General features: G+C 42.9%; 5 protein-coding genes across 12 annotated transcripts; 2 read left to right on the forward strand and 3 right to left on the reverse strand.

Annotated features, from left to right (window-relative positions):
* The first annotated feature begins 271 nt into the window (after positions 1-271).
* On the forward strand, positions 272-32118 carry KDM3A (lysine demethylase 3A). Of its 2 annotated transcripts, XM_052780770.1 has the most exons (26): positions 272-397; positions 1016-1204; positions 3883-4038; positions 6243-6353; positions 7943-8045; positions 8936-9060; positions 9551-9623; positions 9708-9796; positions 11994-12145; positions 13192-13763; positions 15046-15247; positions 17602-17816; positions 20876-21028; positions 21260-21355; positions 21682-21809; positions 23566-23752; positions 24243-24412; positions 25230-25466; positions 25890-26061; positions 27017-27107; positions 27690-27820; positions 28651-28770; positions 28858-28997; positions 30438-30614; positions 30697-30831; positions 31375-32118. In XM_052780770.1, exons 2-26 carry the CDS (start codon positions 1034-1036, stop codon positions 31453-31455), a joined length of 3987 nt encoding a protein of 1328 aa, XP_052636730.1. In that variant the 5' UTR covers positions 272-397; positions 1016-1033; the 3' UTR covers positions 31456-32118. The 2 variants fall into 2 exon arrangements, with proteins under 2 accessions (XP_052636730.1, XP_052636729.1); XM_052780769.1 differs by lacking the exon at positions 272-397 and having other exon boundaries at positions 607-1204.
* A 2656-nt stretch (positions 32119-34774) lies between these two features.
* LOC128138962 (charged multivesicular body protein 3) lies at positions 34775-70693 on the reverse strand. 7 transcript variants are annotated; one of them, XM_052780778.1, is made up of 7 exons: positions 70246-70501; positions 67903-68042; positions 45277-45337; positions 40275-40454; positions 37536-37657; positions 36312-36426; positions 34775-35333 (listed from the first exon to the last, which is right to left on the reverse strand). In XM_052780778.1, the coding sequence occupies exons 1-7, from the start codon at positions 70469-70471 to the stop codon at positions 35200-35202; spliced, it is 978 nt and encodes a 325-aa protein (XP_052636738.1). In that variant the 5' UTR covers positions 70472-70501; the 3' UTR covers positions 34775-35199. The 7 variants fall into 7 exon arrangements, with proteins under 7 accessions (XP_052636738.1, XP_052636737.1, XP_052636734.1 ...); XM_052780777.1 differs by lacking the exons at positions 67903-68042; positions 70246-70501 and adding an exon at positions 50099-50238; XM_052780774.1 differs by lacking the exons at positions 34775-35333; positions 36312-36426; positions 37536-37657; positions 40275-40454; positions 45277-45337 and adding exons at positions 52997-53076; positions 55275-55685; positions 57839-57954 and having other exon boundaries at positions 70246-70519.
* A 5584-nt stretch (positions 70694-76277) lies between these two features.
* On the forward strand, positions 76278-102349 carry RMND5A (required for meiotic nuclear division 5 homolog A). The gene is made up of 9 exons (XM_052780779.1): positions 76278-76546; positions 81030-81172; positions 87459-87593; positions 87756-87856; positions 93013-93179; positions 93925-94090; positions 96808-96910; positions 99128-99282; positions 100649-102349. Exons 1-9 carry the CDS (start codon positions 76405-76407, stop codon positions 100710-100712), a joined length of 1176 nt encoding a protein of 391 aa, XP_052636739.1. The 5' UTR covers positions 76278-76404; the 3' UTR covers positions 100713-102349.
* A 7437-nt stretch (positions 102350-109786) lies between these two features.
* Positions 109787-117389, reverse strand: CD8A (CD8 subunit alpha). The gene is made up of 6 exons (XM_052780780.1): positions 117215-117389; positions 116272-116640; positions 115571-115660; positions 114913-115029; positions 113337-113367; positions 109787-110972 (listed from the first exon to the last, which is right to left on the reverse strand). Exons 1-6 carry the CDS (start codon positions 117258-117260, stop codon positions 110918-110920), a joined length of 708 nt encoding a protein of 235 aa, XP_052636740.1. The 5' UTR covers positions 117261-117389; the 3' UTR covers positions 109787-110917.
* A 14304-nt stretch (positions 117390-131693) lies between these two features.
* On the reverse strand, positions 131694-137976 carry CD8B (CD8 subunit beta). The gene is made up of 5 exons (XM_052811251.1): positions 137765-137976; positions 134577-134927; positions 132653-132742; positions 132103-132192; positions 131694-131985 (listed from the first exon to the last, which is right to left on the reverse strand). The coding sequence occupies exons 1-5, from the start codon at positions 137808-137810 to the stop codon at positions 131945-131947; spliced, it is 618 nt and encodes a 205-aa protein (XP_052667211.1). The 5' UTR covers positions 137811-137976; the 3' UTR covers positions 131694-131944.
* Between the last annotated feature and the right edge of the window lie 4039 nt (positions 137977-142015).

Below are 142015 nucleotides of genomic sequence, written 5' to 3' on the forward strand. Positions count from 1 at the left end.
GGGCGGGCTGGCGGACTCCTTCACTCTCAGCCTTGCGGAAGGATACCACTTTTTTAGTCGCCATCTGCTGAGCAACGGTTTCGAGGCGCGGCCAGGAGCGCGGGCGCCGCCCCTCCTGCCCAATCGCAGCGGGAGGCTTGCCGAGAGCCCCGCCCCGCTGCCGCGGGGTAGCCAATGGGAGCGAGGGATGTGAACGGCGGGGGCCGGCCGCGGGCCGGGGTAGGGGGGGTGGGGGCGGGGCGGGAGCGGGCGCGCGCGCGGCTGAGGGGGTGTGCGCGCGCGAGCGCGGGGCCGAGTAGTATCGCTCGCCGCAGCGGCCGTTGCTGGGGGCGGAGGGGAAGCGCCGCGTTCGCGGAGCCCGGCTGCCCGGGCGGCGTGTGACCGCGGGCTGTGCCGGGTGGGGACCGGCGGCAGGGGCCGGGTTGGGGGGGGGGAAGAAAAGCAGGCGAGGGTAAGGGGCAAGGCTCGAGGGTTGTCTGGGCGGGAGGGGGTTGTCGGAGAGGCGTCCGGAAGGAGCTTGGCCCGGTCGCCTGTTTCTCTGCTTTCCCTTCAGCTGCCGGCCTTCGGTTCGGCTTCGGGGGGTGGGGGGGGAACAAAGAGGCGGCGAGGGGGGGCAGGCTGAGGAGGCAGGGTGGCGGCCGGCCGGGGTGGAAATCGCTGGGAGCTGCACTGCAGCAGCTTTCTGGTATTTCCTTCCACCCGCCCCCACCGAGGCAATGATTAACAGGACTGTGGGCAAAGAAGCATCCTGTGGGTGTCTGAGGGCTCGGCTTGAGCCGCTTGAAAAGAAGCGGGGGAGGGAGGGAGGGGGGGGAGGAGGACGGGGAGAGGAAGAAGGAAGCAACGCAGCTCCCGCCCGCCGCGGCTCCCTGTGAGGAAAGGCGGGCGGGGGGCGAGCCCGCCGGCGGGGCTCGGAGCGCGGCCTGCCAGCTGACCGACGCCTTGTTTTGTTTTGGGTTTTTTTGTTTGTTTGTTTGTTTTCTCTCTTCTCCTTCCGTCGGTTTCCTCCCTGGAGGCCTCCCGATGAGTTAAAATGGTGCTGAGGCTCGAGGGGAGCTGGTCCCTGCTGGTGGGGAAGAGGTTCCTCAGCCTGTCAGAGGAAGACGACAGGTCGTGGGACACCAGTCGCATCTCGGAATGGCCCTGGAAGTCAGGCAGGATCCGAGCCGTTTCACACACGGACATATCCAAACAAGACCTGAAGGTAACCGGAAACTTTCAAAGAGACCTTCTAAAACGAGACTGCTTACCCTGGGACCTGGAAACTTCATGTGCGTGCATGTGTGTGGGTGTGTGTATACAGACAGATATATATATACGCGCTGTTGTTGGGGGAGAGAGGTCATCTTGGTCAACTTCCCCGCTTAACGTGCTTGAAAACGTATGCACCTCTGGCTAAAGCCCCCAGTGTGCTTGTACTAATGCCGGAAATTATCTCAAGCTAATTATAAATGTGCTTTCTTCCACCAGCATTTTGAAAACTTCAGGTTTTTATTGCACCTGCTGTGCCTAGGTTTTATTTCTGTGTATTTCCTAGATGTGTTTTAAGATCTTGTCAGTTGTGAATGATTTTTCTTTTTCCCAGAGGTGAAACCAAAACTCTTTTATGTTGTTGGGATTGGTGACTTTTCTTTCTTGCTCTTTGGAGTAGCTGGTAATGAAGAAGTACTTCTACTGTCTTGAAAGACGCAACCAAATTCTTGTACGGTGTTGGAGGTTTCTTGGACTCTTCTTGCATGGTGGTCATTTCTTAATGATTACCAACGGCATTTTTGAACACAATTATTGCAAGCTTAGTGTAATTTGTTAACTATGTACTTTGGGTGGAAGTCAAGCGACTTTCACAGTTTGACTGTGAAGGTCTTAAGGGGCTATTTGGCAACTGTAGACAGTAAAACTATTCAACCATGTCTGGGCAATTACTACGGTATACAAAGTACTCGCTCAGGACAAAACTCTGTTATAGTAACGGCATCTTGTTACGTGGTCATCTTATTTGTTTCTACAAGGGACTTCGGTGGCAGGCTGTTCTATGACAGCAAGAACAGTACCATCTTTCAATTAGAACTGTTTCCTTGCCCTTTTTTTTTTTTTTTTTTAATGAGAAGAACTTTGTGACCTCAGATTAACTGAAGAAGCACCTGCTCCTTGTCAAACAAGATGAAACAGTAGGTGTTTCTAACTCCTCTTTGAAAGTGTAAACTTTGTTAGGAAGAGTCCAAAGTTGTTAGAGGACGGGCTTCTTGTTGTGGATCTGCGGCAGGGGTGGAGCTTTCTCCATCTTTGGCCGGCGGGGCTGTGCCCATGCCATACTTGGAGTGAGGAGGAGAATGTTGCTGCTGCAGAAAGCTCTTCTTAAGGTCCTTCTCTGGGACTTAAAAGGAGGAGGAGCAGGTGCTGTTGGGGACTTTACTGTGAGTCTTGTAACTGGTTACGGTTCTGCCAGAAGCGATTGACTTAATTCATTCTCCAGTAAAAGTGTTAAAGAAGTTGCAAAGTAGACAATTGAGGCGTGGAGAGCTTTTGTACCAAAACACATGCCATCTCCTTCCCTCTCTCTCAGCTCTGTGGGAAAGTAATGTATAGTTAGACCAAAACAGTAATGGATTCGGGGGGGGGGGAGCCTCTAAAGGAGTAGAAATATTTAATCTCTCAAATTTTGCTTTTTGTATAGCGTCAGGAACAAGCTACAGAATAGAAAGCCTGTCAACTACTTTTGAAAGTGTTTTCTCAACTGTATTTTCCTGTTTGTGCAGTGTTGATACTATAGACAAAACAAGCCATTCTGGTTCTGGTACTTGTGTTATTTGCTTATCTCTTTCATTGTTTCTGTGAACTTCAAAATGACTAAATTCATTTCTGCACCCATTAGTTTTACGACTCCTGTCTGTGGTAATGCTGTTTTGTGTGCATGCTTTTACTTGCCTTTCCCCTTAGAGGGAAGCTATACACAAGAGAATGTTTCTAAGATTCACTCAGCCGAGGTTTCTCTGCTGTTAGGGCAAATTAGTTAAATATATTTAGACTGGATTGTTATATTTTATGGGAAGAGGGAGTGATTTTTCTGAGAGTAGTGTTCTCTACCAAGACGCTCCAATAATCAGGCAAAGTTGTATTTGCGGTCTTTCCCAATTCTTTGTTGATCTCCCCGTGCTGCCTGTGAAAGAAGGGTAATGCCATCCCAAAGAAATTGGTTAAGACACCATGTTTTTGCTGTGAAGTGACAACTGCTTTCCTCTTGAAAAGTTTGTCTAGATGCTTCAGAGATTCGTAAAGATAAATACCAGTTAAAAGCAGGCAGCAAATGACCTTCTTCACATTATACAATATGATCACCTTTACTGGCTTACTGTCATTTGTGCTTTCAATAAATTAAAGTTATTCTTTGGGACTCTTAAAATATTTCTGGAAAAACAGCTTGTTTATTCAAGTATTCTAGTTTAGAGTTTGTGGAAAATGCGTGTGCCACTACACCACTGTACACAGTCCTTTAGTGTTTTAGGGGGTTTTGTGTGTGTGTGGTTTTTTTTCCCTGTTTGTAAGCACTGGTGGCAGAGTTAACACATTTAACTGTCCTTGAGCAGAAGAGGACTTTGAGATGGGAAGATTGTAGAGTTAAATAAGAATATTAATGTTTTATGCGACAGTAACAATGACAAACCAGTTAACGTTGACTATCACTTATAAAATACTAGGTCAGCCTGGGTTGCTTTAGTGGTTGCTTGATTGTGTGATAGAGAGGCAATAATCATGTTTGCATTTAAGTGCTTTCAATGGTTTGGGGTTTTTTTTGAGGAAATTGGTGTTTGTTTATCCTTTTCCATGTTGTATGTGTCTGAATTTTATGGTTAGTTGCTCTTTCACTTTGTTTCCTTTCTGTAGATTTGTGTAGAATTTGATGATGAGTCATGGGAAAAAAGAAGATGGATAGAAGTCTACAACCATAAAATGAAAGCATTCCTGGTGGAGCAAAAGCTAGTACTGGCTGAAAGAAAATCTCAAGCCAATTCTATGTCTCCTGTCCAGTGGCCTGCAATGGCAAGTATACGCTTGGCCTAATTCACTTTGTTTCTGCAGTTCCATCTTCTAAGGACAATGTTGTTACAAGTGTGAATTTCTCAAGTACAGCTTTACTCGTGTACTCTTAAGGGAAACTAAATCTCTTTGTACAGCTGGAGCTAGGCAGAGCTTGTAAGCATTTTAAGTTGGTATGTTGTGCCTAGAGATACAGGAATGTGTTTTTATGACTTTTGCTTCCCTCCCAAACCACTATTCTGTACAATGTTAATTCCTTCTCCCTCTGGTCTCATGTTTCTTCCTTCTTTCATGAAATTGCAGTTAAGAATAGAGAGAAAAAGGGTAAATAATAGGTTTCTAAGGATAGCCTGCATTTTTATCTTAAATTCTTGTTTTACTCTGCCTCAAGTACTGTTAATTCTTCGGTGATGTTTGATCTGAGACAAAAATAATTTGAATGACTCTTATGTGATGGATGCCTGGCACAGATGACTTGTGAAATTTGGATTTCGTGCATATAAAAACCTGAGCTACACTGTGCAAGCCAGAGAACTAAGCTTTCTATAACTGCCATGCATGGCTGGCTAGGCAAATTAGCCAGTAGAGGTGAACAGGGAACATTTCTTAATGTATTCAGCTAGTGTAGTTTTACTGGACTACTTTGGATATTGCTGCTCATAAAAGTAGCTGTGAAGTAAATGAAGATGTAAACTTGCTGAACGTTAATTATGCTGAAGTTGTAGTCCATGTTTTAATGCTCTTAACTTTGCTAGGTATAAAGTACCTAGTGTAATTCATACTGCTGCATTTTAGCTGAGCTTTTTTCTTAAGCAAGGCTAATCTAAGCAGATATTTATTGGAAGTAGGGCCAAATACGATGGGAGAAGTGGAAGGATGAATCCTTAATTTTATTTCCTGACCTGTGCATTAATATCAGCAGTTCTACTAGGAGGTTTTGCTGACACAATGTTCTGAAAACCTGCTTATTTAAACTTAGCTGTTGTCCCTTTCCAAGTATCTGAACAGTTCTTACTGGATACTTGTCTTCAATTTATGCATAAGGTTTTCCTCATGATGTATTTGACGTGTCAGTTCATGCAGTGTACATGTTCCAAAGCTTATTTAGCAGAGGAATGATGTAGGATAAAGTAAAGCGCAATACTGGAGCTTGCCTTGGCAAAAAAGACTACTTCTCCCTTTGCCACCGCACAAGCCAGGAAAGAAGGGGTCACAAGAGGTGTGTGGATTAATTTATTTAAATCTTGATAACAACTTAATGATTCAAGATTGTGGGAGAGTATCTTTCTGACAAATGGAATAGCTTTGCAGAACTCTTGTAATGGCCGGTCACTCCTGGAAAGACTCTTGTTCCTCTTCTGGTGATACTGTCCCTTTGCCAATGCTGTCCTAACTGAAGTGAAAACAACAAAGGGGAAGAAAGTCTTTGTTTGCTTGTTCAGTCCTTCAGAAACCCAAACCCATACTCTATCAGAATGATTTTTGTTTTTTTCTTTTCAATAGGGCACCAATGTACCTTTCCCCATAGGCAGGAGTTATTCTTATCACTTCTGATGTTCCAGACTCCTGATGCCTACCCACTCAGAGCTGTTACTGCAGGACTAGACAAAATTTAACCTTAAACTTATGAGGAAGAGTTGAGAAGCTTTTAAAGGAAATTTTTGTTTCTTGTCTGTTCTTGAAGCCTTTGGTATACCTGAACACAACTTCATCATTGTACTGCAGTGGTATAACAACTATGAGGCTATCCAAGTCATTGTACATGCCTAAACTAAGGCTTCAGTATATTATCAATGTTGCATGAGCTTTGAGAACTTTAATGTAAGCCATGCAGCAAGCCTTCATTGATTTGCTAGTTATTCCCCAATCTATCATAAGGAGGGTTTTTCATTAACATATCTACAATTAGAACTCTTAGTATTAGTAAATTCTTCATGTTGAGATGAATGATTAATGATTGTTAATGACAGCCACCAGAACTGAATTCTAACTCATTCTACTAAATGAAATTAATTTCAAGTATAGTCTAGTACCTCCTTTATTAGGCATGTATTAGAATTTTATTAGAAACTTGCTTTGTTTCAAGAGTTGCATGTAGATGTGGTGTCTTAACAGAGAAATGGATGCAGAACTAAAATTTTTTAAATGCAAATGAGGAATGATGAGATCTTACTCTTTTTCTAAGAAAATGTCTATCACTTCTCTAGACTTACAAATCCTTAGTGGACAAAGCTGTTTTGGGATCAATGGTTTCAGTACGCTATCTTGGTGAAGAGAGATGTGTTTTTCTTTCTAAGGACCTTTTGACACCCATTCAGGTAACCTTGTATGGCATTGTAAAGATGGAAGATAAATCTTTTATCTTGGTATTTAAGTTATGTCAAGTTAATATATTCTAAATGCAAATTTTAGGTGGGTAAAAACTTGGAGTAGGTGTTTATTACTGTAACTCAAATATCAGTTCTGAATGTAATGTGTCTGTTGATTAAAAACCTTCTGAAGCCAATCCAGGATGTGGCCACTTAAGAGAGCTGGATGAGGGAGTGTGCTAGGACAGTTATTCAGCTCAGGTGACAGCAATTGCATCATGCTCATGGTGGGGATAATCTGGAATAGTTTCCCTTTGTTCTTGTGAGCATAACTGTCTTTACTATGAAGGGAGTTGCATGTCTGGAATAAATCTTGCTATCTAATAGAAACACATCACTTCTAATCCTAAACAAATGAGGAATTGCACAGGATGTAAATGAGATGGTTGAAATATAGTCCCTTTATGGAGCACCAGGAGGAAAGTTTGTTAGTGAAAAATCGATAGAGATGTGTTGAAACAATTGCCCTGTGTGACTGACTGGTCAGACATTTTGAAGAATAGTATGTGCTAATGATGAAGGATTTAATCTTTTCAGGAAACTACTCTCAAGACCTATAAAGAGTCTGAATAAAACTAGTAATAGATGTCCCATGTTGAGACTGCTAGTAATGCCATCATTAGTGTTCTACTTTGACTTGTTAACAGTCAGCAAGTAGACAACTCCTCTTGAGAAGCTAACAAAAGAATCACTTAAAGTTGTAGATTGTTGTCTTGCCGGTGTTGGCTCAACAACAGAGTAGAGATTTCTTCATGTAGAAGCCTTATCTCAATACTGCAGCAGAGAAGATTGCTTTTCTGGCATCTTGAATAACAGATTCTTGATGACGAGCTCTTCAGCCTTCTGCTTACAAATGCCAGAGCAGTGCTTGGGAGAAAGAAAAAACCAAACACAAAACCCCCTTTTTTTATTAGCACTCTGAGCCATTGGTAAAAACTTGCTGTAAACTTTCCATTTCAGAATCAATTCTAAATGTTGTCAAGCAGCTTTAGATAACAATAGAGAAAAAACCCTAAAATTTAAATACTTGATGCTGAATAATTATGAGTGATTTAGATGTAGCTGACTTTTCATTCACATGAACATCTTATAATGGTGTCTTGAGGTAGACTGGATTCTGGCATTACTAGCATAAGTAGAAACATAAAACTTAAAATATTTGCATTTACATCTGCTCAGGACTACTTACAAGTTGCTGCTTCTGAAAACTTAAAATCCTAAATTAAAAAATGGATCATTCGGTTAAACTTAGTGCTCATTAGCAATGTAGTTAAACAAAGCTAGATTGTTTTCAGAACAATATTAAAGTGGACCTGGAGAGCTCACTTCAGTCTGGCTTGCAGACGGCCGATCCATTGGTAAGGAAATGATGTCTGTCTCAATAAATACAGTGTCCTAGGAGCTAAAGGCACACAAAGTAATGAGAAACTTGTTGGACTTGTATGAATTGCTATCTTGTTTCTAAATATTATGGGGTTTTGTTAATCAAAAACATTATCCTTAATACTAACTTCTATATTATTTTTTTCCCTCAATAGGATGTGGACAGTTCCAGGCTTCCTCTTAAGGATGATCAAAATGTTAATGAAGAAATTCAGGCTTTGGTTAAGAAACATCTCGATGAAACGCGCTTGGTGCAAGGTACAAGCATACTCTGTAGCGGAAAACTGGCAATATATAGTCAAGTCAAAAGGGAAATCTTTGCAGTGATGCTGTAAATTACAGTCATCTGTTTTAGGGATAAAAGCTTTTTTAAAATACTGATTCCACTTTCTTTCACAGCAGTGAATGCAAAATGTGAAGGATTATAGAGATTTAAGTTTCAAATATCTCCTTTGTAAGAGTGTCTACATAATTTAGGCATGTATAGATGGCCTGACACTTGTGAAAGAGATACCAAATTTGTAGCAATTGTCACTGAAATTATTTGGAGTTGTTTATTGTTTCAATTAGCTTGATTTTTAATTTTTTTTCAGTCTGCTGCTTGTTTATAAAAACTTCCAAACTTTTATATAGAGACTACTTTTTTAGTCAAGTTAAAATTGTTAGTTTTAGATTTGCCAGCTTCAAATTCTTAACTAGTGGGTTCATACAAGCATATCTGTAGTCATGTGCTTGCATATGGAAGAAATGTCTTATAGAAAGGTAAATATTGCAACTTCGAGTTGTCAATTGCAATACTGTAAAGAGTGGAAAAATTCACATCTAATCATTGAATCTTCATTTCCATGTCCACTGATCTGCCTCTCTGTCTGAAATCTGGAGGTCAGTCTGGCCTCTGTTGCATGTCTTAACCTCCAGAAAACTTTATTGAACTATTCCAGGAAGGAGGTAGCTGGAAAAGTTTTATCATGCTTTTTCTTTTTTTAATCCCCACAGCTGAGTGGAAGTTGTCTCAAGGTTCTCAGGTTTTTTTGCTTACTTGCATCTTGCATGCAGTACTGTTCACAAATTCGTGTTGGTAACTGTGGTGATCGTCATGCTTCCTTTTTCTTAAGCTCCCTTTTCTTGTATTTTTTTCAATTTTTAAGGTGGAAAAAATATCATTGGTTCAAAAATTAGAATTTATAGCCTGGATCCATCTACTCAGTGGTTCACAGCAGTTGTTGTCAATGGTAATCCAGCTACAAGAACTCTGGAAGTCAACTGTCAGGAGGTAAGAACCAGTTGCTGTGGGTTTACAAATGGAGATGGGGAATGGGTGAGAACTTGTATTTATATCCCCACCATTTTTAATTCTGTCCTTACTGTAATAAGCTTTAAAAAAAATGGCGATCAGTGTAATGCAGAATAATCTATTACCCTAAAGTGTTTCTGTATGCTGCTGGTAGAATTGTCAAATAACAAATGGTCTTCTACACAAAATGAGGGAGATCTGGAATTTTTATTTGAAGAGGCAAACGTATGATCCTGGTTTCATTGCTTTCTATGCTGTGTAGACGGTGCTCTGAAGTACCAATTTATATGTGTGTTTTCATGCAGAGGCACTGTCACAACAGTATATCGTTAAATTCAGCTTAGTATACAAAGAGCCTAGAAGTTAAATGTCTGAGGTTAGTCTATACCACAACAGCTAAGATAAGTAGATTAAACAGTAACTTTCACTTCTCTAAATGGCTGCTTCTCTATTTTTGTTCCTTTGCAAGATTCCAGCTTTAAAAACTCTTGATCCAGAGTTAATTCATGTTGAAATCATATATGACAACAATGGAAAATGTGGTAAGAGCTATTATTGTTTGTCCTTCAAACACTAAGTAGCCTATTTTTGACAAATAAACTAATCTTGATCACCTTCTCTTCCAGATAAATCTAAAAGAATTGGGGGTGTGAAAAGGAAGTCATCTGAGAATAGTGGAAGTGTTGATGCTAAACACACAAAATCTTCTCCTGAGGTAATGTCTTACTACGTTATATGTGACTGTTATATAATGGTTATGACATTTCTCAGAACAGCCTTAAATAAGGATTAGATAGGAAAGTGGAATAATAAATATAATCCCTGGGAGGGTGTGTTGAGTTCTTTGAAACTTGTCTAGGCATGGGTAAAACATCTTGCCTTGTGATAATCGGAGAAAAAGTTACTGAGCCTTGAAGCTTGTATTTTTTAACTGTGCTTTTTGCTTCTGCTTAGAAGTTAGCCTGCCTGGTCATGTATTCTGTACTGGGAGAAAACATAAAGCAGTTCTCAAGTTTATAACCTTTGCTTTTCACGTTCTTTCTTTAACTGTTTTGTACTTAAACCCAAAACCTTCAGCTACACTTGCATGATTTGAGGATGCAAGCTACGCAAGCAGCAGTCTGGAAGTATGTTGTTTCAGTACAAAAAGGGAATGTGACTACTTTTCTAGTACTTCCATGTCTACATTTATTTGGTTTGTGAGTGACCTGCCAAGTATCACTGAGATCTAAAAAAACTGCCTCAAAGGTCAAAAGATGATCTGGGTAACTTAAGTATAGAAATGCAAATGAAAAATAATGGCTTGGCTATTACACTGTTGAGGAACAGTACTTCAAAATTGCCCTGTAATTTTGTCCCAGTGTTTCAGACCAAAAAAATGCATTTTAGGTGGGAGTAGCCTTCTGGAAGCTCTAGAGCGGTGGTGGGGTGGGAGGGTTGGGTTTTGTTTCATTTTTTGGGGGCTTCATGTTCTTGGCTTCTGTGCAGTCAGTCCTGTGCCGAGTCAACCGTGTAGATCTGGCTAATGACTGGATATTGTTATTAGAAATCTTTAATGGCTTCACAAAGATACAGCATGAGGTAGCAAGTACAGAATAAGATTCCTCAATGAAAAGACTGATCTAGTATTTACTGCAGAGGAAAAGCACGCAGCAAATTTGCATGAAGTAGGTAGTGCATTGCAGTCTTACTCTGCTTATGTTGTTTCTGTAGCTTGTGCTTGAGTACCTTGAGCATCTTTTGGGTGCTCAGTTTGCCATTCTTTAGCTTTCTGCCTATTCAGCAGCCTGCTTGATACACACAAAAGGTGGTCTTTATTTCATATTCCAGATGTCCTGCAGAAGAGTTACCATGATCTGAATTTGTAGCTTGTTTCATCATCGTTCCTTAAAGTAGTGAAGTTATTTACTTTTAATTTTCTAGTCTGCCTTCCTTCAAAGGGCTGGATCCTTTATCACTTTTGTACTCTTTGGGAAATGTTTTGCAACTATTTTCTCAAAATGGTTACAAGTGAGCGTACTTTCTAATAAGGAAAACAGATGCTCTGTTTGTTTCTCTGGTTTTGGTGGATGTGAATATATGGGAGTAATAAGCTGAAGCCATGTTTTTTTGTTTTACTTTGTGTGTGATAGTACTCTGATTTCTAATATGGAGTTAATTAATTCCATCATTTTTTTGAGAGCTCCTCTCGATGCCTGACAGCTGTGTTATACCAAAGCAGAAAGGAAATATTTTGGAGTTGATGGTAATGAGTCTGTAGTGTAACTTACTGCTGGAAGTTGAGCATGTGGGAGTGGAATATGGATGTTAGAGCTGAGGAAGGACCCCCACAGGAAACTACTGTTTTTAAAGATGCTTGCTAATTTGGTAGACCTGTTGTATTCCTAAAAGAATTGTAGGTTTGTGAGGCTGGTGATTTAATCAGCACAGGATTTCTTTCATTAACACTTTCTAGAATCCCAGTACAAAGATTTTCTCACTACAAAGAAGTCTGCATCTAGATTTTTGGTAATGTTGTCAGACTAACTTTGCTGTTTTAATTTTATCCAGGATTTTCAGATGAGCTCTGAAAGCTATTTCTGAGTTCTGATTACTGCAGTTATTTTAGAAAGATCATTGCACTGGCAGTTATGAAGAACGGAGCTTTCTATCTTCCTTTCCACTTTCTTAATACGCGTTTCCCCCCAAAAGTTTGTTGTTAATTGGGGGAGAAGGAATTAACGTGAACAGTATTTCGTGGAACTTATAAGGTTTAAAAGGACTCTCTAATGTCTTTCCATCTTATGGACTTCAATGAGCTTTATTAAACATGGTGGGAAGAGCATTAATGTATTTTTCTTTTTAAGCTGAACCCTGCAAAGCAGTATTTCTGTTATCCTCAATTTTCCTAACTGTTAAAATCTCCCTTACAGGTTTCTCCCAGTCAGGGACATGTGCAGTCAGTACCAACCGTGTTGGGTGAAGCATTGCTAGGATGTACTCCTGCTAATAAAGACCAAAGGCATCAAGGCCTGCCCCTGCCAGCTAACTCACCACCCAATCTTGGTGCAGAAACTCCTCAGGGGTAAGGAAGCACTTTGTGCTTATGCAGACTTTTTTTTCACTCCAAAAATAACTCCAATTCTTAGCAAAACAAACTCAGAGGTCATTTTAAGAACTGCAGTAACTAGTCTTCTGTAATATTTGCACAGAAAAGTGTTAGACTTAATTGCCCTGACTACGTAATTTACTTGCTTATGCCATATTTTTCTTTTTTATCTTTGAGGTAGTTGCCCTTCAATGTCACAAGCCAATGTTACTGCTTCATTGTACCCATGTGTAAACTGATGGGTTTTACATAGGTGTGGTGCCTACTCTTTGTCAAACACATTCCTGCCCAGCTCCCAAGAAAAATAGAATACATTCAGGCAGGTGTCCTGTACAATAGCTTCTTGCAGATCAAGTACAGGTCCTTAATTATATTTCTGTTGAACACCAGTGTCTTTAAACTTTGTTATCCCCAGTTCTGTCACAAAAATGAACATGATGGTAGAAATGGTGTGACAGGAAAACTCGAATTGTGTGTATTACCTTATAAGAAGTGATATAGGTTTTTTCCCCACTTAGTTTTGAGTATATATCTCAAGATAAATGCGGAAAGAATTTTTTTCATTTAGGCTTTTTGTGGGGGACTGGTTTTATTGTCTCCAGTATAGACTTACAGTACCAGCCAGAAGTTCCTTCGAGTATTAAAATCTTCTCACACAGACATGCAAGTGAAATGCATTTAGTTATACAGCTGTTGCATGGAGAAAATGAGAAAGTAACTGTTTAATTGTGAGAGAAGGTAGTGGAGTAGCTGCAGTACCTAAATTTTTGTGTGCCTCCATGTGCATACAGCTTTATCATTCTGTTCAACTCTTAAAATCAAAACAACAAAAAACCCCCAAATCTCAAACCCACAAACCTACTTAACCTCACACAAAATTTAAAACCTTGGAACATCAGAATTCAAAGTACGTAATTAAATTTCTTCTTTCAAGCTTTAAATGTGATAAGATTGAGCAGCTGATGGCCTGATTTGTTTGACACCTTTTTGTTTGTCTAATTATTGCATGTTGTGTGTTTCAGCACACGTAGACGAAGCTTGCCGGAAACTCATCCTTCTTGTCTTAATACTGGAATTAAACCATTGAAGGAAGATCTGACGGCCTTTCCTAAAGTGGGGTTTATATCTAAAGAACAAACAGAAAATCTTAATGATCAAAATGGTAAATATACCTCTTTGACAACCTCAAGATCTTCATCTTTGGCTGATTCAGCTAATGAAAAAGGAACCAACCTGAAAAATACAAATGAACCTCTTATGAAGCCCACAACAAACTTTCCAAAAGAATGCATTTCTGTAAAACAGTTGCAACATCTTAACTCTTCCATAGCAATACCCAGAGTCAGTAGCACTGTTGAACTGCAGCGGACTTTAGATTGTAGACCCTCAACCTCAGATGCTCATCATCACTCTTTTACTGAGTCTGGAGTTAAATCACAAAGCAATTGCAATAGCCAGAACAGCCACAAAGGAAACAAGATTGATGAACTTACAGACATGGAATTTTTTATTAGAAGAAATTCAAATGAGATTCTTTATGACAGAAATGAAAATGAAAGCTTTTGGACTGGAAGTGCCAAGGTCCAGGACAATAGTAAGTATTTTTAAAACTTCCTGTCATTTGAAAGTCGTCGTAGTTTCTGTGTAACTACATACAAGTAGGTCTTTGTAATGTATGCAAGATGAGTAATTTAAATTGTGTGAGTGTATCTGGAATTGGAGTCATGTGTGGGTTCTTTTACAAGAGGAATGCAATAAATTCGAGAAAAATGTCCTTTTCTGATAAAGGAAAAGAACTTATCATTAATTTCTAGAAATAAGTTGTTGCAAAATGTATGCAAGAACAGAATGGCAGAATGGGTTACAAAAACAAAGTTCTGTTTGGAATGCAGATGCTGATGGCATAATGAGAGTGGGGTTTTTTTAGCAGTGGTCCTATATTTTGTAAGCATGGTGAGAGATGGAAGTTGTTCTCAGCAAAACTTTGTCCAAGAGGGGCTTTCATTGAGTAACTGTTCCAAAAACAAAACTAACAAAAAACCCAAGTAACAAAACAAAAAAAAAAATCAAAACCCACCCAACTCCAAAACAACCCACCTTGTTTCTATGTTTTCTGTGGCCCAGTTCCACTTTGTGAGCTTTCAAGTTTTCCACATGGGACAGAATGGGAAAGGCTGTAGTTCTTTAGGGAGCTGGACTCCTGATGTTATGTGTTGTGCTGTGCATCAGGCGGTATAGCTGATCATTCAGGGTTCTGGGAATCTCCCTACACACCCACCTCTTTTTTTCTTTCCAATCTCATGTTGCTTGGTCTTGGATTACCATGTGCTATTCCATAATTAACACGGGTACACAGCCAGCCAAGCAGTCACTGTTGTTCCCTGCTAGGCCTCAACCGCAATGTGGAAGGAAGAGAGAGGTTTGGCATCTCTTATAGTAAGATGCTGAAAGCTGTTGCATTGTGAAACATGAAAACAGGACTGAGAAATGGCCAGGTTGTACTTTTATCTTCATCACTTGTCAAATGTGGTTGCGTCATGCCCTGGTCTACTCAGTGCTCAGGTACTCCAGCCCTGGTGGCTGAAGAACTTGCATTAAAAGCAGATGCTCTTTCAAAATGTTCCTCTGTGGAGGAGTGAAAGGAGCTGTTAAACTTGGGTCCGCAGACCATGACTCCAGTGGAATTATAGCTTGAGAAAGTTTCTGCTGACCTGAAAAGAGGTTTCTGCCAACTGCAAATATTTTAACTAACTTTGTTTCAATGTAATGTGAAACTTATGGGAAAAGTTGACATGGATCTTTCACTAAAGTACATTTGCTTGCACCTTTATATGAGAAACTGAAGGTTGTCTAATCTACACTACTCTTCCCTGCAGTAATTGTTCGGAAGTCAATTTTAGCAGATGCTTCTAAAGTGAAGAAGCTGCAGCAAAGTGGAGAAGCATTTGTACAGGACGGTTCCTGCAATAATATCGCACCTCACCTGCATAAATGCAGGGAATGCCGTTTGGACAGTTACCGGAAGAACAAAGAGCAAAGAGACTCCACTGTCTTTTGTCGATTCTTTCACTTTAGAAGGTAAGAACAATTTTGACTCTGTATAGACCTTGATATTCTTTCAATGTGAATAACGTGCCCCATGTCCGAGTTGGACATCTGACCTTTTTGTTTTTTCTGAAAGGGGGGGCTGTTGAGTGCTCACTGTTAGCTGTAACATGGACTTCATCTTCCAGGACATATGAAAGAACAGTTACTTGGTAAAAATGGTCTCATTTAAGTCTCTGGTTCAAAACTGCTAGATGCTGGTGTGTAGCTGTTAGGCTATAAGGCTAATATACCTAACTAATGAGAGGTTGCCTGTGTTTTTTAGCCCTTGGAAATTTTCTGACTGCTTAATTTGAGTAGAAAATATTTTGGCAGGACTTTCAGCTCTTTATTTTGCTGTTCTGGGCTGAGTGCCAATGGGATAACAACATGAGTTGAGTTTGAGTGCTACAGCTCAGTAGTATTGGAGATACTAGTGAGAGGGTAGATTCCATGCATGTCTCCCAAAGTTTGGTGGTTGGACATGTGAAATGTTAGACATATATCCACAGCTGTGGAAGAGTTGCTGTAAGTGGCCAGGGGCTTTCAGCTGGAGTCAGGGAATAGTGATGGGCAAAATAATAATTTATGTTGTGTTGCTCAGTTCTTTGTTCCACTTTACGCATGAGTTTGTGCTGCTGCTCTAAGCTTGCTATAGAAACATTTAATCAGTACACTTGCTGGGTTTCAGGAGGGCAGATGAGGAGGGTCAGCAAGGCAACTTTAAGGAAAACCCAGTGACTGCCAAGTGGTGGTTGCTTTTCCAAACCTAATCTGCAGCTTCAGATCCTTTACCCCCCACCTACATGGCCCCAGAGCCTGATTCTTGAGTTCAACAGTCAGTCTTTTGATGTTTTATCTCTTTAGTTCTTTAGACACCATGAGGAACCCTTTCAAAAAGGGTGTTAAACTGTTACTTGAAGCCTATCTGTAAGCCCAGGGTGGATGTTGTCAAACTGCAGTCTCTGGCTGTTTTTTAACATGTCCTTTCCTTTGTTTTCAAGTTGTGCGAATTTTTTCTGTGAACTACTTGATCTCATGTCTGGATGTTGTTGCATGCTGCTTCTTATTTCCCCACACACCCATTTAAACTTTGAGGCATGGACTGTGTTTTATGGGAAGAGGGTAACACTTGTGGTATTGGAGAGGAAAAGCAAAAATACTAGTTATCACAAGGGAGATGGGAAGCTTACTTAATCTCAGTTTTCCTTTTGATTTTCAGAGGAATGACTTTCTTTTGGGTCTCTAGGTAGAATAAAAAGAAGCTATAGGCCTGAAGACCTTCTGAAGAGAAAAAACTGAAAGCAGAAATGTTACAAATATCATAAAAAAAAAAATACTCTTCCACTCTTTCATTTGTTTCTTGAGGTTTATTCTTCTTCCGCCACCTCCCTTGCAAGTTTTGTAGCTAAAGGGTTAAAAAAAATGAAGATATGTTACTAATCTGTTATTTAACCTCAGATTAGAGATTTTACTTCAGTCAGTCTTGGGATAATCTGACATAAATTGAAATGTTCAAAAATGTTTAAGACCAGAGTAACAACAGACTATGCTAATTCATCTTCTCAGGGTAAAAATCCAGACTTGCAGTGCAGTTCAAAGCAGTTGAATCCTTCAGTTTAGAACTTGAAGCGGATGGAACCGTCCCCTTCTATTGAATGTGAAATCTGCAAAGTCTGAAGATGGTGTTTGACTGGTGATATCAGTTGCCAGCACGTGTTTTCTTGCCACACTTAATACTATAGTGAGCACATGTTGTCATCAGAAGTCAACTTTCCTCTACAGCATATAGTAAAAACGTTCCTGAAAACATGAGCAGAACTCTTGAAGTTCTTGGTTAGTAAACTACTAACAATACAGATCTCATTCTTTCCACCTACTCAGAATCACTCAAGAATATATCTTACTCAAATTTTTCGTGATTATTTTTTTGGCAGCTACTTCCAATTAATTGTTACTGGAATATATTCTATGTTTAAGGTGTTCTCATTTCTCTTGTGAGTTGTACATGGTTCTAGATTACATTCTTACTGTTACCAGTGCATTGTAAAAATTATGTTTAACCTGATTTGGTTTTGTGTGAATAAAAAAAACCATTTAGTTAGGAAATGTACCTTACTACAAAAACTGATGTTTTGAGGCTTTTTTTTTTAAACAAGCAGTACATTAAGCGTGCTTAATGCTAATGACCAGTATGTTTACACATGTTTGTTGTAACCATTAAGAGTTAAACTCATTGAGATACAGTATACGTGTTCTTAATTCAGGCATTGACTCATTGGAATGAATGTAAACTAATAAAACATTTGATATGATGGGTTTTTCTCCTTTTCGCCCTCTTTCCACAGGTTGCAATTTAATAAGCATGGAATACTACGTGAGGAAGGTTTCTTAACTCCAAATAAGTATGACCCTGAGGCTATTAGCTTGTGGCTGCCTTTATCAAAGAATGTTGTGGGTCTAGATCTCGACACAGCGAAGTATATCCTAGCCAACATTGGAGACCACTTTTGTCAGCTAGTGATATCTGAAAAGGAAGTTATGTCTACTATTGAACCACACAGTAAGATCAATTTTTATTAAAAGAATCTGTATTTCAGTAGCTTTGTGTGAAACTTCAGGCTTCTGACCTGTGTGGAAATACATGACATTTCCAAATGCATACAATGTAAGATTTCAGTGTTTCCCTCTCTTCTCAGAGAGAGGTAATGGTTAAGATCCAGTGTGAACTAGTGTCAACAATTCTTTGCTCACAGGTGGGGGGAAAGGGAAAAGTAATTCTGCCCTTCTTTGTGCCAGAAGACTTTTCTCAATTTATCAAATGACTTTTCCTGTTGCAGAGTGTAATTCTGTTATGAAACAAAGTGTTAAAAAAAAGAAAAAACAAACAAACAAAAAAAACCCAAAAAACCAAACCAGGAGGCAGCTGACAACAATCTATTCTTAGCATGTAAATGAAATGAAGTTTTCATTTTGCACAGATTCTGTTAGATTGCTTTGGTCCTATTTTGTTGTTCTTGCATAATGGACCTAATGCTGCCTGTCAAGTCAGTAAAGAAATCTTCTTTTCTTCTACCTGAAACTTTCCAGTAGGACTGTTTCAAGTGATTATATGTACAGCCCTACTGGGAATAGACTAGAGAGGTGCTATTGGTGGGGTAACTGACTGTAGAGCTTCATCACTGCAACAGGGCAAACCTTGCATCCTTGAACACAGGGGTTTGGCCATATCAGAACCTTTCTGTAGCAAACATGAGCAGACAAATGGGGAAGGCTGTGATCTTGCATAATCACTTCTCAGAGTAGAATGACTCTTAAAACAATGTTTGTTTTTTGGATTATAAGTACATGACTGAGATGCAGTACAGTTTGGAAGACTGTCTGCCCAATGTCTTCTGGAAATGGGTAGTATTGACATTCTATAAAGACTGTATCAGTTTACCAGTCACTCCCAAGGTTTTGCACAGAAGAAAAAAACCTGAACAAGCTTGAATGCCCTTCAGAAGGGGAGGGAAGACTCGAGATGTTTCAGAAATGCTTGCTGTGAGGTCTTACCCTGGACTACTTGGAATCTGCAAGCTCTGCTTTTCGCTTGAACTGAAACATATTCAGGCCTGTGAAGCCGAAGTATCAATAGCCAGAGTGAGAGGTACAGACTGGAATACTGAAACACTTTCAGAAGGATGAAATTTTGAGTGGAATTCATGAAGCAAAGGGGAGGTGTCCTGTTTCTTAATAGCAGAGGATGCATCTGTTAACATACTTACCAGAAACATCCTCTGCTTAAAAAAGACACGTGAGTTCTGGAGTTGGTTTGAAAGGAGCAAAATGTCATGAATTCCTCTTGGTTTTTGCCCTGTCTAGTGAGAGTAAGGGAACTCAATTTCATTAAAATGGAGGGTATTTTTAATGCTCTAGGTAGGAAAGAAGTAATTTACAGTCTACATACTCATTCTTCTTTGAACAGTTCAGTGAAAGAGTGCTCACTCAGTTGGCACAGGATAAAGGTAGATTCTTCTGCCACCGTGATTTGAAGTTATGGTAAACTTTTTTTCTTGGCAGAGTTCAGTTGAAATGATGCCTTTTCATAAAAACTATGTCTCTGACAAACTGACCTTTTCCAAAATGTCAAAATATTTTGTTCAGATACTACTTTTTAGGGGATCGTTTATGTTTGAATATTTTTGCATTCCACAGTATGTCTTGGGGTCAGCCCTTTTCTCTTTTACTAGTGAGTCACCAGACTGGTAGGTACAGCCACAAGACAAAGAAGTATGAGGGGGGAAATTATTTGGGAGAACTTCCTTAAAGAGAGTTCCTTAAAGGATTAGTAGAAAAGCACAAGTGAAATTATCCCTGTGTAGTAGAAGATTGACCAGTGTAGAAGGAACAGCTTGTGAGGTCACATTGTTCCTTGGCCACCAAGTGCCAAAAGGAGACAGGATCAAACTACAGAGAGGAAACAAAAGAATAGGAGGAGTAGAAAAGGACAAAATTCAGAAAACTGAAATATGAAATGACATGCAAAAGATAAAAAAAACCCTTATCCTGTTTTGGGGAAATTGGAGGATTGGCCTAGAAAATGGTAAATATAGTACATGGTTTTTAAAAGGCAGAGAAGAATGGAGCTGGTGATATTTAGACCTCTGTCTCCTGGAAGAATTTTGAAGCAAGTAGTCAAACAATTTTTACCTCCTACTTAAGAACAAATTGTGCCAAGCTATTCTAGGTTTTGTTCCATACATAGTTAATGGGCATTATACAAAAGAAAAGCAACAGATGTCTTGGATCCTGGTGTGGTTTTTTTAGCATATGTTAGGCCATGGTCTCTCATAACTTGCTTTTAAAATTAAGAAATGTTGTGGGCAGAAAAGTTTCAGAGAAGTTACAAGTGTGGAAGGAGGTAGGAGGAGGCAGATGTGTGCTTTTTGTCTAGTCTCGTTTTCTAACTGGCAACGTAATGAAATGAAGATCAGGCTAAAATAATCTGTACATAATGCAGCCCTGGAAGGGCTTGTAATTTTTTGGAAGACACTGCCAACATTTGAGATGTTTTGAGTGAACTGAAGAAGTGACTTGGGGTCAGGAATGGTGGAATATAATGAGTACATAAGAAACCTGAACAGCGGTGGTCGGTTCTTCAAAGAACTCACCATTCTGAGGACGTATGATAGTCTATAAATATATAGAAAAACTACTAAAAGGAAGAGAAGAACTATTTGCCCATTATGCTATTGAATTGAGAGCAAGGACAAGCTGGTTGTGCCAAGCTAGACATTAAGTTACTACTAGCAAGCTAAGCTTAATTTTTTTCTAGGTTAGCTGTGGAATTTCACTTATGAGAATGGTAGCAGTGCGTGTGTTAACTTGGACAAATACACGTCAGGAGTAAGAGATGCAGTTGGTGCTGTACAGGAGAAAGCAAAATGGTCTTGATTGCTTAGACACTGTTTTGGACCTACTTCTCTGAATCTGTAACAGCAAAGGCTTTGTTTTGGAGTTTCAGTGCAAAACCAAGTCTGAGTCTTATATCACTGAAGTGTTTCAATGTAGCTATACTTAAGTTGCAAATATTTTGTTTTGTTTAAACTAACACTTTGACTAATCTGTCAATTACCACAGGACAGGTAGCCTGGAAGCGTGCAGTTCGTGGAGTTCGAGAAATGTGTGATGTCTGTGACACCACAATCTTCAACCTTCATTGGGTCTGCTCTAAGTGTGGCTTTGGCGTGTGTGTGGATTGTTATAGGATGAAGAAAAAAAGCTTACATGAAGGTGAGAATGCATATTGCTACTTTAAACAAAGGGGGGAGAGGGGAAAGAAAACCTGTATTTTGAACTTGGAAGTCAATAACAACCTTAAACAACAAGACAATAAGCCTTCCCAACAAAAAGAACATGTTGTAGACCTGTGGTTTGGTATACCAATAATAGTAAAATACGTAGCTTTCCAGAGGAGGATGAAAGATGTACTAATAAAACAATTTAATGGTTTTTTTTTTACAGATGATGACTCAGATACTTTCTCCTGGTTTAAATGTGTGAAGGGGCAGGTACATGAACCAGAGAATCTAATGCCTACACAAATAATTCCCGGAAAAGGTATTTTAAATATCTGATTGGGATGAAAAAATGCTATAGGCTTTTGCTGTCTTTTGTATGTTGTTGATATCGTACTGAGGGGGGTTCTTTAGTAATAAAGTTAGTAAAAGCTTAGTATTTATTGTCCAAAGACTGGAACAGCCTGTGTACTTAATACTATTTTATTATCTTTGACCTTTACAAAGAAGTAGCAAAACGTCTTGTTTAATGAACTGTGTTCACGTACTATTGTTTACCTGCATAGCATACACAATTTTTTAAAAAGTCTTATTGAATGCTGGATGTTCTAATTACATGTGAGCTCATTAATGACTCTTTTCCTTCAGCTCTCTACGATGTTGGTGATATTGTTCACTCTATAAGAACAAAATGGGGAATAAAGGCAAATTGTCCTTGTGCAAATAAGCAGTTCAAGGTGCTATCAAAGCCAACTCTAAAGGAGGATTCAAAACAGGTATTGCTACTGTCTCACACTATGTCTGTGTAGTACAGGTTTGCCTCAGGCTACTACCCATATTGGAAGCCTATGTTAATTGACTTTGTAGGTATGCCAATCCTGACTACTACTGATAACCTTACCATGTAGGTTTTTGTTCAAAATCTGTATTCAATATTCATCTTTCTGGTTCAGTTCTTTTTTAAGTTTTAGGGAAAATCTCATTGTGTCCCTTCTGACACACTGATGCCTCAGTAAGTGACCTATCCTTGAAAAATGCTCAGGATTTTTTAGAGCAAAAATAGGATTAGACTGAGAGAACCCTTAAGAGAACTGTCTTAAGTACAGACTAGTGGGAATGGTTGTAAAGCGTAGGCTATCCCTTGTGTCCTGGACATGTAATACATGCAGCATCTAAAAGAATAAGTAGGGTGGAGGAGCACTAGAATTCATACAAGAACTAAACATGAATAAAATTGAAGGCTAGAGCAGTATGGAGAAGCACTGACTTCTCTGGGAATCCTGATGGAATGTTTGCTGCTCATTATATTAAAAAAAAAAAAAAAAAAAACCCAATGCCAAACAAACAAAATTCTACCATATGTTTATCTGTAAATGGATGTAGTATTTTTCTTTTAAAAATAGAGCACAAATTTATGGCTTAGTTTTGCAGCATCTTACAAGAAACCAGCTGAATTAAGTAATTTTAATTTTGTTGTATGCTTATTTGTAAACTTATTTTGAGAGTAAATGTGGTATCTCAAGTGTAAGTAGCAGGCTGAACTTGGTTTTGGTGTTGGTAATCAACAGAAGAGACGAAAAATATTTTGATGTGTTAAAAGCAGGAAGATGTTTACATGATTCAAAAGTTAGCCTACAACTGACCTAGCTTCAGTCTTCTGTTTCAAAAGATTTCCTCTATGACCCTGGACAATCAGCTGCATTGAAATTTATCTATACCTCTCTTTCTGTAAAATTAGGTACTGCAGTGGTTGTATGAGGATAAGATTATTAAAGTTTGTAGCAATTTATGTTATGTCATGTTTGGAATCTTTACCAAGCATCAGCAGTCATTAAGAGATGAAATAAAGAACATAGCAATAGGCAGACACAGGTGCAGAATAATTTCTTGACTGGGAAGTATTTGAGCAGAGAGAAGAAATTTAGCCAGTCATGCAGGAATCCCAGGCCAAAGCAGTAGTTCTGGTTAGTCTATTACTTAAAGTCTCCAAATGAGTAGATAAATCGGCTGCATAGGAGATGTACAGTAGTCCTGTGCTCGGATTGTGCTGGCCAGGCCAGTGCTGCACTCATATGCAGGTGTACTTTAGACCTGTCAGGTGAGCAGACTTTTGCCACCTTCTTAAGATAAAAATTTAGGAGCGCTACGTATTTGTTTTAGTCTACTGAACTAGACCTCCAGCGTAGCCCTGGTCTGAACATTAGCAATCACTAGACTTGTGAGAGTCCTGCTATTAAAATGGCATTTGGTTCCCTAGAAAATGCATCTGGGAACTCGGCTTTCTGTGCTTGTCTTGAGGGGTGATGGACTCTGTGGCCTGCTCTTAAAATCTGGAGATCCTGAATCCTCCTGGATTGTCATCTCTGGCTGGTACTGAGATGCAATGCTGACCTCTTGTGGCGATGAGATATTTTTTGAAGGGCCGAACCATTTTTTTGGCAAAAGAATTAATTTGGACATGTTTATTGCTTGCTTCCCTTTTCTGAGTAGAGTGTGTTTGTGTCTAATCAAGTTCTCACTTTGTTTTTTCAGAACTTGGTACCTGGAGAGAGGACCAGCCTTCAACATAACAGCTTTGTCCTGAGCCCACAAGTCACTACACATGATCCTCCTCTAAAGTCAGCAATTGGAAGTAAACAAACTGCTTCAGTAAATACTTCTCCTTCATTAAGTTGGTTATCAAATCTAACAAGTGGAAACGTGAATAAAGAAAACAAAGGTATGTGCAGAACCACTGAAGAGTAAACCCTTTGTGGCTGTTTGTCAGAAGAATATAGATCAGACCCAGCAATATCTTGCATTGAGAATGATATAATCTGCCTGCTGGGATGGGTGTTCTATGCCTGTACCGCAAAACTGGTCCATGGCAATGACTTGGAATAAAACCTGGCAGGGTTAGCATATATATATATTTTTTTAAGACTGGATTAATATCCCATAGATGCAAATATTCTTGAAAATTCAAATTGAGAATGCATTTACTTTAGAATGTGTGATTTTAAAAAACTTTGGAGTATTGAAGAAAGTTAAGTGAAAGGAGTATTTCATCTGCATGTATTGAGATGATTTATACATGTATGTACATACATACATGTATGCATGTGGGAGTATCTTGTTGTCTTTAAAAAAAATTCCAAAGCATATGCTTCTCGTGGTTCAGAGGATTAATCCTTGCTTCATTCTCAGATGTGCTCTTTTCTTCATTTCAGAGAAACTCCTCATACCTATTTCAAAGAATGAAAATAAACCTCTTCAGACACTCCCTAGTTTAGCTAAGCCTGCTGCAGCCCTGCAGACATTCAACAGTGCAATATTAACACCCGTGAGCAACAATAACACAGGTTTCTTGCGGAACCTCTTGAACTCTTCTGGAGGAAAGGTATGTGAAAAATTTTGTTTTACAGGTTTGAGTTGATACCAGACTTAAACTACTGTTCTAAACCCGTGAACAACTACCATGAACGTTAGTCACAGTAGGTAAAATTCTGTCTTCATTTGGGAAAAAAGACTTAATTCAGTTTCTACGTTGCAGTGCTCCAGTTAGTGCTTTCTAGAGGAATAGCTTCGTGGTACTGCCAGCAAGGCTTACTTGGTGAGGGGTCGGGAACCAAGTGATAAAGTAGATTAAGTTACTTAGGCTAGTGTCTGGCAGGTGCATTGATTGGCATGTTCATTAGCCTCAAAAAAGAAGCATCAAGCAACTTGGAGATGGAGGGAAAAAGATTCTGTGGTGGGTGACTGTCTTTCTCATACCTCATTTGCAGACTGTTTCACTTCAGATGTTCCTGGGCTTTGTTTGCTCTTACAGATATGACTTCAAAATGGTGGGGTATAATACTGTGCTTGAGAGTTCCCTGTTGAAACTGCATTTCTGTTCTTGATATAAAGAAAGTCCTGTTCGTGCTGTATTTCATGGTTTTCTGCAGCACTGCTGAAATGTAAATCAGAGTAAAGTTGTTATGCCAGAATGCTGTAGACAAAGTGTCAGAAATGGCATTGGCATTTAATGATGGTGAGTTTCTAAACAGCAAAGTTCTGCAGATTTTTGTTTCTCTGCACAACTGTGAGCTCAAGTGAAAAATTGTGAAAGTGGCAAATATCTTCTTTGAAGTCTGTAGGTCAAGGCAACAGAAAAGTGCACCAACTTCTGTTTTTGTTCTTTCTCTCTTTTTTTTTTTTTTTTTTTTTTAAATCAGTCAGACAATGGACTCAAAAGTACACCCAAAATCCTTGATGACATTTTTGCTTCCCTGGTGCAAAATAGAACCATTACAGATTTGCCTAAGAAACCTCAAGGATTGACTATAAAGCCTACAATAATGGGGTTTGATACGCCTCACTACTGGTTATGTGATAACCGCTTGCTATGTCTTCAAGATCCCAACAATGAAAGTAACTGGAATGTCTTCAGGGAGTGCTGGAAGCAGGGACAGGTATTTAAGTTTTTCTGCTTTTTTCCATTTTCTGTTCATGTACTTTGCCATTTAATTGAAGTGCAGGTACAAACTTACTGCAATGATAATAAGCAACGCTAAACCTTCAGAAAATGTACTACGTGAACAGTGTTAGATCCTTGGATAAAAGGGTGTATGTTTTACTATTTGAAATCAGTTTCTAAACACACTGCTGAATTTATGGCTCTCTATAAAAAGCTGCCTTATAGCTTGAAATAAAGAATGATCAAATGCATGGCATAATTCTGGTAAGGCAGGCTGAGCATTTATTTTAGGAAATACAGTGTTCACAAAGTGCCTGTGTTCAAATGTTCAGTACGTTTTATGCATTACCCTATTCTGGTTGGAATTAGAATTTTTGGTGTTTAATAATTCTTCTGAATGTATTCTTCTTCTTCATAGCCTGTAATGGTGTCAGGAGTGCATCACAAATTAAATGCAGACCTCTGGAGACCTGAGTCCTTTAGGAAGGAATTTGGCCAGCAGGAAGTAGATCTGGTTAACTGCAGGACCAATGAAATCATTACTGGAGCTACTGTGGGGGATTTTTGGGATGGATTTGAAGATATTTCAAGTAAGTAGTGTGAATTTTTGTTCCAATAGGTAAAATATTCAGCAGCAATAATTTTGCCCTAGCACCAACTTGTCATCATTAAGCAGCGTAAAAGATGTTCCAGGCTTTTCCTTCATCCCGGACAGTGTGTCTGCAGTGTATTCTCACGGTGTATGCTTGTGGGATGGTGGACTGGATAGAAACTGTCAGCCCCATGGAGTACTCTCCTACAGGAGTACGTTTGGCTGCCTTTAGTCTTTTGGGGAAGCATTCTGAGAAAGTTTGGGATCTCCCTAGCAAGTAGATTCACCTGTCAGCTTTTTTGACCAGTTGAGTGAAGCATAAAAGAGCATGTGTAGGGTTGGTGCTCGCACAGTAATTGGGTTCTGCTGTTTTAACTTGCAGGTGCCTTTTGTTCCTAAGGAACTAAAGTTATTTTGTATAAAAAAGGGTTTAGCGGAGGCGAGCATGAGGTTTAGCATTGTTTTCCCTTCTAGGTGAAAACAAACTTTTTCTAGGAGAAATAGTACTTGCCATGGCATCTGGAGTTCTACTTCATCTGTTTGTGTGATGTAAACTTACAGAATTTGGTACTTGGGGCAAGAAGAGTTGGGAGCTGGAAGGCTCACTAACACCTTTCTTTTCTGTTACTTGATCTTTGAAAAGATCTGGCTTTATCATCAGCTACTCTAGCCTCAAACACAAAACAGTTGCCTGAGCTAAATTGTAGGAAGTGCTTGGGCAGGGTAGCTGGTAAAGGTTACTTGTCTAGTCTGAATTCTTCCATCATAACACGTTTGTCACCACAGTAATACCCAACTGTGGTGTCAGATGAACTTGTATGTCTTCAGTTCTACATAAATAGTTTTGGAATGAACATGATTTTAAACTACAATAAGTATTTCTTTATCTTGATTCTTTGGATTTTGAGTTGTACAACTGTTAAAAACTAAGACTTGTTAATATTTGACAATAGGTCGCCTGAGAACAGAAGAAGGAGAGCCAATGGTGTTGAAGCTTAAAGACTGGCCTCCAGGAGAAGACTTCAGAGATATGATGCCTTCTCGGTATGAATTTACAAAGAAACTGCTCATCATTTTGTGTGGTACACCCCCAAAATAATGGAATATAGGAATACTGTTACGTTTTGACACCTGCTTCAGCTTTGAGAAGCAGTTCGTCACATGTGAACCATTTTGTTTCTCAGAGATGCCTGACATAGCTGGAAATGCTAAACAAGTTTTATGATAAATTTTTATGTAGTTCATTGTATTTGTTGTCAAGTAAAGTGAGTACCTAAAATTGCTAAGGATTGGTTAAACTTTTGGAAGCCTTCTAAAAGCCTGAGTCATTTTGGAATCTTAAGTTCAGTTGAAGCTTATTTTTTGCTGAACTTTAAGTATTCTGACTTACTCGATTTGATATTAGTTAAGATGATTACACAAGGAAATAACATTACTCCAGAGCAGTTAAGTTTGTTTATCTGCTACATTCCTGTACCTTGCTTGTTTTTTTCCTTTTCATGGTGTCCAGTAAACCCCCTGGGGGAAGGAGTACAGTTTCTTGACTGGAGAAAGCTTTTGCTGCAGTCTATTTTAGTCTGCTTTTTTTATCAGTTCCTAATGTTAAATTGTGCTGTATTACTTTAGGTTTGATGATTTGATGAAAAATATTCCATTGCCAGAATACACTAGGAGAGGCGGCAAGCTCAACCTTGCCTCTCGACTTCCTAACTATTTTGTACGACCAGATTTGGGCCCAAAGATGTACAATGCGTACGGTAAGGAATTTTTCACTCTAAATGTCACATTGACCACACGTTCAAATTAAAATTTACTGTAAATTAAATGCATCCTTGCTGTTGTAAACAATTTGATTAATCCCATTGATCTGAAAGCCTAACTTTGGCTTACCTACAGGTATTAGTGATGTCCAGAGCATTATATGATTTTATTAAATGTGTTTTGTCCAGGTGGTTTCAAGCCAATAATATTTATTCCCAGTCTTCTCAACTTGTTCCACATGTGTACACACAGCCTCTCTTTCCTATAGCTGGGAACATGTATTTGTTGTTTTGCTACTTTTGGCTGTATCACTTCTGTTACTTCTCCTTTTTGGGCTGTATCATTTAGTTTTTAATCTCTTCTGGAGCAGTTCTTTCCATGGCTAGTTCATCTGCTGTCACTCAAAAGGCATTTAAAACTAAGTGTGATCATAGCCAGCAAAGAGATCGTGGCTAGTAAATACTGTAGGAGCTGCCTTTTAGAGTGAAAAGGAGACTTTCTGAGAATACTTTGTTTTAAACTACTATAGAAACCTTCTAGAAGGCCTTAAATGTGACTTTGATATATCATACAGGCTAGGGATAGGTGTGGATCAATGTGTCAGCCTGTAAACTGATTGCTTGGGAAGACACAAACAAGATGGGGCAAGGTCCTGGATATAAAATATATTGCTGTACTGGAATCATTTGCTGATAAAAGTGAAAACTCTCTGGTCCCTTCAGATAGTGCTGCTGAGAGTGGCATAAGGTTTTTTTTGTCATTGTTGTTGTTGTTTTGGTTTTCTGTCTTACTAATGTACCTGCTATTCTTTTTTTTCTTCCTCCAGGCTTAATAACACCAGAGGATAGAAAATATGGCACAACAAACCTCCATTTAGATGTGTCTGATGCAGCTAATGTTATGGTTTATGTGGGTATCCCCAAAGGCCAGGCTGATCAAGAAGAAGGTAAAGTCTTTTTTGTGTTCTGGGAGATTATTTCTGTGGTTGGTGGGAAGGTGCTTTAGTGTAACTGCTCGTATTTATTCTCAACAGAAGTGCTTAAAACCATACAAGATGGTGATTCTGATGAATTGACAATTAAGCGTTTTACTGAAAGTCGAGAAAAACCTGGAGCTCTGTGGCACATTTATGCTGCTAAAGATACAGAGAAGATACGTGAATTCCTTAAAAAGGTAAGCCATTAATCTTAAAAAAACCCTGATCTTCTGTCTGTGTGGGCTTGCAAATATGTATCCTTGGGCTTTTCTCTGCCTTCCTATCCCAGTTGTTCTGGAAACAAATGTACTTGTGTTGTGTCCCAGACAAAACTACTCATGTGCCATGAATCTTGCAGGATCTGAGAAGGGTAGCAAGTTGAAGGTTGAAGTTATCCTCTATGTAGATACACTGCTTTTGCCCACACTTCTTACAGCACAAGTAATGGTGTTATGTAATGAACAAAAAAATAGCTGGTTTAGATTTAAGCAAAACCACAGTTTAATCTTAAACTAGATCCTTCTTAAAATGTTCTTGGGAAATGTCAGAGCAATATGTGGTACATGAAGTTCTTTCTCATTCTCTCCCTTTTCCTGCCTTTTTTTTTTTCCATACCTTTATGAGGTTTGGATTAAGGGAAAAGAACAAGTTATTTTGGGTGATGTTTTCATGGGAGTTAAAGGTTTAGTAGAGATGTGACACTACATCCAAAAGGGCTTGTTTCAGTACTTAAATTCACCACAAATGGTCCAGAGTTCTTGGTGGTCTTAATTCTGGAACTTCTTTGGTGCTCTAAAAGTGGAAAGAGCTAATATGTTGATGTTTAAAAGGATAAATGGGATGATCTGAACAACTCTTGGCTTTGTCAGCCTGACTACTGTCTTGGGCAGAAGCTTAGGCTACAGCAGATTTGTTTAGTATTAACCAAGAACAAATCTTATACTTGATAAAACATGATACTGAATTTGATAGGCATTGGCATTTTGAGTTTTGGCAGCTTGTCTTGGAGTAGAACCAAGCTGTTTATCTCCTCCCAAATGAGTTTTTGGGCTATACAGTCCTGGGTGTAAATGATTGCCACAGCAAATTGGATTTATACTGGAAGTTTCTGTAGAAATTCTCTCCCCACAGCCCTCAATTTTCTCTTCTAAAGTGCTTGTTGTGCCTCCCAGCATTGTATTTCTTGTATCTGGTTCACATCCTCTGTTTTGGTCAGTGAGCACACTGACTAATGCTGGCCTCAGGGCAGACACCTGCTGAATTCCACACTCGGTAGTTTCTTCCAGTTACAGGCTATAGCAGTGTAAGAGTATTGATCCTGTATATGACAGTGGTCCCCACTGTGAACACACGTGAGTCATTTAACCCTTCTGTTTCTTCTTCCTGTAAATTGGGTTTACTTGCATTTCCTATATCTACCTTTGCAATGTGACTGTGAAGCAAGAGGGACTGGGAAATTATGAAGCCTTGACAAACTAAGGACTGAGTAAGAATCCAAACCTTTCATTGTATACTCTTCCACCTGAACACACAGTGCAAATCACCCTGGCATGCGTGCATACAGAATACCACAGATACACCTTAATTATCCAGTAAGACTGGTATATTATAATACCTGTTGTCTTGTGACTTTCCAGGTTGCGGAAGAACAAGGTCAAGAAAACCCTGTAGATCACGATCCCATTCATGATCAGAGTTGGTACTTGGACCGACCTCTAAGAAAACGCCTTCATCAAGAGTATGGAGTTCAAGGCTGGGCTATTGTACAGTTTCTAGGAGATGTAGTTTTCATTCCAGCAGGAGCTCCACACCAGGCAAGGACCAGGGACACGGTTACAGCCTGACCACTTGGGCAGACTTCAGAGCACACGGCTAATGCTTGTTTCTTCTCTCCAGGTTCATAATTTGTACAGTTGTATTAAAGTTGCAGAAGACTTTGTATCCCCAGAGCATGTCAAACACTGCTTCTGGCTCACTCAGGAATTTAGATATCTGTCGCATACGCATACGAACCATGAAGATAAATTGCAGGTAACTCGCCAATGCTCAAGATGAAGCCTGCCCCTCTTAAGCCTTTCAGAAAGCCCCACCAAACCCACAACAAACAACCCTCACCAAACCCATAAGGGGTGGGTGTGTCCACCATGACCCAAGTTGCTTTCATGTTCAGATCAGCTTTAATGCATTGGATCTTGAAGAGGAATTTTCATAGGCTTTTGAATTGTAATTGATTTTTAGTAGTTTTGAGGAAGCCTTCTGAAGCTTCTCCTGAGATTCTTTTGAAATGTTTCCTCCTCCTTTTTCTTTTGTTTTCCTTCTAGCTGAGCTTGCAATACTCTCCTCAGGCTACAGGGTTTCAGTTTATATCCTGTTAGAATTTGAACCTTATTTTCACAAGTTAGTGACTTACATGAAGGTTGTGCAGATGAGCACATTTAAACTGAATGGAGAGCTGCATGGGGTGTGGGGATGTGGGGAAGTTGTGCAGGTGTTTTTTGTATGTCAGAGGCTTCCAACCTGACCCTAACCATGCTGTTTACTTGTAAAACTGAACGCCTTCTCTCTTCCTCCTAGGTGAAGAATGTCATATACCATGCTGTTAAAGATGCAGTTGGGATACTGAGAGCTAATGAATCCAGCCTTAGCAGACCGTAAAGTAGAAAGCCTTAACCACACACTATGAAACAGAAGCACTGGCAGCTGTTTTAACTACTCAGTCAGGACCTCTGTGGACTTTGAGATTATATGAATGTTACCTCATCTTCCTTTCAGCAGTACCAGAGGATCGTGGTACTATGTTCTGTGTATTCTTCCAATGTTTACAAACCTGATATGTATATGTAGTAATATGTATGGACTGTGGCATACTGTGAATGCTCAGTTGCAATAGAACTTTATATGGAGTTGCTCTCCAGACTGTACAAAATACCTCCTATAGAACTGTCGGAAACTATTCCAAATTACTCATTTGAAAAATATTATTCAAGACGTTGTAAAGCCCAATTTTTAAAATTTATTTTGGGGTGGGAGGAAGTACGGAGTCACCCAAGTTAATAATCCATTTACATAAAATTAAGAATGCAGTTCTGGAATTTCACATTAACATAGAACTAGCATTTAAAAGTAGCTTTAAGCTATTGTATAGTAACATAGAGATGGGGGTTAACCATCTTTAGGTAAATGTATTTAAATTTCTAAATGTTAAGAGAAACTTTTAATCAAATGTCTTCTGTTTGAAACTGCTCTTTAATTTGAACTGATGTTTGATTCTCTGGTTTTTAACACTGAATGGACTACATAAAATTCTTCTATTTCAGATATTGTTCCTTGCCTGGCTTCTTCAATTGACTCTTTAAAATGTAATTAATTTGATGCAGTGCTTTGAAATGCAAAAGCAAGTTGTGTATCATATACTGCTTTTAATGTATCTGAAGGGTTAGGGTATTGAATTTAGCGATCTGTCTAGAGGATCTGTCTTACAGCTTTTTTTTGGTTAACCAAAGCATGACTTAGTTTGACTACTGCTTCTCAGCCAATGCCAGTACTATGGTCCGTATCAAATGAGTTTTGTAGCTTCAGTCTTAAATGGCACACACATTGCTCCAAAATTAGACTGAAAACATCATCAAACTTGAAACAGGCACAGGCTTCAAGAGTGGAAAAAGCACATCTCATTGAACACGGTAAGCCAAGATAAAATGAACCCTTCTGTTCTTCAGTGTCCTTTCCAGCACTGAAGTGTGCAGGATAGCTGTTGGGAAGAGCCAGGCAGAAGGGGAACTTCCTAGTTAGCAACAAATTGACAAACTCTGTGCAAATTTCCCCTCCCTGTAGTACTTCACCTGCTACTAATGATCAGCATTAACTGTTCTGTTGCAGGTGACAGTTTTGGTGTTTTGTGGTTGGGTTTTTTTGTTGTTCTTTTGGGGGGTTTTTTGGTGGTTTTTTTTTTTTTCAAAGAAACTTCCTCTTACCCATCCCTCAGTATCTGAAGCGGAGCAGAGGCTGCAGTGACTTGCAGGGAGTAAGTCTCTCAGGTCAGAATGAAGTGGGCTCATGAAAGGTTTGTCTGCTGTGAATAGGTGCATCTGCTTCCTGCCTCTCAAAATTGAGACAAAAGCAGGCCCCCAGAGCAACTGAAGCAGCAGAACAGAAACATAAATGAAGTTGGTGTGTGGTTACTGTCTGGCCTGGGCTGTCTGTGTCCCTTCGTGTGTAGGGTCTGTGGATCTTTACCTGACCATTAACAGCTCACTGTGTCAAGATCCGTAATGCTGGGTGAGGAACTGAGGCAATGGAAGTGCTGCAGTGTTCTCCTTGTGCAGGGAAATGTTCTGGTTCACTTGGCTTATGCTGTTAGCAGAATTTAAGATCAGCAACTTTGTCCCTGTGTTCAGTGAGAACTCCTCTCCATCTCTGCTTGACAGCAAATAGACTGGCTTGTTTCTAGTTGCTTCAGCTGGCATTTCATGCTTCAACTAGTTAAGTAGTCTTAAAGACAATGAATGTTCTTTCTTGCAGTATCAAGTCTGAGGTAAATGAAATAAAGCAGTCTAATTGCTTTTCTTGGAGCCAGCTGGAGTATTTGTGGGGAGCTGGAGTACAGGCACCTTACCTCCCAGCCAGTGAAATGAGTCACCACCCTGATCTTACACGCACTTATGTACGTATCAAAAGACCCATTGTTGATGTTGGATTTTGAACTTTCTTACCAATGCACTATTGTTCAATCTGGTTTTTTTGCACCTGTTATCTACCCCATCTTACTGACTCTTCAGCTGCTTTTTTTTTCTTCCTGATCTGTCCTCTCTGGATTTTTAAGACCACAAGAAACAAACTGTCCCATTTGCCTGTTCTTGTTAATGTTTGGGGTGGAGATGGAAGGTTTGAATCACACAGTTCTCCAAAAGAGCACGCAGCCCTGGGGTTACTTTGCTGCCGCAGCTGTGCCTGTATTTGCCACCCACTGGCGTGAGGGTGAACAGCACTTGGCCCCTCTGCTTTTTATGGCTGAAACTGGAAGTTGTTGGACACCCTCCAGGCATCCATGTGCCTTGTCTGTTCCTCTGCCCTTGGAATACAATTATTTATAGACTTACCAAAAGAAAACTAAGTCTTCCCTAAAATTAGAAACTCTTTCCTTTGCCTGTGAGGTTCTTGTGGCATTGACATGTTCTGCTAAGAGTCAGAGTGGATACTTGCTTTGTAAACTGAAGTCGCCTAAAGTTTTTCCTTGAGAGACACCTCTCCTTTGACCCTAAAAACATGTAATGTAAGCAGGAGATGGCTTTTCACCATTTGTGGTTGTGGGATAGTGAAGTGATAGTACCTGGAATGATAAAGAGTATGTTCAGACAGCTGAAGTGAACCTCCTGTTTGGTGCAGTACTGCAGTGACTAACAAAAGACCTGATGAAGATCTCTGGCTAGCAACTGTTTGCCTCTACAGCTGCTGTATTCCATTACTGGGTTGCAGATGAGTAAGGTGGGGAACAAATGCTGCTGCTCTGCAGCTGCAATGGGCCACAACTGTTCTCAGAAGCCTGGTGTGTACCAGGTTTAATTTTTATAAATCTTGAAAGATGGAAAAAGGTAATTATGTAGATCAGACCTGCCCAACCGCTGTCTCAAGAGCGCTGCACATCACCTCCCTGGGCCTGGCCCCTGCCTCAGGGTCCAGTGAAACTTCACTGGCACCATCATGTGTCAAGGCCCACCTCCTACCTCTGCCAACTGATTTCTCATCACCTTAACCCCACCTTTCCTCAGTGAGGCTCTCCCATGAACATACCATGCTGGGGCAGAGCTGGAACAGAGCAGCTACTTAACAGCTGAAACTGAAAGCTTTTCTTTAACTAGGCTGTGAAGGCCCTAAATGTGCTAAAGAAAAAAAACCCAAACAGGTATTTAAAACCAAGAGGGACCTGTTAGAGGTAGATAGTACAGTGATGCAGACTGAACTGATACATGGCAGCAACTGTTAAAAGCAGCTTTAATAAAATTTGTAGTGATTCAGAAAAACAAAAACCTTATACCACTGAAGGTTTTTGGTAGCAGATTACACCAAAGTGCCTTTTAGGGAAAGATGCTACATGAAGCTAAGAATGTACTTCAGGACTTTATCTAAAAATACCTAACGTTACACCACCATTGCCATTTCACCACAGCCTCTCACAGGGGAGATGGGCTGAACAGAAAACAGATAATCTGTACAGACTGCACTCCCCAAGAAGAAGTATATTACAGTAGTTTCTTGGAGAATACAATCCCCAGGAACAGAAAAAAAAGTTTTATATATTATATAAAGTATTCTCACATATTAAGTTTTGCGTTCTGAAGGTAGGACAGAATATCCCATTGCAAAACAAAAAAGGCAAACTGTACACATTCGTTTTCATCCTTAGCTACGGAGGGTAGCTAATCGCGACTGCATTGCTTCAATGTCTTCCTCCTCATCCACAGCGGCGGCCGCTCCCATGGGTTCAGGCTCCGGAAGAGCATCTGTGACTTTACTAGGTGCTTTACCCAAGGCCCCTGCAAACAACATGCAGGCTCGTTAGTGTGCATCACCTCTTGATTTAAGAATGAGCAGCTTTCGGGTACATCTGAAATAATTCAACCAGTCACTTCTGGTAGAGGTCACGCACCAGAACTGTTTGAGCTGATCAGCCCTGGGCTGTTGGCTGACACACAGCAGAACTGACTGTCAGCCCCTCCCCAGCCTCTGTGGCTGCAGTCAAGCCGGGGAGGAGCTCCCACCGCCCACCCGGCGGGAAGGGAGCTGCTCCCAGCCAGGAAACAGGATGGAAAAAAGGAAAGCAGGATGTGAGAAACAAGGGAAGGCGACAAGCCAGGGGCTGGGGGAACTGGGCTTTCAGCACCTTCCAGCTGAACTCAGCTCCAATACCTGCATTTGTCACGCCACTAGAAATTCAGGTAAGGAGCATTCTAAACGTTATCTAAGTCAAATTACTAACACAGCAGATCACTACTTCATCAGCTGTAAGGCAGAAGCTTGGGGTTTGGGGTGGGTTTTGGTTTTAAGGGGGCGGGGGGTTTCCACACCTCCCACAACTCAAGACACTAAAAGCATTTTACAGTCAGGAATCACAACATAGCCTCAGACTCAAGGCAATGCAGCCAAGTTTATTTCCTGGCTTCATTAATTATAGTATACCTAGTCAATCATATAAATTTCACCTTGTTAAGAGGATCCACTGTACAGACAAACACTGATCTGTTAAAGCCTCAATTACAGAACTGCACAGACATCAGCTGATGTGTATTACCTACGCTTTACTGAACCGCACCAGCCTTCTCAGCCAGTATTCCCTGAGAAACCAGTCTGTCAGAGCACTCTGCCTATTAGCAAAGGCGAAGACACCACTGGGAGAGTGCCGTTAAGTCAGAATAGACGAAGATTTAAACCGCTGCATCTTGTTGAGCAGAGCAGGGGCCAGGCTCTGCTCTCAGCAAACACACACACACACACACACACACACACAAACTCACCAGCTGTAATTTCAAAAAGGATTTTGTCAATTTCCATCTCAGCTTCCTCTTCCATTTCCTCCTGATCCTCCAGGCTTTCAAAGGTGTCCTCCAGCATTTCCTCTATAATACCAGCCTAGCGGAAAACAAAAAGGCAGCGCGTGATGACCTTGGAAACAGCAGGGTAAGAGGACGTACTTCCTACTTTGGAGATCAGGTTACACCTATCCAGGCATTTAACAACTGCCTGCTCACTGCTCCAGCTTTCCGGATCAAGGCTCTCCTCTTGCATAAGGGTTGGCCAACACGCTTGCCTACCGTTTAAGCACATATCTGTGCAACTGGCACACAAGAAAAGCGGTAAGAAAATTGAGGATTAAATACACGTGTTCTCACTTTGAAACCCTCAAGCTATTATTCCTTGTTGCTCCATGTCTAAACACTGACAACCCAGCTTGCTCCAAGAATGTGAAGTACAACTGCAGACTTCAGTCATGAAGCATAAATTGTGTAATATGCTGTAAAATTAGCGTTTGACATCATAGGTTCCCTTTTTTCTCTCTGCGTTTGAAAGTGTTCCTCTGCAGGGCCTGCAACCTGCACAATGGTAAAATTCTGATTTGAAATAAACAGTCTAGAGTGGTAAGAAGGGGAAAAAGCAATTTTGGTAGTTGAAAAAATAATCAGAGCACTTTCATCACATGGAGACAATAAGCTAGATGTTGTAAACCCAGGATCAGACTAGCCATCTTGCCTAAGATGGGACTTTCAGCTTCCCACTCCACAATAGCCTGTGGTGGATCTTTCTGAATATATATTTTCATCCCTGAAATCAGGAAGTTCAGTCTCCCCCAGAACAAACAGAAGCTCAGGGATACAGGCAGTCACTGGGCACGAATCCTGCTGTGAGCCTCAGTCTCCCCCAGCCCTTGGAACCAGGATGACCAAGCCGCAACCACTCTGTACGGGGACCGATCTTCCTCCTTCCATCCTCAACCTGAGCAGCTTTTTTCAGCTTCAAGCTTTACACCAAATGTGTTGCAGGTATTGCCGAGTCAGGTTTTCCCCACATACACTAACTTGCTAGAAAGTCCCCAGCCATTGATGTGCTCCTTTAATTTGTGTTTGTCAGAGTTCACACAAGCCCTCTGACAAAGGGGCCACCTAAGCAGTCACCACTGCACTCCAGCACACTGAACAACCACCTCTTGTTCACCCAGGTCTTATTTATGTTGTAGATCTTACCTTCATCATCTCTTTGGACAACTCCCTCATCGTTGCTTGGATTTCAGGGATTTTTACTAGATTTTGCATAGCTTTCATGACTTCTGTGCTCTTCTGCAATGAACCTGCTACTCTCAGGACAGCTGTGAAGCAGAGGCATAGAGAAAGCTTGAAGGATGCCTGCACCACCAAAAGCAGAGAAATTATATCCTTCCTACATGGGTAGAAATTTGTTTGCATTTAGGCAATTTAATTAAAAAAAGAAATGGACATCCTGCTGCTTCATTCTTGTCTGCCTTCCTGGAAAAGCTCAACTCCTACCCACATTGGGGAAAAAAATAAGTTTCTAGCAAAGATACTGGTCCTGTATGATTACCTGGAGCAATCCAAATTGCCTGCAGAAAGATTTCAACCCACTTGCCCTCCAGTTCATAACAAGAGATCCCTGAGGAGCTGTGCTCCTCAGCAGCCAGAAGTCTTGCTGAGGGTTTCCCCAGCAGAGCTAGTCCAGCTCCACGGCTGACTGCTGACCAAATGAGTGACCCTCTGCCCCACGCTGGGTAGAGGAAGCTAACTCTGGCAGAAGTTCTACTGCAACAGTTTCACATCAAACAGTAAGCTAGAAAATTAATACCGAAGCAGATAAGCAGGAAATCAGTGTAATTTAAATTGAATTTAACAATACTCTTTCCAGAGGCTATTCTCATAATATAGCTTATAAGCTCTTCTCATATATGTTGATATACCAAGATCAAAATGTAATAATTAAGGGTACTTTGAGGTTCTTGAATTGTGCCATCCTAACTGCACAGCTTCCTAGTCATGGAGAACTTACCTGTTTGTATATAAAATGGTCACTCCTTAACGAAGCAAAATGAAGGTACAGCATATATTATTTTTCATTTTAATACTTAATTTCTTTAAGAACATTACAAGCGTAATGTTAACAAACTAACAGAAACCTTGCCTTTAGCAGTCATTTCCCAAGATGAAGCAAGCTAATAGAAGCCCCAGACTGAATTCTAGATTCCTTCCTATTGCTCAGGTAAGCCTATCAGAACATTCCCAGTAAGATGAAGGTGCTGGTAGCGGTAATAAGGAAGAGGCTGCTTTGAGTTTTTCCTTTTAAAGGACACTTCAAGCTGTAAGGATGGCCACTGCTTCCCTTTCCTGAATGAGGTACATGGGAGCCACATTTGACCTGTCCTAAGATTACACTTAAGGTTCACGTTGCAACTGCTGATTTATCACTCATCTAGTGTTAAAATCTACTAGCAACCAGCTTGGATAATGCTGGGCTGGGGGGAATACTCTGATATTTCAGTAGCCTGTTAACATCTACCAAGTCTTTCCCTGTCTTTCTTTAATGCTTTCTGCTCTGCTCTTGTTATAGGCTAAAACGCTCTAAGGTATGGGAAATACTGAAGGAAGTCTATTACAACAGATTTCTGATGTGGATAAGGAATGAGGGAAATATGCTGGTACTCAGGGAGCACAAAGGACCAAGTAGGGTTTACAGAGACCTAGGTATTAAGCCGCAGGGCAAATCAATTCATCCACATCAAGGAAATCAAACACTGCCTCCCCATCTCCATTTAGGACTTACTAAGTGTCTTAAGACTCTTGCTAGAGAAACATTTACAAGATGAAGGGAATTCTACTGAAGGAAATAAACTTCACATTACAGATCCTGTCCAAATCAGTAACAACAGGCTCCACAAGGATACAGGGTTATTAGGCACACATTCAAACTGTTGAGGAAGGCACACTGAAAATGTGCCCCAAATTACTAGAAGAGAGTTCTGTTTCACAGCACGTGATTCTCCTGTCACTGCAACCCTCAGGCTCTGAGAAGTGTTAGATTATCTGTTGAGTAGCTAATCAGGGGGAACACAGAGAGCCAGCAAGGATCTAGGGAACAACGAGGGATAGGAACCCTCGGAAGATAACTGGGAGCTCTGGGGAGCTACTACTCCAGAGCCCAGGGTGGGAAACCCATCCAGACAGGGCAGTGGGGAAACATCCTGCAGGCTGAAGGGGGGTATTGCCTACAGGAATACAGGACTCGTTACAGAATGCGAGGGAAAAGAGCATGTTTGGACTCAGGAAAAACTTATTACGGATCTTTTAAGGGGATTGCAGGAATGTGACTGAACATGAGAAACTTATTATGGGTGTTTAGGGGAACAGCCAAAGGTAGAGAATGGGAGGGATCAAGATGGACCAGGGAACACACAAACCTCAGGGGCCTACTGGACCAGGTACCAGCAGCTCAGGCAGAGGAGGAGATCTGGGGCCAGTTACCAGATAGCTGGCCAGCTTAGACTGAATGTCTGAGAGCAGTTACTGGAACATCCCATGTATTGTCTGTGTGTGTATATATGTGTTCTACTAGTGGACCTCGGTCCTAGTCAGCTGAAGAGGAAGACCAGGACTGAGCTGTCCATGTTTGTGTGAAAGCTGCGTGTGTTTACATGGGTGCTGGTAAAGGCACTGCTGTGAGCCTGTGTGGGTGAGTGTGCCTACTGGGAACAGGTTCTCGGCCCGGCTGGATGCGGGGATGTGGAACTGCAGCAGCCTCACACCTCTGGGACTGCTATAGGAGGAATCTCCCTGCGTCCTGAAGCCCACTGGAATGAGCTGCCTTTCACAGAGTAGGACTACTTCCAGATTCAAGCTCTGCCTGCATTTGGCCTCGGTTCTAAAATGGAAACCCAGACCTCACCTCTAAAGCTAGAAGCGCTCAGTAGTTGTTCTTACCAAGCTGGTTCTTCATCCCCATGAGAACAGAGTTCATGTGAGCTTTGGATGCATAGAGTTTGCTTACGGCCTTTCGAGAGCGGATCAGTTCCTTCGCCAAGATCACACACACATCTTTCTGACCCTTTTTGGCAGCATCCTTTATTGACCGCTTCACCTTCTCCTCTTCTCTCTGGATATCTGGAGTACAGAAAAACACAGCAAATAATGACAAACTGCTAAGGATGTGGAAGAGAAACCAGTCATTTGTTGGGGTCTATTTTCAATGCAAAGAATTGTTTCTGCTTGATTTCAGATTCCCTCTGTTACTCAAAGACCTTCTTCTAGGCTGATTTACATGTTAGCTAATTAATTCAACTAAATATTAGTAGGAAAATTCTCCTTACTAAACATCCAGCTCTGTATCTTCCTTCGCAGTTAAGAGTACTGTAAAGGACTGTCCAGGAATATCACTGCACAAAGCTGAGCTAAGACGAATTCTTAAGAAACAAAAAAGGTCCAGTAAGAACAAAGCACTCTGAGATGACTAATTGACTTACAACTTCAGAATAACTTCCTGACAATTAAACTGGCCTGATATAAGTATATGTGTGTGTGTATACACACACATACACACAAATATATACACACAGTTTAAGGCTGCTGTATCGATTTCCTGCCTACAAGATTACCTCTTCTGTGTTCATCACCAGATAGCCCCACTTCACCAGGAAGGAACAAAGTTGTCACAAGGAGTTTAAAACTAGTAGTGTCAGAAGACGGACAGGCATTTTACCAGCAAAAAGACTTACCTGTCAGACTACATTCAAAGCTTAACCTATATGCCCACTTTCAAGTGAATCTGAGGGCTGTTGTGGGCAAAATTGTCCTCACTATTTCTAAACCCCTGAATTGTGTCTTTCTGAAAAAAAATACATTCAGAAAAATTGTAGAAGGCTGATCTCACAGAGACTAGAAAGCTTTAGATATACACTGCCTTTAAAAAAAAAAAAAGCATAACCACTTATATAGTGAATTTATACGGGTGCATCCAAAACTTTAAGAGTTAATTAGAACCACAGATTTGTTTATTACTGCCAAAAAAAGCCTTAATGCTTGCAGATAGCCTTAATTATTCCCCCCATCAGGCACAATTCATTTAGCCTCAACTGGATACCCAACCAAGTCTATACTTGTACTTAAGGAGTTAAGGTCTTGAGTTTCTACTGCTCATGCTTTAAACACACGTGCATTAAGTATTCATATAAACTGGCATATTCAAATTATAAGCTGGCTGGTGCCAAAGCTGTGGATAATTTATCAGCAAAAACTAGTATGCTGGCAAATCATTAGATATAACTTAAAACAGCCTGTTCAAAGTCTCCTGGTATCCAGCTTCATGCAACAGCTTTTTATAAGTGCATGCTGGAACAGGAATACTCGACTAAGCCTGTACTAAGTAAGCACCAAATAGTTGGATCTGAAATATTACACGCTAAATAGGCTTCCTTAAATAACATCGGTTTCTCTAGCAAATCTGATGTGACTGTTCATATGTCTATGTCTGCCTTGTCCGATAACACTGGCTGTGTACAGCAGAAGCCAGGTACCTCAAAAACAACTCAGAGTAAGAAATCCAGGAATAAGCAGGGGCTGTATCAACCCCCTTCCTTTTCCAGACTCAGCAATAAATTAGCCACTGATGAAATATGGCTCTAAGTTAGTCTGTAAAAAAATCATCCCAAAGTAAATAAAGATCAGATAGCAAGGGTTAGGCACACTTTCCTGCAAAAAGCTGAACCACATGAACAATTCTTTCTAGCAATGGCTTTGTTCAAATTTGGTTTTGTCTGAGCCTTCTTGATTTACACCAGACCAAAATTACATGTAGGCAAGAATCAGAAGTTGCCCTTTTATAAAAACAAAGACATCACCACACACTTTTTGGCACATGCTGACTTCGAGACTTCGACGCAGCTTCTCATGTGGGAGTTAATGAACCCTGTACTCAAGATGAGTCATTCTCTCAGTATCATTCAATGGCATCTTTATTGTGAAGGACTGGCAGAAATCTCTATGATCATAATCAGAAAAACATGCTCCTTGCTGCTTCCCAACTAGTATTTGCAGAAACGTCACAAGCTTGAAGACATCTGTAGGACAGAGTCCCAGTATATCAGAACACGTAAGAAACAGCTGAAGGGGTACAGCAGAAAATAGAAAGCACCAAGAGTACTCCAGCAGTACTGAGGAATTATGACATTCGCTTTGTCAGGCTAAAAACAACCACAAGTATTGTGTTACTACATCCAAACTAGCATAGGGTGGCCCCGTACTCGAGTGAATGCTTTCATGCTTGCATGACGAACTGCTAAATATGAGATTGGTGGCACAAATATGCAAGAACAGTCAACTCTGTCTTTGAAGGTCAATGCCAGCTATTTACCTCTAGTGAGCCAAAGTCACTACACCAGTCCCTCTGCAGCACTACCAAGCACAACAGAGGCACAAAACAGTCCAAAGCACCTGCAAGAGGGACTTGCAAGCTCAGTAAAGCACAAAGTTACTTTATTACTCCAACTATATTAACTCAAAAAAATTCAATTCTGAAGTCACAAGGATACCTTTCATTTCTTCAAACCTTCCAAGCCCTCAAAAGCAACCTACACCAAATAGAAATCACTACAGCAGCAAGAGTCTAACAACAGATGGTTTGAAACAGTGCGTTGCTATATTAGTAGCTGCGCTGAGTGCGCGAGCCCAGTGTTCGAGTGATCCAAGCCCACTCAGTTCATCCCAGGTGAATCTGAGTGTTGCCATATCAAAACACATCTAGCACAGCCTTCCCCAGGGAAACTAAGACAGGTCACAGCTCAGCATCCTTACTCAAAGATCGCAGCGATTTCCTGTGTAAGTCTCAACTGAAATGATAAAAGCATGGCAGAATCCAACTACAGTGGGTAATTTTCGGAAGAAAACCTTTAGTGGCACGTGGCTGTCATCTTTCAGCAGCAGCCTGCTAGCCTGGTAAGTGTCCAGCAGATCCACATACTTCCACAGCTGACACTTGGTAAGATGTGAAGTCCTAGCACAATATGGGCATTACGAACATATTCTGTACTTTATTTTAATGGGAATTACCAGAATAGCAGATGGTTGGCGGTTACTATAAGCTCTCACGTGCTGAACTGTATTTCTTTGAACGTAACACTCTGAAATACATATACAGACAAGTTTAGAGCTGTTAAAATAATGAGATTTACAACCACATCAAAATACCAGACTACCACATAACCCAATATCTATATAGGCCATTAGAAGTATTACAGCTTGCATAAAGTTGCGAGAAAAACAAAATTTCAAGAAACCATCAATAGTGAACACGTGGGTAGTGTGCTCCCATGGAAGATGTGGCTTCCAAAACACACTTTGCTAACAAGATCAGGCACATTTCAGTTGCTCTGTGCCCAATACAGCCACACAAAGTGCCTTGGAGAATGCAAAACAATTCACAAGCATAATGAACATCACTGTACATCGGTTTTCCTGGAAGAGGCAAAACCCTATTCCTCATTTTACAGATGAGGACAAAGACAGACTTTGTGCTGCACGACCATCTCTCTCCAACCAACTCAGACAAATCTACAAGTGCGAGAACACATGAACCCTGCCAGCTTACTCCAGAAGTGTGGGGCTGGGGAGGAAAGGGGGAGGGGAGAACATACCCCTTGAGTCACTCAAAACAGGCATGTGCCTAATAACCAGATGCTGACACAAGATATCCTTTACCAGCACATCCCATGGACCAATCCTGAGGGCAGTGTAGTAGACAAAAAGGGGAAAATAGAATCTAGCCCCAAACCTATTTTCAGATTCTGGGAAGGTGGGCAGAGGAGAGAAAAAGAAACTGAACTAGCAGCAGTGTAATAATAAGCAACTCCTCTGCTTTTCAAGACCTCTTCAGAAGCGTAATGCCCGTAATTTAATAGCAAAACACCCACTGAGGAAAGTCTGTCTTTTTTTTTCCTCTCTCCTGTTTGCAATTTTCCCAAGCTGACAGCAAGCTACTTTTGTTCAGCACATGTACTTCATGCCAGTACACACCTGTGGAACATGTGGAATTACATACCGCACTGATACTATTCATTAAATCAATGTGGGTGAAATTCTGGGTAGTAAGTCTAATTCATCTTATCAAATGGGATTTAAGAGCATTATGTCTTACTGGAAGGATACAATATTCAGGTTCTTTTTGAAAATTTTACTTGGAGAACTTTACAATGATGTCATTTTGTAACACAGACAGTCTGGCCCCGGGATCACATTTGTCTTCCTTTATTCCAGATGCAATAGAGTACGCCAGGTTATTAGATTTCACAGCCTCCCCCAATTAAAGGCTGTCGTGGTTTAACCCCAGCCAGCAACTAAACACCACACAGCCGCTCACTCACTCCCCCCCACCCAGTGGGATGGGGGAGAAAATCGGGAAAAGAAGCAAAACCCGCAGGTTCAGATAAGAACGGTTTAATAGAACAGAAAAGAAGAAACTAATAATGATAATGATAACACTAATAAAATGACAACAGCAATAATGAAAGGATTGGAATGTACAAATGATGCGCAGTGCAATTGCTCACCACCCGCCGACCGACACCCAGCCAGTCCCCGAGTGGCGAATCCCTGCCCCCCCCTTCCCCGTTCCTATACTGGATGGGACGTCCCATGGTATGGAATACCCCGTTGGCCAGTTTGGGTCAGGTGCCCTGGCTGTGTCCTGTGCCAACTTCTTGTGCCCCTCCAGCTTTCTCACTGGCTGGGCATGAGAAGCTGAAAAATCCTTGACATTAGTCTAAACACTACTGAGCAACAACTGAAAACATCAGTGTTATCAACATTCTTCGCTCTGAACTCAAAACATAGCACTGTACCAGCTACTAGGAAGACAGTTAACTCTATCCCAGCTGAAACCAGGACAAAGGCAGACAGGGAAAGGAAAAACAAAAAATGAGACATAAGTACAAACCTCTGATCTGTCTATCAATCACTCTCATTTCTTTCCTTATCTTCAAGGACCATTCATTGACCTTAAAAAGAGAAAGTGAGAGTTACTTGAAATTCCAACTTTAAAACTACGCTTTTATACTTTCATGTAATTTAACCATTCAATATCGAAAGCACTTCAAAATGCACAAGCTTTAAGTTATGAGTGATGTTTAAATATTTCATTATTCAAATAATAAAAAAAAAAACCAAACCACATTGCAGAGGTACCACAGATTATTGCATTCCTCTTAACATTCAGACAAGGAGTTAAGGAGGACACAATTTGTGAATCAGAGACGCTCACTGCCTGGCTAATTTCCCACATCAGAGTGACATCGCTGTACAGAGGAAACTTGCTTGCAGGAGACTTCAGCATACAGTAGAAACTTTGGCACAGGATGACAGCACCAAGAGCAGTACTACCCATTTCAGTCAGAAGGAACCCCAGGGGGTCTCCAAGCCAACCTCCTACTCAAAGCAGGACCAAGTTCAGACAGGTTGCTCAGGGCCTCGTCCATTGAGTTTTGACACTGTCCAAGGGCAGAGACTTCACAGCCGCTCCGGCCGTCTGTTCCAGCACTTAATCACTCCTGTGGTGTAGAACTTTCCTCATGTCCAATTCAAAATTCTCTTCTGGCCACCTGTGGCTGTAGCCCCTTTCCTGTCACTGGGCACACCTGAAAGAGTACCTGGCTCTGTCTTCGCTACAACCCCGTTAGAGGCAGTGAAAGGCTTTAGACCCTTTCCTTTCTCCAAGCTAAACCAAACCCAGTTCCCTCAGTTTCTCCTCCTATGTCATGGGCTCCAGTCCTCCACCATCATGCTGGCCCTCTGCCGCACTCTCCCCAGTTTGTTGACATCCTTATCGCACTGAGTGCCCAAACCAGGATGCTGTTTTGCAGGTGTGGCCTCATTAATGCCGAATGTAGCAGAGTAATTGAACAACCATTTGCCTCAACATGATGATTACAGCTTGCCAATGCAGCCCAGTTTGCCCTCATTGCCACGAAGGTGCACTGCTAGCTCATGTTTATTATCCATGGGAAGCCCAGGTCCCTTCCTGTAGAGTTGCTGCCCAGCCAGCCCCAGGCTGCACAACCCCACGTGCAGGGATGGTTGTCCCACGTGTACAACCTCGCATCGCTCAACATCGTGAGGTTCCTGCTGGCCCATCCCTCCCGCTCGCTCAGGTCCCTCTGCACGGCAGCTCTGCCCTCCAGCTTCCCTTCCCTTGCCTTTGGTGGGGGGTTCAAACACAGCCACCCCCTCTACAGCTTCCCTCCTGGGACTTGCCAAGATCTCTCTGTTCCAGCACTCCTGGCTTCCCCAACCCAGGGTGCTGAAGGAGGTGGGGAGCACCCCTTACCCCGACCACCTCTCCGGGGAAGCGGAGACACCAGACAGGCAGCAGCTGCCAGACGCCCAGCTGAGAACTGGAAGCACTTGTGGCAAATAGAGAAGCAGAGACGGGCTATATAACACCAGAATCAAGAATCAGGAGATAACACTAGCACAGGAACAGAGTGGAAGCTCTGCTGCTACTTTTATTAGCAGCAGTACAGATTTTGCACAGTATCTAAAAAAAAACCACCCTAAGTATTAAGATGACCTCTAGTTCATGGATCCACTTGCACCCTGTACATGCCAGTGCACAGGCCACTCAAGAAGTCTAGTTGACTGTATGAATAGTTTCATATGAAAATTGCCTTGATTTTTATGTGAGTTTTTTTATTCAAGTAAAAAGCTTCGTCTACCTGAATAAGCTTTATAACAGAACTATAAAGAGTGTTCTTCAGTGCATGAGCCCAGCAGAGCAAGACGGATTCTTAGACCTTTACTGGTCTCAAAAGAAATGCTCTCAGTCACGATGAACAAGACCATGTTTTGACTACAGACAACCACCACCATCCGAGTTGCCCAAGCACAAAACCTGCTGCAAAAAACCCCAAACCCAAAAGCCCTGCAGAGCTCTGTGCGTGCACATTACAGGTGTGCAGAAGTTTTGAAGGGGTTTCAGAAAGCTCCTGTACCTCTAATTGAATCCTGTTTTATTACAAGGAAAAAAACAACAAAACAACCCAACCCTTGCAGGACTGACTGCAGCCTTCTCTCTTGTTCTTCAGAACAGAGCAGAAAACGTGAGGTACATTCATTCCTCACCCTGAAAAGAAGCTAAGAAGGTCCCTCTTTTGAGTATGCCGACACTAGAGGGAGAAAAGCAGGGGGAAGAGACTGTGGTAAAACATGATTGAACTCTGGGTGGCCAAGTGTCATGTCTCAAATGTAACATCTTCCAGAGATCTGCTCTACAACTTGTATTCTAGAACAAACCAACATGTATTAAGCCTTCATGTCCAAGCACAATTAGCAACTGTCAAATGAACTACAGCAGGATTCACAGATTCTGTCTCTGTGATGCACAACCCAGCACAAAGACACCATTAAACCACAACTGGCTGTATGTTGTCATCAATCCCTGCTAACTCTGACAGCAGAAAACTCTGATAGCTCATGCCTAGTACTGCCCAGGAATAAGCTGCTTCACACAACTGTTCTCAGGAAAGCAGAGCTGGATGCTTCTTTATTCCCTCGTCTTCCCAACGCTAATCACCAGTTTTGCTTATAAGAGGAGGAGGAAATCCCATTGACTCTCATCTAGACTACTGCATGCTTCCAATTATGTGAGACACGGCAATTTATTGAGCAGTAAAGAAGCTATATTGGTGATCTTGCACCGGACACCAGGGTTACGGCTACGAACCACAGCACAATGCAGACCAGAGGTAGCAATGCTGGGAATAGGAGTACTTTGGCCAACTAAGCAAGGCTAATTACCCCAAGCACAACTCCATGCTGATGAAGCTATTTTGCTTCCACTTCCAACATAAACAAAAACATCATTCTCACAGCACTGCATCACAACAGAGGGTCAGCCAGCAAAACACTAAGCTGAAATAATCCACTTGGACTACACTGGAGGAAAAAACACTTTTTAAGCTCAAACAGTCCAGGCATGGCATTAAATGTATAGTAGGCCCCCAGGCTTAGACAGGCTGAAATGCATCACTAGCTTCTCACAAGGACTGAAGATGTTTGCCTTGTATCATTCATAAATACTCTCCCATCAACAGAGAGTGAGCATACAAGCAAACCCAGGGCAAACCACTGCCACTACAAAAATCTCAACCTCTTCCCATCATCAACCACCTCCTGTGGTGCTCGGATTGCTTTCTCTAGCCCTACTCAGGGACAGTATCTTGTGTGCAGCTGCTGGCAGACACAAGGAAGTGGTGCTGTTTCCCTGTCATCTAGTAAGCAGAACTAACTACTTCTTTTTCCTTCTAAAGCTGCAGTTAGATACAGCAGGAAAGAAATTTCTTACTAGTCATGGGTTTCTCAATATCACTGTTACGGCCTGTGAAGTCATCATGCCAGCCTGCAACCCAAGAGCGTGCTCATGACAGCAAGATGACCCGTCATCTCTCCATAAGGGTCAGACATGCCTGTTTTCTAGCACCTTTGCAGGCTTTTCTGCAAACAGCTCAAAAGAGACCCACAGACATGCTGTGTTACCAGAAAACATGACAAGCTTGTCAGTTACAGAAGGCAAAAGAGTGGTCATCAGACGAGAAATAACAAGAACTTATCAGTGCAGCATAACCACACTGTGTGGGTTAAACGGTTGTCTGCTGCTTTATCCCACCACTGAGAGCCGCAGTCTCTAAACGTCAGTTCTTTCTGTGGCATCTTCCAATGCTGCTTGTGAACTTAGGAAACTATAACCAACCAGCATGGCTCTGACACAAATAGAGGAGGAAGGGAAAGTACGCTATCAAAGGTATATTCCTCATCTAATGCTATCATCCAACAAGCAACGACTACAACCTGCTCGTCGGGACTCAGCTGCTACAAAGCAGCAGGGAATATCTGTGACAGTGCAGGTCTTCTAAGCCTTCAATTTTGGTGTCTGTAATCCTTCCCCTTTTGATTTTTTAGCACCTCTAACGTATTTGATCCTTCCCCCCACCAAATAGCAGATTTTTTTTTTTATTAACACATTAGTAGTGATTTATGAAAGGCAACAGTTGAATCCGCCAGTATCTTGATTATTTCATTTCACTGTGACATTACAAATCTGTGGGTAGAAGCAAGGCTTACAGAGTTTGTCTGCAGACTCAAAAAAAACCCCCAAGTCCCAATATTTCAGCTATTCATATTTTTAAGACTACCTTCCCAACAGGAGCTAGAGGCCCCTAACGAAGCCGGAGAGCTAGAAGCCATGGAAGACAGCTAACAGCAAGCCAAAAAACCCAGGAGCCGCTGACTAAGCCTCCCCAAACCACGGCACCCAGGACGCGTTGCTCCTTTGGCTACTGCATCGCTCCTTTGGCTACTGCTCCTGCGGCCCTGAGTAGCATCCCCCCCGGTCTCTCCGCACCCGCAAGGAGCAGGAGCTCTCTGACAGCGGACCGAGCGCGTTAAGAAGCTGCTACATTTCGGAAGAACCGAAGTAACCGAGGGCAGGTGCCCGCGGCCCGCCTGGGGACGGACTAAAGGGGCTCCTCGCCTGCCGCCCAGGCCCACCCGCCGGGACAGAGCTCTCCAGGGCACGCCGGCCTCTCCCAACCCTCCTCCCCCCCGGCCTCGGAGTCAGTCCCGGGGCGGGTGTAGGCAGGCGAGGCCCCCGGCTCCGCGGTGCCTGGCCCTGGCCCAGGCCGGCCCCGCCGCAGCCCCCGCCCGGCGCCATGGCAACGCCATGCACCTAGGCCGCCGCCTCCCCCCGGCCGCCTCCAGGGTCTCACCAGCTCCTTGGGCGGCTTCTCAGGGGTCTTCCCGAAGAGGCCCATGGCGGCAGCCGCCCCGCGCCGCCCGGCCCTGCCGGGTCCCGGTCCCGGTTCCCCGTCCCTCCCGCCGTCAGGGGCCGGCGATCCCCACTGCGCATGCGGCGCCAGCCACTCCCGACTCCGCCCCCTTTATCACGCATGCGCACGCCGGCACCGGCACCGCTCATGCGCCGCCGGTGCGGGAGGGGCTGGGGATGCCTAAGCAGTCGCGCCCCGCCCCCTCGCCCCGCCCCTGGGCGGGGTCCCAACGGTCGTCGGGCGCAGCCACGCTTCACACGGCCCCGCGCCGCTTCACACGGCCCCAAGGAGTACCTCGCGCCCGCGCCGTGTGGAAAGGGGTGTGTGGAAGCCGTGACAGGGTACGGCAGCGGCTCTTACACTGCCCGGGCCCCTTCTCCGACCGTGGCACGGCAAAGGGGACCGGCAGGAGTTTATGGTGGGCCGGTGCAGTTGAGAGCGATAAAAGCAGGTGCCGGAGGAGGTTAGGTCACCACCTGTCCTCGCCCCGTCACACAGGCTGCAGGAAAGCACAGTATTTATAGAATCTAGTCGTGCAAGGGGTGACACCAGCTACACTTCGTATCTTTCCCCTGCCGCCCAGGGAAGACCCGGAGGAGACCTGAAGAGAAAGAGAAGCAGCATGGAAGACGTTGCCTGCCTCGTCTTCAGCTGCCAGGGTTCTTTCAGAGATGCCCCACCAGCAAGGCCTGGCTCGTCTCCACCCCGTGCCATCCTTTCCACAGCAAAGGGGAGGTAACCTGGCCAAAATTAATGGACAGCTTGGAGCCCCCCTGCTGGGTGCTGCGGCGCGAGCTCCAGCGAGTCACTCCATCTCCTTACGCCCCAATGCACAAGCTGAGACACAGGACTAGAAATAATCACTGATGCACAGAAAGAGTGCAAAAGCTTAGGAAGAAAAAGGTGCTATTAGCTTAATCTCGCTCCAATACCTTACAATTATACTTACCCTCGTTATTTAATTCCCAGAGAAAAACATTTTAATAACAGCTACAAAAATGTACAGTTCACCTCTGTCTTTTTTCCTTCCAAAACCTAATGCACAACAAAGACAGATCTAAACACGCTTTGGAAAGAAGAGCTTTCGTTTTGGACTGGGTACCAGCAGTGGGAAAGCCAGTGTAACAAAACAATAATTGCTAAACTGAGACTGGCAAAGACCTTCAGAGATGATCTAAATCCACCCTCTCCTAATAGCAGCACAAAACACCCATCACCTTCATTAAACCTACTGAAATAAGTAACCTCACATCAATCGTTTGACATTTTCTGTTTACAGTTGGTCACCAGCTTTCAGGCACGAGGTGTCAGAGAATAAAACACTACGTCAAGAATGTTTAGCATCTCAGTTAACTCAGGACACTTTACAAATACTAGCACAACCCAGCCCAGCAGGCAAAACAAGCGAGCAGCGAAACTGCTGACCTTGATACAGGCACAGTCTTTGCTCTCCGGATTTTGAACTGTCAACGTGTTGGGTAAGGGCTGTCTGAGATGCTGCACTCCATAGAAAACAATCCTACTTGGATGCTTCTGCTGCTACTGACACAACCATTTCATAAAATAAATACATCCAACTGCTTTTTCTTTTCTGCTGGGACTACCAATACACTACACCAGCTGCTGTAGATTTTGAAACAGATGGATCGCCAGGAACTAGATCACAACAATTTATATAACCCAGGCTAACGGACAGGAAGGGACCGAACCTTCAGTCACAGCTATCTACTGGTCATAATTATCTGTTCATATGGATGTACCCTCTGTGGCTCTCCTGATAATTAAACAGCAGTTTGTGTCATTTATCAGAATTGGACTAGTAGAGCAAGCGAGGTCATTAAAGGAAGTCTTCAGCTGAAACAGGTGTGCACAATGGTTTGCAAATAAGGCTGAACCTGTGCACAGGAGCGGAGCTGCTCAGGCTTTGTATGAGGAGGTCAGCTTTCAGCAGCAGAGCAGCTCTCCAGGAGCACACAGTGCTCCAAGGACGCAGTGCTGCTAGAACTTACTGCTCCCGGAGTTTGGCAGAATGCCGAGGTACCAGCAAAAGGCCACGGTGGACTGTGATACAGCGCATCGCCTGTGTACTTCAGTGCATCAACTACAGCCGTATTTATATTCACAAAAGTTCTCCTCCATTTCCCCTCTGGAGATGGCAAGGCCCCAGTTGAGCCTGGGTTTCCAGACAGTCCTGAAACAACATGCATTTCAACCCCAGCTACTTACGATAAGCATGCAGGCTAAGCGTCACACTGCTGCACAAACTGGAAGCAGAAATGCTTTGCCCTTGTTATGCCTCTCCACTGCTCTGTGGCGACTGTAATGACAGGTAAAGGGCATGTACTGAGAGGCCTCAACTGGAACAGAAATTACTTTCTGGACCACAGGAGAGTTGATGATATTATGCCCCTTCTATCTCCCTGCTTCAGTACTGCAATAGAAAAAAGGAAATGAGCGAGAAAAAAGTACTCACAATTAAAAACAGCTCTTCTGAAAATTACAAGAATATCCTCTTGGGAGGATGCCTGGGGACTGCAGGCATGAAACATTTGTTATTAAAAAAACCAATGTCCAAGTACCCTGGACAGATAAAACAATGCCAGACAGCTTTGTGAGTGCCAGCCTCCCAACTCTATATAAAGGCACAGAAAGAGAGATGGATCGCAACTGCAAGAGGGACTTGTGTTTACATTTCCTATTATCACCTTCATTTAATTATCCTCCTTTTATACCACATGGGCAAGAACTAGGAAAGAAAGAAAATGAGACTGTTGCTTCTACTGTGGCACATAAAACAACTGAAAACACCTTTCTAGTTTAGCCTTTTCTTCTACTTACATCATCTCGTGCCCTTTTTTTTATTTCCCCTTTTTTTCTTTCCAACCAACATTTCCTCTGGATTTTCAGCCAGATGATTTCTGAAAGGTACAACCAAAACCACAGTTTCATATTGAAATATAAAGAAAACAACAGACTCCATTTTTCATGGCATCCAACCACTATCACTTTCTACAAGAAATCAGAAATCACTTCAAAATAGCAGCAGTTGGAATCTGACAATTTTTACCTTTGCAAGCCACTTTTGTCACTGCATGACAATATTCTGCTACTTCACGATGGTTTACTTTGAGGCTGCGGAGGGACTACCCTAAAGTCTTCCTAGATGTCGGCAGATGAGGGTGCTGGAGACACAGCTGGTAGAATAGGGTCTCCATTTCATAAAGCAGTTTGTAATCAACTGGAAAACCACTGGTCAAGCAGAGAAGCACCTCAGTGCAGAGGACTTACAAAGGAAGTAGTTCCCAGTGAAACACCATCGCCTTCTGCTTGGCCAGTGGCTAACACTGGAGCAATGAATTCCTGCATCACTAAGAGATAATTTATTAGTCACAAAAGAAGTGTTATATTTTTATTGTCTTCACAGATAAATCAGACCAGCAAGACATCTGTAACCATACACACAAAATATTTATCAAAACAATTAACATTACAAATCTCCTTTTAAAATAATTTATTTCACTGATTTCTTTTTAAATGGTACTGTCTTACAACATACAATATTCAACAAAGATGTGCTGAACAGACTCTAAAATAAGAAACACTTAAATTAAGCAATTGTCTCCAATTAGAATTTCAATTTCACCCACATCCTAACCTGTAAACGTTTGCTGGAATACGCTTCTGTTGTAGGCTTGATTTTTGTGCTTACAAAAACAGCATCAAGTTTCCAGATGTTGAAAAAAAAAAGTTATTTTACGATAAGTATGCGTTCAGTTCAACATACAAGGCAACCAAATGATTCTGTCGTTAACGTTAGCATCATGTATATTTTAGTTCACTGCACTAACATTTAAACTAAAACTTCAAACCACATAATCTTTTAAGTGACTAACATTTAAAAGGCAAGCAGTAATATCCTGAAAGCTTACAAAGGACATCAGCACACAGCTAAGATGGGGTATCATTCGACAAAGGCTGCGGATGTGTGTATGGCTGCTTTTTTTTGTACGAAGCCCACCTGCAGACGGGGCAGCAGTGTCGCCCGCCGGCCAGCCACATCACGATGCAATTCTGGTGGAACACGTGGCCACACGGCAAGCCCATGAGCAGACAATTGTTTGCAAAATTTTCTAGACACACAACACATTCTGTACAGTGCAACATCTCAGAGGGCCAGGCTGACCAATCTGGCTCCATGTCACCTGCGGTGCTGTACGAGCCGTATGATCTCGCTTTCCGTTCATATGGCTCGTGATGACAATATTTATTGGCACACGAACAGGTCTCAACACCGCACCGAGGCTCTCCTTCACTGCGCCTATGAAACATGTTTAGCTCATCATCCTCCGAGCCTTCTTTTTCACTACTGAAGACCTCTTTGTTTTCACTGTCAGAGTCACTTTCACTGTCTTGAAAGGTTTCCAGCATTTCCTCATCAGAATGGACGCCAAGGCATTTAAACCTCCACATCGGTAAATTTTTTATATAATCGGTTGGTATCAGAGGGTGAAGCCAGAGATCGGGGAAGGCCAACCGCTCTAAGAACAAATCCGGGTCTTCATCCCAATCTGAGTCAAAAGGGAAGTGTTGAAAAGAAGCAATAGGATGAAACAAGTAGCTGGTATACCAGTCCCACAGGCTTGACAGCCACTCCAGATTATTAGCATTTACTTCATCGGTGTTATTATTGCGTCTTCTTTTCTTCTCAAAGTAATCGATTAGTAAACCATGACCGAGGTACGTGCTGAGGAAGAGGGCTGGATGCGAAGAGTAGAACATCCAATCAGCTCTTACCCAAGAAGCCAAAGTAGTTGTGTTAGAGTACCTGAAAAGTTTTAGGCTGTACTCATAAAAGCTGTCTAAGTAGGGTAGTTGCAAAAACCCTAACACGGGTAGCCAGGAAATAATTAGTAATGAATTATACGTCCCTAAAGTGCTTATAAGAACCACAAAACGCTTTATAGTAGCGCCTTGTGTAATAAACAGGTCCATCCAAGCCATCAGATTAACCAAAACTAAGCTTAAAACAAATAAATCATTAACTTCTGGTTGTAAAGAGCGCAAAAAGGAATCCATGGCACGTAGTGATATAAATTCACCAGTGTTATTTCCATACCTGTAAATCCCCTCAGGAGTCCTAAGTATGTACGATGGTGTCTTGTAGATACCAATTTCTGCCATGTAACTTCTATTGTCCCAGTTTTCCACGTTCACAAAAATAAACTCTACTCTTCCAGTAAACTTTACGCTTAGTGCAGAGAAGAACGCTGGAGGCTGGTCGAGGTTGGCAAATAGGTATATTTTCACACGGTACTGGTCACTTTTGTTCCATTCTTCTTTTAAATGTTCAGAGTTGTAGATGGTTTTGATCCGAGAAGCAGCATGAGCTGTGATCCACTTGAAAATGTGCTCCACTTCGATTTTGCGCCCACTGTATTCCTTAAGCATTACTTTTCCCTTGGAGGTACTGGTTTGCGGAACTGACATAATGAGGGTGGATTTCAGCCAACCCCTCCTCCTGCAGTACCTACAAAGAAAATGGCAAGTTAGATCACAGAGTTTCATACAGCTGGAGCTCCGGTCCTTAAATTTCTGTTATGAGCCCAAAAATGAGACATGCTGAACACCTGGGAATCTTTACATATAATAGTAGGAAATACAGGCACCCAATAGTCTCTGGCAAAGTGTATTTATTCTTACAATACATTTGTTATCGATCTTACAGAAATGTTGTAGAGAGATACGTATTCATAAAACAGGAAGAGGAATAGTGTTAATTTTCATGGGTCATTATAGTAAACAAAGCCGTACAGTCATGCATGCTTTGTAACTGGATTCGAAAAACAGGCAAGGTGACTCTTCACTATAAAGCTTTAGTATTAGAAGCTATTTCTCCTTGGCCTTCCAGCCAAGAAGATAACCACTACAGCGTAACTCAGTGTCCCACAGCTTTCCCAAGCCTGCAGGTAACTTTCCCAGTGTTTCCTTCCATCCTAGTTTTGCCAAGCAGCAGTGGGGTGAAGTTAACAAGACATCGCTCTGTTCGCAGTTGCTTTAATGAAGCTGACGAGTGTCCACTTCCTACTGGGGCCATTTTGGAAGGATGCAGACAGGCTAAGAGGTGTGGTGACAGAGCCCACCACAAAACCAGCAGAGGACAAAGCAGACACATGCTGCCAGGTGATTTGGGCTAAAAGAATACCCCCACTGCTAGGGCAGGCAGAGTGCTGTGATGGGATGAACTCCAAACCCATACCTAAATGAAGAGGCTCTTCAAAGGCTGAACCCTGAGTCATGGTCCAGACCCCAGTAACCATGAGATGAGTCTCATGACTCAGAAGATCCCTTCTCTCATGCGTCTTTCCTACCAGCATCACTACACCACCCCATTTATCTAGTCCTCCTTTTGGGAAATGTCTGGCAAGTTTCAACGATCAAAACATTACGCAGCCAACAGGCATGCAAACTGTCTCTGAGAACCCTGCCCATTGAAATAGGGGCCATCAGCCTCATTCACTAGCCATCTTACCTACATCCTCTCTGGTTTTGGTCTATCAACATATATTTAGACAATTGCAACTCCCCATCTCAGGAATCTGAATGTAACATTTTTAGAAAGAGCCATAAGATATTACCGTACTAATAAAGGTACCCTGACTACTGTTGCGTGTAGTGTTCTTCTGAATTTCAGCTGCAACCTGATGAAAACTATTCACAAGGGTTTACTCAACAAAACATTTCTTGTATTAGGAAAAAAAATGAATTCATTTAAAACGTAGTATTTGATCATACCATTAAGACTAGTTAGGAGCTATGCAAAGAGAAACACTGCCAAATTTTTAAGATGTTCAAATAGCAGTGTTTTGATTATACGAGATTATTTTGCATAAGCACTGAAAAGTCTTAAGAATTTTCTCTTATGATTAACTTTGAGATTTCTGTAAATGTTTAGGACTTAAGCTGTGTAAGACATGTGCATATCCATACGTGCCACTGAACTATAGACAAAATTTCCCATCACGTGAAGCAAATGCTTCCAACAAAATGTTCAAAAAACATTCTTTTTACCGCAGCACAGAATTATTGATAGCTTCTTTGGCTCTGCTCTTCTTCCTTGTTCGCAATCCTAGGCAAACAACAGTGAACCTTCCATAGCACACTGTATGTTGTCAAAGGGTGTGTGCAAGTTTATATATAAACACACACATATTTGTCAGGGAACAGGATTTGTCAGTAATCCTAAGAAGCAGGCACTGTTTGCAAGGTTCATGCTAACCTGTGTTTCTCCTTTCCAGGTGGCAATATAACAACTCTACAACTGATACAGTTCTCTTACGTGGGCTATATATTTGGCTTTGTCCTAAGCAAGCACAGTTCTTGTCCCTGAATGCCTGGGATATAAGGCCAAACTCTTCTATTCATATTCTTCCATTGCTGTATTATGCTCTACATAGTCTAATCATGTATGTCCCACACGATGCTTTAGGAAGCTGCCGATCTGTGTTTATGATGCTGATAAATAATGTAATGGAGAATTCTGAACAGACTTTAATAGAGATAAAAACATGAATAAAGCCACCTTCTGTCACAGCTACTTTCACAACAGAGAAAGCCCTGCTGCGAGAACACAGTTGAGCCTTAAGATATTCTTGGGATTTAGATAATCCTTTAAGAATATACCTGGGGTCACTGGAACAGTTAAAAGTGCCAGCACGTATGCCGAATCTTGACACTTTCTTCACCATTTTCTCCCAGTGGACTTTACCCACCAGTGGGCTTCTGTCGTTTGCTATGACCTATTGCCAAAAGGAAATAATAATTTAGTATCACAGTAAGTTTGCTTCCTGAAATAAAGAGCGAGCTTCATGAAAACAGAGATCTAGTCACCCTTGATAGTGCTTTCCCCTTCTCTTGGAATATAGAGTAGGTATATACAACCAGTAATCGCAATAAATGTCTTTGGAGAGTGAAGCTCTAAGACAGAAATACAGTTTCTGCAGAAAGACAAAAGTGCATCATCATTTTAAGTACCTGTTAAGATACTAAAATCAGTGGTGGTTAACAAAAACCTTTGGAAAATAACAAAACTATCATTAACTAGTTCATAGTAGGGGAGAAAGGAAGAGGGTGCAGCAGGTTCCTCTTCTTCGCAGTAAAAAAGACCATTATTTTATTGCAATTCTCCATGAAAAGTTACAACATGCCAAGCAAATGTTGTCTCAGAGCAACTAAAATGAGTTGGAATGCATGTACCTGGTACCAGACTAGACTGCCAACAACCATTTCTAAGCAGTGGAAACTAGTGATTAAACTCCCAGATAATACCTAAAAAACTTGACTCCTTCCAGCTTTGCCAGTGACTCACTTTACGTGACTGTTCCACCAACTCCAATGTCCCACCTGCCATTTCAGGATGATAATTCACTGTGATCTATCCCAAGGACTAATTTGTTCTAACCTAGTATATTAAAGTAGTACTTCAGGTCACCTAGACGTAAGCTTCTGCAGACACAAATGACAAAGAATAAGCACTCATCCTCTGACTTATAACTGTACAGGGAAGGGAAAAAAAAAAGAAAAAGAAAAACCTGCCTGCCTGCAGTTGACAGGTAATTTTGAATGACATGACTGATCATGCATTACTCCATGAGCCGTCGCAGTTTCTATTTTAGAAATGCCTCACATAGTTCTGCAGGCTTACTGGCAACCACTTAAAATTTATTTTTAAATTAAGTTTTGAAACTTCCATTTGCTAGGTATTTGTTTACCTGCCATTAAACTTCTCCCAATCATATTCTGACTTAATAACCTCAAATGTCAGCTTTCCTCTGGAAGTTCAGTCATCACCATGATTTAACAGTTCTCTGCGTACAGGCTGAGACACAGACCTGGAAAGCGTGTCTGGCCTTTGAGACTCAAAAAATATTATCTGCTTTGCAGTAAGCAGCATCCTCTCAGAAACTTAAAATAAGAGAATTCACTAAGCAGAACATTCTACGTAGGGAAACAACATTAAACTAAAGTTACAGATTACGCTCCCATTCCACTGAGCCCAAAATGTTTAAATAAAACCAGAGGTGAACATCTAGATAAGAATCCTTCAAGTTATTCTCAAAACACGCACATCACATAGAAAAGCCTTTTTGATTAGCTAAACGTAACCTTCAAGCATCGAGATAACCAGCTGGGGAAATCTGCTGTATTATTGAGGCTTCTTTTCATCACCCAATGTAACTGAAGCAATTACTTTGGATACTTTAAATGTCTTCCTTTCATGTACTTCAACTAAAAGACACCACATTCCTAAAGACACCTTAATGCCAGTATATCCTCAGAGCTACTGCAGCATGATAAATGCATCCAACATAGTAAGGAACCACTACGTTTTATTAGTAAGCGTAAAAGTAAAATGTTGATAACTGATAACTCTTTGGTACAACTACTCAGAGCTGGGTTTCTTCCAAAATTCTGTGTGCGTGTTCTAAAAAAGCCTAGTAAAGTTGTTGAGAGTATGCTAATGTTATGTGCAGGAAGGCTGATCCTGCTCAACTGTTTCTTCTGTCTGATATTACAATATTCACTTTAAGTGTCAAGAGGAGATTTTTTGCAAATACAGTCACCAGTATGTTTTACTGTCATCTGGCTGTTTGTACTGGTGGATTTTTTAATACTAGTTTAATTCCCTTCCCATGAAAAAGTCCTTCCTCTTGGAGAAAGTTATTTATGCTGAAGGACGACGACAGAACTAGCAGTTTGTATTTTGTAATTAGATAGAGAGAACCCTACTATGGTTTTGCACACTGAACCTTTGTAAAATTTCTTGGGCTCATGCTTTTTTATGTCATTATGGCAAAAAATAACCCAAATAAACATGTCCACTGCAGCCGCTCCTTGCAGGCAACACCCACTTACAACATTAGGAGTTCACCACACAGAGGCAAGGGTTTGTATTTTGGAAAGTAGTCATCATCTCTGTGGATGAGGGAGTCTGAGAAAATACTGCAGGTTAAGCAATCACAATGTAATTCAGTTTAAATTAAAGATAAATTGCAAACACTTGTAACAGATTTTATTTAAGAAGTGTGAATTTTGATAAGCTAAGAAATTTAGCCTAAAAACCCATAACAGAGGAGACCAGGGATTTGAATGTGGAAGAGGCCTGGAAGTTCTTCAAGTCCAAGGTGTTAAAGCTATCAGGATTTTGTATTTCAAGCAAGGGGAAAAAACTTGTCAAGCCCTGCACTTCTTCCTAGCAAACACTTCCAAAAAGATATTAGAAATAGTTTGAGAATCTACAAGGAATGAAAAAAGGTCAAAAGGAAGAGCTAGCAAAGAAAGATAGGCAAGAAATCAAAAAAAATGTAAGGAAAAATGAGCAATTCAAGTTAGACTACACAAAGAATATTACAAGCTGCACCAAAAGGTTTTTCAGTCATATGAATAAGAATAGAACAGGCGGAAAAGCAGCAGGATCACCATATAATGAAGACAGGGTAGAAATGTAAGATAATTTTCTTTTTAAAATGAAATTAATGCTCTGACTCAGTTTTCAATGAAGAGGAGATGGCTGGCCACGGACAGGTTAGCGAGTTTATGGGAAGAGATGGTTTGCATCACCTGAAGATGGAAGAAAAACTCAAATAACTTAACACATTTAAATCAGAGTAAGCAGATAATCTCCATCCCAGAACTGTAATACAATGAGCACACAAAATCACAGATGAACCTGTGAAGATTTCTTGTAAAACCCGTCAGACTAATTTACATTTTGACATGAGAATAACAAGTTACTAACTGTATTTAAGAGCAAATGAAAAAATTATCCCACCAGTTTGATCTCAACAGTATGCAAAACTGTAGAACAAATTTTAAAGGTGCAGAGACAGTTGAATATTCCACCCCTTTCCAGCACGCAACTACTAAAGATGCATCATTCCTGATGAGGCTGAGAGTTAAAAATCCATTTTTTTCCTGGAGGAAAACAACCAAATTTCAAGAGAAAGGGAATATACTACCCTGTCTGTAGTTTTGGTAGAGTATCGTGTATTGTGCCACATGGAAAATTTTCATAAGAACTGGAGATAAGCTTTTATAGTGAGTGAAAAAAAAAAAAAAAGAAGTTTTAAAGTGAGTAAGAAATTGGCTAAGGCAAGAAAACATCAAAATGCCAGAAAGGTGCTAACAGACTTCTTAATAGATTTACCTTAGAGCTCAGTTCAGCATATATTTCTATTAATGCCCTTCCTCCGCAAACCTGAACTCTCCCAAAGCCATTTGTAGATGACATAAAATTCGGAAGCACTTCTATGTACAAAAGAGGATTGTAACGCCATACAGGAAGAGCTGCACAAATCTTGTAATGCAGAGTGTCAGAAATGAAATTGAATTCGGTAATGAACAGGACACTCAGGGAGTTCATCAGTTAGAAACAGCGACGGGAGGAAAAGCTTGGGCCTATTAGTTTGGTCCAAAAGGAAGTATAAGCCATCAATATTAACAGGCTGTGAAATAAGCAAAGCCCAGGATATATTATACCTGACAAAACAAACTGGTTGATTGACCTCACATACTGGGAGTAGTGGGGTAGAGATCAGAAGTCAGTGAAACTAAAAGGCGCTGTCAATTTAAGTGCAATAGGAACAAATCAGGTGTGAATACACTTAAGCCAGAAGTCAGATACACGTTTCCAAGAAGAGAAAGTCAATAGCAGTATTACACTCAGGCAACTTACTATTTAAGAGAGACAGCAAGGTATTTTATAAACACATAGTCCACAGTCTAGCAGAGCGCAGAACTTGCTCATCAAGAAGGACCCTTTCAGCCATATGCTCTATTTCATTTTAAAGAAATAAAGACAAAGCTCATAGGAGAAGTTGTCTTTTATGAGATCAGCTAGCACAGCTGGGAAACAAATACCACATTTAGAGGAACACAAACCCTTGAAGCTTTTCTTATTATTAGCTACGTTCACAATCTGTAAAATATCATATGTCAGAGTGGCAAATAAGACAATGAAGATAACTCAATTAATCCATTAATCATCTTAATGGGCTAAGAGAATCCAATAGGATCAAAGTCACCCTGCCATTTAACAACCACACATCACGGAATAGATCTGCTCCCTAAGCTACACCTAACCCAGGCCAGAGGACTGGCTCTGACTGCAGGGTCTGAATTACCATCCCTATATATGAATTACTAGCTTCTTTAGTGGAAGAAGATACTGGAGAGAGGGCCAGGCCCTCGCTGAGCATCCATCCACAAACTTCCTCTGAAGTCTCAGACGCAAGTTTCTTCATACTCCATCTGTGAATTTGGGAGGACCACAGCATATCACAAAAGGTCGGGAGATTCTCAACCAATGACTGTGAAATACTGCAGGTAAGTTATGCCACCAAGATGTGCAAAATAAAAATGGAAAGACGGGGGTTTGGAAATCTCCTTTATTTCTACCTGTTCTGATGGAGTTTTCTTTCTTAGTTTCCGTGGCTTCCAGATACCACAGAAAACAAAACTAAAATAGAATTCATCTAGGGACATATAATACTGAAATTACTGAAATCCTGATGATTTCAACAGGCATTTGAATAGGTAGCTTTTGCATTGGAAGAGCTCTCCTGACTTTGAATTAGATAGAACTATCCCAAAAGAGGCCAATCAAGAACGTAATTAATAGAATCACTTTGATCTGTATGTTAAAATAGTCATAGTTATGACATGAAAGAAGCAAACAGAGTTTAAGAGCAAATACTGTGGAGACAGAAAGATATAAACACTTGGAAAAATAGGATAATGTCAGCAAGACACCTTGCCTCTCTTGCCTAATCCAAAACCAAAGTGTCTCAGCTAGATGCATCAATATCCCAGTAACTACTTCGTAACTGTCATTGATGCAGTTGCTCCTTAACTTCCAGTTATCATTAAGGATTTTTTTTTTAATTATTTTATCAAACATACATTCTTAAAATATGAGTAAAGATGTGACAAAAGTTAAAGAGGCTCAAGGAAACACCGCTGATGTTAAAGAGTTTGCTGTAGCAATGCAATACGCAGACAGACTCCTCTTGGGTTACCCCTGCAGTACTTGAGCATGAGCTGACAGTAGCCTCACTTAAGCATTCTCCTGTTTTCCAGGCATTTAAATCAGATCTTGTTAAATCTCTTTTAGACAGGTATGTAGAGATTTCAAAACAGGTCACAGTAACAAGATTCAATCTCAGTAAGTTTTGAAGCTCACTCACAACTAAAAATGTTCAAGTATCACAAGGCATGAGAATGAGTCAGAGATAGACAAAGGCAGAACAAACACTTCATGGTATTTCAACTCTCATTATTTTAACCAATTCTAGCTAGGATACCAGGTGCCAGGCACACCTGCTCATACCAAGAGCACACAATTTTGAATACGCATGAATAGTCAAAACTTGGTTTTACAGCTTAGCCACAAAGACAACAACTCCAAGTGCTCATCAACTCTGGGCACTAGGGCACTGTGACAGGCTTTAAACCATCAGGAACAACAAAACCTATCAAATAAGAGACACCATTTCCTGCTGCACACAGACACGTACAGGCAGTTCTCTCAGGAGCGGTCAAATCCTCCCCCAGTCTCAGAAAGTCAGTCTCCGCATGAAGGAGTACAGACATCTGAATCGGAAGAAACTGCATGATTTTGCCAAAGGCAAAACCGATTTCTAACTTATTTAACGAACTGGGAAAGTTGTATGTATGCGAGAACTGTCAGTCTGGTTCGGCAGTTTCCATTTTGAGATATCCAGACCCCTGGAGGTCCACAAACTCCTCCACAGTGCCTGCAGAGGGTAAATGAGCATAGGAAGCCTGATATTACTGTGAAGAGTCCATACACTCGCTGGAAGATTTTCAGGGATCCACAGAGATACAAAGGTTCAAAAACTCTGGTCTGTTAATTAGCTTCTTATGTGCTTTTCATAGAACCCTTTATAATCAACAGCTATGTTGCAAACTATCCCCCCATAAATAAAACAGAAGTAAAAATATTTGAACAATTCTCATTTAGAAATAAAACTAATTATAAATGGACTGGTGAGTTATTAGAAGCATGGAAAAAAGCCCACTTATTCCAGATAACATCAATACGTTTCTACATGACTGTCTGTACTTTTATTATTTCTGAGACATCTCACTCTGTTTATTATTCAGCATTGTGCTGATGAAACTGAATTTCCGCATAGTCGCTCTTTCCTAAGAACTCACAACTGGTTCAGAATCCATCCATATGGATTAAAGATGTCTGGAGATTTTTTGCTTTTCTTTTCTGAGAAAGAGACGGTGAGAAATCAGATCAAAATAGGCAAAGACAGAAGACCACATCCATCGTTGCTTGCAAAAATTAACCACCTCAAAATTATGTGTAGTTTCTCAAGGGAGGCGGGGTGATCTATGCACCAATATGAACAGCTCAGTTAAGCTGTCAGTTAAGTCAGAAGTGGAGAAAAAATGAGCTTCTGTAATGAATTAACATGGATATGCAGGCCATGTGAGAACTATTACATTCTAGCTGATGGTATTCTGCACCCTTGACTGGATATGAAGACTCTCAAGAAGGATACTGAAAGTTAAAATTGGGTATCCTATGGTAAAAGATCCTGAAGGGCTACTGGAAAAAACTGAACGATGTATTTTAAAAGAATTGAGTGTTTCTACTTAATTTCCTCGTAACGAGAACAACAGATCATCTGGCAAAATTTAAAAAGCAAATATGAAAATTACTCATCCTACATGCAAGCAAAAGAAAGAAAGAGTGAACAAACAAACGAAGGAACGAACCACCACCAAAATCCTGCAGGCACATCCCTTGCTCTGGGACTACACCACTTGAACAAGAAGCCGAGATGCAGAATAGACTGCAACATTTTATATCCATAATAATGTCCTTTGCACCTCTAATGGACATGATCAAAACGTTTGTCCTCCTGCTTCAATGCCAGGAAGAAAGTTCCCTTTACTTCTCTCTACCACTATGTTACCGTACAGACTTTTAAAATAAAAATAGATGTTAATTTAGATTTTAACTTTATTCAAAGAGGAATTTTACCTGTGGATCATTTACTGTATGTTTTTAAAGTCATAATGACTACAATATTGTTGGATGTGGCAGGCTTCTAGAGACTAACCAGAGAGCACGAGCCATAGAAGAGTCTGGAAAAGCAAGAACGTTACATGTTACTCCCCTATCAACAAGAGAAGCAGCTCTAGAAACTACCATTCATCCTCATTGCCAGCCAAGGAAGTGCACAACAGCAGCTGGCAAGCAAGAAGAAAGGCATAAAAAGAAAGGTGATGAGATCATGAGCTAATAGGAGAAAGAACATGCTGCTGTCTGTGGCTCTACGGAAGGTCCACATAGGAGCAGAGGGCACCTGTGAACGGCTATGCTGGTAAACAAATTACCACTGAACCTGGCCGGATGCTTTGCATGTGGATTTCCAGAAAATAAAGAAACAAAGCCACAAAACACTGTTTCCTTGGGTATGGACTTTGACTTTGTTCAAGGAATTCATCTTGCTGGCTTTAAATGATAAATTCACACCTGAATTTGTGTCAAACATCAAGAAATAATAATTGTTTCCTCTTTTTCCTTTGATTCTCTGCAGACAGTGATGGCTATCACACTACCACCCTATGCCACCCCAGAAATTTCATTTACGTGCATTGGAAAAATCAAAATCATCTTCAAGAGTCCCCATCCTCCCATATATCATCGTAAAATCTTCAAAACCAACTCAACCAACAGCCACACCGCCAGCTGAGCCAGAACTGCTCCTCTCCGTCTACCGCTTTCCAGCAGCCCCCGCAGAACAGAGATTCAGGGTCAGGATCCTGAAAAGGATCTGGAGATCCTTTCTGCTTCCCAGCCAGTAGCAACGGAATGCTCCAACCTTGTCTGCGGTCACCAAACCCATCCATGAGACATCCTCACTCTTGTACTGTCCCCTGCCTAAGCATCGAGCTGATTAATTAGCTGTAAAGTTTCCACAGGATGCCTAATAGTAAAGGAGAATGGGCAAGGGAAGAGTAATCAAGAATTAGAACAGGGAAGCAATGATAAAAAGCAGCTTTAGAGGGATGAGGTCTAAGAAAAGAGCATAGGAAAACCTGCGAAAGAACATGCAGAATCCAGCACAGGAGTTATCCAGACAGGAGTTATGGCGGGGAAGGGAGCAAATGAAAACTCAAAGTGCTGAAAAGTCAAAAGGCGAGAATGAAAAAAAAAGAAATTTGACACATCTAGTGGTTTTTATTGTGGAGAAACAGACAAATAGCGTTCAGCAAGTAAATTATTCAGTAAATTCCACTAATTTTTTTTTTCCACAGCTATTGTGACCAACTGAATAGCTGTGCAAATATTCTCAGAATGATGACAACATTCATCACACTAGAGATAGCAAAACACAGCCTATCTGATCTGCTATTATGAAGCTAGCTGAAAATATATTACAATTAAAATTCTGCAAGCAACAGACAACAGAGAACTACTGTATTTTACTCTTTTGAGCTGCCTGGGGAGGAGGGAACGTTTTTCATAGCATATTTGTGCTCGTATTTGTCAACTAGCTTGGAGACGTGTAAACTTCCTTTCAACACTCTCTGCTTGAAGAACACCCTTCTCTATGATTTAAACCTGAAACTTAGATTCAATAAACTCCAAATACATCTTTCCCAAAACACGAATGCTGTTTCGACTCTGATGGTAACCTGTCCTCTCATTGTCTATTTTAGGGTGAGATCTGATGTGATGACAGTGCAGGTCTAATAACAGGAAGTCATTAAATCTTGGTAATCCATTTCAATAGAAAACATGAAGTGAGGAGACCAGACAAACCAGGCAGGAGAGCTGTCAACTGAACAATTAATTGTCTGGTGGAGAATTTTGATTGCCTGATGTGGCTGTTAGCAGGGAACTTATGTCTTAAAAAACCCTCTTATCAACAGAGAAGTTGATAGAGAAAAGCATTTTTACATTTTGGTGTAGATTACTTACGTTCTCAAGAGTGACGATAAATGGTTTCAGAATCCTAATTGCAAAAGTCTTTCTTTAATTTCCTAAATGTTCTCTTGTTCTCATGCAGCCCTGGGGAAGCAGGCTCTAAAATCGGTGGGCCCACAAGGTTTGGGGGAAGGTTAACTTTAAGCTACACATTGTAGAAGCAGCCTGCTAGCCTGGGAAGTAGCACACTGAGATCTTGCCTTTGTGAAGAGGCAACAGAGATTTAGAAAGTGCTCTAAGCCCCTTAGATAAACAAAAACTTAAACTGGTTGGGTCTGAGCATGTAATGCAACCAAAGGAAGAGCAACACCAGAAGCACTTCTCCTGTGCCAGCTGGGAGCATCTATACTTAATGCACCTACTTCACACATTACACAAGCTCTTATAATACCAGGGCCAAGCACTTGCATAGTCTGTGTACTTAAGTGTGTGCTGCTTTGCTTGTTTTCTGGTTCTAAAGTACCTGGTTTTCAAAAAGCAATCCACAGAATAACAGGTTTTTTTCTTCCTGTCTGTACAGCAACGCTGCCACTTCCAGCCTTTCGTGGTTTTTTGAACAGATTTATTCCTTATGATCTCCCTGATGTACTTTATCTTTGTCACCATCTCTCTGTTATACACTTTTACTACTAGTTAACTACCCTCATAAACTCCTCCTTTGAAACACATTTTGGAAGTGATAAATACATAAAAATAAATGATCAAATTTCTATACCTGTACCAGCCAGATCCCATCTTTTGTGTCTTCTACAAGTTCATAGAAGTGCATTTCACCACTGAAGTTTGTACTGGAAACTGATTCAGAGGCCTCTTCCTCCTTGAGAGCAGAGTAAAGCTCTCCTTCCATGAGGTCTCCTGAAAAAGAGACAATTGGAGACATTCAATTAAAATGGCACTCGAGAAAGATCACTTCATAAATCTGGTAACAGTTTAACTAACTATATTTTGCATGGTGGCTCAAAGAACCTTTTCAGTACAAAGGCAGATAAACTTTAAAGTTATTCTAATTCTAACTATAGTGACATGACTATGAACAATTCGACTTCAGCTGTCAGACCACAGAAGACGTGAACACTATGCTTCTGATTACACAGATGTACCACACATGCAACTGAGCACACAAAAAAAAAATGAACATTTTCTAAGCCTCGCTCTCTGAAAATAACAATATTCAGTGGCTGAGAGCAATTTTAACTGATGTCACCTTTCCTTTCACTTCACAGGACAGTAATTTTGCAGCAACCAACTTCTCAACACTGATAATTCCAACAGACTTTGAAAATTCCCATCAATAATCTTGTACTTAAAAAAACGTGCTGATTGTCCCATTGCAAGTAAAGATCTCAGGTAGAATAATTTAGCTGTTGGCTTATGTTTGCACAGTTGGCAAAAGTTCCCATGAACTCCAACCCTTGCGACGTAAAGAGCTCACAGTAAAATCATCTGATAATGTTTCTGATAATGTAGTCTCACTTCCTTCTCATGTTTTGTTTTATAATCATTACAAATGCAGTTAATGGCAACTAGCATTCTAATAACTCATCTATTAAGCTTGAAGAAATGAAGTCTTGTCCAAAAAGGCTGTTTCCTTCAAAATATAAAATAAAAAAAGTGTTCCAGCTGAAACCCTTGAGGGGTTTCCAAAAGTATTCATAGAATTTAGAAAAAAAAAAAAAAACCACAAAAAACCCAGCAGAAAAATGCTGCAAAGCCTGTTGGTATGAGAAGTGTTTCCACGACATCTGAAGAAGTTGGTTAATACAGTTTCTTTGGAGTTAAACACTTCTCTGCAGCATTTGCAACCCAAACATCATGACATCATGAAAGTACCTGACAGCCAAGGAGTGAAAGTGACTGGAAACAAAAGTGAAATCACCTAATGCTTTTTATGGTTGGAGCGGCAAAGCAAATCAACAACATAAATAAACAATGAACAATAAAAGCAAATTAGATTTAAATGCCCAGCATTAATATCAATTATTGAAAACAGTTAGCATTTTTAAGGTTATGGCACTCACTATGTTCATCCAAATCCTTCTATTTTTCTGTCTGGACATTTGAGCCCTCCCTACCCATCCCGATCACTGGGATTTCTCTCTCTCCTGGATCGGCTGCCCATTTGATCATCAATTTAAAAGCAGCTACTCACATTTTCCTGCTTGGCTGGCACTACAGCTATTACATCAGCCCCATCTCCCAGTCCTTGGGGCCAGCTCCCTCCGACTACTCCAGGCCAGCATCCTTACTTTCAAGGCACTTCTGCCATTCCTTACATCTCCACTGCTCGTCACCCTTCGCTATTCATCACCCCCCGAAAGTCCACCTCTTTCACCTGGTTTTCCCTACTTCCGAAACGCCTCCCTGCCTTTTTCCAAGCCATTTTTTTGTACGTAGGCTCTACTTCTGCTCCTCTTCTATAAAACCACCGCATCCCTCGGTACGCATCCCCTCTGCTCCTCAGCTACAAAACCACTGCTCTCCTCAGTACCCGATCTTGACAGCAACACCTGTAATAAAAATCAGCAAACGGGTAGGGAGAGGAATACATGGAAGAAAGCCGGCCCCAGCTGTAAATAGTGACCCGCTGCGTGTATCTGGATTCTTTCCTCCTCGTTTTTCACGGCGGATGACATTCGCTCTCATCTGTGCAACCACCACCTCGCCATCCCGACCCCAACCGCCCACAGCGACCCGGCGTAACGAACCCTCTCTCGGTGACCCTCTCTAACGAAGGCCTTCCCTCCCTCCACGCAGAGCCTATTCGGGCTTAAAACGCCGCCGAGGTTTTTCACGTCACCATCCCCGAGCTTCCCCCCTGCCTTCCTCCATTTAAGCGCTCCTGCGTCTCGGTCCCTGGTGGGGGAAACCAGCTCGCTCCCCAAATCCACCCTGCCGTCGCGCTGGCCCGCAGGGCTGGGAACCGGCGCCCGGGTCTCCAGCCCAAGGGCGGCAGGAGCCCACGCGGGGGGTCACCGGCCACCCGCGGGGGTGGCAGGGGACCCTCCCTCCCCACGCGTGGGTCGGGGAAGGGGGGGGGGGGTGGGGGAGCTCCGCGTACCTGACTTCTCCACCAGCTCCCGCACATCCTTCTTCTCGGGCAGCCCCGAGTGCCCCAAGCCCCGGCACTCCAGGATGGTCCGCAGCTTCCTGAAGCTGAGCGCTACCGGGTCCACCAGCTGCGTGGCGAGGAAACCGCTCTCGTACCACGCCACGGCCTCGAACACCCTGGCCAGGACGAAGAGCGCCAGGAAGTAGAGCAGCAAACAGCACAGCTTCACCCACATCTTTCCCGCCGGGGGGTGAGGTGGGGAGGGGGGGGGGCTGCCCGCCGAGGGGACGGGGAGAGCCGAGCCGGAGGCCGCGCTGCCGCGGGGCGGCGAGGGGAGCCCGGGAAGAGGGGGGGGGGGGGGGGCTGTCAGCACCGCGGGGCCGCGGCCCCCCCGCCTCCCTCCCGCCGCTATCCCCGCCCCGGCGGAGCGGCGGCCGCCGGCGGAGACATAACAAGTGACGTCTGCAGCCGGGGACGGCGGCGGGCGGGGCGGAGGGCGGGAGGGGCGCCCGGCGCTGCCCCCCCGCCCCCGTTCCCTCACCGGTGATTCAGCAGCTCGGTCCGACCCCCCCCCCCCCCCCCCGGTCACCGGGGCTTGGAGGTCACTGGCGTCCCTGGCGCCGGCATCGATTTCGGACCCAGCGGCTGCGCTGGCTGCAAAAAAAAACCCAAAACAACAAAAAACCACCAAAAAAACCCCTCAGATATCAGGTTATCGGGGCGACCCACCCCCCCCCCCCCCCGCCTCGATCGACGTTTTTCGTGAGAAGAAAAATAATGACACAGCCGGAATGGAGTCGATCCGTTCGGACCGTTGTGAGGCGGCTTAACGGGGCCGCTTGGCTTGGGTTGGGGCTGTGCGGGGCGTAGGTGTGAGCCCCCCCCGGCTCCCGCCTGCGGCCCTGCACTGCCGCGAAAGGGAATAATAAAGTGAAATCCATCTGCAGGGATTGGAACCGGGATTCTGCTGCTTTGCCTCGGCGCTCGGAGCGCGTCGGGCGAAAGCGACAACCGGCGAGCAGCACCGCCACTTGGGACGAAGGTTGAGATGGGGTCGGGCCTTCACGTCGGAAGCGTGCGGAGCGCGGCATGGATCCCCGTTTGAGCGGATCCCCAAGTAATCGTCCCGGGCTGTGCAAGAAGCGTTAGGCTGCAAAGATACTGATACCGTAAATCGACCTCTACTATATCAATACAATTTAGTCTGCTATGAAAAACACGCTAAAATCAAGCTTCATCTTTGAGACGAAGGCTCTCCTCTGAAGGAAACTCAACATTTCTTTTGTGTGTGTAAGTTATTTTCAGAATCCATAATTTGCATGAAAATCGCCGACTCATACAGTTGAGCACAAAAATAGCACAGCTTCATCTTAAAAACACTGACAACCCCCCAGAGTGTACACGCTGAAGTAATTCTGTGCTATCGAATTTCAAAAAGACACACTAATATTGACCTGTAGAAAGCATTTGAATGGCTGCTCTCCTCGGAGCCTTTGAAACACTTTAACAGGGTACTCGGCATGCTGGTAGGATTTAAAAAGGAGAAGAAAACTCCACCCAGGTTCAGCCCGTTTTGTCAGGTAGCCACCACAACCTCTTCAAGAAGAAAAATCATGGCACCGTCTTCTTCAGCAATGGGCTCATTTTGTTTCTTGAAGGGGGAAGAGCGGAGGGATTGCAGAAGCAGCTGCTCATAAACTAAGCCCTTAAGGGCTGGTGAATGTCGCGCCTCGCACTGGGAGTCATGCAAAACTTTATCCTTCAGAATTTTTATGTGGTAAAGATTGGAGGTGGACTGCAAACCCCTATCTCTGCTGATGCTGCTCGATTAAATACAAAGGGATTTCAGCAGCTCAGCTGGGTCTGCAGCGAGCCTCGGGTGGGAGGTCCAGCCAAGACAGAACGTACCCGAGGCACGGTCCACTGAAGGAGCTCGCCGGAGGCCGGGCTGAAGTGCCGCTCGCTCTCTCCTTCAAAGCCACTGCAGTTTGGTAAACTCCCCCTTCAAGAGAACCGGGGCCCATCTCCCTGATGAGGAAGTGGCAAAGCATCAGTAAGCTGAATCCTTTCCCCTTGGCAAAAAACAAGAGAGCGGCTTTGTTATTGCAGCTGGCAGAGCCCAGGGACTTTCAATGAAACGCACGAGTAACATCACCCGTCACAGAGGCCAGAGGCAGGCTCTCCCCGAGCCCTGAAAACACACCCCAGGAACAGAGTTCTTTATCAAAAGCTTTGTGAAGGCCCATTGCTTTTGTCACACGTACAAGAAGTTGCCTGATTTCTCTACCTTTTGTTTCGAGTGAGCAGCTCGAGCGTTATGTGAAGTGATGGGTGGGAGGAAGAGATGGGAGTTAGCTGTTTGAAGAGGAACACTGTATGTTTACCTTTAGTTAGAAAACATATCGTTGGGGGGGGGGGTGTTGGTTTGTTTGGTTTTGATGAGCACCGCAGACCCCTCTCCACCCGATCCCCGTGTTTCTCCCCTGTAACGCATTCGGGGATGCCCTCGCTTCCTCCAGCAGGAAGGCACCTAGCAACAACGATGAGTCCACGCTCACAGCTAAACTATTTGCAGCATCAACTGCTGGGGAGGCTGTCACCAGTATGTCATTTCCTAATGCTCATGGGCTGAGTTAAATCAATTCTTAACATTCCCCAGTGGTAACTGATGACGAGTCCCCTGCAGAGATGAAGCTCATCATCTGCCAAAACTCAAAACCCTGGAGTTGTTTCAAGAAAGTAAAAATGATGTTTCAAACCACTACTCGAACACCCCCAGCACAAACAAAAGCGAAGTGGCTACCAGCAGAGAAGCACCCAGGCAATGAGGCGGGACAGGGGCAGAGCTGCAAACGAAGAGCAGGGACGGGTACGACCAAGAACTGCAGGTGATGAGTTGACCAAAGTCCTGGCAGAGAAAACCTAGTTCCTCTCGCAGGCTCTCTAGTCCTCTCTTTCCTCCCTACCTTTACATCCCTGATTTACTAAGCTGACCCTACCAGAAAATGTTATGTTTTCTAGATACAGCCGTTATTTGTTGGTTTCCAGCTGCAACTCAGAACGTCTTTGACATGTCACCTGCAAACAATTTCTCAGGTAGTTTTAATTATCTGGAAAATCTAAATATCTTAACAGTGAACTAAAATTAATTTGGGCTGAAGACAAAGCTGACACACACTGGCATTTTTAAAGACCCCGGGGTTAATTCTACCTAATTAACGACACTAAACAGTCATCAGTCAGTCAGTCCTGTGCTCACAGAGCAAATATTACAAATGTGAAGAGAATGAAGAATATAAATTCCGCCGTTAAACAAAAACCCAAAGCAGGGATCTGCTTTTAAACAATTTTGGCAGCAAAAATATTTTACTATGATTTACGAGAGAATGAGACCAAATCCTGAGAACTGGGACAGCCATCTTTTCTTGTCAGACAGCCAAATCTGAAGTCTTGGCTGCCCATTGATAAATGGCAAGGATTCCCTCTCCTCCCCCATCCTCTCCTATGAGCAGTTGCTGACTGTGCAGCCTGGGAACACAGACAATAATCCACTTTCTGGACTTCTATGGGGAACATTAAGAAAAGTATTGGCATTCTGAAGTCAGTAAAACCGAGGATTGAAAACTTTAATTCAATCCCTTACCATGTTAAAATATTATTATACCTTTTTTTTTTTTTGGCAGTTTTAATGTTGCCATATATCAAGATAACTTTCAGCTACCTGCAACCCAGTTTTCCTAAGAGCTAGCCAACTCTGTAAATACAGTTGTTAGGAGTTCACTAACACAGAGTCTCTTGATGTACTTCTTAAACAGCACAGGTGCATCTCAACACATTTTTATGTGTGACCTGAAACTGTGACTACTTGTCATTTTCTGATATTAAATAAACCAACAAGCCTGTATGAGAGCCTCAAAGCAAGATGACAGAAGGGCAGATGCTATTTTATTGTACGTAGAGGAATTTCAAATCAGAAGATGTTTCCTACAATCTACAAGTGGCCAAATGGAAGCAGACTTAATATATAGGTGTTATTCTGTAATACAATGGCCAATATTTGACACCTCAGCTAAAGCACCGGCTATTTGGGTGAGGCAATCCTGACGTGATCTAGTAGTGATTCACCCAGTAATTCAGGTTGGACAGGACCTCAGGAGGTTATGAAGTCCAACCTTCTGCTCAACGCAGGGTCAGCTGCGGCACCACAGCAGGTTGCTCAGGGCTTTATGCAGTCTACAGATTTATCTGATAGTCACCCCTTCCTCTCTTGTGGCAATTTTCCTTGCCTACAAACACGCAGTGGTCAACAGCACAGAAACGTACATCGGTCAAGGCCAAATGAACTTACAGGAGGAGAATACATTAATTAAAGCTTGAAATCTAAGACACTTTTTTCCTAGGCAGTTGGTATTGTCTTTTTTTTTTGTAACAGTGAAAAACTATGTGTTGCCCCCTGGAGAAGACAGGCTCTGTTTAATGACCAAAAAAAAAAAAAAAAAAGGGGAGACCTTGCTTGAATGTGCTGAGAAGACCAAGGAGGCCATAGCGGTAGAGAACTTAACAAACTAAACCACTGTGCTAATGACCCAAGAAACGAGAAGGTATGTGCATGTCTTTAAACATCGTCTATGATTACATGAAGAGCAAGAATACAAACAAAAGCAGAAGTTTGGGCCTAAATCTGACTGAATGACAGTGACTTGTAAGGATCTACCCAAGTCATGTATTCTTATGAGAATACAGATTTCTTGATTTTCTTGTCCTATTCCAGCAGTATGGGCACAGATGAAGCAACACTGTCCCAGACTCAGACCAAATGCTGGTTTTGCAGTCAACTTTGTCCAGGTTTATTAGGAGCTTTGGTGGTACTGTGCTACAGAAAACACAGAGTCGCATGTGCCTTGTGCTGCCGTTTCCACATACTGAAGCTGGAGTATGTTAAGCAAGTGGTGTTCGAGCCAAGAAATGTCTTTTGAGCACATTTTTACAAGGCGCTTGCCAGTCAGATGCATGGTTTCAGTCTGTAAGTCAACATAAAACTGAAGAGGAAGTCTACTGACCAAGTTAACAACCTATCCACAGGCTAAATGTTCTGTTCCCGGCACTCCAGGCATCTCAATGAAGCCCTGACTCTGTTTAAACCCGGTCTTTGGTATGTCCTCGTGAAACGTCCGGGGCGGCTGCGAGATGCGTTCCCCACAGCCTGACTGGAAGCGAACCCCCTTCTGCCCCTGGTGCCACACCACTGCGCTGAGCCCCCCCCCGCCGCGCTTTCCCGCCGCCCGGGGGGTTTACCTCAGCGCCGACACTACACCCACCCCACCGGCCCTAGCGCAGGCTTCGGCCTGCCGCTGCCCCCCCGCAGCTGCTGCGCGCCGCCAGGCGCCGAGCCCAAGGGGTGGCGGAGCCCGACCCTGAGGGCGAGAGGAGCCGTCCCGGCCCTCCGATGCCTTCTGCGGGGCCGGGGCAGCCCGGGGAGTTGTTGCCAGCCCCGGCCCGGCCCGGCCCGGCCCGGCCCCGCCGCCTCCCCGGGCGCTCCCATCGGCCTCCACGTCGCCATGGCAACAGCGCCCCGCCTCAGGCCCTCGCTCTTAGCTGCCTACCTTCCTGCCTGAGCCGTAACACCTCCAGGATCCCCTCTCCCCAAGCTGATATCCCCACCGCCTGCCCCATGGGACACCACACCGAAAAGCCTAAAGCCCAGCGCCGCCCGGGACCCCCAAGGCCACCCGGGACGGCGGGGAACCGGCAGAAATCACCCGGCCCCCTCTCCACCCCCCCCAGCCCTGAGGGCTGTCCGCAGCGCTGCCTGAGTAATAATCTCTGCTCCTCCCTTCGCGGGCTTCCGTGAGGTCCCCGGCCGGGGTTGTCCGCGGCGCTGCCTGTACCCAGCGCCGCTGAGGTCCCCGCCTGCCCTCGGCGACTGCCTGCGCACAACTGCCGCAGCCTGAGGAGACGGGGAAGTTGGGAGCGGGCGGCGCTCCGGGCCGGGCCGAGCTGGGCCGCGCCGGCGGGACGGTGCTGGCGGAGGGCGGCGAGGGTGGGGCGGGCAGAGAGGGGGGCCCGGGCAGAGAGGGGGGCCCGGCGGCGGAGGAGGAGGAGGAGGAAGAGGAGGAGGAGGAGGAAGAGGAGGAGGAGGAGGAGGAGCGCGGCCCGGTGCCGGCCGCTATGGACCAGTGCGTGACGGTGGAGCGGGAGCTGGAGAAGGTGCTGCAGAAGTTCTCGGGCTACGGGCAGCTCTGCGAGCGCAGCCTGGAAGAGCTCATCCAGTACGCGGGCGGGCTGCGCCGGGAGATCCTCCAGACCGAGAGTACGTGGAGACACCCCCCCCCCCCCCCGCCTTCTCCCCCCCGCCTTCTCCCCCCCCCCCACCCCTGTCCCTGAGGAGAAGGGGCCCGGCTCCTTCCTCCGGGGTTAAAAAGCTCAAAAGTTTGGGTCTTTGCGGGCTGGGGGACCCCTCCAGGGAGAACCGTCCCCCCCCAGCCTCGGGTCTGAGCAGCCCTCTCCCGCTCCCGGGGGGTTCCAGCCCCGCTTACGGGCCGGCCCCGGGGAGCAGGGAAGGTCTCTCTGCCGGGGGGTGGGGGGTGGGGGCTGAGCCGGAGGTCTCCCCCCCCGGAGTCGGAGCTTTGTGTGCGTTTCTGATGGGGTAAAGTTAAAGGTAAGAGCAGGTATCGGCCCTCCCGGGCCTTCTGTACGCTGCCGGAGTGTTTGTTCCTGATCAGCAGGTACGGCGTGACCCCGGTCAGCCTGTTCATGCCTCCTGCGCCTTTATGTTGAGTTACAATGGGGTTGGTCACCCCCGGGGGAATAAACAGCAGGGCTGCCCTGTTTTCTTCTCCCCACCCCCCCCCCCCCCCCCCCCAAAGTCACTAAGTTGTTTTCTTTTGCTGTGGCTCGGTTTGGAAGTGTTTAGGGTAAAGCCGCTCTTTAGCAGGAAGTAAACGCGGCCTCCTAAGTCTTGTCTGTGTTTTACAGCTGATGTTGAGCACTTGCGCAGGCTGGTTAGATGGCCAAAGCCCGCTGTAAACAAGAGACATTTAAACCTTGCGAAACCTCCCTGAGATGGAGGTAAACGCAGTGTTTATTGATGGAGTGGGAGGGGATGGTGAGGCAGCTGAAGTGATTTACCCAAGGCCATGCAGGAAGCAACTGATGGCTCAGGGATTAAAAATGGGAACGTGCAGGCTCCTGAGCCCAAATTTGAGAGCAGACTGTGCTATTTCACTGTTTTCTGGAATCTGCTTTTGTCTGGTTCAGAGAAAAATGTGTTTGTGGTAGTCCTGTACAAATACAGGTGCAAAGCTCACTCACAAGTGCATATAATTCCAGGAACGTAAACAAGAGTGTATTAGAGTTGCTGTGTGTACACAGCAATTTCCATAGAGAGCAAACATGGAACTCCGGTTCTGAGGCATTTATTTGGGATGAAATAAGGTTTGTGTTTTTTGGCATTGTTTTGAACTGTGTTTCAATAAATATATTTTGTGCTGTTCGAAACAGTTTGTGCTCGTGCATTAAGGACAGTCAATAAAATGTGTGTCTTCACAAACTGAGATGCTGACCTTGCCTGGAAAATTGTGGCGTGTGACCCTTACGCTTGTATTGATCTTCATAGGACTCTGTGAGGCTCTAAAGATTTGTCTGTGAGAATCCTGTTGCGGATTCAGAGCTTTTACTCTCTTTGTAATAAAATTAAAAGGTTCCAGTGTGCAGTTCCTTCAGGGTCCTCATTGGGTTTTCCATCCAGACTCGTAATCTGAGGTTTTGGGACTGTCCTGTGAAGGCCCTGCACATGTTTTCAGCACTTTCAAATGAGTGGTGAAGCTGTCCTTGCGGAGTGCATCCCAAATTGACCTTTCTTTCAGTAAGTACTCTAGAACGAAGCCAAAATGTTACTACTCATGCACCCTCAAACATCTGGACACTCTGTTCAGTTTTGGTGTCTGAGGGTAAGGTGGCTTCATATGTGGAAAAATTGGTTTTGGTGGTTTTTTTTTCTTTAACGTGTTATTTATAACTTTCTAATAAGAATGGGTATTTGCAGCTTTTGTATACTGTATCCTGAGTATTTTTGAAAATTGATGGAGGTGGAAGCAGCCAGACATCTTAATGTGGAGCTCTGTAATTCAGGGGTGTGAACTGCAGAAATATACTTGTGTATACAATTTCAAAGGAAAAAAGGAAAAGAAAAGAAAAACCTCACTGCTGAAGAAGAAATTAATGCTGTAGGACAAGATTTGAGGGCAGAGGTGTATGAAAAGGCCTTAAATATAGGCAGTGGATATAAAAAGGAAGTGGGCGGAGAAAATGAAACTGTTAGAAGCTGCTTCAACCTCTAAACTGGTTTTCTTTTCCCGACTCATACAGTCCCTTAAAATTTATTGAGCTGTTTTCATATTAAAGCCTAAGCACAGAACAGTTCTATGCTAAGGCCTGTGAATAGGAAGACAAAGTTTGTTTTTCTTCTCTCTTTCCCCAATATATCTCACCTCCTGGAGTAGCCAAGGCAGGATTGTGAATTCTTGGATGGTGTGAATGTGTCTGGCTGAGTAAACTTGGCTTTGGACTCTACTCTGTGCCTGGTGTCTGCTCGCTAATGTATTTTTTAAAAAATTGTGATTGTGTGTACACAATACAGAGAGAAGCTGTCGGTCTGTAGTGTTCTCTGAACACTGAATTACTGGTATAACTGTCTGCAGGCTTTCTTCTGATGATTTATTAGAAGTATCTCATAGTTTAATTAAAGCTGAAAGAGGTGGGTGCAGGGGAGAAATCTTTTCTCTTATGGCTCCGATGGCTTTTCCTGTGTAGACATTTTCATTGCTTTACTGTAGTTGGTTTCTGCTACAGTAAGTGTTAAGGGACAGTAATTCACTTATTTGCTTGGGGTAGAAACAGTTAGGCATGTAAGTTGTTTGGGTTTTAGCTTAATGGCTTTTCTTGCAAAAAAAAAAGGCTATTAAGAGCGTGTATTTTAACCTCTCTGTTTATTGGGGAATGAGTATTTCTATTTTGCTTGTTGCGTAATCTCTGACTGATCATTTTGTCTTGGCAAAAGTCATGAGACAGTTATTTAAGAGCCTGCATGTGATTCTAAATGTCTATCATAGAAATTAAATAGCAACCAAGAAATAATGACTATTCTTGAAATAATTTTAGGAGGTGAACTTTATGTAATAGTTGAGTGAAATTTTCATTTTTAATTTAGGGTGCGTAGAGTTAGTGAACGTGCACTGAAGAGACTGTTTTGATCCTATTACTCCTCACTTATACACTAGGAAAAATGCAGAGCCCTATTAGCCGTTTGCCCAGGAGGTGATCATTAGCTTCATGGTACTGGAGGCAGAAAAAAAGTTAAAGCTTTTTTTTTTTTTTTTCTTAAAAGCTATGGCTGTTGCAAAAATGCTATTAAAGCATTTAATATTTTCTGGATTTCCTTTGCTCTTATCAGAGGCATACTGCTAAGGCTCCACTATAAGAGTTACAGTTTGTTTTTGTTGTTCTTGGGTTGCTGGTCCTGCAGCAGCAGTTCGATGTACCTGCATTTTGCTTTCCATGAAATACCAGAAACTGGACTCTAACGTGCTGCTGAAACCAAAGGCGTGTTAAAATACAAAATGAGAAAGGAACAAATTTTATGGAAAACATAGTTGCTTTTTAAATCTTTCTTCTAAAGAGATATTTTGGGGATTTTATTTTTTCACATAAAGGGTTTGGATCCGGTATGTTAGGGAAGTATTTCTGGGCTGCTCTCCCACTTAAATTAGTCTTCCTGTGTAGTTGAAGACTGTTAAGTCTGTGTCCCCAAAAGAAAAATTCTTCATGTAGAATGAACTTTGAGCAAGGAGAGAACTTCAGAGGTAAGACTGGAAGAGAGCTTCTCTTTGTATTTTGAAATCAAAACCTGAAAGGAAGGGCTGGAGTAAAGCACAAAAGAATGTAATGTTTTTTCTACTAAAGCTACTGAGTTGTGTTCGAGTTGAGGCACCGGCACGAGGAGTGTGAACTACTAAGTGTGGTGATGCAGTCAGGGGCTTGTAAACCTTTCGTATTTATTATTTTGTCCACAGAATGTGTCATACAGCATTGCACTGGTTAGTTGGACATCAGTTTAAAAGTGTCACAGTTTCTAGAGGATAAATCTTACAACAAGAAAGAGTGGATCTGATGTTCACAGTCAGGTCCTTTACGGGCTGTTTCTCGTCCACCGAGGAGAATTTAAGACTGGTTGGCTGTACTGTTTAGAGCTCTTTCCACAAGTTAGGAAGCAAAAGTTTCATACAGCTCAAATGCAAACAGAGTCTGCTATAAGCGGGTAGCTTGCAGGGTAGGAATGAATCGGGCCCTCATTAATCCAAATTTTGCTTGCACCTAGTTGAAGTTAAACATGACCTTCTGACGTATCTTCAGAGAACTGCCTAAAAGAAAACTGATCCTGTAGTAGGTTCGGTAGCTTCCTATTATGTCCCGTGAGATTTGTGGATTGGGGTGTTTCTTTGACATGTGTTTATTAATCTACTGTGACTGAGACACATGAGATCTTTACATTAATTTTTTAAACTGTTGCACTTGTTCAGGGTTATTGTGCACCCGACTGGATTCTGAATTCCACGGGTGAGCAGTCTCCTGTACATCTTCCTTCATTTAAACTGATCTTACTTTGCAAATACTCTCTAGATAGCATTTCTTTCTTTTAATACAATTTCTTGTCTTTATATGTTGTTGCATATCGAGAGATTTAATGTTAACATCTGTTTGTAACAAAGTTAGTAATTTTCCTCTCTTTTGTCTAGATCAAGATGGAGACTTGTCGGGGACAATTTCACTTGTTATGACACAGTGTTGTAAAAGAATAAAAGACACAGTTCAAAAACTGGCCTCTGATCATAAAGACATTCACAGCAGTGTATCCCGAGTTGGAAAAGCCATTGATAAGGTACTTATATTGTGGTTTGATTGTATTATCACATATATTCTGTGATATGTATTGTGCCTCACAAAATTTATACTACATTCTATATATACATGACATGCATATGTACCTATACCATGTGATTTATACTACAATCAATCTTAATTAAATCTTCCTGTCAACTACAGAAGCATAGGCTTGGGGCAGAGGCAAGACAGTGGGGTGTACAGTACTTGCTTTCAGAACTCGTCGTGTATAGACTATTCCTTCTGGGGCAGCTCAGATCTCTTAATTTCTGAGAGAACATGCACTATAGATATTACTAGACTTAGTAATAGTATGCGTTATATCAGTTTAGCAAAATGTTTGCTTCAATATCTGTCTCAATAAGGTATAGGTTTTTTTAATAGATATATATTGCATTTCTAGTTAATTGTCAGTAGCAAATAACCCCAAAGTGGCATTTTGTTCTAGAAGGCAGTATAAAAACAGAATTTTAAAAGACATTTTGTACATATTTCAGGGGCGTTTGTCAGTTCTTAGGGCTTAATTTTATAACATGCAGTGTCCTTAATGCGAGTAGAGTAGATTCAACTTCTCATAGTGTCTGTGTGTATGCCATAATAAATAATAAGGTAGGGCAGCTTATCTTTGAAGCTTTGCATATGAGACATTATTATATGAATTCTAGGTTCAAGAGTAACTGGGATCTGAATATATTTTTGTAGGTAGATACAACAATTCTTCCAAATAGTACTAAAACTATTTTTTTTTTTCTTTCAGTAAGTGGTGCTATACGTATGCTTTTCACCATCTGTGTATTCTTTTGTATAAAGTAGTTCTGCATGCAACGAGTCTTGTACTTTTGTGGACATTCTTATGTAATAGTTTCATATCAGAACATGCTTATGTTGATAGGTTCTAAACATTTGGTTTGAGGTGCACCTTGTCATCTTACTAAGGAAGACACTAGTAAATGAGTCTTCATCTGGACAAAGACATTTGCAGCATTACAGAATACTCATTCAACCTTTGGGAATCTCATTTAAACTTTGTTAGTAACGATAATCTGTTAAAGCATAATTTAACAGTAGTGCAATGAAGAAACAAAGTACATAATGCTGCATTATTGGGTAGAATGTCTGTGCAACTGTTATATTTTTTCCTTATATTTATGACTGACCATCATGGAGAGCTCAAACTTTGTACTAATAGCTTTAATCCAAGCGTCACTGTTATCCAAAGCTTAAGGACGCATCTGTCTCTAATCCTTGCTGCTATATCTAAACCAATTAACTGGAGTAAAATTCCATCCTTATTACTGGCTTGAAGCCTGAAATAAATCTATGTAATCTTGTCCTAAGTTTGAAACTTTCCTATTCTGCTTTAGCAAGTGGACTTTGTACAAATAAGCTTTCAGGTTTGGCTATACCTTTTCATTTAAATACTCTGAGGTAGAGCAGCCCTAGGTCCTATATAGAGGGTGCGAATATTCAATGCAAATTGATGATGGTATTTCTTAGAATCCAAAGAAAACAACATTTGCAAGCTTAATAAAGTTTAGACTTGAGTCTAATCTCCAAATAGCTGTTCCAGTTGTCAGGTGCATAGTTTTTCCAGTGTTGTTTCTGTCCTGCTGTTTTAAGTTTATCTACTGTTTTTATTTGAGAAAGGATAGCTGTAAATAAAAGTATTTTTTTAAATTTCAAGTGTGTGGTTTTGTAAAATAGTAGAAAGGATACCAATAATCTGCTCTGTGCCTGTTGAGTGTCAGAAGGGCTGTTTCAGTGAGGTGTTCAAAAATGAGCTCAACTCGCTGTATTCAGTGTGCTCATTCCTCTGGATTTTCAATTTTGCTTAGTGCCTGTGGTGTTTACATCAGAAGACTAGAAGCAGTGGGAACTGCATGAGTCTCTGGTCCTGCTCTTAATGAAGGACGTATTTTTATAAAGTTCAGAGCATCAGTTAGGATTGTCTCCTTAAATATGAACTTTCTGTTTGACTTTTTTTTAATGCAAGTAGTTTGAATTTTATATTTTCCTTGACTGTAGTATCTTAAGGGAACTATTTTAAAATGTACCTTGAAGTCTTGGCCTGTTTGTGAGATGAATACATGTAATGTATAAATCCAGGTGGAATTTAATGCTACCCTGGACAGTGACATTTGAAGGAAATCTTCCATATGTACTTAATGCGATTTCCATGTGCTGCTGGAAAATATGCTTGAAACCTGCCAGCAAAGTCTTTGTTGGCATCCGAGTCCCATAACCTATTGAAATTGCCCTCCCCCCCATTCCTTCACCATAATACACTTAAGCTTAAACCAATAGAAGTAATTAAGTGTAATTGATACAGTGAATTGATTCTCAACACATTCTGGGCAAAATGCTACTGCTTCCTAAATAAAGTGCTCGTTAGAATTTAAAGAAGCACAGCCCTTGCCTTGATTCATGAGATTTGACTTTTGTTTCTGTCACATGTAAATCCTCATTTATTTTATAGACAGATTAACATCTCTAGAATACTGCTGTGGTCTTCCTAGCTGTATATTTTGGATTTTGAAAGAACTTGCTGTATTATCTGCTCGTGGCAAATTTCAGGTTAAATTGCTTTTTTCCAGTGTTGAGGCAGGGTTATACCTATATGTAAAGTTTAGTCTGGTCGTTTTTTAAGTTAGTGTAGTGATTGCTTATGAATTTGGATGGGACCTAGATTTGTCTGCCTGCAGAGTTCACTCTGAGAACAGAAGCTCCTAAGTGTTTGAAAAATGAGGTTCAAATTTGGCATCAAATATGAACCATGTTAAAGTCTGAAATACCAAAACTTTGTGTGTTGGTTTTTTTAGTTAGCAGTTCCTGGAAAGTTTATCTAATAAGCTAGACCTTTTTTCATAGTAGTTCTATATGGATTACATGCTTCTTATCCATGAAGCGTTATCCTTTCTTCCAAAGAGCATTTTCTCCTTTGAAAGGAAATGTTTGCATCCAGTTTTTTTCTTTATTGTACTAGCATTTGCTCTGCTTCCAGAACTCATCATGTCACTGTTGTTCAGCAAGTTGTTATCAGGTAGCTCACTCATCAGTCTCCCTTGTAAATCAATCACTCTTCTGGAATGATTTGAATTCATCTCAAAACATGTTTGGTGGGGCTAGTAAATGTTTTCCCTCTAGCAGCAATCTGTCTGAGTAGTGGTTAAATGCCTTCATTCAGGAAAGTAGAGTAATTGGTAGCTCCTTCCATTTTTTCCCTGAATTTTAAGGCTGTTTTTAAAGGGCCAACATTTTAATCCAATCTTTGTTTTGGGAAAGCAAACTTTTACCGAAGTTAGTGTTTGTTTCATGTGAAAACTTGTGTACAAACAAACAAAAAAACCCTTTACTGAACATCACTTAATTATGTTGCTGTGAAGAATATGGCTAGATAAATACAGAGTCTTTGCAAGTCAAGCTTTATCTTGTGAACAAACAAACAGAACAGACAAGGTAAACATGTATTTTATTTGTATTTTGGGTCAGAATTCAGAAGAAGGGGGGAATGCACAAAGTAATCTCGACTGAGAAACTGAGGAATAAAGCTGTCCTAAATAATCATCCTTCTTCCTATCATGTTGTTGCTAATAACACGGAAGTTTGTATGTTGGTTAAAATGGCCCATCTTGTGTGTGTGTGCACGTCTTGAAGTCCTTCTCGCATTTCAGCAGCTATCAGTAATGTACTTTACATTGTATCACTGGTATATTTAGCATGTAATATTCTATATTTTAGCCCTAGGCTTACTAGTTAGGCTTTTAAAAAAAAGGCTTGTTTCTCAGGAACATTAGCTGACACTCTTCTAAGCTTAAAACCTGAAAAGCACAAAATAACCTTTCTGGAGTTTGTAACTTATGGAATTTATTTCAACTTTTGAAATCTTATTAAATCCCACATGCTATCAATTAGCATACTGTTTGCATTTAGAAAACTGAGAGATGTGTAGTCACCAGCATGTCATGCGTGCATGCCAGTTATGAAATATGTAAGCCAAAGGCAAGCAGTAATTTGTTCTGACATGTGACAGTCACTCACTGTGATATCTGCCGTCAGTTCTTGAAGCTCCTCGGGACCCAGAGGAGGCAGAGCTGTAGAATCCCACATTATATATATAATAAAGACCTCAGAAATTGTTAAAAAAAAAAAAAGTTATTGAAATGAGAACTTGGTCAAGACTGGGTTGATTGGAGAATGGCTGAGGGGGAGAAAAAAAATTGAGGCCCTCAGGTTGTGTGATGTGACTTGAATCTATAGCAAATCTAGGTTAATATGACTCATTGTTACCACCTTTTGTGGATTTAAAAAAAAATCTAATTTACGATGGGGTTTTGAAAAGGTTCTCAAGGCTCATAGGTTTGTTGTTTCAGAACAAATTGTGGATTTTGTGAAGGAGCCGAGGTAAGTGGCTCTACCACCTCTGCCCCCAAGCAATAAGAAGGATGTGACAACTTTTAAGGCATAGGTTCAGCTCTAATAGTTGATAACTGCCCAGAAGAATATAGTTTCTTCTTACAGGATTATACATTCAGTAGGACTTGAAATTGCATGAAAAACAACTTAGTCGACTATTTTTTGATTACTGATAATCCCCCCCCCCCCCCCCCCCAACCTAAGTAACAAAAGCAAGCTTCTTGCTACTGCTTCTGGTATTTCTCTGATGCATTGTTGATGGGTTTATGTTACCTGCTAGTGGTGTTTGGACAGTGATATCAGAATCGGCAATGGTGGTGAACCTTAAAGGCTTCAAAGGGTTGGCATAAATAAGAACGGTATTATTTAGTCTTCAAGATGCTTAAGTTTTTTCAAGATACAGCTTAAAGACGAGCAGCATGACAAGGAGCTTACAGGTTAAGACACCCAAGTGAAAATGTTGTTAAACGTGAGACTTGACTTAGTGGCAATAATTTAAATGCTTGTCTTGTTCCACCATCTCTGAAAGATGGAAGAGGTGATTTGCTAGCCTAAGGTTAATGTTTTACTGAAAGTTTGCTAAGAGACCTGAAGGGACTGGTGGTTTTGAAGCCATGCATGCAGGGATTCTCGCAATGACAGAGCAGCATCAAAGGAGATGTGGAGGTGGCCGATGAAGGAAATTAGTAAGTGGTGAATAAAAGGACGATGCAGTGCGAAGCTGAGCTGTGCAGAGTACTGGAAGATAGCTCGTACCAACTTTGTGTTATTTGCTCCGCCTGCTTTGACAGAAGCATGCATTTGTGCTAGGTCAGTGTTCCCATATTGTGCAGGACTGCCAGTTGTCACAGAGCCACAGCTGAAGCATGGCTATTTTCACTATAATTCTGACTCCTGAAGTTCCTTCTTGGAAGAGAGCCATAGTCATCAGGTCAGGCAGCAAGCAATGCACTGACTTCTAGACACTGTTTCTTTTGCAAGAGGATGGTTCTAGGCAGTGGGTGAGGATTTTTATTCAAATTAACCTGCCTGCCCCGATCATAAAACATGTTAGCAGTTAAAATCCTGTTTTATATCTTGGATTAGAATAAGTGTTGCTCTCCTGCTGCCAAGAGGCACAGTGCCAAGCAGTGCCAAGTGTTACTGAAGAGTCACCGTGACAATATTTTTACTTATTCCTGGAATATGTCCGTAGGCCACTGGCCTAAAAATACACAGCAGTAGGATCATCAGTGTTAGATCTGTAAAAGATCTCTCAGATCTTCAAAGCTCATCCTGTTGCTGGAATGTTGAGGTCTTTAGAGATTTGAATTTCATTGTTGTTTGGGGGTGGGGAGAAATGACATTTTCCTTCAGCATTGTCTACCCCCCAGCTATGTAAAAAATTCTTGAGTTAAAGCTTTTACTTCTAATTTGGTGCGCTGTAGTGACAGTGATGCATTGATAACGGTATTTTAATTCTAGTGTAGGCGATTTTGTTTTCTGTTCTCTATGCATTTTCTGTTTTCACATATGGGAAAAGCCTTTTCTGCAGATATTTCCTTCAAAAATGCATCATGGTCTGCAAACCCCTTAATTGGTTAACTAGATTTCTAATTTGCTAGCTAGACTTGTAATTTGTCAGTGTAATTCCTTATAGTGAATAATATTCAGACTTGAAACAAGCAAGCAAAAGGATTTTTTCTTCTGTACACAGGAGATAATGAAGCAGCTGACAGATACATTTCACTTTGAACAGAAGGTAATTGAGGGCCAACTGAGTAACAGGCAGAAAGCATCAGGGTGGAGACATAGGTGTCCTGCATAATTAAAGAAAAAATCACGTGGGGAGATTTGTTCCAGCATATTAACTGTTAATTTGTACATTTCAGAATTTTGACTCCGACATCAGCAGCGTGGGGATAGATGGGTGCTGGCAGGCTGACAGCCAGCGAATCCTCAACGAGGTGATGGTGGAGCACTTCTTCCGGCAGGGGATGTTGGATGTAGCCGAGGAACTTTGTCAGGTAATAAGTGTGGATGTTGAATGTTATCGACCATGGAAAATTATGTTTTGCATTAGCATCCTTATTTGAATGTTCCAGGTGAATATTTAAGCTGTCAGAAGAACAGCAGTTTAATCCCATTGTTTTTTATGCTTTAACTAAAGACTGCCTTTGTTTTTTCAGGAATCTGGTCTATCAATAGATCAAAGTCAAAAAGAACCATTTGTGGAGTTAAATCGAATATTGGAAGCATTAAAAGTTAGAGTTTTGAGACCTGCGCTAGAGTGAGTCTACTCAGTTTTTTTTTTTCTCCCTTTTTTGAATGCTTTTAACAAATCCTTAGTTTTTCACTTTAAATACTGTCTTTAGGATATTTTGATGTGTCCCTGTTTGTCCTTTGAAAGGTCTAGTTACTGAGTGAACCCCTTCCTTCTTTCGTCCCCTCTGTGTCCCTCCCCATGGGCAGTGCTTAACTAAGGGTGTCTTCCTTAGATTAAGGATTAACTTGAATCATTTGTGATGCTGATTTAAGATTTCAGGAAGAAACATAACTTGGGGAAACAGTTGTCTGCCATAATGGTACTTAGCCTTATAGTGAATCATTAGTGAACCTTATTTTAAAAGGTCCAATTATGAAGGATACTAGGACTTACTAAAGGTGTTGGGTACCACCAAGTCTTTTTGGCTTCACCAAGCCTTTGGGGTGAGCAGAACTCGACTCTGGATCTAAGTTCTCACTTTTCCTCCATTTCCAGATAAGGGACCACAGGGTGGGAGGAGGGAGTGAAAGGATAGGTGTGTACTTAGCAGACTGCTGCTGCTAGGTTGGTGCCGATTAATGCTGGGTGAGAGGTGAGCTGCCGCTGGGAGCCTGGACTGACAGTGAGATCTGCTAGGTTTTTTTCTGAACAAAATGATTCAGTTAATGCAAGTTGGCGCTGAACGCTCAGACGAAAACCAAGTCTTGGAGGTATCTGAGGTTTATGAATCAACCTTAGACCAGCATGTTTTCTTGACCTTAGTAGACTTTGCAACCATTAGACATGTAAGCTGGTGCTAAAAGTGACAGTGAGGAGGGAAAGATGATGAAATGTCTCATGGGCTACTGTTTTATGATTTACAGTAGTGGGTGTATAGCTGTGCTGTACCATTTCAGAATAGCTTTTATTTTAAAAATAAGAAAACTTCAAACAAACCCTCAGCCTTTTTTTTTTTTTTTTTTTTTTTTTAAGTTGCGAGCGCTTTGGTAAGCTTAGGTTGGTCTTGAAAGTAAGGAAAAAACCCCAACACCCAAACAAACACAAAACCCAAAAACAAAAAAACCCAAACCACCTTTGAAGTGACCTTTTAAAAATAGAAACAATGAAACCAAAGCAAATTCAAAATTTCAGTGTTTCATTCCAGACCATAATTCATATACTTAAGATACGTTTTTTGCATTATTCAGTTAAGTACATTTTCATATTAACAAACATTTTCTTTTCCCTTTAACACAAACCAACACAAGTATGTCAATTCGGAGCTTAGTGGCATCTAAACTCAGTGCAGGGATACTGTGATATTCAAACTGTGGTGTTCATAAACTAAATCCTGGATTATGCCTCTGGGTCATGCAAAGCTTGACCTAAATAGTTGGTCTTTGACTATAGTTACACAGGTGGAAAGCTCAGGTGGCTTATTGCTATTGAATTGGCTAATAGAAGGGAAGCAACACTGACAGGTCTGGTGTTACAACTGAAACAGGATTTACTGTCAGCCACACCACATACTTCTTGTAGTTCAAATAGTAGCATAGCTTTTGTAAAGGATACTCTCTGAGGAACAGTAACTTGCTGTTACGTCCATTCACTTGAAGTCACTAAATGCAATTTAGCTCCAGTTTGCTAGGCCTTATGCCTTACTCCTTGCTACTTAGTCGTATCTTGTAGTTCCTGCAGAGTGTTAAATATTTTTCAAACAAAGGAGAAGGCGTGGTCCTTCTTCAAAGGAACTCTTATTCTGAAGACAGCTGAATGGACAGAGAATAATAGTGTGTATTGTCATCACAGTTTGTATGCTGGTCTCCCTCCCCCGCTCTGTCTCATAACTGTTTATAATGTTTATTCTCTTTAAACTCTTCAGTGCAAAAGCTATCTGCTTCTCTTTGCCTGCTGCTGGGCACAGAGTGTCCTTATTTATGTGATGCTTATGTAAAAAACATGGGTGTTGGTGAGGATGATCAAAATGTCACAAAACTATACAGTTTAGGAGGTAACCGATGTCTTAAATACCCAGTTATTCTGCAGAACTGCTGATGCTAGTGAAGGTATTTCCCATATTATTTCCCAGCAGACATGGGTGTTCAGTAGGAGGGATAGAAACTGCTCCTGGAGGGATGGCCTCTATGTGAGAGGTGCTTGGAGGGGTGGCATTGCACTCTTTGGGCAAAAAGCTAATAAATGGCTAAAATTGGCATCAGTAAATACAGCTTCATGGGTACATAAAAGCAGTCCCAAACTCGCCCATTCTAAGGTTAGGCTACTGACAGTGGTGTTGAAGCAGAAAGCAGGTGTTATGCAAGGATAATTAATTACAGTGTCATGAACCAGGAAGGGGAGTATAGCAGGGTTTACCCATGCAAAATTGTGTAAGGTTGGGATGAAAACAATAACCAGTCTCTCTGGCTCTGTCAGTGCTCTGCAGTTGGTGCTCAGCTTAACTCAGTGTTAGAAATGAAGCAAACATGGGTGTCTTCTGGTCACTGCCATCAAAAGGGAGTTGTCAAGACTAATGACTTTTCAAAAAGACTTTCAAAGCCCTGCTGTGGTGATAAAGAGAAGTTAGTATTCATATCTAACTTAAAAACCAAAAAACACCCAAACCCCCTAGCTATAGTTTTTTCAGATTTTCTTACTAATACAAATTCCAACACTTAAAAATACTACACTTCAGAATTAAATACAGTATGACTGGCCATAAGGTTTTTCTTTTGTTGTGGGGTGTGCAACTTGACTTTGTAGATGCCCAGTCTGATCCTGCACCCTAAGCTGTGTAATCTCTGTACCTCCGTGGGTTCCCGTTAATTTCCAGTGACTTTTCTTACTGTAATTTGGTGATGGGGGAGGAAATCCATAGGTTCTTTCTGGGTGGATCCTGGCCCTTCTGAGCCCAGGTGGGTCTCCATGTGAAGGTCTGGTGGGAATGACTTGCAGGTTCAAAGCTTTTGACTGTAATCTCCTGGGGAAGAGGTACTGTCTTCTCCTTTGTCTGCCAGGCAGCAAGGTGCACAGGTCCTGGTATTTGCTGGGACCTTTGGGGTATGGTTTGAACTTAAATTAATCTTTGCTACGTTTTGCAAAATTCATTTTAACTAAATCCCATGTGGAAGCTAGAAGAGGCTCTGTGTACCTGTTGTTTGAATAGTATACTGTAAACTTTAAAAAATTAAGATAGATTTGAGTCTCAGAAGTGAAAACACTCAAAGTATTGTTTTGAGAGGAGGTAGAGACAGGTGTTGTGATTACTAACAATTTTGGATGGTGGTAGAGAGAGTATGTGGGTTGAATGTTTTAAACCTCACTTGTTGGTTTTTTGTCTTTTCGTTGGAAACAGGAACAGCATGTCCTAGACCAAACACCTCAGGCCTTGCTTCTGTGGCTGCTTTCTTCTGATACAAATCTGTGCTGCCACTCAAAGAGCTAAAAATGGAAAGCCTGCCTAAAAGCTAGTTTGGAAAAATAGACTCGATCTCAGCAAGATGAAGTACTGTCATGTGGTTGTGAATATTGGCTAGGGAGAGGATGGAGGCTCTCTTGATGCAATACAAATTAATATCTCATTAATGGGACTGTGGACTAGTCTTACTGTTTATTGATAATAGTTTTTTGTCTTTCAGCTGCTTATTGGTCTATGGTTAACTTCAGGCTTTTGTTTTGTTAATTAGGAGTGAGCTTTATTGCCACTATACTCGGTTTAAACTGTTGACACCGATCATAAAACAAAACAAAAAACAAAAAAAAAACACAAAACAAAAAAACCCAAACCAAGAGCAAACAAAACAAGCAAACGAAAAACCCTCCACAACCAATGGTTAGCGAGTGTGCCCTTCCCTCCTGGTGCAGGTTACAGTGTTGACAGTCTTCTGAGGCTGCTCAGCTGAAACTGCTTGAAATTGGGGACAGTAGAGCTTGTTCTCAGTTCAAAGGCTGCATTTTTTCACTGTTTCCTACTGAAAGGTTACTGCTGTCATTACAAAGCCTTACCAGTAAAGTCAGACTCCTGACACTTTGACCACAACAAATTGAAAGTAGATACTTGCTCATTAATGCTACATCTTAATGCAGCAGGCTAACTTGCATTGAAAGCTTTACCAGTACTGTAAGAATGCTTAATTTTCTTATTTTAGTATTGGTTGAAAAGAACAGAAGTCTCACATACCCCTTCTTTTTAAGGAACACAGACTACCCCACTTCCTTGCTGAAAAGTGAAAAGCTCTTTGCTTAATGGGGCCCCCACAGTGAAAGCAGTATAACTAATTAACACTAATGAGAAACAGATGTACCAAAGAACATTGAAACTTGAAGTTAAGAGAAAGATTGGATTGATTTAGGCCTGACTAAATTGAATTAAGGAAAAATAAAAACCCACTAAACACAAAAAAAACCAAGAAAGGGATGAATAACATCTAAATAATGAAATAACTTTTTATGAAATGCTTTGAAAGTTCCAGTTCATTTTACTTGGTGTGTGTTTAAGAATTCTTCCATGTTATTTGGGATCCAAACATTAGTGTTGTCATGGTGAATGAGACCCGGAAAGTGAGAAATATTTTTATTGTCTAAGTTGAAAATAACACAGAAAGCAAAGTTTAAGCAGGATAAAGTATAATATTTAAACTGATTGCCCTTCCCTTCCCCCTACCCTCCATTGTAAGGTCTTGATAATGTCTATCTTCAAGGCCCCCATAGACGCACTTCCCCTCTCCAGGGCAACATATGCACATATATAAACATAGCGGCTTAAAGGAAATGTTTGGTGAGTGAGGAAGTTGGAAAATATGTTCTTGAAAGGCTTGGTCAAACTTCTTCAACATGCAGCTGGACTATCTGTAATTGTTAAGATTCAGAGGGGTATTAATCCAAATACAGTATATTCTAGCTATTTCTACCTTATATTGTGCCTAATTCAGTCCTGCCTTCCAGCCACTGTGTGTTGAATTTTGCAGAGGTTAACCTGTACAGCAGCACCAGAAGTACCATCGTTCATGTGTTGTGTGCCCTGTGTAGCTCCGTTACTTGTAAAGGGTCTTGCTGTTTTCTGTGCTCTGTATAGGCTCATAGAAGTTCAGGGAACAGTCATACTCTTCTTGAAAAAGGTGTTTGATAATTGTAATAATTTCATATGGTGTAGGCTGACAATTACTCTTGTGTCACGTCCCATTGTACCTCCTCATTACTTCTAGGTGGGCGGTATCCAACAGAGAAATGCTCATGGCACAGAATAGTTCATTGGAATTTAAACTACACAGATTGTATTTCATTAGTTTATTGATGGGTGGAACAGCAAATCAAAGAGAAGCACTTCAGTATGCGAAAAACTTCCAGCCATTTGCCCTAAATCATCAGAAAGGTAAGTCTTCAGTCATATTAAGGGGATTTAAAGCCCTTGGATGTGGCACCTCATAGTAAAATATAAATCATGTTCCAAACGTGTTTTACTCCATTATTTTCATTTTGTTAGAGGCTTCTTATTTTTGTATTTAACGTGTATAAGTCCTTACAATTTGAATTAAATTCTTTTTTTTTTTTTTTTCGAAGAGGGCACAAAATTATATTTTAATATGTCTGCACATTTGCTTAAATTTAAGGTTTTTGACTCTCTAAATAATATGCAGATTACATCTAGAATAGGCCTGCTGCCAGGGTAAAGTGTTAAAAATGCACAGAAATGTTCTTGGAATAGTCATCTGCTATTTTCTGCTGCGTGGGGTAATACAAAGAGAAATGAAACTTTTGAAAAATGGGGAATATGTGAGTTAAGTGAACCATCTCAAACTGAATCCAGTAAAGCCTAATTTGTAGGGTACTGTGTGTGTCAGAAAGCTTACAAAAAGGTAAACCTGTTCGAAGCAAATTAATAGGCAGCATGCCATGCTTGTAGAGGGGCAGATGACCCCTCCAGTCTATCAGTAGTGGACTGGGGCTCTCATAGCTGTAGACGTCTGTTCTGTGATGGCTATAGTTGTATTTTGTAGAGGTGAGGATTTGTAGTATTGATTTCGTGTATCTGCCTGTTTTGCATGTAAAAGCTAAAACTGTAGACACTAGCTTTTATTTGTAATATTAAATAACTAACTGTTCCTGGTCCCTCACAGATATTCAGGTTTTGATGGGCAGCCTGGTATATCTGCGGCAAGGTATAGAGAACTCTCCGTACGTTCATCTATTAGATGCAAACCAGTGGGCGGACATCTGTGACATCTTTACAAGAGATGCCTGTGCTCTTCTGGGTCTCTCAGTTGAATCACCTCTCAGTGTTAGGTATGCTGTTTTTCCCTTGCTTTTAAGACAAGGTACACGGTGGTTTGGTTTCTATTTCTTGTTCAGGACAAAAGAAACTGCTTTTGAGAAGTAGTCTCATCTAGCTTGTATTAGATAAAGAGTGTAGTTACAACTAGCTCTAACAAGATTTGCAAAGATTAGAAATCAGAGGTTCCCATGTGCTGTGCTTTACCCTGCACCTTTGCAGCTCAAGAGGAAGCATTCATGGATGGAATTTGGCTTCCATAGTTTAGACATCAGTGAGAAAGATGAGGATGGCAATCAGCCAGCTATTCCCACAGCAAATGTGTGAAAACTGTCCCTGCTGTTTAACTGCAAACGCCCCCCCCCCCCCCCCCCCCAAACTGTGGCCATGATTCTGTCAGCATTTGATCATCTTGATTTTTAATCCACATGTTACTTTACCTGTCTTCTCCTTAGAAGAATGCTTAAGAGTTATGTTGTGATTTCAACTGCTAAAAATTCCAAATTGTTTGCTGGACCTCATTTGCAAAGAAGAAAGAGGCACTTTCAAGCTCAGTAGCTAATCTGACAAAATGCAAATCTGTAGGAGGCTGTTGGAAATGTGAAGAAAAACCAACCTAATCTTCTTCTAGCTTCTCTGAAGATAAAACAGATTAGCTGCTATTTAGCCTTTGGATGTCAATTCCCCTGATATACATGCCTGATGTTCTTGTTTTCATTTCAGACATTAAATAGAAAATAAATTATATGTATCTTGCTGGGCTAGATTTGGTACTTAGCAGAAGCTTCACTACCTCTTTTTTTTTGTTTTGTTTGTTATGGCTTTTTTCTTTTACTGTTTGCATGTTACTATTATTAGACTTCTGTGCTTAGTTTAGAGCTCTTAAAATTGTCAAGCCTTTTGCTTCTCCTGTTTGCACCTCTGTCACAAAATACAAGAGAGGCAACAAAGGGAGCACTTTCAGATTAATTGTCTTTCTACAGTAAACATTACGAGTTTCATTTTGAGGGTTTTACAGATATCTGAAACTTCCGTCTCTGGTTTTTGGTTTTAATCTTTTTCCTGTTTCAGTCAAATTAGCAGCAATCCTTTACATTTTAATTGCTCATGCACTGATGCTGTAATGCAGTTTTCAGTGCAAATGGCTAAGAGATTTTTGGTGAAGTGGAAAATCCCTGTTATTGATGTGTGGATTGGTTGGATGCTTGCTTTATGCTTGGTGTGAAATTGATTGCACTGAAATGTATTTACTGTATAGGTGGTATCAATAGTCTTGTCATAAACAAGACTGTTCTAAACTGGTGTGACCTTTGAGTGCTGCAAATCCTTTAGAAATTAAACCAGCTTGAAGTTAAATCCCTGCTATAAAACACATTGCTTTCTGGAACATGAGTAGTGGTCACTTTTTTTAAGGCTGATTGGTGCCTCCAGTATTTGTCTAATCCTGTACAGGCCTCATGGTCTGAGTTACTGTGTGGAGTCAGTGGCAAAACTCTTGTAATAAGGAGGTCATGGTTCAGGGTCTTGAAGGACTACAGGACACCATTTGAATTTACTATTTACTTTAGTTGTTATACTCTTAAAGGGCTTTTGCAGAGATGTTTTCATACAGAACCATTAAAGCAGTAATGCTTTTATTTCTACAAATACTATTTGTCTAAACTTTCCCCAGCATTAACACAAGTTACACTTAGGGCTGAAATAACCAAAAAGCAAAGTGTAAGGATTAAAATGGCCAGTTGGAGGTGAGTGATATGATTTTTTTTTTTTTTTTTTTTTTTTTTGCTTAGGCAAGACATCCATAGGTTTCAGGCACACTCCTCCCAAGTAAACTAGCCAGAATGTTCCTGCAGAAACATAAAAACAAGTATCTGGAACAGCAGAGTGGAGAGGAAGGTTGTGACTTCTGTAGACAGTAAAAATTGCACAAATAGTAAAATAACCTGCCAAAGAAACAGAGCAGGCTGATACCAAGGTCAAATCCTGTTTCTGTTTTTGCTGATTTCCAGGCCTATAGTACTGTCATTAGACTTAAATCCATTGAAACATCTGTTAATCTGTGGAAACTCAGTGTCATACTTTCTTTTGTAACATAGTGAAATATTTCAAAATAATGCAGTAAGTTCTGGTAATGGGTTAACTCCCAGAGCAGGCTGAACTTCTGGGACACTGACTTTGTTCAGTTGTACACTGCCGTTCTTGTTATAGGCTGTGGCTTCCTTCCTTCACTTGCCTTCCTATGTTTTTTCAACATTTGTTTTCTTGATTGAAGGTGGAAAGACATGTTTCTTTAAGTGGTAATTACATATAATTAAAGGATTATGGGTTGCGTGTATGTGTGTGTTACGTGGAAACTCTTGGGCTGCATGTGTTCTTCCATAGTTCAGAGAGCACCTACCTATATAAACTAACATGATGGCTTCCTCCTGTACAGCTCAAAATCAAAGTAGGTGGTATAGAAAATAAATTCATTGTAAGGCTCAGAGCAGGGATTAACTGTTGTTTTCAGTCCAGAATATAGTACATGAGGGTGCTAGCCTAAGATGGAGGGTAACTGATAACCTGCCCCAAAACTCTTGCTTGTTATACTTGAAGGGAGCTTAGAAGTACAGACAATAACTGAATGAAGTAGTACAATGCTCTTGTGTCCCAGTTAACCTTTAAAGTGGAAAGACAAAAAAATGCTGGTTTCCTAACAGGCACCGTATGGTAACATTTCCTTTTTCTGCAGTTTTTCAGCAGGTTGTGTAGCATTACCAGCTCTAATTAATATCAAGGCAGTTATTGAACAAAGGCAGTGCACAGGTGTGTGGAACCAGAAGGATGAACTACCGGTGAGTTCATGCTAAGCTATCCTGGGGCAGATTTCTAATGTTGAATGCTGTTTTCAGGTTTCTTCTGTGCTGAACATTAAGGGATGTTATACACATCCCCTACTTCCAGCAGCTCCAGCCTTGGGTCTTCTTACTGTACAGAGACCTCGGAGTCTCCATCCCAGGCCGATGGACATGGCTGCTGCTTTCCTGTTTGGAAGTTCAACCAGTAGTGAAGCTGAGTATGAATCGCAGACACCCACCCACACACACACACACAAAGGACACTGATACAACCGGCTACACAGGCTGCCACAGACAAGGCGCTGCCTTCAGCAGCACCCACGTACAGGACTTGGATAAAACAGAAGTAGAGACAGCCAAGATCTCTTCCTCCTCTTTGGCTGGTAAAGATTGAAATTCAGTGGTGAAAGCACACATACAGCACTCTAGATTCACAAGCAAATGCATGTTCAGGGACCCTCAAATACTGGCGTGGCCCTTCTGGCCCTTTTATACCGCTTTCTGGCCATTCCTCCCCAATTCCCTTCCCCTGCACGTTCCTCCTGCAGTTCATATAGTTCTGCTGACCCCCCCTCCTCTGAGACCCTCAGGTTTGCATTCTTACCTGTTGCAAAGTCCCAGGTTTGGTTGCAGTTTCTTGATGACCTGTCAATTAGTGTGACTGACAAGGTTGTTTCCTATTATTGTCTCCATTATGTTTGTCTGTCAGGTTTGCATCTCTCAGTTTTGTTTGTTGCTCCCCCCTTCACTTGTTATTCCCTTTCACATTGAAAAGGTCTTTGATCAAATGACCTTAACAAAACAGATGCTCTCACCTTCCACTTAGCCTTACACTGAATGTATGAGATGTTTCTGTGTAACTGGAAAGGAAATGCATCCCACTGAGAAACAATAACTTCATTTAGCTAGGCTTGAGCTCTGTCTACAGGTTGCTTTGCGCTGACTCCTTATCAGGCAGATAGGAGATGAAAGAATTAGTGCTACATCTGGGGACACGGGAGCTGAATTGGGATCCAGTGCATTATGCTTCTAGCAGAACTCATTTATATCAGTTGAAATGAAGTTCGGTTGTTATGAAACCGCAGTTTCCCTTTATAGCTCTTGCCAGGTGTGTGCAGCGCTCAAGTGGCCTGCTCCTGATTTGGAAAGAAAACCTATTTAGTGCAAATTGGCCATGAACTGAGTTAGCCTCTTTGTAGCTGGAAGAGATTCATTTATAGTGTAAGTACATGTGTTGAGTTTCTCCCAGGTATGTTTTCTGTAACGCTGAGAGTGTAACCTCCAAGTGTGACAGATTCATGCCCTGCCATCCAGACAGGAATGATTGGCTAGGGAGCATTTGGGAAAAGATTGCTGTCAGGTGCAGATCAGTTAATAATAAATATATATGCCTCCTTGCATTTTCTAAACGTAAGGGTCTTTAGTGTGTACTGCTAAGGCAGTATGGGGATGGGAAGCCTTATTTTCATCATGCAAAGACAGAGATTAAGTAGCATGAAAAGGTTACATTCTCAGATTTTGTTGAAGGTTAAACCTGTCAGAACTGAGGACTTGTCAGAGCCAGGAGCTTCAGGTACAGAAGCTGTGACTTTTTTTTTTAGTTTTCAATCAGTTCCTGAAGTCACAGACCCGTTCTTCTCTGTGAGATGTCCATTTCTGAAATAGTTTCGTCCTGATGGCAAGAATTGTGCTGTACCAGTGTCTTTTGTGTTGATACTGAAAATAAATAATTCTTGTACACTTCATTATTGACATGACATGTAGGTGTTGGGAGAGTCTTTCAAGAAGCTGTAGAACATTAACATAATCAATCCAAGGGTTTTTATCTCTTATTTTCTCCCTGCCCCCCCTGGCTTTAAATGAGCTCTACGTCTAAACCACTTTGGAAATCACTGGCTAGGAAATACAGAAAGTCTTGTTGGGTCATCAGCTCAGTTTTCCTGCCAGGGCATAGATGTGCACTAAAACATGCACTTATTCCTTGGCAGAATACTCTGCTTTGTTGGGAATGGGGAGAGGCAATATAAATCACCATTTTAAGATCACAATTAAGTATTTTTGGCTGGGAAATTGTCAGGCATCCACAGGATGGATTTTGCTGCCTTCACAGCTGAATTACGAAACCCAATAAGTAAGGGCCATGACTTAAAGGGATAATTGTCTGGAAATGTAGTTTCCCAGGATAAATTGTTATGTTAATTTTTTTTTTCACAGATTGAAGTGGACCTCGGTAAAAAGTGCTGGTATCATTCAATATTTGCCTGCCCCATTCTTCGTCAGCAAACAACAGATAATAATCCACCTATGAAATTAGTCTGTGGTCATATTATATCAAGAGATGCTTTGAATAAAATGTTTAATGGCAGCAAGTAAGTACCATTCTTTTATTTCAAGCAACACATAGACAAGGACAAATGTTAAGACCAGAATACTGTGTTTTGGGAAAACTGAGTCCATAATTACATAACTGGTGGAAGCTTGTTAATCTTGGAGAATGACTTAAAAGCCAGATAAGCCGGGTAGATGCGCTGGAGAAAGCATAATAAACCCTCTGACATTGTAGAAAGTGAGATTACATGAAGGAGTGCAATGAGCAGAGTAATTTTCCAAGTTGTAAGTACCATTGTGTTGTCTTAAATTCAAAAGGGAGGCTTTTACGCACACAGTTTTTCATTGGGAGCAAGGTTAGTAATGCATGAAACATCCCTTAAAAAATAAAATTAAACCTCTGGGGAAATATGGCTTAGTAATTGAGCAGGTGATTGAATTATCACTGTGGAAATACTCCTTAGATAATCAGTAGGGTGCCTACAGGCTTTTGGGAAGGAGGAAATGGGAGAGAGCGAGCTATACAGGTTTCCGTGAGGAAGAACCAGTGATAATTTGAATATATGCAGCTTCCGTGGAGGCTGTCAGCTTAATTTGGAGCTGTAAGTTGTTTTGCAAAATCCAGTGTGGAAGTAAGTGATGACATGAATGAAAATGTCGAGTGATGTTTGTGTTCTTTGTCCTGTTAGAAAAGCCTGAAGATAGCCCTTCATGGGTGACTTTAGCCGTTTCAAGCCACTAAACCTGCTGCTACGTTATTCCTGTCTCTGATCGCTCGTTCCTGATGCTTTCATTGATCAGCTTGAGTGACAGCACAACTCTGACAATATTAACTTGGGACGGGTGAAAGGCCCAAACTTAGACATGGGGAAAAATAGATCAATTTTTCCACTAGAAGGAGGAAATATTGTAAGCAGGTGGAATTTTATCAGTGGAGACTTCAGCAGGGAGGCCAGGCTGACCTCCTTAGTCATAGCCTGCAGGAGCTGGCTGATCTAAGCAGGTTGTAAAATCACAGCATTTTGGGAACCAGGCAGTAAAATGCACTGGATACTGAGGAAGTCAAAGTGAAAGCTACCAGCCTATTTTAAATGACTAAAATGCAACAAACTAATCCAGAAGGAGAAATGATAGATTAATCATTAAGAGTAACTTCTTGGTATTTAATAATTCAGGGGTGTGTGGGTGAAAGGTGAGAAAGAATATAATTAGAACAAAAAGCGTGATAAGGTCTCTCTCAACTAAAGGTGACTTTTAATGGAGCCATGTAAAGCATTATGGCTTAAGAGTACATTTGTTTCATGCTACAGGGGAAAAAAGAGGAAGGACTATCACTGCAAACTCGATCACTTTAATGCTCAGTTGTCACACATTGCTGCAATTCTAACATGTTGTCTTTGTCCCCAGATTAAAGTGCCCCTATTGTCCGATGGAACAGAGCCCCGGAGATGCCAAACAGATATTTTTCTGAAGAAAAGTTTCATTATGCAGTTTGTAAGTGACACTCTGGATTTCAGGAGAATTAAAACACACTTGTTCCGTTTTATGCAGCAGACTGAGGACTCCTATGTTTGTATAAGCTAATGCTACAGAAACTTTGCCAACATTTAGTATATACATACCAAGTGGAAATGCTACAGAAATATTATTACCATAGGGCTTTACTATACTCTTGGTCTCCATATCTGATCAAGTTACTACACCAGCAGTTGTCATTCAATGCAGGTTTTTGTACTTAATTATATGGTGACTTTTTACTTTTTAAAAGCAGAAATTGATCGCCCCCATTTGTTTAATATTCTTCCTGCTATTATTCTATCATTCTCTTGATAACTGTCACCTTAGAGAATGTTTGTGGAAAAAGTTTTATTTCCTGTAATGTGTGTACATAATTAAAGGTAAATACTTCAGAAAAAAAAAAAGTTTGATAAATTGAATAGTGGTTATAAAACTAATTTGTATTTTTTTCGCTGAAAAAGCTGTGATATATTCTGAGTTTTTCTTTCAAACATTTTTTCAACTTTTACATAGAATTCAAAGTAAATGTGCATATATATAAAGTATATAAAATATATAGCCCCGAGGGGCTACCTGTTAAAATCCATCACTAATTTATAAGGGTGATGTGTGGCTAAATTACTACTGGAGCAGAGAGGGAATAGGAAATCCTGTTCCTCTGGTTTCACAACCGAGAAGTGTTTGTGTAAGAGAACATTCAATAAATTCTGAAGTGGAAATGCTTTTAGTCGATGACATTTGCTCTCTGGCCTTTGTAGTCATGTTCTTTGAACTTTGTATTCAGGATTAGGCTATAAATGTCATGTTGCTGTATAGTTTAATAGTCATTATAGTGTGCTATTTATAAACAGTTATCAAAACCAAATAAATTGTAGAAGTATTCATTGTTAAATGGGGGAAAAGCATGTTCTGATGCAATCTACTGATCATGACTCTGCACTTGGCAGAACTGGGCCCTACATCATATATTAGGAGGTAGCAAGTTTTCTGTAGCTTGAGAACACTTTGCTTCTAGCCTTGTTTTTGTAGTAGAATATTACTGCCATTGCCACTTTTTCTGCTAAATTTGTCATATTGTTGACTAGGTAAATTTGTACTCGTAAACGAGATGTAGATCATGGCAGTTAAATCTTTTCTAGTGTGCATATATTTGTATTTATTGCACTGTCCTATAGTAGGGCAAGCAGCCATAAGGCATGCAAAGCTACATGTAAAATTATATTTCTGTATTGTGTAGTTAAACCCCAAGCTTATATGGTTGAATACTGACACACTGGTTGAATGCACTAGCACAATGCACTACAGAGAAGATCGTCTTTGAGAAATCTACACCTTTTGAATTTGTATGTCACCTGACTTGAGAGACTGAGTTGGACTCTATTGGATCAGTGACAATGGACATCCCTAAAGAGACATTAAGAGGAGCAAGTCAAGGCACACAAATTTTAAACTTTAAATGTGTTTGATACATGTGAAAAATACAGGTGTGTGATTTTCTGCAAAACTTAAATTGTATTCACACTGAGTTCAAAACAACAGCGTTACCAAGTGGTAAAATCAACAATAAACGGGTGAGGATGTTATTTTCCATGTAGGTTTCCTAGTCTTGCTGAAATTGCTTTTAATCTTTTCTTTTGAGTGGAATTGCTTAATGCTTTGGATTTATATGAAATGGCATAGGAATTTTTAAAAACACTCACAATAATAACAAAACCCTCAAAACCCACGCTGAAATGTAAGTGCTGAATCTCTTTCTCTGTTATGCTGCTGGTATTTTGGCATTGGTGTGAACACCGGTTAGTGTTGATAGTGCCTCTAATGCAATTGCTTAGAGTACAAGAATGGCACAATTATTAAACGGCAATAGGGTACAAATTCAACTTACATATTAGAATGTATTTAATACAGCATGGTCCTGTTCTCGCTTTTAAATAGTGCATATTATAGATCCTTAACTAATTCAGAAACTCAGCTGTTTTCAGCAGATAACTGCAATTCTTTTTCTAGCTGTCTGTATGTTTACTTAAAAATAATTGCTTGCAGTTTTGAAGCTCCACCAATAGATGATGCTAGCAGTTTAATCTAGAAATGCTTATATGTTTACAGTAATGAGCTATTGTGCTGGATGTTTGTGAAACATGTCTGCATTTTGATTGTTACAGCTCTCCAGTTTGCCTTTTGAGGTGATGCAAGTTGTCTCCTACTACTGCCTGATATGCTTCTGGTAACTAGAGAAAGTGCATGCAGGGGGAAGAGTGAAGAATACTCTGAAGTTTTCATACTTAAAATACAGTTAGCACCTGATACTCATACATTTTCTCTAATGGGGTTTGGGAATATCCGTAGTAAAAAAGTATTTTATTTTTAAAGCTACAGTGGTATCTGAGGTCTGTCTCTGTTACACTTTTGGACCAGATTGTAAAGCCTTTAACTAGTCCCTTTGTGCAGCAAGTGCCTTTTAATGAGACTGCTGCATAATGAGAGCAAGGAGACTCAGCACATTTATATCTGTATCGAGATCACTGTGTCACTTCTGCATACTGCATCGGGCTTGCAACTGGTGCTTCCCTCCTTCTTTGCAAAATGTGTCAGAACAGCGGCTCTGCGGCAACAAGCGCACCAGTTAGTAACATAGATGGGCCTTAAGCCAAGAATTTTTGACCACGCTTATATAAAAGGTTTAGTTTAGCTTATGGGTGCTCCAAAAGTAATGGAAGTTAATAAATATGATTTATGTAGCAGCAGCTTGTTAGTAGTGTTAGTTCTATATCTATTAATGGACTGAGTTTTAATTTTTGTAGGTGTCTTAAATAGGAAATCTATTGTGATATGTTCTTGTGGGGTTTCAAGTCTGACTTGTGGTATAAAACATAAACCTTAAAAACATAGGAGGAAACGAAAACAGTGCATAGCCTTTTTGATCTCAAAAGGTTTTGATCATTTTTATAGTACTATGATTGTCATTAGCACAAAGCTTGTGTCCTTGCTTCCCGTTAGTACTCTCGATGATCAGCTGTTCTGTGAAGTATTTTTGAATTAAGTGAAGTCTTCCTGCAGTGACTTCAGCACTACACATTGCAGATAGACGTGGCTGAACAACCAATCTTCCCTCCTAAAAATCAGTGTTTCTCTACTGAAGTACTGTCTTGATTTCAGTCTTCTATCTGTAAGTCAGGTTCATTAATGTGTGTAGAAGCTGCAGTGAAAGCTGTGTGTTACAAGTAATGAGTTAGAGCTTCTGTTCCTTGTGAACTTAGACCTGTCTCCATCCTGTTGCTTTCGTTCTTTCTTCTTAAAATTTTACAGGATGGCTGTTGCTAAAATTTAAGGTTGAAGTTATTTGTGACTACTCGGAGCCAACTTGCCAAGTTTAACACAGTAAGTTTGGGTTAGATTTTCCTTGCAAGGTTTGTTTGCCTACTGCAAGATACCTTTTTCCTTTGTGTGCTTATCGCTGCAGAGGTTCATGAGTCTCTGGGAGGGGAGAAAATGCACGCTCCTTAATCCATCCCAACTCGTGTACTTTTCCTTTTGTGATTAGGAGACTGCAGTGTAGGGAAAGGCTCTCTGAGAACAAGAAAAAAAAAAAAGTGGCAGCAATGATCTGTAGTGAGTAGAGCTGTAAAGCAGTGCTACATTACTATTCTGAATTTAATTCAAGCCCTCTAATATATATAAAGGAATAGTGGTTTACAGAAATATATATGTGGGAGAAGAGTGATTTCATACTCCTTTATGACTTCATGTTTGCATTGAATTAGCAGCCCTATAGGGAAATATGGAAAATCGAGTTGTTCACTGAATCTTGCTGGGCCTATATGCAGGAACTGGTGTTTTCAGATCACACTGACTTGTAGTAGATTTTACAGGACAGCTGTATCTTTGTATTCAAATGCAAAAGCCCTGGTAGTGTTCTCCAGTTCCTATTCCACTTTAGAAGTAAGGATTTTTCACATTGTAGAGGGGTTATTTTGAATGTAGCCAAGCAGCACGGTTCCAGTGCAGACTGGAACAAAAACTCAGTGCTGAAGCTGGTGGGTGCTGTGACCCGGACTGGAGCGAGCAAAGCCCAACCTTTGAAAGGGATATCCCCTCTTCTCCTGCCTCATATTTATTTTCAGACTCAGTGACCCTGCTATTGGTTTCTTCCTTCTTTGTAAGTGTCAAGTTATCACTGTGGGTTTTCCTTTACTTTGGCTAAAGAAGCAAAGGGATGGGGAAAATGCAAATAGCATCTCAGTTCAAGTCTTAAGCATCATCCATAAGACATTTGCATGTGGGGGGAGGAACTAAATATACAAACACAGCTATTTTGTCTGATGATTTTTTCCCGCCTCAGAACTGAGGGCAAATCTCAGTATTTTCCAGGGTTTCTAAATTACACAAGAGGTTTCCAGGAACATGGAGCACAAGCAGATGTGATAGGTCTCCCACTACAAAAATCATATGTATTCAATTTATTCAGCACATCTCAGGATGGGAATCCAGTGATGGATAGGTCATGCTGACCCTGCATGTCAAATAGATTTGATTTCAGATGAATCAGAAGGCAGAAGCCTAGTTACAGGAAGGTCATATTTCACTGTCTCTTTACTGTTCTTCCAGAGATTCCTGTAATTCTTTCCTTGCCTTATTCTGCTTTTCTGTCTTGAATGCTGCAGAAACAGCAGCAAGGGTAGGGTTTCTGGAGGGTGGCTTCCAAGCACTTGCACAACGTGCGCCACAGCGTTAGTCTGAGAAGTCTGGGATGAACTTGGGTGCCTTCACTGTGACAGGTCACCTGTCAAATACAGGCTTGGACAGACAAAGTGACTTTAACTGACCAGTGTAGTTACTGGCTCTTCTGGGATCATCTTAGCTGTGTTATTTATCTGGAGCTTATTTAACTCATCAAAATCCTTTATAATTCAGAAAATACTTTAGAGTAAGTGAAGCACTGGGTGGGGTAGAAGCAGTTGTCTAACAAAGGCAATAAATTCTAGATGCTTTATGTTGTGGGGGCATCTGATGCCTCCCTCAGCTTCACAGGGCTTTCAGTGACCATCTTGTGCCCTTTTTTCTTTCTTAATTGAGGTTTTGCTTAAGTAGTAAATAAGCTCTTGCTCTTTCCACCAGTAGGTGTTAACTCCTAGGTTGTTTGCCTTTTAGCCCGTCAGCTTCTGAGAGTTTTGAGCTACTCCGCTATTAGTTGTGAGCAACTCTGCAATTAGGTAACCTTCAACCTCTGAACAAATTTAGTCCTTCCACTTCTCTTTGAAAGTAATTCTATATCTCAGACTCTTGTTTGCCTTGTATTAACCTGTAACAGCTTCCAGCCTTTGCTTCTGCAGCTGGTGCAGTCACCTCAGCGTGTAACCCAGAACCTCCTCCACACACTGTTAGCAAAAAGCTGTCAGATCTGTAGGGCCTGTCCAGCGACAGCTTCCTGCACGGAGAGACAAGCACCCTCGAGCTGCTTCTCTAGACTCCAGCTCAGCCAGTCCTCCTCTCTTTATCGGTGCAAGCAGCAGTCTAGGCTTCTTGCCCAGACATTGCTACTCAGCCAGTTTGCTCCGAACTTGCTTGATTTTCTAGAGGCATCTACATACCTTCTAGCTTGATGCTGCGTAGTCATTCACCTCTACAGTAGGGCTGGAGTTGCTTTCGGCTCCTTCCCTTCTCACTGCTGCACTGGTACTTGCATCTGGTTGTTGAGGTTTTGGTGCAAAAGATGTGGTTCTGTTTTTGCCTGCTATCCGTAGCTTGCTTATCAGTAGGGGTGCAGAGGTAAATATCTTGTGAACAAAATGCAGGTCTTACTAAGCTAATTGTAAAGATTATTGTTCTTCAGCTCTACATGTAAGTGGAAAACTTAACAGGCCTTCCTTGAGCTGTAGGTTTAAATCCGAGACGCAGTGCTGGCTACAGCTGACCTGAACTGGAAGATGAATCGATCGTGGGACTGCGTGGAAGGAAGAGCTGGCGAAGGAAACTCAGTCTTGCTTTGGAGAGCTGTGCTGTGTCACCGCCTCTGCTGGAGGGTTCCTTGGTGAAGTCAGTCCGGTGGTTTAAAGCAAACTTCTCATGGATGTGTCTGCCCATGAGGTGTTCCTCTTTTTTGGGGTATTCAGCGTGATACTGGGAGCAGTGACTAAAGAAGAGTAAGTGCTTGTTCTGGTGCATGCCCCAAGCTGCCTCTTCTGGTTCCCTCAGCCTTCTGACCTTCTGCAGAGGTAGTTTTGCTGGTTGGGTAGCAAATGCTGAATCACAGCAGTTCAGTCCAGTGTATTTGGTGTATTTCTAAAACATATTTAAATTGCAGTGTTTCACAAATAGAAAGGCCCATGTAAGAAGAGAGAGATCAACAACTTTTACCCCTGGGTATCTTGGGAGGGACAGCAGTCCATGAACATGTACTTATAGTAACTCAGAGAGTCCGCAGGTGGAGAGCTGGATATGCTTTTAAAATTAATTCCTTAGTAGGTTTATGCTAACTTACGGTATCTGTTACAGTGGTACAGAGGGATAATATTTCTACTGATACTTTATGTGCAGTTTGCAGCCAAGCTTAATAGGCAGTTTGGGTGATGCATCCTGTTGGTCGTCTACAGATCTAAGAACCAAAATCAGACACCACCAAGATCTGTGTTTTAAAGAGAAGCAAAGACACGAATGAAGATAAAGAATTGAAGATGATGCCTGGCTGATAGTTAGCAAGTAAGAAGCTGAAAGCTGCTAATAGAGTTCAGTGAATGGTCATGTATCTTTAATAGCTTGATTATACCCAGTAAAAAGCCATGCCCTCATAGCTTACAGCTGTGATGACGCTGTCCAGAAGTTGGCAGGCAGGAGAATTTTTAATAAGTCCGTTAACTGGGCTTTCTTTGTATGTGAAGCATACCCCCTAAAGAGGGAATGTGCTATATAGGCAGTACTATTGCAATGAAAGTCCTGTCTTTGCAGTGCTGAAACTGCTGGGAGCTTGCTAGATTCATGAATTTATGAATGAAGGCTCCAGTGATCCTCAAAGGTGAGATTTCGGTTTTGGTTTCTTTTAAGGCATCTGGCTGTGCAGCCAGAGCTTGAACCAGTAGATACTAGTTGGTGCTGCATAAACTGTGGCCTGCAGAGTGCAGGCTGGGGGTTCAGCACGAAGAGTGCGTAGAGGGATGCAGGAGGCATCCCAAAGACTCCCAGAGTTCGGCATCGGGGTTAAAAGAGATCAACGATGTTCTGTGATTCCGAACTATAAGTCAAAAATCGGTAGCCCCCACTGCGCAGTGGATTTTGTGCTGTATTCAGGAGGGTAATTACAACTGTCAGTGTTGTAATTTTTTTTTTAGGTGTCGGTTTCCTGTGCAAATGAAGACTACTAAAAAAAAAAAACAAACCCCAACAAACCATATACTGCTTCCAGTTCTTTGCTCCATTCATCTGCAGTGTCAGGAGGGCTTTGGCTGCATCGATCTCACTGCAGGACCAGGGTCTTGGTGCAGCACTGCACGGTGGAGCATTACTATTAGTAATGTCAGTAGTTAGTAATGCCCAAATATATGTATTTTACATTGCTTGGGGTATTATCTTGCTCTGTTTATCGTGCATGCGGTTTCTGTAGCGAGGGATTTGTTGTACATGTGTTCATCTTATTGAAATGCTTTTTGATTTTAAATACCCATATCCAGTTTTTCACTACAGGATTGACCTCTGTAGGCTCTCATAGCAGTAGAACTAGCAATAAGTATTTAACTGGTGGATCATGAAATAATAATTTCATTTGAAAGAATAGCATAGCTTACAGGGAGTAAAATACAGAAAAACGCTTCTGCTAGGTTTTCTGTTCAATGTTTAATGCTATACATTTAATCTTGGGGTGTGTCACATGCCACATTCAACTACTGTGCTAGAGAAAATGCATTTTCTTGAAATGCAAGGAAATGCTTCCCATGCATAATGTGGCCTTTTGTGGGGAAACAAGAGATGCATGCAGTCAGATCATTTCACCTTCTTTCTACAAAACCATTTGAAAGAGCTGGAGTGGGAGGGGAAGGTCACTGTGGAAGTGTGGAGACAATCTGTTGGAAAAGGATTTAGGTTTGGGGGTCGGTACCAGGTCAGGACGAGCATTGCCTGACAGCCTGGGTTACAGGAACATGGCATGATGTACACCAAAGCGCTGGTATAATGTGAAAACCCAGGATAAAATGATTGAGAATAGTGAGGAAAGAGCTGTAGAGAATGCTATCAGTGAGATAGTGAAGTTCCTACCTTTTGTAAACTGTTTTGCAGAAATGCTTTATGAGTTAAGGCTTTCTAAGTGAAAACTTTTAGCTCAAACTAAGTCAACAAGAGACTCTGGGACAAGCTAATAATAAAATTGATCGTCATAGGAGAGAGAGAAAAGGTATGAGCTTTTCATCTGCACGGTTAGAGCTGACTGTAGGATGTGATCGGACTGATTCAGGTAACCATAACGTATTAAAATGGGGCTAAAGGTTGGACCTAGTCTGTCTAGAAACAGGTTGGTGAGTGGATCTGCTTCATGTTGTTGTCAAAATGCAGCTGCACGTTGGTGACAAGGCTGACGCGGTGATGGGGCAGACTGGCACTGCAGGTGCGGCGAGACCCTCGCTTCTCCCCAGCTTGGCACCTGGGGTATGAACGAGGTCACCCTTAGTGGATTGAATGTGTTTTAGTGTTTCTTAATGTCTGTGAATTCATAAGACATTTTAATGTTAAGGCTTTCCTGTTAATTTTTTCCTTAGTGTGTAGATACATGTAGTTGTCATTCAGTATTGGCCTGCTATTGTTTACACTTACCGAGTCCCTGGTTTTTTGTGGGTTGGTTTTTTTTTTTTTAATTATTACAGAAAACTAAGTTTGGAAGAACTTTGTTTCTCTCTGAACTTCTCTCTTTGCTAGCTTGTTTGCAGGGAAGCAGACTAGCAAAGGGTTTCTTTCATTCTTTTTTCACCCAGGTTTTTATCAGCCCCTTGGCAAGAATACGTGAATACCTCCAGAGTCTTTATCTCATCCACCTTCACTCATCTCCCTGCGATGGGGGAGTGTTATGGGGCCCATCCTGCAAGTCCCTTGGAAAATAATTTTAGATAATTTTAGGCAGTGGTAATCTGGAAGCTGAACTCTGGCATTCTAAAGCTCAGGCTGGTATGTAGATTGCTGGCTTTTGCCTTACCCAGGACTTCCTGAAACCCTCATTTATTATCTTCACAAAGGATTTTAGCTTTTCTGAGGCTAGGAACTGAAGAAAGAAATAAACCTTATTGAGTCTGACTAGAAAAAGTGTTTTATTTTTTTTCTCAGTTCTTGATTTGCAAGTGCAGTAAGGAAGTAGTTACATCAAATACAGAGCTGAAAAAACAGAATTCCTTGTAGTCAATCAACATGTCCCAAGTCAGTATGCTAAAAGTTCTGCTTAACCAAAACAAGTGACAAAGACTTTTTTTTTTTTTTTTTTACCACTCGACTATTTCTTTCAGAAAGAAAGAAAATCCTACCTTCCTTGCTCAGGCAAAACTCCTGCTGAAATCGGTAGAAGTGGGGCTAGCAGCAGAACGAGGATAGCAAGAGGGAAACAGTAAACCATAGCCCCCAGGACTGTAAAAGCCTAAAAAGTAAGGCCCTTTAATCCATATTTACCGTCTCAGTGCAGCCTTGTGTTACAGTAGGTAAAACAGTAAAACTCTTAGGAGATACATGGCACCACAAAAAGAGGATGTGTTAAGTGAGGGCATTTATTTTTATGTCATTTCGTAGCAAATTCAAATTTTGGCTGCATTTTAGAAAGAAGTATCGCACACCCTTGAGCAAAGGTCCAGCTAATACCCTTATTTCTCATCAGCTTATCCCTGATACAGGTCAGCATCAGGATTGATCTGTTTCTTTAGCTGGAACCACAGAGCTCCATCACTGGGAATAGAGATGGCATTTGGCCTTGGGAATTAATTTGAAAACCTCAAGTTTTGGAAGGAGCTGTGCTTCAGTGTGCAGTTCACAGAAAAAGTGCTTGCTTGCTGTCCGTGTGTCTCTGCTTCATCCTGTCTTTTCAAATTTCTCAGGGTAGAGTGCATGAGAAGTAGTAGCATTATAGGTAACGTAGGTGATGGGCTTATGTGGTGACAGCTCCCAGAAGATGATCCAGAAGCCAAAAGGTGCAGATGCTTATGTGTGTTGGCTTGGCATGCTAGGTTTCACATTGGGCTTCCCGTTCACAGGTCTAGAGAGAGAAAAGGGTTTGATTGACTTCAATGTGAAAGGAACAAGAAGGCAATTAATGTGTGGCTGCTGATCAGCTCGTTTAGCCTTGGTCTGTAGCCAGGGTCCTCCAAGAGCAGGCTGCAAAGTGTTCCTAAATCCTCTTCGTGCTAGTGAAGGATCTGCCAGCATTTCAACTAGTGACAGCCAGTAGAAGGACTTTCTTAAGACACACTGCTAATCAATTTTTTTAGTTTACCTCTGACTTCTGCACACTCCTGTCCTCTCATCAAGCCCTTCTCCATATTCAGAAATGAATGAAGAAAGAATTGCTAGGGCTTTTTTTGGAGTTGGAGAAGCTGTTATCAATTCATAAGGACTTTTTCTTGTCACAAACCATTTTCCTGCACAGCAGTTTAAAAGGAGGCTTTCTAGACAACCAGCGTGCTCCCAAAATGATAGAAATTACTGGTCTCTAGCAACTGATAGTTTTATGCTGATTTAATGAGTTGGAGATTTGGCACCCATTTTCACTGGAGATTAATTTGTGGTGGAAAATGAATCCTTCAGCTGCCAGCAAGAATCCCAGGCCAGATCCTGAGGCGTTCTTTAATTGAGTGAATTGCACTATTAACTTCCAAAGAGCTTCATTTCAGTGAGTGGGAACAGCTCAGAGCAGCAGGAATTTCCTCTCTAAATAAAAGCTTAAATATGCTACAGTTGCTTAAACCAGAACTCTGTCATGTTACTGCTGCTGCCGAAGGAAACCTGTCCTTGATGAGATGATTTCCTGAGGCACTTGTAACCCAACCGCTCCATCGGTGCAAAATTGAAGAGCTCTGCAGTGTGTTTTTTTCCCCTTAGGGACAGAACATCTTTGCACAGGGCTGGCAACAGGGATTGAGATAAGTGAAGAATGCAAGTATCGTCCTAAACAAGGCTGCTAGAAGAGCTCTTCATTATCACTTAGCCCTTGGAAAGCCAGGCGAGGATTAGAAGAGCACTGGGTGTAATAAATATCCATCATAAAAATGACAGGCTGTTCCCTTTTTTCAGACAGGTAAAAAAAAATGCAGGTCTGTGGGTGCAGCTGTATTCTGATATGTACGTAGAAAGATAGCACCCAAAGGGCAGAAGGCATTGCCACTCGGTGCCACTTCCCTTAAATGCTGCTGTTACTCAAGCAATGATTTCTGATGTGTTCTGCCTTTAAAAAAAAATTGTAGGAATCTATTTTCTGTTCATGTAGGGGGACGGGGGTTCTTTCTGAGCGATACTGTTAATTTGGACAACTAAAAAACTTAACTTTTTTACTATGAAACCCATGCATGTATAACAGGGAATTTGAATTCATCTGACTTAAAAGATGCTTCATTTGCAAAGCATAAGGCTCCGGAGGTGTGACAATAATGTTCCAAACTTTCTCGCAAGCCAGCTTTTCCAAGTGCTAGCCCAGCGGTGGCCTGGCCGGAGCAGTAGCGGGGATTTTGGTGCTGAAGCACTCTCTTACCAAAAGCCCTAGGGTGCACTCTCAGAACAAGGCTTGCAAAACTGCCAAAGTGGTTTTCTGCAGAGCAGGGGAGGTGAAGAAACTGGCTGCGGGGAGGTCGATTTGCAGAAGCAGAATGCACGTTAGTTGCAGGCAAAAGGATTTCTTCTTCCAAACTGGCAAATTGCAATTCCTATTCCGATAGTGTTTTCCTGGTGACTCAGGATGATGGGTGGGTTGGGGACGCAGGAGGGAAAGCATAAAAAAAGGGTTCCTGTCTGTCCTAGAAAATAGGTTAACTCTAAAGCTATATATATATATATATATCTGCACTGCTGTTTCTCAAGAAAGTCACCTAAGGCTGCATCAGCCTCTCTGCTACTGTTACTTAGTGCCTGTTGGGGAAATAGAGGCATAAAGCCATGATGATGTTGGTCCAAAATTGTGCAGAGGAGGATTTGGGATGCAATAACTTGCATCTAATCTGTGGGCACAACCTGAAGGTCCAGTGGTGAAATCAAATGAACGGTTTGGGGAGGGGAAGGGATGAAATACGGTCACCCCCAGGCTCGAGTTGGAGTAGTGCATGAGGAGCACACAAATGTGATATTAGTTATAAGCATCGGGTGATGCACAAAGTTTTTAGGCTGCCACAAACACCTTCTGTCTTTGTTTTGTATCTACTGCAGTGTCAATGCTCACTGAACGCAGGAGAAGAGTCTTATCTTTTTTTTTTTTTTTTTTTTTCCCCTGAATTCATTACACAGTCCCTTCCCATCCACCGTACATCGGATGAAGAATTTTTAGGTCACCTTTTGGCACCTGCCTGCTTTATCGCTTGAGGGCGAGATGCTGCCAAGTTTAAGAGAAAAATGTCAACACCTGTCACTTACTAACCTTTTACATCTGCATCTTCGTCTTCTGGTTTCTAAAATAAAAAAGAAAATATTTTAGTTCCAAGATACCACGGCACAGCTCAGTAAAGAAACACTGCAGCAAGGTAGGGCTGGCAATTCCCTAGCAACTTGCTATCTTTAAGACTAACAACAGATAAACCAAACTTATTTTTGAGGAAAGCCATGCAACGGAGCGGTGCTATAGCTTACATTTCCCCAGCAGTCCACTTCAGTATTTTCATTAATTAAATTTTCATGTAACAGTGGCAGGGTCAGCCTGGGAACACTGATGGTGAATAATTTTTTTTGCTGTTTCCAGTGACTTCGGCATGTTGCTGAAAATCCATTGGCAGCAATTAATTTCTACAACGGGCAGGTGGCAATAATGCCACGCAGCACGCAACCAAGTTGAACGATACTCTCCCCCATTTTAGCATCTGTGTTGTTACTTTGGGCTGTATCCGGCAAAATACAATGTCCTGCCATTAATTTTAGTACAGGGTAAAAATCTGTCCTTGAGGGCTTGGGCTGCCTGCTGCAGAAACTAATTGCAGCTAATGGCTTTTCACTGATAATTCACGTCAGCATTAAAAGGCAGAAATAAATCACTGACTGGTGTTTGTACGTTAATGATGTCGCAGGTCACTGGGGAATCCTAGTGCACATGGAGAGCTCCTGGTGACTTCAGAGGGAATTCGGACCAACTCTGGGTGCTCTGCTGCATCATCAGCTATTTCCCTCGAGAAGAATGATTTTTGGCTGTGGCTCATTATTGTTTTTTCATGCATTCCTTCCTATTGCTGCAGACCGTGGTGAATTAGCATTTTTCAGGGCTGAAAGATGCTGAAAAATTGTACTTTTTTTAACTGGGTCAGCTGGTAAATTAATCTTGCATCAGCTCCAGGCTGCGGGGTCAGTGAGGATCTAGTTACGTTAATTCAGCAACAAAACACTTTGGTGTTCCAGGCAAACAAGCTGAGCCAGTTTAATGAAATCGGTGTAACTGCTGGAGGTATCGGAAAGTTAAACTGATTTCAGCAAGCGTTAAATTGATTTAAATACGTTTGCACTCGGTGCTTGCTCAGGGTAATTTAAAGACATTTCAAACATGAAATTTCACCAAAGGATTTTTGCCTACCCAGAGATTTTGCATTACTGCTTTAACCATAGCAGTCTCTGAACCTGGGCAATTAAGTTGCTTGTTTGGTTACAGCTCAGGCTGCTAATGAGAGTCTCGGTATTTGAATTTGCAAGCCCTTTTTTACCCCCTGATACACCAATTTAAGGATGGTAGAGCCAATAGAGTTTGATGGAGTAAGTTTTCTCTATTTATAATCTACTTTTCTTTCTTGTAGTGTAGAAATTGATAATTATTTTCAGGCTAAGCCTACCGATGAGGAAAGTATGAACACCAATTTTTTTTTTTTTTTTAACAGTGGCCCTTCTCTTGGGTTGACTGTGACCTGGTTATCTGATGTCTACGTAAAGGGGATAGCTAGAAGATCCATTCCCCTGAAAGACAGGGCTGCGGTTTCGGGCTAGAGGACTATCTATGGGGGGTTACGGGTAAGTCTTACGTTGACACAGCACGGTGGTGACTATCAGGGCGATGAGGAGCAGGAGGCAGGCGCCTGACAAGGGAACCCAGATGAAGATGTTACAGAAGAAATTCAGCTCTTTCTCCTTACTGGTCTCTGCAGGAATAGAGAAGAGGAAAGGTCTGTCAGGTGCTCAGGGCTGGTGTTACCTGCTCGGCATTCAGCGAGGCTGGCGGTGAAGCCGAGGGCTTCCCCTGGCCTGCAAAGCAGAAGCGGGCACCAGGGATGTCCACGAGCGCAGGATGGGTGTCATCCCCAGCAGCGAGCGTTCGTTAGTGCTGCTGCTCTCGGCATTTTCCTGGGGACTTGAGGGAGGACGTGGAGCCAAAAGTTTTCTTGCGTCCCCTGCCGAGGCTAAAACCAGCCCCAGCCCCTGAGGCTCTGCCCTCCCTCCACCTCTTCCCAAAGTACCCGGTCATGAGACATCCTCGTGCTTTTTAAGTGATCCTTAGCCTTTCCTATATGGGATGAAACGTTGGGGTTTTAACCCTCCCAGCTGCACAGACCCACTTATCCAACTCTGATAAAGCTCTAAGGATTTTCCTCCCTCTGCCATTCCAAAATGCCTGCAGGATTCCCCTCGTTTCAGTGGACCAGAGCCCGGCTCTTTCCTTCTCCCTCCCTGCAGGTGGGCTACCTGGATCCGGAGTCTTCAGGCAGGGGTCCTTTTTGGTGACGCCGCTCTGGGTGGTGGGTGCTGGTACAGTGGGTGCTGTTGTGATGGTGACTGTAAATGAAAATGGATGAATACATCATATAGGGTAATACAATAAAATAGCTCTCTGCCCTTCTGCTCTCCCACCCCTGCCAGGGCACGGCTGCTCCTGGGGCCAGCATAGGGCTCAGGTCTGGGGGGACTTCACTGAGCCCATTTTGGATGGCGACTCCCCCAAGGAGGGTCTCCCAAAACCCAGTAAGGAGCTGCAGGCTCCTCATTTCTTGCTTTCTGCCACCACCCTCAGAAAACCCGAGTACCCCGAGGTTGGTAGGACCTTTGGGACGTCTGTGAGGTGAGGAGGGAGGGGGTGGTGGTGGACTTTGCTTTAGTCTTATCCCTTCAGAGCCATGAATAGGATGGAGAAGTAGGGATGGGGAGTTGATGCTGGGTCTGCCCGATCACCTTTGTCTTTGGACAGGAGTGATACCACGAGAAGAGACAGCAAGCAGGGAGCCTCCAGCAGAAGGACCGGTGCATTGGTCACAAGATGCCTTGGGCAAGCAAGCAGGGAAAACGGGATTTGCGGGACAGCGGGAGAGGCGACTGATTAAAAAAGGCACGGGCAGGAGGTGCTGGGCATTTTGCAGAGCTAAGCGAGGCTGAGTGGAGGTGTTGCTGACCTGGGATGAAGGCAGGCTGGCCATGGCTGAAGTACAGCATTTGGTTGCTGTTCATGAGGCAGAAATAGTTTCCCTCATCTCCCAGCATGAAAGACTTCACTACCAGGTAGTAGACGCTGCCGTATTTCCTCGCCTCAAAGTGCGTGGATGTCTTCTCGTTCCCCTTGAAGGTGGTGCGGGACAGGGCAGAGATGAAGACAATGAAGTGAAGGGTCCCATCCTTGTCCTGGCGGACCCAGAATACGCCGCTGTCCTGCCTGGCACCCACACATTCCAGCTCCAGCTGCTGTCCCAGCCGGGGTTGCGTGATGCTGCTGTCACGAAACCTGGCCGTCATCTTGTACGCCTGGCCCTGGATCCCAGGGCAGCCTGCGGGAGAGAAATCCTCGTGGGAGCCGCTCGGGAAAAGGCACGTCCCCTCTGGGCAAACCTCGTTCCCTGTCCACAGGGTGCGAGGTCAAACGCAGAGGGAGGACCACGCCGTCTGAATGACTTGGAAGTTTTATTGGAGTCCTTGCTGGGATCGTGCGTGGAGGGTGCTCAGCACGATCAGCCGCCCGGGCTTTAAAGATAGGTGCTGCCCTTCAGAAAAGCCTTTCAGCTGCCTTTGTGGGGACGTTACCCCTTCCTAGCTTATCTGAAGTGACTCCCTAAAAAACCTGACCGCTAAACGCCCTTTTTTCCCCTTCCCCCTCCAGAACCACTTCTCTGACCGGGCTGCCTTCCTGGCGCGCGTGATGCCGCAGCCACCCCTCTGGCTGCCCTACGCTGGCTGAGGTGATGCCACCTTCACCTCCGCGATTACTGAGCAAACCTCAAAACCAGCCTTTTTGGTTTGCTTTTTAGTTTCCCTTAATTATTTAGCCCAATTTCTTGGATTCAGTGGAAGGGGTTTATTGCCCATCTCGGTGAAGGTGATGCACAACCCTGTGTCCATACTCACAGAGCCCCAGACCGAGCAGAAGGAGCAGCGCAGGAGACCCGGCCATCTTCTAGGGGTGGTTGTCCTCGGGGATGGTGTGGCGGAGCAGAGGTGATCTTTCTTGCTTGACTTGGGAGGCTGCGTCGCCCTTTGGAGAGGATGTGATGTCATCAGGACCCTCTTCGGTAAAGAGATGATGTTCGGCATCTGCGGCAAAACGAAAGAAAAAAAAAAAAAAAGATTTCTGGAGAAATTCGGTTCTAATCCAGAATTCGGGCTCATTTATCGTTATCAGTTCTTAACGATGCCTCGAGGACTTTGCCTCAATGACTTCCCTAGAGATTCAGACCGATGATGCTCGCACCTGAGGTAGGGTCAGCCACCGCAGCCTGCTGTCTCCCAGCCGTCTGGGGGTTCACAGCAGCTCCAGCTCTGCAGAAGTCACGGGCCAAGTCCCACGCTCTGGCTGCAGGCCCCAGGTTGCGTTTCTTGGCAGGAATTCTGCTGCCTTCGCTTGCGTGCACTCGGGGTCTCGTGCGGATGGCAGAGCATGCCGTAGTTTATTACCCAGCACGGTATCTCGTGGCATATATCCATATGTATGATTTATCTCCAAGCACGTGTGTTGCTGACATGCAGCCGAGTTCTGCAGGTGCTCAATTGTTCTCTTTGCAACTGCTCTGCAAAAGCTGCTTTGTGCAAGGCAGGTGGTCTGTGATCTGAAATCCACCGAGAAAGCCCCATGTCCCAGGGGTATGCATTTTTTTTTTTTTTTTTTTTTAAAACATCTTGCGGTTTTCTTCTCTAACCGCGGGGGCTTCCGCCCTGCCAGAAAAACCCTTGCATGCTTCAAAGGAGAGGGCCCTTGCTGCTGCCTCCAGGTGACCACTTGCACATGGGTATGAGCGATGCTTCCTGGAGCTTTGCACATACAACAGCAACAGTTTCACCAGACTGCGAGGCAGCGGGCTGGTGTATTATTTATTTCTTCAGGTGGCACTTCCTGGCTTTCCTGCTGATTATTTTTCTGTGCGAGGTGTTTTTCTATTACTCTTTTGCAAAGCAAGCCCCCTTTTCCTGGGTTTGTCAGAAACCAGGTGCTGCTGACTTTGATGCCGTAGCTATTGTGGCTGCTACGTAGAGAGGAGTTACGGAAAATGGTTTAGGAACTGGGTTTATTTCATTGGGTATCAAAGCATTTTGGTGAATGAGGAAAGCTGCTGTTGGGCCTGCTGGGATGTGTGAAATTCATACTTCGAAGAGGCTGTGAGACTTGTGAAATAGAGTGGATTTTGGCAAAATAAAGAGAAAATAGGTTTTATCAGTTAAATAACATTACAAGGATCTGGATCTCAGAATCCCATCAAGCAAATGTGAACGTCAGAGTTGAGCTAAATGTCACCTTTTAGCACTCCAGACATTAAGTGATGCTACTTGCCTAGGCTCCTTCTGGTTTCAGTGGGCAGTTTATTCCCCTTACCCTAAGTAGAATTAATCTTCCCTTTATAATGGGATAAGCTGCTCTTGGGAAGCGCCTGTCTTCACGGGCTGACGGAGGAACATAGACAAGGAACTGAAACCACAAGCCTGCCTTGTAGATGTCTACAGTTGAGTCTCATGTTTTCTGAAATGCTGGAGTGAGCTGGTTCCTGCCAGCCATCGGGATTGTTGTGTGAATGCCCCCCCCATTCCATCACTATTACAACTCGGTGACAGAAAATGAAATTTCAAAAGCATTTTCAAAAGCACAACAAAGTAGGAAAATTCCCGATTCCCATTTTTCAGTATGGTTCAAATGGAAGTGAACGTGCTGGCAAATGAGGATGGATCAAATGTTCATCAGGACTAGGTTCTCACTCTGCTGTAGAGCGTGGATGCTTAACTACAGCACGTAGTGCATGTCCTCAGGCATGTGGTGATGGATGTGCTAGGAGAACCTATACAATTAAAGGATTATTCAGGAAAGGCTATTGACTTTCTTAGGAGGGACATCTTTCTTCTCTCTTACCTCTGATTAATGGTAAATTTTATTATGAATTAGTCTAGAGTACCAAACTGGAGCCCAGAGATTCCTCTCCTGGGTGTAGAGATGTCCTTGATCTTGGTCCTCGTGGCTCACGGACTGAGCAGGTTTCCATGCAAGGCCACCATTTCCATTGTGACGTTCAGACCCTGCGTCACCGTCCAGAGGTTTCCTTTTTCTCTTCATACTCTTATTTGCTGAAGTGCTTTGTGACTCACCATTACACGAAAGATACCATCAGCCCCTGTCGCTTCTGACGCTTGCCCGTTGTGCGGCGACGTTGGGGAGTCACAGGAGACGGCTTCAGGGGGAGCTATTCCTTTCTGCTGCCTGTAATAAACTGCTAATGAATATCTCCTTTTAAGGCAAGACAAAAGCTTATTGTCAGCGGAGAGATATAGCTGCAAGCGGGCTGTCATGCATCTCTTTTCAGCATGGACACACATCGTTGGCCAGGGGAGGAACCAGAGAAGCGTAGCTCCGCTGGAGACGTCTGGGTGCGATCAGACGAAACCACCCCTTTCCTGTGCCCCCATCTCATGTCTCCTAAATAATAGATTAGCTGGGGCAGGGATCATTTTTTTTTCTGGCTTCTGTGTTTAAAGCTGGCTCTATTTCACATAGTAACAAATAAGAACAACTAAAACAGTTGCAATGGCAATTATTTGATTATGAAAAGCACCAGGGACAAGCAGGACCTCCAGGAAAGGCCCTAATTTAAAATCAACACTTGTATAAATAATTTAGATCAGTATATGTAAGTTTTATGCTAATGACCTACTCCAAAACTAGGAGGAATAGGTGGTTAATCTAATTAAGGAATCTCTGACTTTAGGATGCTCTGGTTTGGCAGTTTGCCCTCTAGATGGTATTTTGCAATAGACTTGTCATTGTTAGACTGAGGACCTAAGTCAAATCAGTGAAACACTAGCATTAGTAACGTGTTTTATTAGTTATTTCTGTTGCAGTGCCGCAGTTACGATACGACTAAGGAAGAAGAAAAAACTCAGACAACTAGTTACTTCTGCAGAGCATCATATAAGAGGTGTCAGGAGACCAGACAGGTTGGTTAGACAGTAGAAGGTAATTTCTTTTTTCTCCCAAACTTACCAATAAATTTCATTTTACTTGTAGCTAAGGTCGCAGGGGTCTGATTGCTGGCGAACTCCAACCTAAGTTGCTTGTGACTGAGGCTTATCTTTATATACTAAGGTCAGCCTAGGTCTGTATTTAATTAATGTCAAACAATTAAACAGAAGGAGACAGGAGCAAGGAGGGAAGAGACAAAATCATGCAGGGAAGAGACAGATTAACAAGGGTCTGCTTTTTTTGAATGGGGCTTGGCAGAAGGTGAGTTTAGGATTAATTTTCTCTGTGCTTACTTACATCCATTTAACAGAGGAAAACATGGGAAATGAGAGGGAGCTTAGGGCATCAGAGCTGGAGGAGATGCTGAGTTTCAGATATGATTGATTTCTTAGTCATTTTGTGGAAGGATCTCAGTGACTTTTTCGTAGTGGTGAGAAACTCTTCAGCTTCTTAGTATCAGTAATATCATCATGGATGTCTCAGTATTGCATGACTGGCAGCAGGGCCATGTCTCAGGACATGGGAGTTACGCTGCGATGGCTGGTAGACACAAAAGGAGCGTCAAAATGACGATGCTCTCTCAGGTCCGTTGTTCTGTTGCCCATGGTTCCTCCTCGTAGGGCTTCAGAAGGACTTCTCATTGCTAAGGAATGATGCAACATTGCTGATGATGAGCAGGTGCTGCTTGATCCCTGCGACTGATCACTGATGATAACTCGGGGAGTGACACCGGACTGTGTTTGCTTCAGCATTGCTGATTCTTCCTGTTGTTAACCTTTGAAGGGTCTCTTTCGTAAGGAGGAATGGAAAGTTTTAATGAAGATTTCAAAATTTTGTCGCAAATCACAAACTTTTGTTTCAAACAGAGGAAAAAAAATGTTGACACTATAGCATACGGCTTTTCCGGTGTGAAATGAAGCTGTGGTTTATGAGCAACTTGCTGCCCCCCTTTCCTTTGCAAAGCTGCAGCACTAAAGGGGTTTGTAGAATGTCAAGTGCAACTGTCACGCAGCAGATACTCACACACTGTCTTTCCACTGTAGCTGCATGTTTCCACTTCAGTGGTCAATACTGTCCTCTCTTCTGGGTACTCTCAGCGTAAACATCACATACCTTAAAATACCATACGCAAACCACAAACACTCCTGCGCTCTCATCTCTCTGTGGTGAAGACCTTTAACCTGATCGCTGGGTTGAAAATCTCCATAATGTCCATGCTTGTTGGTACCTCAGCTGAGAGTTTGATAAAAGAAGACCTGAATGTGTTTACAAGTTTTCCTTGCGAAGGCTTCTCACACCTCCTCTCTTGATGCTGCAGACCTTGTTTGTGCAGCCATTTGGTAAACCAGCCATCCGTGAGAGCATCTTTTGGGGACTGGTGACAATTTACTCTGCCAGTGCCACGGCTGGAGTTAACAGTGGACAGGTTTGTTTTCTGCAGCTCCAATCTCCTCAATACCACAGAGATTCAGTCCAGAACTACAGAAAGACTTCCTATTTTCTAACACTGAATATAGACGTCCCTTAAGAAAAGGAAAATTATCTGTAGAGCTCCAGTGTATCATTTTTTTGTCTGAACAGCAGTTCCAGTAGTCTTTAATTGGTGAACTGGGCTCATTAGCTCACTACCAATTCCCATAATTGAATTTCTGCTGGGTTTGAGGCACCGTTTGGTAGTTGTCCTCCTGGTTCAGCGCCCTTCCAGGGTCTCATAGCCTTGGTGTTATCCCCACAGCGCTGGCAGCTGACTTCTCCTGTCTCCATCTGTCGCGTCCCAAAAATGGAGTGACTCAGGTTCGCGGATTTCCTTTGTCAGAATTAAGGTGAAACGACACCAGGGGAGTTCAAACAACAATCAACATTTATTCAACCAAGCTAACCTTGCCCAAGTACAAGTGAACTTATCAATATGAACCTTGCATCATGTCATTAAGCCGCTGTTTGAAAGGAGAAGGGCGGTGTAGAAAAAGAAGTGGGAAAAGCAACATGAAACTGTGTCAGAAGGAGAGCCCTCCCGTTGAGTCACGAGGTTCAGAGCAGACCCCCTTGCTTTCTGGACTCCTTCTCAAAGAGGAGCCCAGGGGCGGCTGGATCCACTTCTAGTCTCAGACTTGGTCAATGGTTTTATGTCTTAAAGGATGAGGTGTGGAAAAGAGAGAAGGAAGAGAGGGAGAGAGAGAGGGAAAGAAAGAAAGAAAGAGAGAAGAAAAGGGTTTCACCAGTCCTGGGTCCAGCACTGGTCCAGCCAGCGTAGAGATCCAGTTCTGGAGGGCGCGCACTGAGAATTCGTTCTCCCTTCTTTTATAGCGTGTTAGTCAGTGGTCTCAACATGCGCAGTTCACGTTCCCTGGGGTTCTCTGGAATCGGTCGGTGAGCTTTGGGGAGGTCATTGGGGAGTTGCCTCTCTTTCCCTGCTGGCACGACCGCTTAAGATAGAAGCGCAGTCCCATCCTCCATGGGGCCTCCTCCTCCAGGCGCATGCGCTGTGCTCCGTCTCCTGATCACTTAAGATAAGGAATTGCGGCTTTGGAGAAGCGCGGTCCCACCCTCTGTGGGGGCCTCTCCTCCGGCCACATTGTCCTGTTCACAAAACTCCAGCTTTTTTACAGAGGCCATTTTCTCCACCAAAGTTCTTTAACAAATGTTTGAGACATTGGCTATAATTTGTCAGACCATCACACCATCAGTCCAGAGTCTTGTCATGTCTGGTCTGTATAGAAACCCGTGGCTTGCTTGAGATTACTTGCTTCATCCATTTTGTGGTCCTATTAATAGCGTTGGCTGGCTTGTACAACTTGTTATTTCTTCCTAATTTGGCATTTACTTGAAAAAACCCCAACCCTCACTGTAGAATTAGACCTGTAAGACACAACCCAAAGCCACAATACCTTGTTCAAAAGAGGCAGAGGGGAGATGGCCGCATCAAAAAGCAGCAGCTGGTTTAATGCTCTTCCATCATCGACAAAACAAAGTAAATTTGGTGTTAAGAGTTTCACTTTTAACAGCCTGATCCCCACCATTACTGTGAAGAGAAGTGTCTGATTAGTCTTTCCATACTTGTTCTCCTAGAGGTACTGCTCCCACCCTGTTTGTGAGTGTTGGACTCAGTAGACATGTAACAATTTAAAACATACCCTGCAAACTTTATTTTTATGCACATTAGTTTACTTGCATTTATGTATTGTAAATATAGAACTGCAGAAGGATCTTTCAGAGACTGGGCGATACAGGGGCAGGTGAAATTTGGAGTAGGTGAATGTGAAGTGATGCATGCAAGGAAAACCAGTCCTGGCTTTGCTATAAAATAAGGAGCCAAATAGTGCCATTCAGGGGTGAAGATTTGGGTTAAGATAGGTACTACCATGGAAACATCAATTCAGTGCCCAGGAGGAAAAGCAAATCAGATGTTAGCAGGTAGGAAGGAAATTGGATATAAAATAGAGAACACAGCTATGTCATTGTATGCTCCAATGGTCCAGTTCGTGGTCAATGCATTGTATAAATCCTTGAATGCTGTGTGTTGGTCTCACCCCCTCATTTCGAAGAGGGGACTCAAAAAAGAAGTAGTAAGGCAAGAAAAGGTTCAGAGAAGGGCAAAATGGAGGATCAGAGGTCTGAGATGGGTTTTGTGTAGGCAGGCTAGGACTCTTTAGCTGGAAAACATGATTTAAGTGGATACACTAAAGTCTCCAGAATCGTGAGCGGTTGGGAGGGAGTGGAAAGGGATTGATTATTCACTGCCTTTTCCAATACAGAAAGTAAGGGGCAGCAGATGAAGCTGACGTTGGTGAGGCTGAAAGCAAATGAAGTTGTCCTTCACCCACGAATGTGCCTGCCAAAGGACACTGAGGATGCAGAGCCTGGACAAATGCTTGGAAGAGAGGTCCACCGTGGGTTACTCAATAGATAGGAACAGGCTCAGGAAGTCTTTTCAGTTAAAAGTAGTCTGAATATTAAGGGAAAGTGTCATATATGATTGTCTTGTCCTTGTTATTCCTTAGCCATCTGTTTGTAGCCAGTGTTGGAGACAGAATAGTCCTCCAGATGGACCTTTGCTCTGAACCAAACCAGTCATTTTTACATTCTTAACTTTGAGATCTCATTACAATGTGTCATTTTAAGGAAGCCATTTGCTACAACACTCCACATCCATTTCCTCTGAAACACTATTAATCTTCCAATTATCTCGTTCTTTAATGCAGAACACTTAAATCTTCCTTAGCTTTTGGCCCTGCACAAGGACATTTATCCCAAGAAGGGATCCTGCGGTTCTCCATAGCTCTCCCAACATCTCTGTCCTCTGTACCGCAGATACTGAGACAAAAGAGGAGGGTCCAACTCTTTCCTGTGGTTACCATTGCATAGAGAAAGAAACTGTTTTCTGTGTGTTTACATTCAGGATATAGGAGATACGTACACATGAACTGCCTATGGCTTTCCAACCTGTGTCTCCAGTTGCGTGAGCTGGAAGATGAGGGGCTGGAGATGGTTTGAACTTCACGTGGCCTCGGCCCTTCAGGGCAGCAGCATCCAGCCCTGCAGGCCCCGTGTCCGTGTCCCTGTCTGCTCCCGGTGGGACAGGACTTCTTCCACAGCCCTTCGGGACTCTCCCTCGCTCGCTTCGCAGCCGTGAGCGGCACAGGGAAGGGAGAAGGGGCTATATCACCAGCTTCTCCATGGCATGCCCACCCATAAAGGACACCACTGAGGATGCTATGGCCATCTTTGGTGCATCGCACCCCTTCATCCCTCCAGCAGGGACCATTGGAGCAATTCCGTGGTTACCTGGCACCTCGAGCAAGACACCTTTGGTCCTTGAGAGAAGGCAGGTGAGTTTTTCCTTTCTCTATTTTACAGTCCAGGGCACCCTGGATGCCTCTTGGAAGAGGGATAATGGCCAGGAAAGAAGTTTGATCCTGGCCAGCTAGCTCCGTTTGTGTCCCAGCTTTGGGGAGGCGAGAAGGGACCCAGGTTTGGGACGAGGGGAATTTGCACGGCGGCAGCTGCCTTCCCCCGGCATCTCCTTGGGGATGGCGGCTTCAGATCTGCGCAGTGGGATGTGACCCACATTTCTAAGTTATATCAAAATTATCCTGGCTATAGTAGCGATGGGTGATTCAGATTAGAACGAAATGACCTGAGGAAAGGCATATATTTTAGTAATGGCTGTTCCACTGCTTCTCTGAGTCATTTCCTCCTGCAGCAAGATGACTCGAGACATATATTTTAATAACAGCAGTGTCATTTGCAGCTTGTTACTCAGGGCAGGAATATACAATCCCAGCCCCCAGGAATACTTTGTCTCGATTTCTTTGAAGAGACCGACAGGAAATATCCCAACTTGAATTCTGCATTCAGTGCTGATGTTAAGACGTAATGTTTCGAAGCCCTGTGGCTGGGAGTCAGCACAGCCCAGCACCTCTCCCTGAGGTATCAACCACCCCGTTTACCTCGTGCTAATGCCGGACAACGATTGCACCTTGAGTTTTGCTGAGGAACAGCAGCAGTTCTGCCTGTGACCCTGCCTGCAAGCCGGCTGCAGGGTCCCCAGCAGCCCAGCATCTCCTGCCGGGGCGGTACCTGAAGAGATGTCAGACATGGTGGGACTCAACCGTGGTTTTTGTCGTGGGCCATGCTGCAAGGTGGAAGAGCATTACCTTACCCTTGGGCAGGGTAAGGCTCGCTCCATCGTGCTCGTAGGGTGGAGAAAGGTGTGTGGGGGGTACACGGGGCTGACCGCCACGGGTGGTTGGCACCAGCTTGTGGGCTCGTCGCTTCGCTTTGGAGGCATCCATCGCTTTCACACAGCGAAATCAGGCATTTTTTGGTGTTCCCCAGCAAAGCTCAAGCCCTTGAAAAACTCAGCGTTGCAAAACTTTGCCTGCAGACGCGCACCTTTCTGCAGGATCGGGTGTTCTGCTGCGTGATGCGGAGGGTCAGTCCAGTTTGGGCAAGACGAAATGTAACCCTTACTCATTGCCCGACCCCCAAAAAAGTCAAGGAGACAAGCTCATGGGTGCCTGCATCAGCTCGGCTGCCTGAGGGCTCCTGACCCCTCCAAGGAGCTTTTTGGAGAGGGTGGAGAGGGCTTTGCCATTTGAGCAGGTTTCCTTTTCATATTGACTGCCAGCTGCTTTCCATAAGTGACTCGTCTTAGGGGTTTTTGGTTTTTTTATGTTAAATGAACTCAGTAAGTTGGTTGTGTGAGATCCTCATTACAACAGCACAAACATACGTTGTAGCTGGCAAAGAAAAAATTCTATTGATGCCATCATTGAGATTTTTTGGAGTGTTTCACATCTGGTTTTAATCTATTAACTAGATCAGAAAGTGCAAGTAGTAATAATGACATTCCCCAGCTTAGAAGTGTGAGGCAGTCCCCCTTCATACACTTGTATATCTTAAAAGCTAAATGAGAAGTCGAAATTTAGCAGAAAAAGAAGAATGGCTGGGAGGAACATTATACCTCCTGTCCCGTTGCAAATATTTAAAGCACAGGGAGAGTTTCGTTTCATGTGAAAGCACCACTGGTGTAAAACCTCAAAGTAATCTTTCCCATCGCAAGGTGGTAGAGAAGCAAAACACACAGCTTGTACAGATTTATTTTTAACTTGGTCTGATATGTGTTCCAGTTAAATGAATGCTGGAATAACAAATATTTGTATATAATTCCACAGAAGCTGCAGAGTTCACCCTGAGTGCACGCAATATAGATATATTGATATACACAAATATTTGTTATTTCAGCAAGTAATTTAATAAGCAGAAATAATATTGAATAAAAATTGTAATAATGTTAAAGAAACCATTTCTGCTTTATATAAACCAGATATTTAATATATTACTATTTGTGGTTTATTGAATGAAATGCGATGAAGTCCAGGGAAATATAGGCAAGAAGTACTTATGCTGCCTGAAGGTAGTTTTTTGTTCCCCAGTGTTTTTTTTTTAATAGCTATCTGTCAATCTATATAACTGTCAATCTACATAATAACACATATATAGCTATATAGATATTATATATAATATATAACACATAATACATAAAATAATATCTATAATATGGTCATATATAATATATTCAAATGTAATATATAATAGATAACTATATTGAATATATTATATATATTTAACTGTAATAATAAGTTATAATATAACTATATAGAATAATATATAGTTAGAAAACTGTCAATATAAATAACTGTCAATAGATATGATACAATTTTTCTATATTTAAGGTTCCTGTAAATTGTTTGATACATGAAATAGCAGGGTAGCCAGGTGAGGTGGTGTGTGCTGTGGGTGGAGGAGGGCTTTTGATCGTTGGATGCTTCTGAAAGACAGGGAAGAGAATTGCCCATGCCCTTTCTCAGGCGTGTGTGTAGGGCTGTGTCTGTGCACTAACAGGGTTCAGGAGAAGCAGGTAAAAACTGGGATGGTTTTTTTGTAGCTTCTGGGACATATCTGGTTTTATACAGTGGCAGAAAAAGACATTTTGAAATTCCCGTTTAACAGGTCTTATCTGGATGCTTAGAAGTCCTGCTGTGAATCCATTTTTCATGCCAGGAGGATACATTTAATGAGCAGCTACCATGCATGGTGCCATTCTGGCCAAGGCTAAATGGGAAGGAATTTAAACAGCACTCACGGATATATATATCTCCTTTCCCTTTGCACGGATTTCAAGTTTAATCATTTAATAGAGATGTTACTCATCCTTTCTCTGTTAGCGTGCCCAACTCAGCTGTGTTTATGACTCTGCAAAATTATTTTTTTATATATTTAAAAGCTTTAAAATCAGATATAACTTCTGCTCTCGTGTCACTAGCTTGTTTTCAATTGAACGTTTTCAACTGCACCTGATTTGATTTACTTGTTTGTGTTATAAAAACACAGACTATCCACATAAAGATGACCGGGCAGGTTAAAAGAATAAAGAAGAATTGAGCAGTGCCAATATTAGATCAGCAACTGAGATATTCTGGAAAGACTGACAATTTTTTTTTAATCCATTTACAGAAGTTTTACAAAAACATGAAGACTGTTTACTGCAATGCCTGAAATACCTGCATTTCTGTTCTGCTTTCTGTCCTTTGAATATTTTAATGCTTTCAGGATACACGTGCACTGTTTATTGAAAGAATAACAGTAGTATTTTTAAGAATACAGAATATATATTCTATATATAGGATATAGAATATAGAGAGAATGTAAATGTAGACCATAACATAATAATAATAACAACAGATTATTGCAACATGTAATTTTTGACCTCTGTTACAATTCCTTGCCCTATGATTCGCGGGGGTGGGCACACCATAGGTAACGCTTTGTACTTAAACCCATAGATCTGCAAAAACCTCCTTGTCCTATTCAAAAGCCTTTTGTCTTTGTCCAGTTTTTGCGGTATCTCCTTTTGTCATTTAAGATGACATCATTTATTTACTGCTGATGTGAGGGTTTGGGGTTATATATAAAATCCCATTATTTTCCTTTCTAGGTATGGATGTTCCTTGCTGTGGGGAGGAGGGTGACAGTGGGAGACAGGAGAAGGCTGGTCCATCCTCGGAAGGAAAAGAGGAATAAATGAGGGACTCTAGTTTGCCAGGACATCATGGCTGGGGTGACACTGTGACGGGTGACGCCGTTACCCGTTTCTCTCCCTCCATGGATCCGGGCACCATGCCATTAGCAGAGAGATGCACAGAAATATTTTCCCATTAGTTTTCATGGTGGAAGCTTCCCTTTTCCCCCACGTGCCATAACACAGCATGCCTGACCCTTGGTATCGTCATCGTGCTCTCAGCACAGTGACGAGGTAGCAAAGAAGACCAAAGAAGCTGCAGATATCAGGGGACTGGGCTAATTTTCTCAGACATAAAAGCATCTTTTTATTAGTGTTTCTGTTTCTTTCTTATATATGCTCCGGGAAAAAAGTCTATGAAATGGGAGGAGATTTTTTCCCACCGGCTCTCGCAGTTGTGAAACCTGCTGCTAAAATCTCTCTGAGGTTTACTGTCTTAAAACACTCTACTGATAATTACAGGATTTACTGCAATTTTTTTCATTGTTTCCATTGGCGAACTGCCCAAACCTGTGTTTCAACAGGACAGGTAGCATCCTTGAGTGTTGCTGTCCTCTCCTGTTTTCACTGCACACAGATGATGTGGAGTTTGGTTTTCTTTTCTTTTTTTATTTTTTCAAATGACAAAGGAACAACGAAGCCGAATTGGGGAATTCAGACATTGAGCAAATTCTTTGCTGCCTGTTAGAGTTATTCCCAGGAGTGGGCAGAGCGCCAAGGGGTAAATTCCCATCCTTTGAACGAGTGTTATTGGAATTGGGATAATCCAGTGGCTGAAGTCTATCAAGGTAAGATGGTGCCGTCCCGGGGGGGTTTCAGCGAGGGTCGGACACCGTGGGGACGGCCTGAGCGTGGGGATGGAGGGAGGAGGAGTGGACTGGGCAGGGTTATCCCCGAGGCCGCTCACCTTCCCGTTTGAGAGGAGGATTGGGCTGTCGCAGCCTGCCTTTCGCTGCCCAGACCCTTGGCCGTGGGAGGCCAGATCCTGTGCTGGCTGAGAGGTGGGAGAGGTGAAGCAGGGATGGACATTAAGGTCAGGATGCCTCAAGCGTGGGAAACCGAGCTGGGATTTCAAAAGCAGCTGCAGGCAGAGGGAAAAACCCCTGGTTTTGAAAGAATAAACCTTTGCCCATGGGAAGTTTCAAAGGGGTTTCCTGATAGCTGTCCTGTAAAAATACATATAATAAAAATAACCTGCTCCTGGGGCAAAGATCTGCGCACCGAGTCCTTGCAGGGTAGAAAAATGGTGGGTTTAGTTCATTTGAGCTTTCACAGAGGCTAAAATATGCTGCTGGTATGATGTGTCGGAGGCAGAGATGCTTGGGGACCACTCCTGCAGCATCCCTGGTGGGATGGGGTCTGGGATCGCCTGAGTGCCTGCGTGAGCATCACAGCCCGGGAAGGCCAGCTTGGCGTGCGCGACTGCTGGCTTTATTGCTGTGTCATTTAGGGGAAACATCCATCTCAAGGAGCGCCCATGGCCTGCTTTCAGACCAAGCCCTCTAGAAAAATTTATATTAAAGTGGAGAGCGGCAGCTCCCTGCGGCTGGGAGGGGAGGGAGGGTAAGGCCAGAGGGATGCTGCTGTGCGACTGCGATGCTTTACACCCGCACAAGCTCTTCCCACGCCTGCGTTTGCCCAGGCTCTCGGGACTCTGGAGCCACACGAGTCCTCAGCTTGTGGGCAGCTGTAAGGACACACGCAATGTGCAGTACAGGAGATCCCCGCTGCTTCCCCAGCAGTAAAAATAGCTGGGGGAAGGAGGTATCTGGGCCACCTTCCCCTTGCACTCACTGCAGGTGATACAGCCTTCCACCGGTGCCCATGTTGGAGCAGAGATGTGGGGCTGGGGATGCATCCGAGAGCGAGCATCCACTGCCTGTGCTCAGCAAGATGCCGAATTTCCAGCCCCACATCAGCCTTGCAGCCCCGGGGCAGCGGCTGAGCCTTGTTAACATCCCTGGGGAGACCTGCCCTGCTTCTGGCATGGCTCGGGGCTCAGCACCCACGGGTGTCACTCAGGGCCAGCACACGCAGGCATCGCTCAGGGCTCAGCACCCATGGGCGTTGCTCGGAGCTCAGCACCCACAGGTGTCAATCAGGGCCAGCACATCACTCAGGGCTCAGCGCGCTCAGGGTTCAGCACACACAGACATTGCTCGGGGCTCAGCACACTCCGGCGTTGCTCGGGGCAATTCTCGCCGGCTGTGCCGCGCTGCTGGGCTCAGCGCCAGCCCCCCGCCGCCGCTGTTTGCTCTCAGGAGCGGTGTTGGCCTTCGGGCTGAGCCAGGTGTTTGGCCTTGGGTACGTGGCTTTGTCTGGCTTTCCTCTCCCACTCTTGGCTGTTTGCAATCTCCTGCTATCTGTCTCCCGGGAGAAGATACCCTCCCAGACCTGCTATCCACAGAGCTGTTTTTCTGCTTTAACTCTTGCTTGGGCAGAGGCTGTGGCTCCTTGCTCGCCACGCAGCCATGTCCCGCACCGAGTGCAGCCACAAGACACCAGCCTGCAGAGCAAAACGGCTGAGCAATATACTCACTGTTTCTAACAAACATGCTTGTACAGAGCCTTTACAAGGTGCGCAGTGACCTGCCCCTGCTGTCTGCCGGTTGCTCTCAAAGTGTTCGTTAGCAAAGTCTGATCAACCAGCGTTAGCAGGAGCAAACGAAAAGCACCCGAGCTGTGCCACGGGTGAACAGAGAGGAGAGACAAGAAGATCCCAGAGCATCTTTCCAGCCCATCCGAATTCCTTTGGTACACCAGCCCCGGTGCCCCTGGTGCAGAGCCAGCCGTGGTGTTTGCCCTGCTCAGCACCCTTTGAGAAATGCTCAGCATCCTGCAGAATCCGGCCCAGTCTTTTTGCCAGCCATTGGATCAAGGAAAAATATTAAAGTCATGGTCTGTCGCAGGAAAGAAATGTCTGTCTTGCAGTGCAAGCCCACGTCCGTCCCGTGCAATGTCCTTCCCGGGTCACATCCAGGCAGGGCTCAGCATCGTGCAGGGGAGGGTCCGTAGCTTCTCCCTGCCTGCTCGAGACGGGGGGAGCCAGTGGGATTTACTGCCTGTGGACACGAAGCCACAGCCTCCTCCGCAGACCTGGGGAGAGATGGTGTCCGTCAGCCCCGGGACCTCCTCCTAGGTCCCCATCCTGCTCCCGGGCTGTCCCGGGGCCTGACCCCCCTCATCGTCCCCCGGGGCTGGCAGCATGCTTACGGTGGAGGCGGTGGGCGGTGGGGACCAGGCTCAGCAGGAGGACCAGGACGCTGGTGGCCAGGGGGACCCAGACCAGGGGGCTGCAGGCACCTGGAAAGCAGGAGGAGACACGGTGTGGAGCTGCCCTGCCAGCTCAGCACCCAGCATCATCCTGCCCTGGCAGCTTTAGGGGATGGAGCGTGGGGTGGGAACGGGAGAAAAGCAAGGCAGGTCCTTAGAGGAAGGGTGGAGGACATGACCATCGCTCTGGGGTATCCCTTGGAGGATGCATTACACCTGAAGGCATTGCAGGGAACTTAGCTATGAGTCACGATAACCTAAACTGAAATATATTCTGGCCCCTAAACCCTTGTATATCCCAGGGAACCACTCCTAAAGGCAGAGGTCGGCTCCATCCAGAGCACTGGCTCTAGGTGGACCCAGATGCCCACCCTGCAGGGTCACGTTGTGGTTGCCCCCACCCCAGGACAAACTCCAGCTGAACCCTGGGGACCCCAGGAGCTCCGCAAACCCCTTTTGCAAGGCCGCCTGAGCCCACCCGGTGCCGTACCTTTCTTGTCAGCAGCTTTGCTTTTGGTTACGCACCGCATGGGTTTTTTGGAGAGCGGTGCCTGAGTGGTTTTCGGAGGCAGAACATCAACTGGTGGGTAAAGAGGAGAAGAGGATGGTCAATGTGGCACCGAGTGCAGTGGAGATCTCAAACAGCAGGCAAGAAGGGCTGGAAATTTTGGCTTTTAAAATAAGCCCCATCCAGCGACCCCTGCAAAGGGCTGGGTTATCCGGAGGGGCTGGGAGCTTGACCTGATCCTCTCGGTGGCCACAGAAGCTACCAACAGCTTGTAAAAGCGTTAATAAAGCAATGTACTAGGCAAACAAGGGCAGAAGGCTAAGGCAGAGAAAAAGGAAACTTCTTTGAGCTACATTTACTGCCAGGCACCACCTCATCAGCATTGCACAAAATCACGGGTAGCAGGAGATTTCAGTAGCACTGGGAGGTTTTAAAGGATCCCTGGATCTTTTCTGTATTCAGATTGCTCCAATCTTTGCTCAAAATTGGATTTTTATTTTTTTTTTCTCATAAACTAAGGGCAGGATTTATTATGGTGTATCTAAATTACAATGGAGCACATACATCTCTGTAAAGTTGGTCAGGAAAATATCCCACTAATGTCGTCAAATAGCTGTATACCTGACTGCTCGAACTCCACTTATTCAAAACTTTGGGTGATTGAAAACTATTTTTTTTCTGCTTCTATCTGGGACTGAAATTCCTACGGAAACCACCGTTCTTTTACATGGAAAGATGAGACATCAGGTGACTGGGATTTATCTGGACAACTTCTCCTTTACTTTATAATAAACTTAAAGAAAAGGAACTTAAAAGACAATTTGTTTTATCATGTGTACTAAATGAAAAAAAGAAAATACCCAGCAAGGCCTGAGTAATCTCAAAACACCTGTTGGTGTTTAGTTTTAAATTGGACTGTCCTTGATCATGCTGAATTTCAACCCTGTTTTTCATCCTTTGCTTTGCACATAGATATGTGCCCAGTTGATAAAAACCAGTTCTCATTTATCTCAAACCAGCTTTTCTTTGAGCCGGCAAGAAATCAAAAGGAATTTCTCAGCCAGCTCAAGGTGAAGGGCTTATTTGCGAAAAAAAACCCCAAAACCAAAACCAGAAAGGTTGGGACACAGGAGATGCTTTAGAGCCAGCAGCCATAGCTGCATCTTGGTTAAATAAGTTATTTGTTGCCCTAAAACTCTGCAAAGAAAGGGCTGAATCCTACTTCAAACGCATTAGTTTTTCTATACCACCTCCTGCTTGGTGGTCAAGGGGAAAATGCTGCTGTCTGACCCAGGGTCTGTAAAACATCATTCCCCCAATGCCACCCACAGATAGCTCTGATTTCTGGCTGGAGCTCCCCAGTGATGCTCGGTTGTGAGCTTTGAGGAATAAACCCCAATTCAATCCTTTATGTGAAGGACAGGCCTGAAAGCTGCAGTCAGATCCACCCCAGCGATGCGAGGGGTGATGTCCTCTGGCATTGATGCTGCTCTTGCCACTTGGAGGAAAGGTAAGGAAAAACCGGGAGCTGAGCAGGGCACACATCCAGCCTCTCATCCAAAGTACTACAGGGGATGAGGAAAATGCAGGGCATAGCAATACTGGGGGCTGAGCATCTTCCCATGGAAATCCTAAGATGCTAGGACCAATGCCATGCTCAAGGCTTGACCACAGCAGAGCAATTGCTGGTGGCAAAAGGACTGTCACATGCAGCTGACCTAAAATGTAGCTATTTTCTGTATTTTCTGCCTTATTTGGTCTCATAGGTCTCTTCAGAAAAACCCCAGAGCCCTAACCTTGCACCTCAAAATTGCAAAGGGTCTACCAACATGCATCACCCCTCACCTTGGGGACCTCATCACAGCCTGCCGGTAGCACATTTTGGAGCCCCGGGGGTGATGCTTACCCACACTGAGCTGCGTCCCACTGCCCAGGAGGAGCTGGGAGGACTGGGAGATGGAGCAGTAATAGGTGCCGTTGTCCGAGGCATGGAGGTTACTGATGTGCAGGCTGTAAGAGGTGCGGGAACTTGCCCCAGGGACACTAAACTTGTCCTCACTGATATTTGTGCCATATATGGCTTTGCCAAATGGGTTGGAAAATACCAAGAACGTGAAATTTTGCTTCTCCTGGCTCCAGCGGTACCAGTACACCCCAGCATGTTCTGTCTTCAGCTCACAGAGGATTTCTATTTTATCGTTAGTTTGGGCTAAAATACGGCGTGGAGTCTTGGATAGAAGTAGATTTGTAGAGAAACCTAAGAAAAAAGACAGAAATACAGAGTTATTCTTTTCTTTTCATTGATGTTCTTCCATGCTAAGTACAGATTTTCTTTGTGGACTTAATAAGGTCAAGTAGTCACAGAGCAGGGGATCATACAAGCAAGAAACAGGAGCATCTTTATCAGGAACCTCAACCCATAGTCCCTCAGAGGCCTTTTTGGGTTGCCCAGCTATTTTTTGGTCAAGCCTAGTTATACAGGTAGATTTTGCCCCATAAACACTCATCTAGGGAGGAGGGTCAGTGGCACAGAGAGAGATGGAGGGATGATTTTGATGGTGTCCCTGGGGCTGTATGCACGGGGAAGGGCATCCCTACCTGCTCCTGCAGCTGTCCCTCTCCCACCCTCCCTTTTCTCTCATTTTTCAGAGAGGCTTCACCTCTCTTTCAACAGATTTTTTTGGAGCCTCTAAACTTATTTACCAGATTTTTGTTCTAACAGAAGCAACACTGACAAACTTCAGATGGCATCTCAGATACAGAAAAAGACCAAAAAACATGCAAAACATCCCAAAATGAGCCAGTTTGATATTAGTTTTCAGACGACATTAGTTTTGTATGAATTTTGAGACCCGGGAAGGAGAGGGAGTGAGGGGTAGCGGTGGGGTTGAAAGCTTCGGTTTGGCATCACATCGCTGTGTTTGGGCTTTGCAGCTTTTGTAGAAATTATCTATCTGAATCGTGTTTGGCCCAGGCAGATGTGAGCGGTGTCTGTGAGCGAGGATGTGTCCTTGTGAAAAGAATAACAGGTGACTCGTGATCCTTTCTGTTCAGCAAACAGTCCTACAAAGCTGCAGATAACCCGAGACCGAGTGAAAAACGGCCCTGTGAAGATAAGGATGCTCTCGCTTCCCCCGTCTCTTTCCCAGGCGTGTTTTAAAGCTGTGCGAAAAGCTCAACAAAACACATTTTTTGGCTTTTCAAACCTTAAAATGTCCCTATTCCTTCAAAATCCCAAAGCTGCTTACCGTAGTTGTTGCAAACAGCCTCGTGCAGCCCTGCAAAGCCGGTGGTGCGGGAATGGGTTTGCATGACCGCAAAAACACCTGAGGCCATCCTTGTGGCCCATGACCCTGATGTCCCCCATGTCCCTGATGGGGACAGGCAGAGGAGAAGGCTCTGGTGACCGACACAGGTCCAGAGCCTTCCTCTGTCCCCGCACCGATGACCCCATCGGCTGCCGACACGCTGCAGAGACGAGCAGGCTTCAGCCCTAATATTGCAATGCCGAAATTCAGGCATTGCACAGCAGCCGCAGCATTTCACCACATCCTCTGGTTCTGTGACAATATAAATGCCTCCTTGTTATTAAAATACATATTTCCAGGTTTTGGAGTGCAATCCTCTCAAACTTCGCTCTGGCAAACACCTGTGTGGGTTTTTTTAGGGGATGAATGTGTGTGGCCATGGGCATAGTGGCTTCAGGGTCTCCTTGGCTGCCCTGAGGTCTGGCTCTGCTGGGCATGGGAAACTTAACCCCCCCAAGGAAAACCTTTTCCTTGAGCTGTCGGAGAGATTATTAGATGAATCAGAATGGATGAGAAGGGATCCTGGGAAATGCTCAGCTCAGCTCTGAGCCAGTGGTCAAGCTCCAGTGGGGTGAGCTGGGATGGAGCCAGAGTGGAAAAATCTCATCCTCTACCACACCTTCGTCTCCCAAAACCTCCCCGTGCCCTTCCCCAGTGTATATTCTCACAGAGGAACATGGAGAATCAGGGTTGGATGGGTTTGTTTCCACGTGCTTGCCAGACCAGCCTGCAGCAGCTCAAAAGCAGTCCCTTTCCCCTTTGCACGTGCAGAGCAAACTCTATATTATTGGGGTTTTCTCAGCGGGGACTCCTCCGTATAGATCTATAGGATAGTACTACCTGTATAGAGGTGTCGATAAAGCGCCTTGGGCTGTTTGCTGCCAGATAGGCCATGTTATGCCGTGGCTGGATGACCATCACAGGACACGAACAAAACACCCTGCAGTCCTGGCAGCCTCTAGTGAGGATGCTGAGCAGCTGTGGACCCGCTTTGGGCATCGTCCCAGGGGACCAACTTGAGCTGCCACCCTAATATATACATTTAATGGGTGTTTCAAGCTCTCAACTTTTTCCACCTAAGAACCGATGGCACAATTTGTCCTGTAAAGCATAATTCTACCACTTTGCCATGACATCAACTGTATATATTCAGTCCAGACCTCCTGCAACCTGTCTGCAATAAGTAGAAGGCAGCATGGTTTTATAACACACTGATTCCAGCTGTGGCCCTTGGGAAACGTTCAGTCCTTGGATAGATTTAGAAGAAAATTTGATGGGATGTTTATTGTCTTCAGGTTACACAGGCAGCATAAAGAGGTGCTACTTTAAATTCTCCATCAGCAGCTTCCCACAGTCCGTCTGCACTAAAGGAGTGCAGTAAAAACAAAGTCTGCAGTGTCTATACCATTATAAATTGCACTATAAACAGAATAGAATAGAATAGAATAGAATAGAATAGAATAGAATAGAATAGAATAGAATAGAATAGAAGAATAGAATAGAATAGAATAGACTATTTCAGTTGGAAGGGACCTACAATGATCACCTAGTCCAACTGCCTGACCACTTCAGGGCTGACCAAAAGCTAAAGCACGGTATTGATGGCATTGTCCAAAATTCTGGGTTGAAAGGTAGTAATATCCTGTAGCTTTATACTATGCCTGTATATTTAAACTTCCATCATCCAGATGCTGTGCAACGAATCCCACATGCTGGAGTGGGCTGGAGAAGAGGCTCCAGCATGATTTTAGGTGCCTTCAACCCTTAAAAGACGTGTCCCTCTTACCTGGGATCTGCAGGCAGATGCAGAGATGGAGCCACAGCCGGGCCATGGCGGTGGAGTCAACAACGGAGGGGTTTTGTGCCAGTTCCCCCTTTCCACACACAGTCACCTCTTGGTTGTGGGGCTAGCTTCACCCCAGGAGGTTCTTGTCCGTCTTGGTACAGATGTCTCGCCGATGGCTGCCGAAAAGCATCTGCCGCGGCAGCGCCCGGAGCCTCAGCCCAGCAGCTGCTTCTGTGCTGAGCCCCCGAACCAGGTGTGCACCAGGGCGGCAGCCCCACGCGCTTCTCCAGCACTGCACGAGATCCCCTGAAATCCCCTTTAGGAAGAAAAAAATGAAAGCTCATTGATTTTTAATTATGATTTCTTCATATTTCATCACCTAGCTTTTTTCCTCCTTCTTTTAATCTAGTTCCGTGCAATTAAAGAATGACAAATGTAGGAGTTTGGCATTAAAAATAAAAGCAGGAAAGGATGAATTTTGGCTGATTTCTCCTCTGCTGAAATAAAAATGCATTCAAAATAAGGAAAAGATGCAATGTGAGCCATGGGGTTGTTTTCTTCAGCAGAGTCTTTAGCAGGAGGTGTTTTTCTCCAGGCCTGGAAAATGCTGAACGCCAAACTAGCTCACCATAAAGCAGAGGTGGGAGGCATCACAGAAAACTTTGAAGCCAAGAGCAAGAAACCTCAAACAAATTTAGTGGCTGAAAAACCGCAAAAATAAGGAAATTCTGCTGGGGCTCCCCACCTTGCAGCGGGCGCTGCTTTGGTAGCTGTGACAGTGCCTGGCTCATATGCAGAAATATTTAAATGATAGACAAAATATCAGAGTGGCTTTGAAATGTCTTTGGGAGGAAGAGGTTTGAAGGACTCGGGGTTTAGGATTGAAAGAGTGAAATACATGATGTGAAATTACAGGGGTGAACTGATGTCAGCAGCCTTCAGTATTTCCATGTTTGGAAAAAAAAATTTACACGATTTATTATTTTTATTTATTCACTGCCCCCTTGACTGCCAAATGAGGTTTGGTTTTCTTTTATGCCCTACCTGTGCAGATACTCATGGTCCTTACAAAGTCTCAGCATCTCCCTGGGGCTGGCTCCCTGGTGAGGGGGGATTTCCCGGGGGTCTCACATGGGGGCACTGAGAAACCTTCCCTGGGGTTTGAGTTGGCAGATGAATCGGAAAAACGATTTTGCATCTCATGCAGTGCAATTTTTTGGTCCGTTTTGCACCAGATTTTTCCATGCTGCTGTAACACATCCCCTCCCCATTTCTGTTTAAAATAATTTCCTGCTCAAAGCAGGTTGCTAACCACTAAAAGCCTTGCGATGAAGGGCTCTGCTGCTAAAATTTAGGGTCGGCTGAATCGCTCCTTAACTCTTTGCTGGCAGGAGAAAGTAATTTCAGTGCTTTCAAATGCATTTCAGTGCTTTCAAGGGCTCGTTTTCAGAGCTGAGCCCCCGGCTTCTCCCCTCCTTACCTCCTGCTTGCCTTTCCCCTCGCTCCCACATTGGGACCTCTCCAGAACTGGGTGTAGGCACCTCTTTTTGGGGGGAGGAGGGGAGTGGGTTTGCTTAATATGAGAAATGCCACTGCAAGAATTTTCCCTTTATCCCCGTGGTGAAGTCAGTGAGCTGAGCTCGATGTCCCTGACTGCTGCAATGGCTGCATCCCCCTTTTCTCACTGCTGCTGTCACCTGGAGCATCTTCTGGCCTCCTGGCCAAGCCCAAAGTCCTCCCAGAGGTGGCTTCTGTCACCATTGCAACCTTGGACATAGGGTATGGTACACTGGGTGACACTGGGTTGTCTAAGCAGATATATTGGGTTGTCTAAGCAGGTATTTGGCTTGGGAGGATTCCCTAGGCCATTATAACAGCTTTAGGGATGCTTGCCTGCAGTGCTTTTACCTATAGGGTGTCTCCTATGGAAAGAAAAAGGAATATTTGCAATGTAAAAGCATAGTGTGTGTGCTGGAAGAGGGATTCATTTTCAGGGTTTTTTTTAAGCTGCTGTTTATATGCTGTTGAGCTATTTACTGGCAGCCAAGCTGTTCTCAGGACTGGATGGTGCTCCTACAAGAAAACATTTTGGAGATGGAATGCCTTTGTCTGGCAGCATATCGCCGAGAAAAATAAAAGCGCTGTGGGAATGTGCAGGCGAGCAGGTGCTGTTTATAACATCCCCACATTGTTTGGGGCTGCTGTTCTGGGAAGAAAATAGGGGAGGAAAAAACGGTGTCAGTTGAACTATCTGTTAATACAAGCAAGATCTGTTGGTGACCTTGCTGGGGTACAGCGGCTCCTCATCACAAGTGTTTGGCTCACAGCCAGGGCAAGATTTGGGAGATCGTTGCATTTTAGTGTATTAGTGTTATTCAGCTGCACAATTCCTAGGGGGAATTTATTCTTTTTCTGAAAGGAAAGACAATCATCCCGGTCCCTAGCCCAGCCACCTCCCTGCCCCATCTTGGTGCTCTCCCTGTGGGTCTCCTCCTTGCACATCCCAGGGGGAAATAGCCCCTCTTCTTTTTCTCAGCCCACATTTCATGTACCTTACCACACCGACACTAATTCCTTGTGCTTTCACCAGCTTCGTTACATTTTCAACTTTTTGTTTTCTTCCTATGATGGGTTTCTTACAGCAAAGTGTTTGCTCTCAGGGGGTTGGAGCAAAGCAATGGGGCAGGAGAAAGTGGTCTACAGACAAGAAGCAAGACCTCTCTGGGGTTTCATCTCTGCTGAACTCCCATGTTGCAGCAGAGGTAATTGCAGCTGGGCTGTAAATGCCAGGCTGGAGGAACAGTTGTCATAAAAAATTAGGAAAAATCTGTTCCCACTGTGCTTTCTGGGATACAAGGGCTGATTTTGGGGATCGGGGAGGACTGCTCAGCCTGAAGCCTGGTCCAATACAGCCAGTACTGCAGGACCTAGAAATAAGGGCCCACTGGGGATAATGGGCTGCTGGATGGAAACTTCCCAGGACTCAAGCAGCCACGGGTGAACAATTTTTTGCTTTTAAAATTTTTTTAAATGATTTTATTCCAGGGAAGGGTGTAGCTTCTGGAGTATTTCGTTAGGGGGAAAAGCAGCAATGAAAATGATAGCATTTTCACCGAGTACTACCTTTTTCTTAGTGTAATAGCAGAAACAAAATCAAGTGGGTCAAGTTTTCTTTTCTAAACTGCTCTGAGCTAAGATGTGGTTTGTAGGGTGAGGTTGGGGGAGGTCTGTCTGCCTCTGCAGGTGCAGATTTACAGCTGTACTTCAGCTGATGCAATTTCACAGTTGAGGCTCCTGACATGTTGCGGGATACCCCCAAGGTATATGCCAGCGTGCAGTGGGCTGGTGTGTGGCATGGAAAAATGCTGCTTTTGAAGTCCAGAAGCCAAAATGGACCTAAACTACAAATTGTATGAATTTTCCTGCCATCTCGTCTCTCCCCAGCAAGCAACCTGTGCTTGGAGGGGGAGCTTTGGGGGACCGTGTGTCAGGCGTCAGGCGTGAGCCCCATGTGCAATCTCCCCCCAAAACCCAGGTGCTTACGGTGTGTGCAGCAAGCGAGGAGGCCTTTGGGGGACTTTGGGAGGATGGATGCTGAGGGGACAGGCTCCAGCTCCCTCTTCAGGGCACTTGGTGTAAGCAGAGGGTAGCATAAGCAAGCTGTGACTAATTCTGGGCCCTGCCAAAAGAGATAAGGGGCAGAGCAGCTGCTGCCATGTGATGCCAGCCTCCCTAATCAGTGCCAAAGAGGATAAGGAAAGACAAGGAAAGTGTCCTTGGGAAGACAGGGGGAGGGATGCGGCACCTGCAGGTGGACAAGCCACTGAGGACGTAAGCAGAGGCCAAACAACAACCTGCCGGGGGTATAAAAATCCACCGGAGTGAGACCTCGCAACCACCTTGACTTTAAAGGTGCCGAATCTACGGGAGCTCTGCAGCAACCGTCTCCAGGTGCCCGGGACTGCCAGGACATCCAGCCAAGGATTGGTGAGATCTTATTATTGGGGTCGCACTACGCCTCTGCTTTGCTTTGCCTATTCCCGCACCCCTTCCCCGTCCCCTCCCCGGGAGCCGGCGGGTCGCGGCGGCGGTCCGCTTGGCCGCGGCCACCCATCCCCACCTTCCCCTTCCCTCGCTACCACGCTTGGCATCCCCCCGGGGAGGCTTTTCGGAGGGGTGGGTTGCAGCCTTCCTCTGCGGGTGGGTCGGTGGTGCTGGTGTTATGGTAGCTTTGCCCTGAGACGGAGCTGT

This window comes from Harpia harpyja, chromosome 2 (genome assembly GCF_026419915.1).
Source record: "Harpia harpyja isolate bHarHar1 chromosome 2, bHarHar1 primary haplotype, whole genome shotgun sequence".
Classification (NCBI taxonomy): Eukaryota; Metazoa; Chordata; class Aves; order Accipitriformes; family Accipitridae; genus Harpia; species Harpia harpyja.

Excerpts from the sequence above, each read along its gene's own strand:
- KDM3A (XM_052780770.1), top strand. The coding sequence starts at position 1,034 with ATGGTGCTGAGGCTCGAGGGGAGCTGGTCCCTGCTGGTGGGGAAGAGG. Across the intron at positions 15,248-17,601 it reads CGATTCTTTCACTTTAGAAG|GTTGCAATTTAATAAGCATG; the intron begins GTAAGAACAATT and ends CTCTTTCCACAG. Across the intron at positions 28,998-30,437 it reads TACGTGAATTCCTTAAAAAG|GTTGCGGAAGAACAAGGTCA; the intron begins GTAAGCCATTAA and ends GTGACTTTCCAG.
- LOC128138962 (XM_052780771.1), bottom strand. The coding sequence starts at position 70,471 with ATGTGGGTGAAGCTGTGCTGTTTGCTGCTCTACTTCCTGGCGCTCTTC. Across the intron at positions 57,955-67,902 it reads ATGGGATCTGGCTGGTACAG|GTCATAGCAAACGACAGAAG; the intron begins GTATAGAAATTT and ends TTTTGGCAATAG. Across the intron at positions 55,686-57,838 it reads AACTGTTCCAGTGACCCCAG|GTACTGCAGGAGGAGGGGTT; the intron begins GTATATTCTTAA and ends TTTTCTTTGTAG.
- RMND5A (XM_052780779.1), top strand. The coding sequence starts at position 76,405 with ATGGACCAGTGCGTGACGGTGGAGCGGGAGCTGGAGAAGGTGCTGCAG. Across the intron at positions 93,180-93,924 it reads TGCCCTAAATCATCAGAAAG|ATATTCAGGTTTTGATGGGC; the intron begins GTAAGTCTTCAG and ends GGTCCCTCACAG. Across the intron at positions 99,283-100,648 it reads AAAATGTTTAATGGCAGCAA|ATTAAAGTGCCCCTATTGTC; the intron begins GTAAGTACCATT and ends CTTTGTCCCCAG.
- CD8A (XM_052780780.1), bottom strand. The coding sequence starts at position 117,260 with ATGGCCGGGTCTCCTGCGCTGCTCCTTCTGCTCGGTCTGGGGCTCT. Across the intron at positions 115,661-116,271 it reads CCAGCCTGCCTTCATCCCAG|TCACCATCACAACAGCACCC; the intron begins GTCAGCAACACC and ends TTTCATTTACAG. Across the intron at positions 110,973-113,336 it reads CGAAGATGCAGATGTAAAAG|ACCTGTGAACGGGAAGCCCA; the intron begins GTTAGTAAGTGA and ends TTCTCTCTCTAG.
- CD8B (XM_052811251.1), bottom strand. The coding sequence starts at position 137,810 with ATGGCCCGGCTGTGGCTCCATCTCTGCATCTGCCTGCAGATCCCAG. Across the intron at positions 132,743-134,576 it reads TGGGACGCAGCTCAGTGTGG|TTGATGTTCTGCCTCCGAAA; the intron begins GTAAGCATCACC and ends TTTACCCACCAG. Across the intron at positions 131,986-132,102 it reads CACCGCCCACCGCCTCCACC|GTCTGCGGAGGAGGCTGTGG; the intron begins GTAAGCATGCTG and ends ATCTCTCCCCAG.